The sequence below is a fragment of the Pithys albifrons genome, chromosome 1, assembly GCF_047495875.1.
Source record: "Pithys albifrons albifrons isolate INPA30051 chromosome 1, PitAlb_v1, whole genome shotgun sequence".
In the NCBI taxonomy this organism is placed as follows: Eukaryota; Metazoa; Chordata; class Aves; order Passeriformes; family Thamnophilidae; genus Pithys; species Pithys albifrons.
Window position 1 is genome coordinate 97,583,668 of NC_092458.1, and position 107,630 is coordinate 97,691,297.

A 107,630-nucleotide genomic window follows, 5' to 3' on the forward strand; every position below is an offset into this window, starting at 1 on the left:
CCAGACCACCAGTGCAAGCTGGTTTAACTGTGGATTGCCAACAGAGAGTTCCCCACTGACTTCCTTTCCTGTTTTGCATTCTGTCTTCCTGAGGGACTGCTGATCCAACTGCATGGGGTGGCTGTGCAGAGGGGGCTCCTACCAGATCAGTTTTCGGCCTGATCTATGAGCTATTGCTGTTTATCATGCTGCTGTGCATTGGCAACTCATGCAGGGAATTAATGGAAATGTGATCAGAAAACAAAATTGCCAGCTGAACACACCCACAGCAGCAGGTTCTCCTTGAATCAGATTGAGTCAGCAAGCAAAGCTGAAGTCCCAGGGCTGTGTGTTTGGTTTTTCCTACTGTAATAGCAGCAGAGTGCTGCACCTTCGGACATGCTTCATCCCAACGCTCATCTGTACAGCTGAGTATCTGTTGGAGCTGGGGCTTACAGGGCTTCCAGAGCCAGAGTAGGGAGACCATGAGGCATTGCCATCTCCTGCTTGGTGGATCTCTGGGGAGCCAGGAGTCTTCCCAGGCAGACTGGCCCAGGCCCAGGGCACAGAGACATATGGTTGGCCTGTGGCACTGGGGCAGGATGCCAGGGATGCAGGCAGCACTCCAGCTGAACCTTAGCTGGAACTCAGCAACTGGCTTTTCAAGTACAGCATTTTAGCCTCTTCATGTGGGCATTTTTCCACCTGAATTTGGTTACATATGAGTATTTTCAACCAGCTTGTCATCACAAGTCTTCAGTTTGGAGTAGGGACAAAGAAGAAACAAGGATGAAGTTATTTTCTAGGTTATATGAAGCAACTTTAAATTTAGCTTATGGCTCTCACTATAACTGCCTTTAGACCTGCCTGAAGTGATAATTGTGGGGTTTGCTCTTTGACACCAAATTTGAACTTGCAAACAGGAAAAAAAAAGGAAGTGCTCAACAGGAACTCCACTGGAGTTACCACTGGTCAACTGAAAAAACCCTGTAAAACAGCTTTAGTTTTGTTTGAATTTCCTTACTGCTTGTAAAAATTACAGCAAACATACAACATTAAAGAATTAAATCCTGTTAATCTCCCAACTAACAGCAATTAAATGCAGCTCATCGTCTCCAAAGAGAAAGAAACAAAAGCAAGAGGAAAAACATTGTGCCCTGGAACAGGTTAATCTAAGAATTTTTGTACCCTTTCTCCTCAGGGCTGTAGGCAAACAAGGCTGATAGCTGTTACAAGGAGGCCCTTGCTTGTACTTCTGCAAGAGTTTACACTGCGCTTAACTGTTTCTTTGTGGCTGCAGCAGATAATGTAATATCTCCCTGCATAACAGTGGGAACAGTTCCAGCTATTCAGAGACCAGAACTGCAATGGCAGCTAACAAAGGAGGCCTATGTGAAAACCAGCACTATTTGTGCCTACTCAGCTCACTGGCCTCTGCTTTCCTCCTCCTCCCCCCTTCCTCTTCTCCTTCCGTTTATAATTTCCTTTGCTTGTGTATCTGTTTCTGAAGTGGCTTAGACTCTGTCCTCACCTAACCTTTGGATTCCCTGTTTTTTCTCTTCTCCTTATTTTCTTTCATTTCTTCTTGAGGCTTTTGGACACCAAAGGTAGGTCTGATAAACAGGTTTCTGGTGTTTGTATGTGCACATAGGCTGGTGGGAAAGCCCTGTGACTTACGTTAAGGCTGTACTAAACTCCATTTTCTTATCAGTCTGTCATCCCCACCCTCAATAGCACTTTTCTACCTCTTCCTGTAAGTGAGCTGCATATTTTTCAGGTGTCCTTTTCTCTTGTTGTTCACTCTCATAGCAAACAGACTTGCTTCAATGTTTTTGTTTCCTTGCTGGCTTTCTCTGAAACTCCAGGTCCATTCTACTCCTTTAAATCACAGGAAGAGCCTCCTGCAGCTAATGATTACTTTTCCCATGCTGCAGCCTTACCACTTCTTTCCTGGCATTGTTTCTCTGCATGGGCACATCCAATTGTTTCCTCGTGTTCAGCAGCTTTTATCTTCTGAGTCTGTCCATGGAAGTGATCACAATTACCAACCATGTCCTTACCCTTGCTTTTCTTTGAAGGAGAAAGGGTTGCGTTCGCGAGAGGGTTTTTCGTGCCCCAGCTGCTCACCCCACACAGCACCTCGGGTTCAGCGACGAATACCACGACATATTCTCACAGAGACAGAGTCTAGGCTTCGATGGTTAAAAACAGGAACGTACAAACACTTTATTGGGGGGGTAAACAACTTATATAGGGTTTTGGGGTGTCCACGAGAACAATAACAACTTTGGATAGGCTGAGGGGCTTTGTTCACGAGGCAGTGCTGTGCTCTCATTGGCTGAGGTATGTTTGTTCACGCGGCGCTCACAACCCTCCAGGCACCAGCCTGACGCTGTTTACCTGGGGTCTGAGGTTGTTTACTTCTTCTTCAGGCTGCCTCAAGGTCACCCTGACCTTGCCAGCCTGTCAGCTCTTGACGGGGGATGTTCAATACAAGGGCTAAGGCCAAACCTCCCTTACATTTCTTTCCCCTCCAGGCCAGTACTGTTGCAGATGCCTGTAGGGTCTCAGTTCCATCTTCAGCTCTCTCCAAGGCCGAGGCACTGGATGTATGGTCTGCAAGTCAGGCTGGCCGCTGAAAGCAATGCCCTTCTTTGCCTGAAACTTGTCATAAATACCCACAGTTACTCCACCTTCACAGGGTTACACGTATGCCCAGGAATATGATTTCTGGGTAAGAGCAAGGTGTGGCTCAGTGATACTAGTGATGTAACTGCCCATGCTGGTCATGTGGTAGGAACAGAGATAAGCAAGAAAGCTTAAACGCTGCTATTTTCTGGGTGTCCTGGTAAGAGTAATGCAAAACAGTCACTCAAAATAGCAATTGTCACTTGAAAATATGACTCATTTTTACACTTTTGGCTGTTTTAACTGTATACACCATTTGTAGGGCTCCAATGACTCAGTGTGAAAACTTGGCTGAACAGCTTGTGAAAGACAGGTCAGTGCTAGAATTAGCCTCAGTGTCCACCACAGTTCTTCTAGGGAAGTGGACCTGAATGAAAGGGGCCCCCGAGTCCTGGCAGCTGTATTCCAGCATAGGGTGAAAAGCACCAAGAAGTGACTTCCAGTACTAACCTGCTCAGCTACTGAAAACAGATGCCTTTTTGTCTGGCTTTTGTTTTCAAATAGCCAATAAGAACAGATCAGCACTGGCACCATTGTCTGTAATAAATGTGTCTTCACCCAGTAGAAGACTGTGGTGTGTTGTAAACAATTATGGCACTGAGCATAATTGATAACACATTTGCCAAAGCATGGCTTAAAGATCAGAATCTGTATAGTGGAGCTACCACACTTAAGACACAGTGAAAAGGAGGTACCAGCATTCTCTGGGATGAAATACAGAATGTAGTGTCATAAAAAGACTGCCTAAGCCTTTACCGTAGTTGCATTTTCTTCATCACAGTAACGCTTTATATTCTGCTGGTCAGAAGGTCCCTCACTGATAAACTGGTATTTTGTATTCTGAGTAACTACAAAACAAGCGCCACGGTTCATCTCAGATGCAGACTCAGTTACTGTTGTGATAGATCTTTCTGTATGCCATGGGTCCTTTTCATTCCTATATTGAAGCTTTTTATTGTTGTCACTCTGCTAAAGTCGGGAATGGCAAATTCAGGTGTTCAGAGACACCCCATGATATGTAGCCACAGGAAAAAAATCTGGGTTCTGCAGGGAATAGTAAAGCTTTCCAAAGGCTACATTCTGTGGCTGTATCTTCTTGTATTTCTCTTTTTCTTCCAGCAGTGGACAACTTTTTTCAAACATGAAAGGTTCCCTCTTCTAGCCAAAACTCATGCTGATAAAGGTCAAGTTAAGCTGCTTTGAAACTCTGAGTATCAGTACAGCTGCTCATGGTGCAGGCAAAAAGGAAGCTTTTGCACAAGCAGGTGGTTGAAATATAAGGGGGTTTGAAAGGTAACATAGGGCAACATAAAAATGTCTGTCCTCCAGACAAAGAGATAAGTAGATCCATCCAGAGTTCTGAAGCTTTAGGCATGAAGAGTACTGCACATGAAGAGAGAGGTGGTGAAGGTCTGAAGAAACACAGGTGAAATAGGAAAGCCAATCCTGACTCAGAATAACGTTTAGCCTGACCCCAAGAACAAGCCAAGAGATTGAGTCTTACAGGAGACGACTTGAATTAAGTAAGCAACTTCTGTGTTTTATTTTCTGTTTTTTGTCTGGGCACAGACTATCACCACTTTCTCTTCCCCCTGATTAGAGCAATCAATGAGATGCTGAGTTTTCATTAGCTGCTTTTAGCAGAGGAGTGACAAGTACCATGGTGTTCACCCTCCTACTGTATGTAGCTGTAACAGCAAAAGCAGCCTTCTACAGGGTTTTCTTAAATATTCTGTAAAGAAGTTGAGGTTTCTGTGGCAGGATAGGTAAGGGCACCTTCCTGCTCCTCATCTCCTCTTGACACCCACACTGAATCAGTGTCAGCAATAGAATCTTACACGTGGCACCCTCCAGAGATGCACCAAGCCAGTTCGATCATGGGTAGCAGAAGCTCAAACAGACAGACCACATGGGTTGTATTCAGGTCATGTTGCCAAACTTCCAATTCTTTGCAAGGAAATGTCACAGAGGAGCACACTGTCCAGCTCAGAGGGATGAAGATTCTAGAAGCAACAAATGGAATACAACTAAGTGAAGGCATGTTTTCTATACTGATGCAAAGATAACATGGAACAGCTTTTTAAAGGAGGCTTTTTCATTCTATCCATTTGAATTTGTTACCTGTGCATCAATCCTGTTCACAACTGGATTGAAAATTGAACTTACTTTCAACAGTTTATCTTCTCTAACACAGTAATTCTTTTTTGAACAGAGCTCTTACAAACCCAAACTTAGTATTAAGTACGTTCTTATTCAAACAGAAAAGTCTGGAGTACTTATAGCAAAAAGTACTGGAGTATTTATAGCAAAAAATCTCCAAATCTGCCTCACCTAGAGTATACTTTTCTGCCTCAGGGAAAGTCTTCTCAGAAGAATGTCTTTTATTCTATATTACCCATATAGCTGAAAACGATGAAAATGATGATTTTATAGTATGGGCACTCTCCAGAAGGCTGTAATGAAATGGCTGCTGGACAGATAAATGAGTGAATAAAGATCAGTGAGTGACACTCTTCAAGATCACAGAGTTTTCATTGTTTTTACTTTTGTTAGATAGCATTTGCCAAACTCAGCAGAAATCCTTCCTGCCATAATTCTAGGAACTTGTGCACTTCCGTAACAATGGAAACAATGATCTACAGATGCTGACAAACCCCTTGAAACCTTCTGCACCATTTTTTGGCACTATAGTCTGGGAAAATTTCACAAACAGCCTGTCTCCCTTGGTCTGACTACTGGCTTGCAGTCTTTCCCAAATGGATTCTTTGAAAAGAGGTAACATGCTCATAAACCAGCGATGCTGAGAGAAGAATAGAGAGAACTCCCTAAAACCCTACAAGAGCCCCCCTACAAAGACACAATGAGAAACCTCTGCTTCAAAACTAGAGGAAGGATAGGGGAAACTTTTGATTCAGGGGATTCCTGCAATCCACAGTTTAATTCTTTGTGTTACTACTAGGTAACACTAAGGTGTTGTCATTTAAAGTATTATCAGCCTTTGAAAGCCACAGAAAAAGAAAAATATTTTTGAATGAGCAATTGCAATTAGTGAGTCATCAAGAGGAATATTATTAGAGATAATTATGTCCCTCTGACCTTAAAATATTCACCTTTGTTGACCTTTACAATAGGTACCTAAGACATGTGAGTGACCCACCATGTCTCAGCTACTTCTGAGAGTACTGAGATACAACCATTCTTAATTACTCAGACCTGGAATGAAAAAGAACAGAGTAAAACCAGGCAGCAAGTGGAAGGCTGGCATTATTCAAATTGTTACTTCTCTTAATAAAAAGCTCTCAACCCTGCTCATTCCAGTGTTGCGTGGGAATCATTGCAAAATGGTAGGGCTGTTACCAGGACGTTGAAAGACAGACATTTCCAGCAACACCAAGCCCTGGAGCAATAGCTAAACATTAGCTAATACCAGAGAAAGCCCTGGTACTGCCATTTGCTGAGTCTAGAAATACATTTGAAGGAGGAAATGGCAGATGAAAATAATCTTTGTTATCTTAAAGCCTTCTGTGGAAATTCCCCACCTATGAACTATATACATGCAGAAAAGCAACTGCTCATATCCTCTGTTTACTCAGCCTTGCAGTTACTGATGAACTTTTCCCAAGATTTATCCCAAGCCTTTGTCGGAAACCACCCAACCATTTCCTAAAACATTAATTCATCAACAAGAAAGTGGAAAGCAATGACGCTGCAGGAACTAGGACAGGGTTTTCACAGGCATGTTGTTATGCTGCCGAGGTCTGCTGCTGGTTCCAGCCAAGGGAGAGGTGGAGTGTGCGCACGCACGTGCAGCTGCCCCGCGGAGGCACAGGCAGCACTGACATTCCGAGAGCAGGCAAAGTGCCAGCCTGACAAGACATAGCATCACACTAATTCCTTCTTTTTTTAATTAACATTTGTCAAACTTGGAGAGAAGCCCAGGCTGCAAAACTGGGATGCAAAATTCAAAGAGTGCAGAAGCTGGAAACATTCACATACAGGCTCTTCATTTATGCCTAGTCTTTTTATAGGTCATGCAGAGATGACTTAATTGCTCTTATTCTAACGTACAATTAGCAATACAGTAATTTTTTTGTATGTCACAGTGCACAGTAGAGCTGTACTTCAAAAAAGGGGCAAAGTTTAATAGTGGTGGACATTTGATTTCCTTTTCAAGAAAGAATTTTCCTCTCTTTAGGATGGGGGAAGAGGGGAAGGCCTTTAACGCCACCAGCAGACAGGAGTGAGAATATTTTGACCAGATCCAGGAGTTGTTTCTAACTTGGGAGTGGTTTCTCAAATTCACATGAAACTTATCATGCATCTTCCTGAACAGCACTCCCTGTTGCAAGTTCAAATCATTAACTTGTCTCATTGCTGAAACACTGAATTCTCAGCATAGGATTGAAAACCACTATTAAACTCCTGCAGTTTCAATATTAAGTCACCAACACGAAGGTTCTCTAAGAGAGAACTGGACTAAGAGGTAAAAATCCAGCTCTTTGCACTTTCTACTGACACAGCACATAATATTCAGCAATTCATGCTATCTGCTGACATCAGCAGGGAATGAGGAAGGGGATATTATATTTATTAAAGTAAGATGGTAGTGCATGTAACATCACTCTCAAACATCCTAAATGGCCTGTAAACAGCATCTCTAATAGGGTACCAAGCACTAAGTTTATTTCCAGTTTCCAGCAGAGAACTTACATCCTAGCCTAGAGATAGGATAGCCCAGGGAAATGAGACACTGAGTCATATTATGAGGTTCAGAGGGATTTCAGAGCTGCAGAAACTCTAAGAAATATGCTGCCAGTGTTCCTTTCCAGGAGCTTGGGAGGGCACATGCAAGAGAGTGAGCTGGCTACTGAGGAGCCTTCCTCAACTACCCATCGCCAAGACCTCTTTCTGGGCCACGGACGAGACTGAACAATTGCAGTCCTCATGGCAAGGACAAAAACCATGGCTTCTCTGACGAGCCAGCAAATGAAGGTCCTTCTTTGTCCCTCTACACAATTTCTGGATCTGTCTGCAGCTAGCTTGTCTTTGACTTCTAGATGACATGTGACAGTGACACTGTGCCTCCATGCTGATGTGTTTCAGAGGACTGAAAATGTTAGGAGACCTTGGAAGAGGAAAGCTGTATATAAAAGTTAACTATTATGAATAGTCCTTCTGCACAAAATATTCTACAGAAGAAGAGAGACTCTTACAGCACAGCTTCACATGCACCCTACTAACTTAGGGACACCTTTGTTTTGTTGCTCTTCAGTTCTGACTCTGCGTTAGATAATAAGCAATGTAGGAAGGAATGTGAATCCAGCGATTTAATTTTAATGTGACTTCTGCTTCCTGCATTGATTCAGCAGTGGAATAATTACACAGATCACTGCGTTTTTAGAAGGGCTTTTCAGGCTGCTCATGATAGGCCTCGCTGCTCTCCTCATGCTTTTGAGGAAGGTGGGGTGGTCACTTGCCGGATCAGTAAGACTGTTTTCAAATCAGGGTCAAATGGTTTTACTGTCTGAAGAGACAAATACCACTCTTTGCCAGATGACAATTAAATGCCATGTATCACTCCTGAGACAACAACAGAAGTGTCCCACTTAAATTAATGCAGTTTCAGACAGTACCATTAAAAATAATGTAGATCAATTACAGATAATTAGCATGCTATTTTAGAATTACTTTGGCATAAAGGAAGCTAGAGCTTTTCTTCTGGAGATTTTCCGGACCTTAGAGGGGTTTTGGGCATGCCAGTCTCAACAGATTCCCTTCTAATAGAATAAGATGCTCAGTTCATAAGGGAAGGTTTTTAAATAATTGTATTTGTTAGCATGAAGGAGGAGTTTTTTGGGGAAAGTATTTACATAAACATCACTTATAGAGCACAACATTTGCAATCCAAAAGCATCAGTGACCTGCTTTGCAGGCCACGCAGAAGGAAGTTGCTTTAGCTTAAGTAAAGCCACTGCTAAAAGTAAATATGCAGTAGCAACACCACCTAACAAAGGGAACATGAATAATAACTCTTCTAATTTCAGCTGAATGTGGGAGGATATAGGTAGGCAGCAAAAAGAGCTGGAAACCAATTTCCCATGTGATTCATAGAGATTTTCAGCAGTTACTTGCACAGGTAAGTTATAATAGTTGACATTTACATATAGCTTTTCACGTATGAAAATCCAAGGGGTTTAGGGCTTTTTCTTTTGGGGAAATGAAATACTCAACAAATGAACTGGCTCATGGTACTGACTGTGTGTCGAATATCTTGACTTTCAGACAAGAGAACTGATCCACTGATTCTGCAAAATACTCCTCACCTTTACGTGAGAGAAATTACTTGTAAGATGAAGGGATTTGCCTACCATAGTTAAGGGAGGATTTTAGTATCACTGGAATTGTACCAGTACTGTTTATGACTTATGAACCACCAGAACCAAAAGGATGTACTAATACTTTAATAAGGTTATTTCTTTGTTCCATGTTCCTGCATTACCAGTTAACATCTAGAATCACTTCCTACCTACACATTTACTAAGACAAAGCAAGCTCTCCTGTTGCCATAACATTTCCAACCCCTTCCTCCTACATTTTTCTTCTCATTCCATATTACTCAACTAGACTTGGCAACATTTTTCTTTCACAGAGATCAAAATTAGATGTTCTGACACAAGAAAACAAGAATAATCCAACTTATGTCCACAGAGCTCTACTACATACTATAAATGAAAGCAACATTTGACCCAATGCTAATATAAAGTGACTCTGAAACAGAGATGACACCTGGAAAAAAATTAGAAAGCCAAAGTAATTTCCAAACAGTACTTTCTACCTTCTTTGGTCTTGCACAGATTTTTATATCACTGCTGCTGTTGAAGGCAGCGTTGCAGCTGATAGCAATTCTGACTCAGCTTTTTAGAAAGGGTAATGCTGTATTATTTCAATATCATAAATTAAATACTTTATACTAAATTTATATAAGTGGAAATAATAGACATTTTACATTCCTTTCAAGTCCTTTGCAAGTAATTTCCTTACAGCTCTGTAGAGTATCACGATTGTCAGTATTATTCTGTAGACTTTCACAGTATGTAACATTCTCCAATGAAGTAGAGACACCATTAATATCAATTTATTAGTTTATTTGGAAAAGATCTGCAGTAAAACTTTACAAAACAAAACTAAACATGGCTCCATGTTGAGTCCAAAGTGTGAATATTACTTCTAAAACAAGTGCATGACAACCATCTTGTTAAAAAGGAACACAAAAAACCAACATCCTCCTCCCCCCCCCAAACAAAAAGGAAACCTCTAAACTCACAAAAAAACAAATAGTAGAAAATTGTACTTTGGGCAAATCAAGTCAGGACTGAATAATTTTAATATACACCTACTGTGGCTTCTGGAATCATTGTTGCATGCATATCTCTAGTCATATCAGACTTCTCTTTCAGTTTTGACTGGAGTAATGTGTGTTCCATCATACCAATCTGTATGTCCATCTGAATGGTTTCTTGCTTCAATTTTGTTAAGGCCTGTTTAATCTTCACTAGAGGAGCTGTACAAAAAAAGATAAACAGTGCAACTCTGTCAGCTACTTAACACAAAAGCATTGTTTTCTATAATTCACTCCTTAAATTTGAAGAGCTGAATGAACAAAAGGGTGTTCTAAAGACATGATTGTACTAATACATAATTTTTAACATGCAAAACACTCTAAAGACAGAAACAGGCAATGGTAATTTTGCTCTCTTCTTGACATCTAAGATCTTCATAAAGATGTGTGTCAACATTAAGACAGGTTTTTCAATGATGTGTTTTGCTCAGCAGAAAGACTCATCCTAATACCTGACTTGAGGTTTGGTAGAGAACAGACGACAACATCTCCAAAAGAGGGTCATCTTACCTGTGAAAAGCTATTAAATATTTTGTGCTCCAAGCTTTGTTTCTAATCCCTAACTTCCCACTAGGATGCTGGTGCTGCATTACATTGCTCCTTATAATTGCTCATTTTAATTTGCTTTTATAAAGTACAAATTATGTACCTGTCACTAAGAAAAAGGGTGTTTGGTTTGAAAGCAAAAACATACATACCACTATCAGTCATACTGCTTCCTTTCTCTTCTGTTTCTTGCTTTACTTTCTCTAATACTTCTGTAATCTTAAAATACATAATTTTACTTAATTAAACCAGATGAATATCAAGTTAAAAAAAGAAAGTCTCTGCTGAATAACTGCATTAGTTTAAAAAACTTAACTAATCCATCTTTCTTGATGAATACGGAAAAAGAATTTTTTTCCAAACATTCATAAACTTTTAATCTAATTTCAACTTCATTAATTTTGTAAAACATTAACACCTAAAACGAACAAGTTGACCAAACTGGTGTTACTGAGAATCTGCATCCCAAATGAAAAGAACAATGTTAAGTGTCTCAGTGTGATGCCGGATGGAAGAAGACAGGAATCAATAACACTGCAGACCAAGGTTCACCAAACAACCACAGCCACTGCCCCTCTGGAAGTGTCTCCTGGAAGGACTTTGGCATGTTACAGTGGAAACCTGAGACACAGCACTGCAGCACAAGCACTGCACAACACTCAACATGTGGAGGCAGTTAGGAGACTGGAGATGTTGCTTTGTATTTGTCAGAGCACTGATTTAAAGGGAAAAAACACAACAGAAAACCAGACTTAGTTATAATTTGATGCATGAAAAAAGTTACTATTTAGTCAAATACTGCTTTTAGTGCCTGGAAGATAAAAATTTCAAACTGTTAATTTTAACTAAAAATGACAGTTAAGCTTTTCTTCTTTCAAAGAATTTATGGATATAACTTATTACTCGTCAATAATTCTAGGACATGGGTTAGAAAATACAGAACATTTACCCTCATTTACAAACTGAGCTCTTATAATTCATGAGTTAAAAATCAATGGCAGCCTGGGTTTAAAATTTAAGGACTGGACTAGATCACCTCTCCTCAACAAACATTAATCTTTAACATGAAAACAAATCAGAAAGAACTGGGTTCATTAAACTGCAAATACTAAATGCCAACTCTCTGAAGACTGTTTTAAAATAAAATGTGTTTTACCTCAGAAAGCACTCTACTCCTTTCAGTTACTCCTCCACTTCCCTCCTGGTATTTCTCTTTAGCCTGGAAAGAAACATGGATTTTGCTGTAATGACAGAGTTGAAGAGATGTATGCGTAGCTCAGAGAAAACACCAAAACTTGCTCTCACATGTTCCAATTGCAGAAACTCTCCCACAAAGTTCCAATGACATTTACAAATGAGGACAGGCTTGAAACATCAGGGCCTCTGTAATGACTATCATTCAAAAATTTAAAGCAGTTTTCAAAATTGTAATTGCCCAAATACACACCTGATAAGGAGTATATTTTCTAATCATTTACATGAGAAACTAAACTTAAAGAAAATTTTGCCAGAATGCAATAGAACTGAATTCTGAAATCCAGAATAGTACTTTGCCAACAATAAATTACTATCTTGAAGGTACTTAAAAGTTTAACAGCAAGGCAAACAAAGCACAGAGGTCAAAATTCGTAAGCCTTTGTGTCCCCATGGCCACAAACAGGAGGGCTTGCCAAAAGGCAGCAGGCCTCCTAACTTAGGGATCAAAAAGTTTCTCAGACAACACTCTATTGGCATAAAAACTAAACAAAGCAAAGGACTCAGAGTATGTTGTGCACATTAACATGAGAACTCAATCTAAGAGATGAACGTTGTACTGAGACTATTTTTCCACTCCTGACAGATGTGTGAACTGGCCAGGGAAAGCAAAACTAGCAATTTACTTGCTGCTCAAGAATGGCAATGGATTTACATAATACTCAGGTAAAAACATTTACTTACCCCTGTAAAACAGTTGAATAAAAATTGCTAATTTAGCTTAAGAAGAATATAATTTTACAACCAATCATCATGTTCCCTGCTTTATATCCAACAGCAGAATTCACAGATAACTCACTCCACATCTTCTTGGCCTCTACCCTTTACTTAATAGCAGGTTAATACTAGTGAAAGCAACAACAAAAGATAGCAATACCTCACTCAACAAGGCTTGTGCTGAACGGTATTCTTGAACCAAGTGCTCCAGCTGACTGTTGATGTACTTTTCCCTGCTATTGATCTTTTCCAATGTTCTGCTGATCTCATTATGGAGTTTGTCAAGGTAGCCCTAGAAAATCACATTCTGTGGGTTGACAGTATACAGATAGTATGCAAAGAGTATTGAAATGGTGCTGTAGTTAAGAAAGGATATGGAAGCATACAGTGAGAGAGAAAAATAGTATAGAAATGCTGTGTTTAGCCAACAAAAAATTATACCCAATGTGTTCTGGTTTGCCCACCTCCAAAACATGTATTTCAAGCTCTACGGCTTCCATCATTCTCCCCCCCTCAATTAATTACAAATGTCAATGTCAGTATGTTACTCTAGCAACAGTACTTGAGAATATTTTGGGGTTTTATCAGGACTTATTTTCAGATTGTATTATTCTATTTTGCCTGCTGTAGTCAGGATGTACTTGTGGTAATGCATTCCTTAGTGAATCCTGATATCCCTGTTAATCCTCACACATACAACTCTTTCCCATAAGGTATTTTCCCAGTCACACTATCCCTAATCATTATTATCGTATCTTTCCCTTTTCAGTTTTACAGCAATAGCACAAATAAAATGAAGAAAAAAAAGGATCAGTTTAATTCTTAATGCATATCTAATAAAACAGAAAATAAAATGCTGACAGATCAGTGAAATATTCTGCACATACAAAGACATACCCTAGTTTCTTTCAAAGAAGAATCAATTCCATTCTTATGCTGGTGCATTTGATCTACGTGAATCCTCCAATCCTAAAAAAGATGTCACAAATTAAAACATGGGTAAGCACAACTTTTATCTTTCTCTATTTACTAAGGGCAAGTATGCAAAGTAGGGTCAGTTCTCTTTTATTTCTTTATTACCATGTATCATCCTGCCACTGCCATGTTCATAGCCAGAGGCACTTGCTCAATGTGACACAATTTGTAAATCGCCTAAATGTCACATGTGACACTCAAATCAATAAACAAACACTGACATCCTCACTGATACCACAGTAGCTTTGCTTTTTAGAGTCTGATCTTCATGGAGCTGTTTCTGCTAGAAACCACTCTGGGCACAAATACTGAAAATATTGAATGTAGCTGCACTAGCTCAACTTATGCATAGTCAAAATGAGTGCTTTAGATGCCCAATGCCGACAGTTCCAGAATATCAGTTCTTCCCTTTCTATTTTAGCCCTTACTGTTACCAAGAGAAAAATGGAAAGAAATGAGAGAGGCAGAAATACCTAAACTTTGTTTTGGTAATAGCACACAATTAGAAGAGGGAAAATTTCTTCCAGCTTCTAGATCATAGGAAACATACATGGACTCAGGGATGGGGGATAAGAAAAGGTGCTTTGAATTGTCACAGGACTTTACAAGTTCTAATGCCACTAATTAAACCATTAACACTTTCCTGGTACTACATTTACATGCACAGCTTAGGAAACAGAATATGATGCTTTTCTTGTAGGATGGAAAAAGGCCAAACACTTCGGTCCAGTTATTTCTGAAAGCATGAAAGCACAAAAGCTAGAAGAAGAATAATCCTCTTTTCATGTTTATTTTGGCATATTCCTTAAGGCCAAGAAATGATGCATTGAGTTGGAAACTCGTAAACGTCAGACCCTACAGTAGCTTTAATTTTTCATGTATATCTTTATTAAGTTTTAATTCCTTGCTGTGAGAATCAAGCATCAAGTTCTCTGCAACAGATGGGCTTGCTGACAATCACAGAAAAATGGTCTGGACAATTCTTCACATAGAAGAATGCAGTGTAAGACAGGCAAGCAGTTCAGCAGACAGTTGAAAACTTCCCCTATTTTTTGCAAGATAATTATCTTTCATTTTATTCATGTATTGTATTGTATTGTATTGTATGTATTGTACTGATATATCACTGCTGCAGATTGCTCCAACACCCCAAGTAGTTGGGTCACTACAGATGAGCAATTTCAATACTGCACTGATTTGTGTGTGCTACACAAGCTCCTAGAAGAATGCTTATGGCAATGCCAGGAACAGGTCCTGGGTTTGGACTTGCCAAAGATAGATGTCTAGTACTAAGCTGCTCATTCCAGACTCCTTGAAATAGATTTTGGAGAGAAATAACACAGTTCTTTCTAAGACATGATGAATTTCACCTTGAGACAGTTATCTGGATAGGGGAAGCAAAATCAGTTAAAAAGTACTCACTTCATAGAATTACAGAATCGATTGGGTTGGAAAAGACCTCCGAGACCATCAAGTCCAACCCTTGGTCCAACTCCAGTCCCTTTACTAGATCATGGCACTCAGTGCCACGTCCAATCTCAGTTTAAAAACCTCCAGGGATGGTGAATCCACCACCTCTCTGGGCAGCCCATTCCAATGCCTGATTACTCTCTCTGGAAAGAATTTTTTTCTGTTCTCTCCCCTGGCAGAGCTTAAGCCTGTGCCCCCTTGTCCTATTGCTGAGTGCCCGGAAGAAGAGACCAATCCCCACCTGGCTAGAACTTCCCTTCAGGTAGTTATAGACCTGAAGTTATGGTTATAGACCTTCTTTTGTTAAACATAAGGAGAGCCCATGATGACTAGATCAGAGGTACAGACCTACTTTATTGCCATGTAAGGTTCAGAGAAATTAATTCCATACAATCAACCTTCCATAAGGTTGACAAATGGAACATCTGAAAGAAGTTCATCAGCTCTCCTCCAGGATGATGTTTTAAAAGTTGGTAAACTGAGGTTATAATTTTTCTGAAGTGTGACTACACTGGAAATGTCAAAGGATTGAAGAAGTTTCCACTGAATAAATATACAGAAGTAAATATATAGAAATAAGGTGCCCTGTAAGAAGCAGAAATAAAAATTTACACGATATTGAAGAAACACCCTACTGAAAATTACTGCTTCTAAGATCAAAGTAAGTGACAAAAAGTTCAGACAAGATAGCCCACTATTCACAAGTCTTGGCATGACAAAACCCAAAAACTGTAAATGGAAAGTAAACCACATTGACTGAAATAACATTTTAATCACCATGTGTACACAGACAAATCCATTCTCACGTACCTTATTGTCAGTTCTGACTGTAACCTTCAGCTGTGGAAGGACACGCTCCACCTCCAGATTCCACTCTGCTGCATCTGTTGTGGACTGTAAAATCTCTTCTTGCTTTGCAGTGTCATTCACGTCCTGTGTAAAAATCACATTTATATACAAAATATCATTGTTATGCACAGCAATAACTGTGAGAAATCATTATAATTCTTATTTAGAGAAATATTTATACTCAGAATCATGTAGACTACAGAAGTAACAGACTGTTTTTCTTTGAATTCATAAAGATTAGGAATTAAAATAAATGTATCTTCTCATCATACTTAAAAGTGAAAAGAATTAAATGTATATACTAAGAAATTGTAATATATTTCAGAAATGCTGGTTGCTTGTGTGTGAGTTATAAAATATATTCAAGAAATTAGCATCATGTTTCCCTAGTAGTTGCTGCAAAAAAATTCTAGCAAATGTGTCCAGCAATTCTTCAGTGATATCACTTTAGAAACTAGTTTCACATTGCTCTTTTAAAATAAGCTGATTCATTTCAGTTGGAATATTTTTTCAAGTTTAGACCACACAAGGATTTTCAGATTTAAATCCAACAGAAACAAATTGCTGCTACAGATATAAAAACCTTTCAAGAGAGGACTGATGGGTAACAACTTACTGATCTGTGTGTTTGTGCCTTTAGAACATTCAGGTCAATATAATTTTCTTCACTGTCTGACTCTTCTTCCTTAAGGAAAGTTGCAAAGTAAGACTTCAGTCAGTATTGTACAATCTTTCTCCATAATTTTTATTTTGCAAGAGTGCTGAACAAGAAGTATTAAATTCTGTATTTCTGAACAAAATAAGACATGGAGACTTTATGATAATGGGGCTTATGAAGAGACACAGTACCTGGGACAGGCTGAAAGATGAAAGCTACACCTCACATTTCCTTCAGAGTACCACAGTATAAAAAAATAAACCAACTAACAAAAAGCCACTTATACCTAAGCCCTCTCACATCAAATGGGGCATTATCAATAGTTGTATGGCAACTGTAATATTTTATGTGTTTCTTGAAGCTTTACCTTAAAAATAAAACCAAACCACACCACACCCAGACCTGAACACAGTTTTCAAGATGTTGTTTGCACTACGTATTTGGAGTTGCACAGTGATGCTACATTTTAAGTGTGCAGAATAACCCAACTGAAATTGAGGCAATTGGTTTGTTTTCTGGCCCATGAGACCACACATTAGGCTGACAGTTTTACAGAACTCTCTATTATAGCCTCAAAATTGCATTCTTCAGTGACTATGATCAGTCCAGAACACGGATTTTCTGTGCATTACCCTCAATTTATCTACACTGCATTTCACCTGCCATCTTATCACCCACACACTTCACCCTTTTACACCTTGTCCCTCTGTTAACCGGCTTTTCCACTGAAATGAAATTTCATCATCCACCTCCTTTCTAGAGAAATTACGAAGAGGTTTTAGTGAAGAGCCCTTCAGAACTCAGTTAATGAAAACTTTAGAGCTTACTCCTCTTTCTTCTACTTCACCCAGTTTTTAACCAACAGGAATCATTATTTTCTTCTGGCATGTTTGACCCTCAGTCCCCTGAGTATTTGCAAGAAATTGCTGGTGACTAGACTGGGATGATCTTTTGCTAAATGGACGATACATTTTTGTGCAGCATGAAAAAGACCACACTACCAGAACAACAGTAGTTATCAGAACTGAGTAACCAAACTGCAGATTTCCTTGCACACCCAGCCTCACTGGCTACTGCTGGCCACCTAGTACAGGCTACCAAATTCCCCAAGATTTACAGCATTTTTACAGTTCTGACTTTCAGACTAGGCTTGTCTCTGTCAGCCTCCTCAATTTTATTCAGAAGAATCAAAACCAAAGAACTATCAATGAACCACAATGTTAGCATTTAACTACTGGCAATACTGCTAAATTCAATTACGGATACAGCTGATATCAATATACTGGCAGGAACAATGGACTGGGGAAAAAAAAATTACCTTGACATATAATTAGTGCCTGTAGAACCACACTAAGGGCTCAAAAACCTGAGTATCCACTTGGTATAAACACCTGGTAACAAAATGTCTACTAAGGCAATAAAACTTCAATGGTTTTATTAACACACATTCAGAAGAGCTAATAAAACACTTCAAGCTGTGAAAAACATGGCCTAGGACGCTACCTGAGAGCAAACCCAGAGGTTCTTTGAAGGGCTTTAACTGTGCTTTAGTTAACTTCCCAATTTATGCAGATTAGACCTTAACAAGATGCATAAAGGAGCAGACAGATGATTGTTTTCCTATTTAAACCTTTTGGCCAACAGCTTTTATTTCTGAGGCTGGTCAAGAATGCAACACAGAAAATCTCTTATTCTTCTCAGAATTATTCAAGACATTTTCTGTAGAGATTTCAAAGCTGATAAAAATGCAACAAGCCAACCCAACCACATCACAGTGTTTTTATATTGTATGAAATTTAAGAATAGAAGCTTGGAATTTTTCTTGGCTAATAAAAATGAGCAAAAGAATGCAGTACTTAGGAAAACTGAGAGAAAAGGAAGTAAAGAAGTAAACTCTTCAACTGTCACATTATTTTGGACTACTGTGCCATACAAATTGGGACTATAATCAGAACCATAGGAAAACATTACTGCCACTCTATTTCCAACATTTATGACCTTTATTTTTTCCCAAGCAATTGAAAAAACATAAACACAAAAGTGGGATAGTTGTGTCATTTGCTGTCCAATGTTATTGGGCCTTAGCACTCCAGAATTTTTCTTCTCTCAAGCAATTTTTACTGACACAGCAAGTGACCACTCCCAGGCTCACAGCTTTCAGTATTTTGGTTTTGATCTACATTTATTTTGCACAGAATCATCAACAATTTTGGAGAAATCTGATGTGAAAGTAAGTTCTTTTTGAAATTTTCACTTCAATTGTCCTCAGCTAATTTCCTCTCCAGAAAAATCTTGTTTAAGTCAGTGGCAAAAAGACTCACTTCAGGGAGACAGACATTCCTGTTAACATGTCTTGGGATCACATGAAGCTACCAGTTTACAGTGAGACTCCATCTCTTAATCTTCTGAGAAACTAATCAGCAAGAAACAACTTCTCTTCAACATCGATCTACCAGTAAGTCCTAAAAGCATATTTGAACTTATAGTTGTTTTTCATTCACTGTTTCATAGCCATGACAACTTCACTGTAATTGTATTATTAAGTAGGAATAAATAAATAAAGCAGCTGATCCTCAACACTGCCATCTTGTTGATAAAAGGTACTTCAAAGCACACAGGAAGACTTACCCTTCAGTCAGAATGAATGAAGAAAGATTACTGCCATTCCATTCATGCAATATATAGCAATGAGCTCGTATGACTTTTGTCTGCAGCAACAATTTTGCAACGTCAATTTAGGTCTTTGTTGGTATTTTTTAAAAAATGTTCTATTTCCACTTGTTCTTCTCTGTCTACTCTGTTCCCAAATCTTCAGACAAACTAAATACCAAAGTCACTGTTTCCTACTTGCATGAAATCTAAGCTACAACAGTGAGCACTCTATTAATTAAGTGATGGGCAAATTTTAATCAAATATTAACCAATTCTGTAAACAGGGACTGAAGTTTAGTTTAACATCAGGGCTTGTATCAGTAGAAAACAAACAACTCTGAATCTCTGTGATTTTAATGCATGGTTAGATTCCACTGCACAGAAGAACACATACTCTGTCTTGGAAGAGTTAACAACCTTATCTGAAAAGCAACAAACAACTCCACAGAGAATCTGATGATGCAGGATGGATCTGCAGGGAAAAAAACTGAACAGCTAATAGAAAAGACTTCTTAAAGAAAGCCAAGCAAAATGCAGAGTGATAAAAACTTCCCCATAGTTCATCAATACTAATATAACCAAAACCAATGAGATAAACCAACCACAACATCCTCTTCCAATTTATTAAGTGTTAATTCTGCATCATCTTCTATTATTTCTTCTTCTTCTAGTTCTTCTGTTGGATATGCTGGCCTGAAATTAATTCAAAGAACAGCAGAGCTTTCAAACACAGTAAATTGTAAATACTTCTGTAAATTACTCCTCAGCCAATAAAACATGTCATGAGAAATATGGATGATACAGAATATAACTAGAGAGTGATTAGCATCTCACATACTTAAACAAGTAAATTAACAGCCTTAAAAGTCATTGCTTATCTTGGACTGTCTTAAAAGTAAGGGTTATTTACTATGCCAAGCAGTACAGTACATTCATACTACAAATAGTAGTATGGGGAGTAAATTTTGGTTTTCTCTTTTAGTTTAACCTCTTAAAATTCAAGTGCCAGTCACCACAGACATTTTCACCTTACAGTGGAATTTTTGTATTAAACAGAAGTAACAGGAAAATATTTCTAAGATAGAAATTACTTTGCTATATCCATTTCAAAATCCATCAGAGGGAAGGAATGAAAAAAGAACACTTTTAAAGACATTTTCATATACTTGAAATTATCTGTGATCTAATTTCTCCTAAGAGTTCCTTCACATTAAATAAAATTACTGTAGCCTACTTGTAACATGATCATATTGTGCATACATCCAGTTGAAGAGGTCAAGAATTGACTGATTGATAAAACTAAAAGGACATTAACTGTTTCAACTCAACTGTCAGATTAACAAGGAGCTATGCATAGGGAAATAACCAGAAAAAGGTCATCAGTTAAATCTTAATTAGCTAAGTCTATTAATGGTCCAAACTCAGCCTTGCTGGTAACAGACTAAGTTGTGAGAAATTGCATTAGGAATTAACTAGTCCCAGTGCTTCAAGCCTGGTTGAATTTTGCATCTTATGAAACATCAAGTAAAATGTTTTCAGTCATTCCCATGTTTTGTCTTTACTATTACAACTTACATCTCTTTGCTGGAAAACAATGCATAAGGGAGGATGCTTAAAAACGTACTGTACCTTTTCCAGGTAAAGCCCGTGTGTTTCAAGGCTTCTTCAGCTAAACAATCCAGAACATAGCACACCTGCTCTCCGCAACCGGCCTTTAATTTTGAGGGAGGAAAATCCACAGGCCTTCCCTAAAATAAAAAGATATGCTGTTTATTAATGGTCCGTTCATCTGAGTGTCCTCTCAGAGAGATAAGATTTTTTTTATACTAAACCCAAAGTGTCCTTTGTGTATGAAGATTTTATTAATGTTCATTCACATTCTTTCCTTATGCATCTCCAGGCAGGCAACAGAAGGGAGAAGAGAACAACCCAAGGAACAGATGCAGTGCAGAAATCTTAAAGTGTGTGGTAACGAGGATACTCATAGAGAACAGAAGAGTCAGAAGCCACAAGAAAGATGGATGGTCAAGCACACAAGTGACAAGGTGGCAAGGTAAGAATAGCTATGGAGAAACTCAAGTACTTAAATTTAAATACCAAATTCTCAATACTGCTTTGCTTGTCCAAGATTTTATTTATAATATATTTTTATTTATTGCTGCCTTGCAGAATAAAAATATTAGTTATGGTTTTAACTCCTTGAGAGTACAGTGTTCTTAACATCATTCACAGCTCCACCACAATATAATCTTCCATATGATCATGCTTCCTGTAAGTTGATATACTCTTCTGACCTTTGGGGCTTTTGTTTTGTTTTGTTTTTTTAATATTGAAAAAAAATCCCCATAGTTCCTGGCAGTTTATACAGCCTTTTACTCCTTAACAAAAAAAATACAAAGAAGAAAACATGAACCCTATTCTAAACTATTTCCTTCACTATCAATTATACCATTGACTTTGGCAGGAACAGGATCACAAGCACTGTGTAAACTTTCCAGATAAAATCTCTGTAAATTATCCTACTATAAATGAGCAGCAGATGTGGGACTACAAAAAGTATGTATGTATGGCCACACTTCACGAATGCAGATTTGGGAAGGGCTCTCCCCACGTGGGTGTGCCCTTCCAGCCTGCACAGTGGATTTTTTAGGTGAGGCACAGCGTGCACAGAACTGGCCCCACCATTTCAGTCCTGAGGTCCATTTGCCACGGCCGAGCGAGCTTGGACAGTGACAGTGAAATCCTCGGGACTGTCACAGCACCCAGTACTAACCGGGGCTGACCCTGCTCAGCATCTGAGATCTGGTGGGATGGGATGGCAGGGAGGCATTTACTGCCAGGGGACAGTCCCTACTGAGACTCGAACTCAGGACCTTGGGATTCAGAGTCCGGAGTGCTCTCCTTTACACCATGGGACCGCCCTATTACAAAAAGTAAACCCAGATTAATCCATTTTACAGACTGCGGAACAAAACTAAGTAGAATCATATATAGTATTATAAGACCATTTCTGTAGTGCTAAAAAAATAGCAGGTAGGTTTGTATGTATGGCCAGGCTTCTTGAATGAAGATTTGGCAAGGGCTTTACCCACGTGGGTGTGCCCTTCCAGCCTGCACAGTGGATTTTTAGGTGAGGCACAGTGTGTGCAAAACTGCCCCCCCCCCCCCCCCCCCCCTTAACTCCTCAGGTTCATCTGCCACGGCTGAGCGAGCTTGGACGGTGACAGTGAAGTCCTCAGGACTGGACCCTACAGCCCCCGGTATTCCCAGGAGGTCTCCCATCCAAGTACTAACCAGGGCTGACCCTGCTGAGCTTCCAAGATCTGACGGGATTTGTGTCAGGGAGGCATTAAACTGCCTAGCAAGTAGGTTTAGACTGTATAAATTCCCAATTAACTAAGTAACTCAGTAGAAACTTATGGATAGGAAAAGTCTGTCCAGTCCTTGGAAACGTAACCAGGCAGGAGAGGAAGTGTGTGATTACAGTTATTTCCAAAGGCGATCATGTGCTTGAAATACACTTGGGAACACTGCATGTTGAACACTTACAAATGCCCGCAGTTCCGAAAGCACGTTTGATATCACTGCATTGGGGTCATCGTATTCCTGTGGCTGTTCGAAGGGACGTCCTGCTTTAGTGATCAGCCAAGCAGCGAGTGTGCAAAACATGAAGAACTGCTCACCGGGATTGGTGGGCAGTGCAAAGTAGTGCCTGTTTACAAAGCAGAAAAAGTGGCAAATATTTTGCGTTCCTGGAGCTCTCACAGCATTATAGGCAGGCACATACTACAGAAAAGTGTCTTTACCCAACTTTCTCAATGAGCAATCCATCTGACCTAGGCTCATGATGCCTAGTTTCATATATAACAACAGCAGACTAAGTTTTCTACATCCAGCTTGCTTGTTTCTGATTTGAGTAAGCTATCAATCAACATTAACTTCCAAGGAATCAAATGGAAACTGGGTACTTTTCTCCCCTGCCAGCAGGATTATACAGCTTTGGTTAAACACCACCAACTCAGCATTTCCACATAAACACAAGTTACTCCTCTTGTTTGAAGAGTAACTTGGAGAAGTTTGAAGAGTAATTCTTTTTTATCTGAGCAGTCTCAAATCATGATGAGCTCAATTCTGTTACCATTTTAGAGATGCAGAATCCCATCACTTCCTAAAAATAATACCACTGGCTAATTAAGAGCCTATGCAACAGATTCATTCAAGTATCCCTTGCATATAATAAAATACTTAAAAGCTCAAAAGAATCACAAGTCAAAGATCTGGAATTGCCAATAATGTGCAGGGAATGAATGAGCTATGATTTTGCTAGATATCGGACATTTTTCACAAGACAAGTGATTTACAGTGCAAGACAAAATTTAAATTTGAAAAATATCCTCTGAATAGATTAGCAAAATTGGTTAATAACTACTATCAACATCACATAGCAAACAGCCTACTTCAAACACAAAATTAAAATGACCTATTGCTAAGCGGTTGAGGGAGGCAATTGTCCTGCTCTGCTCTGCACTGGTGCGGCCTCACCTTGAACGTTGTGTGCAGTTTTGGCCACTGCAGTGTAAGAAAGATATAAAGCTATTAGGGAGCGTCCAAGGGAGGGCAATGAATATGGTGAAGGGCCTTGAGGGTAAGCCATGTGAGGAGCAGCAGAAGAGGAGACTGAGGGAAGACCTCGCTGTTCAGTTACAATTTCCTCACAGGGCAAAAGCAGGGGCAGGCACTGATCTCTTTGCTGTGGTCACTAGTGACAGAACCCAAGGAAATTCCCAGAGTTGTGTCAGAGGAGGTTTAGGTTGGATATTAGAAAAAGGTTCTTCATCCAGAGGGCGGATGGGCACTGAACAGGCTCCCCAAGGCAGTGGTCACAGCACCAAGCCTGACAGAGTTCAAGAAGCATTTGGATGGTACTCTCAGGCACACGGTGTGACTCCTGCGATTGGCCTGTGCAGGGCCAGGAGTTGGACTCAACAATCCTTGTGGGTCCCTTCCAACTCAGCATATTCTGTGATTCTGTAAAACCTTAGACCTTCACCCATGACACTGAAAGCCAGGGTGGATTTTCTCATCTTTCATCTACTTTAGAAAATGTTGCAAAATTCTTTAGAAGCACGTACTGGTCTCTGTTCAAAAAGTTTAGACAAAGAGCACAAAGAAAGGTATCTGTATTTGGGTATATGACTATAAGCAAGCAAGTAAATAAATAAATGAAATTTGCACCAAGTGACTGCATGTAAACCTGAATGGCACTCTCTTCTGGAGGAGAGAACAAACTTAGAGAAACCTCACTGCCTCACAAGATGTGTCCTCTTTCTACATACTAGCCTTATTCCTGCCATTATACCACAGAAATGTCACCTCCCTTCTTAACATCACCAAATATTCTTCCTGACAACAGCAATACATCCAGTTCCTTTTACTCCCCAAAGCACTTCCCCTTCATATATTCCTCAAGAGTGGCAAGAAGCTGGGGTATCTAAATCAGTGCATTTGGCTCAGATCAGAGGCGTGTTTTGAAGCAATCCTTCATCCATCCTCACATAGTGTGCCTTGGGTTGGTTTGGAGAGGAACATACACAAACCAGATCTGCTTTGGATCACACTGAATTCAAAGGTGTGGTCTAAACAAGAATTCAGTCTGTAAAACCAGACTGCAGTCAGTTCCCCAGAAATACAAACCACATTCACAGTGGATACTCAGAACCAAACACTTCCCCTTACAGACACAGCTGCTCGCTGAGGCACCTTTGCTTCCCTGCTCCAAACATCCTGATGGTCTGACAGCTGCTGGAAGCAACTCACAGCCACTGTGCTCATCCTTGAGCCTCCTTCCCAACAAGGGAATAATTTGGAGTGCCTCTTTTTCCCCTGCCTACCAAAATGTTGCTTACAGAAAGCTTAACTGTGTGACACACTGATGCGGAGCCTGGTTGAACCTGATGGATGGACTGAAAAGTTATTGAGGCAGGTGGATGTTGGGAGCATATTGGTCCCATTTCGCAAGTTTCCTGTTTCCCACCATAATTTAAAAAAAACAACTTTTGAAACAAATATGTGCTGGATATGAAAACACAGACTTAACAAGAATGGGTCCAAGACCCTTTCTGTAAAGGGTCAAAAAATGGACACTCCTCGCAAATTGTTACTCTGAATTCAAGAAACTCAGACCTATGTAGAATTATTTTAGAGTGTAACTAGAACTGGGTTTTGCACAGGAACCTTGGCATGCAGATACCCAGGACCTGCCGGGGGCAGGGAAGGTCAAGTGACTATTCACTTATCTTAGCCTTTAGGGTTTGGAAAGCTTCCAGTGACGGGGAAGCCGTGCCCGTGGCTGGCTTTGCCCCGAGCCAGGCGCTCTGCGCCACGGGCGAGCCCCGTTCCCCGGCCCCGGCCGGGCCCCGTTCTCCGGCCCCGGACGAGCCCTCCTTCCCGATTCCCGCCGCTTCGCCCGAGGGGAGGCGCGGCCCGGGGGCACCTGCACAGCGGCCGCATGTTGTGGCGCCGCAGCGCCTCCTCCTCGTAGCTCAGCAGCTTCAGCTTGTCCAGAAGGTCCTCCATGAGCACGAACATGTGAAAGGCCGCGCCGGGGCCGCGCTCCGCCAGCCCCTCCTCCGCCTGCCGCTCCCGCTCCCCGCGCCGCCCGGCCCCGGCCGCGGCCTCCTCCGCCATCATGAGGCGCCGCCCAGCCCTCGGTGCGGCGGAGCCCGCTCCGCCCCCGGGCGGTGACAGGACCGGATAGGGCAAGACAGGGCAGGGCAAGGCAGGGCAGGGCGAGACAGGGCGGGGCAAGGCAGGGCGGGGCAAGGCAGGGCAGGGCGGGGCGGGGCAGGGCAGGGTAGGGCACGGCACGGCACGGCACGGCACGGCACGGCACGGCACGGCACGGTACGGTACGGTAGGGCAGGGTAGGGTAGGGTAGGGTAGGGTAGGGTAGGGTAGGGTAGGGTAGGGTAGGGTAGGGTGGAGGAGGCAGTGGCCGGGCCGAGGCCGAGCACAGGGCGGCCCGGCCCGGCCCTCCTGTCGCTTAAAACCTTCTCCGTTTAACACGGATTTCTGAGCGCCTTGCGGGTGCAGGCGATGCTCCCTGGCCCGAGGGCGGCACTCCACTCCGCAGCCGCACTGTGGGACAGTAACTGTTGGGAGCTGAGGAGTGTAGCGGGAGCCCAGCTGAGGGTGCTGGCTGGAAGTGCCGTGGGGCGGGGGAAGAGAGCAGGTGGCAAGGCTGGGTCTGCCCAGAATGTGCTCGGCACTGGTGGGGCACCTCGTCCTGTGTCCAGTGCTGGGTCCCTCAGCTCAAGGAAGACATGGAAGTGCTGCAGCTGAGGGCAGTGGAGCTGGGGAATGGTTTGGAGCGCAGGTCTTATGAGGAGCGGGTGGAGGAGCCGAGGGGGTTTAGCCTGGAGAAGAGAGTGGTCAGGGACACATCATCTCTCTACAACTCCCTGAAAGGAGGTTGTAACCAGGTGGGGGTCGGTTACTTCTCCCAGGTAACTAGTGACAAGAGGACATAGGCTCAAGGTGCGCCAAAGGAGGTTTAGGTTGAACATTAGGAGGAATTTCTTCACACAAGTGTTGTCAGGCATTGGAACAGGCTGCCCAAGGAGGTGGTGAAGTCTCCATCCCTGGAAGTGTTCAAGAAATGGCTGGATGTGGCACCTCATGCCATGGTCTAGTTGACAAGGTGGTGAATAAAGTTTGGACTTGATGTACTCAAGGGTCTTTTCCAACCTAAATGAGTCTTACTCTGTGAATGCAGTAGACACATCTCACCTGTGTACTGCTAACACCAGACAAGGTCTTTGAAGAGAGACGCCCCTTCTCCCTACTTCCTGCATTTTGTTTGGGCTTTTTGTAAACCCTCTTCCTGAAAATACTTAAGTCATTCTGTCAGTTTCTTCTGCAGGAAATCAGATATCACACACAAGGCCGGAATTGTCCAGAGAAAATGAAGAAGTAGGGAAATATTGTTAGAAAATAATCACCCAACCCTGCAGGCAACCCAAGTCACCTACTTGTTTCACATTACCAGTTTCATGAGAAGAGTGCCATGGTGATTTCTGGCTTACATTCTTGTTTTCTTGCGCCCATACAGGGCTGACCTTGCTCCCTGTGCCAGATTCCTTCGCTCTGGCACAGTAAGGGAATTTCCAGTGTTGCTGCCGCTGTGGGCTCTTGCTCTTGGGATGCCCCAGCACATTCCCAAGCGGCATCACTGCTGTAGAAATCACATTACTGATGAGAACTGATTTATTTTCAGTTACAGCTTGCAGCAGTTACAATAAAAGGGTTTGTTCAACAAAGCCAGGCAAAAGGAATGGTTAAGAGAAAAAGTCTTTCAATCCTGAAGAAGGGAAGTCAAAGGGTGTGAAAGCTTCACATGCATAGAAACTTAGTTTGCATTGGAAAAACAGCTTTCCTTCATGGGAAAGAAAGGAACTATGCCATGTGTAACTGGAGAGAGGCAAAGATTAACAGGGAGGGCTGTATATTTGTTTTTATATAGGTAACAAGACTGTGTGTAAGAAACTGCAAGACGACTCTGATGTTTGGCTGCTTGTGAAATAAGAAGAGGGAAAAAATCCCTGACATTCTTGTGAGAGTTCTATAAGTGTACGGAGTGGGGGGGGGGGGGGGGGGGGGGAATATGATGTGTGTATATTGAGCTAAAACACTGGTTTTGGTCTACTTCCTAAACCAATTTTGGATGTCTAGATTGTTGAGAACCTTCTTCAATTGGGAGTATTTCTCAACAACTGAATTATGAAGTTAGCATTTAAGTTGTGAGGATTTCATTGGAGGAAGGTAGAGAATTACTTCTCTTTTCTACTACAGAAAATGCCTCTGAAGATTCAATGAGGAAATTCTGAAAAGCTAGTGTCATTGTGTCAGGTGTGAGATTTTAGCAGTATGTGACTAACATGTGTTTTGGTTTGTTTTTTAAAATTTACATGTTTGTTTTTCTTGTTTGTTTGCTTGTTTGGTAAAATTTGAAATCCTCTGGTATTTCCAGTCCTCATAAGTGTGTGTGCTTGAAATGTGTTGTTGTTTAGTTAACTGGAAAAGGAATGTATCAGAGTCATTTTTATTAAGTAATAAATAACTATTTTATGACAGGGTTTGGAGAATATTTAAATATGTCTGGTCTCAAAGTGTGTCATACAGGAAAGTTCACTGAGCTGATTGTTCCTTGCTGATGGAATGCTCTTACCAGGTTTCAGATTGAATGCAGAGTTCAAAGAGAAGGAAACATTTAGGATACGTGAAGAGAAAAGCACGTGTTCTTCTCCTACAGTGACCAAAGCAAGTGAAGTGTTTCCACACCACTGTTGGAGCTTTTCAGTATGTTTTGAGAGGTGCATTGTAGCCCCCTGGCTTGCACTCAGAAACTTTGGCTAAGCTGCTCACCAGTGGATCCTGTAGTGATTCTGTATTAAATAATTCTCCTGAAAACTAGCACATCAGTAACTAACATGACTACAGTGATCTTAATTCTAGCAGTGCACTGTCTGTATACATAATTTCACGTTGATGTTTCACTGCAATGACTTAAGGCATGATTTCTTGGTTGTGCCATTTGTTTTCCATAACAAACAGGAAAAGCACGTTTGTCCAGTACTTTGCAGTGTGGCTCTAACTATTACCATACACACACTTTATGTGTGTAAGACCCCAGACCTGCTGAAAAGACTGGCCAGAGCCTACACTCCTCACGTTTTTCTACAAACCAACAAACATTTTTCTCAACAAAGTACAGTGGGAAGATCCAAAGCTAGGATTTGTGCTGAACATGAAAATTTTCAGCTAACTAGTTGTAGTTCTGTGTTTTGGAGCAGAGTTATTGAGTACAGGTAGAAGATGGGAGGCAGCGTGCCCTGCCTGTGTAGCCCCCCAAAGCATCACAGAGGTACTGTTGGATCCATGTTACTCTCAGAGCATCGCTGCCAATTAAATGTGACTGTCTATTAAATGCAATAGGTCACTCACTAAGGAAAATGTAGCACTAATTGCAGTTTTTGAACTTCAAACATCAAGCACAATATATTGTAAAAATCACAAGTTGGAAGTGATGGGCAAATGAACAAAGAATTCAATAAAACACAATGTACACCACTTGCCAATGCAAGGAGAAAAGAAGGTGGATACTGGCAGTTGTTGCTGACATGGGGCAAAGTTATTCATCATAAATGTTTGTTTTACTCTTGCATCTTCTCTGTCTCAGATTTAATATCTTGGCGCCTCTGTGTTGTTTTTGTTTTGTTTTGTTTTGTTTTTTCTCCTAATAGAATAGTGAGAATACATAAGCCAGTCACATTAGTTTACAAAAATAACAATTACAAAAGTCATTGTGATGTAAGATTTCCATTCCCACAAATAGTCACACACAAGAGTCAGAATTACTCTTTAGTAATAAAACAACAGGCTGGCAAGCCCGTGCCCTGTGTAAGTTAGGAATTGTGCATATAGCTGCCTTTTGGGGAGAAGAAAAGGACTAGGGAAAATTTTAAACTCTTTTCAAGATACTTAATTAATGAGGTAATTTCTCTTCTGTGGTATGCTGTGTTTTTGGATAGTATGCTTGAGTGGAGAGGGAGTGCAGTTTATCAATTACAAGGAAGGTTGTTCTTTTCCTGTTATGCAGAAGAGCTTTCAGTTCACTGCTATTTAACAGACAACCCAGAAGATACGGTGAGAGACTCTCTTCCTCCCTTGTGTTCCTACACTAGACTTCTATACACACATTTTTGGAAGTTCAGCTGATGCCCTTTTGATCTGGTGAAAAGTAAGGTTGGAAAAGTTCTCTATACCTGCAATATTTGCAAATACAGTCAAATTTCCCACCCCAGAAAGTCAAATGTTGTAGTAATCAGAAATATATTTTAAGAAGTAAAAAAACAATCAGACTTGACAACAGATGTATTACATCCTTTTGCAAGTTGTACTTCACTATTTATCTATGGTGTCCTGTTCAGGAATGATGAAGATTAGTATTCCCTAGCCCTGCAAGATCACTGAGAGTAAAAACTTTCTATTTATTTAAGTATCAATCTGTGAGGCACTACAAAGTAATGGGAGGGCCTCAGCCATTATGAAATGCATAGGATCATATAATGACTTTAAGGCCAAAAATCTGGGCCAAGACTGTTGCAAACAAAAAACATGGTGGAAAGTCCTATGATTTTTAATAAGCAGTACAAAGGAAATTATATCATTAGGTTATGTCTTTTACCCACCTTTAAACAGGTTTTCCCCCCTTCTTCTATGTGGCCAATTTGACAGGAGTCTACTACAAACCAAGGAAGACATGAAGGGACAGAACATACCAACTCTTACCGTGTATTTATCAGTACTATTTATCAGTGGGGTAGACTGTAGCTGAAAAATAATAAAGACAACAGTTATTACTTATTTCTAATAGTGACAATTAATTAATTCAAGCACTGTTCATTAGTGGTAAAGAATTGAGAAATGTGTGAGAAATGCACACCCTAATTATCTCTGTTGGCTGGGACAGAGCTCCCTGACACTGTCTGTGATGGCAAAGCTGTTTCAAGAAGTTCTGTCCTTTCTGCCAGTTACACCATCCTGCCCTTGATAGTACAGCTGCTTGGTACTACATGAGGGTGGCTGGTAATGTGGGTCATTGCAGTATGGCACTGTGAATATTTGAGCAAGCTGCAGCTCAGAAGGGTTTGAGGTTCAAGGTGGAAAAGGTGTGGAAGTACATTTGAAGCTTACATGGTAAGGTGACAGTGTCCTGATGTGAATATGTAGGTGCTTACTCAGGATTTCTGCCTAAACAGATTAGAAGTTTAAAGGCCAGAGCTCTGTGTTATAACATGAAAGAGACATTGGCACACTGAGTAAAAGTGTGCTGCTGGTGAGAGTTTTTTTTGTTAAGGATAAGGAAGGCACAAGTTTACTTGTAGATTGGATTAAACTTATTCGTTTATACTTATGGGCTTATGGTTTTACATAACAAGAAGTTGTTACAGGTCTGTTTTCCAAAGATGGCATCCTCCCTTGTTCTTTCCCACCTGGGAATGATGTAATTCACTGGAGCAAAGGGAGAGAAGCTGTGCACAGCTACTATGACCAGAGGGTTCAGTCAGCAACCAACTCGGATTACATTAACAGAACACAGCTTTTCCATGAGAACATTCCTAGTGGAAACACCTCCTTGAAACTGAGTAACCTGACTGTGACTTGATTGGGACACTTATAAGTGCTATGTGGGAGTAGTGGAAGACAAAACTGAACTGGAAGTCACACAGCACATAAGAGGTCAGTAAGACATCAAAAGCACTTGTATTGTGCCAGTGGAAATGAGAGACACTCAACAGGTTTTCTTGTGGTATTTCTCACATGGACTCAAAGTCATAGATCACAGAAGAGCACCTTTTGGGCCTGGTGGTCTTATGAAGCAATTTGATTTCTCTGGTGAAATGTTGTGACATGCATTGAAAAATTACAGTGCAGCACTTTCATGACCCACTGCACTGTGACTTCTAAGGGTTAATTAGATGGTATACCTTGTGTGGCTTCTCAGAACAGTATAGACCATGGCACTGGCAGTAAGTCACTGTGCTTTCTTCTGAAATCAAACACAGGTAAAGTTTTGTTCTCAGCTATATTTATTCTTCCCAATGTCGTTTCAAAAGAGCAATTGCTTCAAGTTAAAAAACTATGTTGAAAGTAGTAGGATTTTTTTTTCATCTACAGTTTTCTCTTATTATGCACTGGAATACCAAAAGACAGACATGGAAAGGAGACTGTAGTGCTGTGCCTTTCTCACTTATCCAGCCCCAAATATATCTTGGGTACAAGGCAATATATCCATCCAAGAAACAGATTGTAAGGAAACCAGGCATGGAGTTCTCTACTCTCTTACAAGTGACCAGAACATTATAAACACGGCAGATCCTTACTGCTGCCAGATTCATCTCCCTCATGAAAACTGGACTGCTCAATGGAAGATGCAAGGTATGAGTGAATGGCAGTCTCTTTCTGCATCAGGACTGAATGTCACAGCTGGCTTTCAAGCCAAACTAAAGACAGTATTGCTGCAGTGGGGAAACATGGGTATGGGATGGTGCAAAAGGATATACCTTTCTCTTTGAAACTTGTCTGTTATGATTACAAGGCAGCATTACAGGTTAGTTCCAAGAAGTAGGAATGAGAGGTACTAGCTCACCCTTCTTGAAGTTACTTTTACTCTGACCATTTTTTCCATATCAGTTTCACATTTTAAGAGGTACCTGATGAACAGACTTTACACTCTATCATGGAAAGAATGAACTTGGACAAAATACATGGAAACCTTAGGATATACGTGGGTTATGTGAAGGTTTGCCTGCTGCTCTAGGTGTGTATGGTCCTTACTCAGTCCATTTCTCATCTTTTGTCAGTCTTTTATCAGTAGTTTGATCATTGGAGTTTGATTCACTGTACATGAATTCATAGGTGCCACTTTGAGCGTATGGGAATGGAGAGCTGCAAACGGTGTTTGCATTTTAGCAAACAGAAGCTCCTTTTGCTGTTTAAGCAAAAGCAGTACTATGAAACCTCAACTCTGTTTTGTCCTCCTCCTGAATTTCATTGGAAATTCAGTTAGAGTAAATAGCTGGTACTTTTCAACCTCTCCTGTATCTTAGGGAATTATTTTTAACTGGATGAAGAGCAATGTAAGAGCAGTTCCCCTGTGAGATGTTCATGGATGCTTCCATCACCCTGATTTCCCCTCAGCGTGTACCTGGACGCTCAGTTCCTAATCCATTGCATATGCTTCAAAACAATTGCACAGTTTTCCCTTTACATGGAATAGTTTACAATATGGAGAGTTTCAGGCATGACCTCATAGTAGCTAACAATTGCACTGAAAGTGTCTGTTTTGTTAATCTATACCTCAGATCAAGAGAAAAAGGTACATTGTATTACACTTTTATTTGAAGTTTCCTGCATCCCTCTATCCCCTCAGTGGAATATTTTAAAAGCAAACTGCTTTACTTTTCCTTCTATAATACCAGTGGGGAGTAGAGTTTTGTTTTGTCCCCACACCTGTGGTCATTGAGCCTTACCCACAGAAACCAAGTGTCAAAATAATGTATTTGCATCCTCTCCGACTGCCAGCCTCCGCAGCCTTCTCTGGTTTTCCTTCCTTTGCAGAACACTCTGCTGTTAAATTGATACTTGTGCTATGATGCTAGTTTGTCTTATTATTTTATACTTTAGGTGTTACTTCCACTTACCTGCCTTCTCCTTTCCTTTTTTTTTTAAAAGCTATTCATTAATTGTTAAATGTTTGTCATATACAAGTAAAATACTTAAGTCTACCATAGCTGAAAGTTATTTCTAACTAAATACAATGTTTTTCTTCTTTTATTAAGTTTGTATCCTTTTGCTTTAAATCTGCATGTATCTGGTTGGTTGCATTTTCTCTCTGCTCCCGGCATGTGGAATTTCATTACTTTACACAGTAACTTAGACTAAAGTGAATCACTTCTATTAATGAGTCCCCCAATTGGAATAGAAATAGTCAAATGAAAACATAAGAATTTTTTAAAGTATTGCCCATACCAATTAGATTTTAAAATCTTCAGATGCTTCTAGAAACATATGGTGATGTTTGAATAAAATATCAAAGTAGTGAAATATGCTTTTATACTCATTCATAATAGTATCAAACTTCATAAAAAATCAGAAAATGTCTAAATAGCCTTCAAAGTATTTAAAAAAAACCTGCAGAGGGTTCATTAATAATCTGTTTCAGACAAAATATCTAATGTGGAAGGAAGAGACACAGTAATTCCTTGTGAATACAGCAAGAAGATGGCAAACACTGAAGGTTTCTGTGTTGTTTGGAAATTAAACAAATTCAGTGACTTCAGTCCTGGCCTCCTTCAATGGTGCATCTCACTCTTATCAGCCTCGAGCCCAGATTAATGGAAGTAACTTTTCACTGATCTTGAGTGTTCTTACTGCAGCTGACAGTGGAGAATATCTGTAATATTTCAACACATTATTACACAAAACTTACTGTGAGAACTTTGCAAGTTAGTAAGTTACCGCTCCTTTCAGAGGATGAGGACCAGTTAGGGTAATGCACAGCCAAACAATTCTAAATCTGTAAAATACTGAGAAAAATCAACTTGTATAATTGGTACAGTTGTGTAGAAGAGATATTTTATTATTGTTGTCCCAGGAAAAAGAAAGGTTACCTAAGAAGTATTTATTTAAAGACTAGAACTTCCTTTTATTCAGTTAGCAGTTTCTTGTGTCAAAGGTCTCAAAATCGATGGCTGCCTTCAGTTACCACCAAGTGCCCTCAGAGCTGAGGGCACAGGGGGCTCTCAGAATCCTGTCCTACATGCTATGCTCACAGCAAATACAGCTTTAAAGGTAGCAGAGAGATAATGGGAAGCCTTAAAATGTGGTGTAAGTTTGGCTGCAGAAGAAACCTGGCTGAGGAGGACATACACTTGTTATTTTCGAAACTTTTAATTTGTCACTGTGGGCCTCTTTTAGGCCTGGGTATATTTATGTTTAAATGCATGTCTGTGTTTTTTATGAACTGTAGGAAATTTCCAGCTGTGAAATCCTAGTTACAGTTGTTTCATAGTCAGTAGCACATATAGCAACAGTAGCACACAGGCTACTTTAATTTTTCACAATTAAATACAATCACCTAAAAGACTGAGAACTAATCTAGAGCACCTCACTGGTGTTTTTTAAGAAGAAGAGAATTTGAAACAAGCCAGTAGGGCATGAAAAATAGAGGCAACATAACAGAAAAGGGTCTAGAATAAGTGATAATAGCTGTATCTTGTCTTCCTTTCTTCCCCTTCCCCGATGATAGGTTAGTTTTGTTCTGAAAACTTCATGTTTAAATGGCAGCAGCTACATGCAACGTGAAGGAGGGGAGTTAAATTAAAGAAAACAGTTAAGTCAGGCAAACATACTTCCCTGCAGTTCAAATTCCAGCATGATCTTCGTTTTCCTGTAAACCTAATAGTGTGCTTCTGAAGTGGAGAGCATTGAACACCTCCAAGGAGTCACACATTTAACTGACACTGTGAAGTTAGGTGCACAAGTCTATCAGTCTCCCTCTACATCTACTGGAGACAGTCCAAATATGATCAGAATCATCCCCTACAAACACCTTTCTCTAGCTGCTCCCTACAGATGAATGTTACAATAGCCATAGGTGATGCAAAATCCCACTTTAGTGGTAAAATTACTGGGCTTCTTACAGCATCTTCCTGGTCTTGGACCAGAGATACATCCTACAGTACAGAGAAGACACTTACCAGAGAGACTGGCACCTCTGCGGCAGCACAGGCTGAAAGCAGATAAGCAGATAGAGGCAGCAGGGTAGGAGGGAACAAGGTAGGTCAAGATGTTGGAGCGCAGTTGTGGCACAGCAGCTTCTCAACTATCAGAAGTATTTCCAAGTGCCACTGGAAAGAAGACTTTTAAGGGTAAAAGAAAGATGAATTTACAATCGTTCAAAAGGGTCTCCCCTGTGTGAGGAAGGGTTGCAGCTTAAACCTGCTCTACCAGAGGAACTGACAAGATGGGGGTACAGAGTCAACCTAAAGGCAATGACTAAATTAAATGCTCTGTTTTGGCAGTTCTTATTTTTTTAACTGTTTGACAGATATCCAGAGGAAGTTTACAGAGAAGTGTAGAATTTTTCATATTCTTTGAACTAGACACAGCAGTGTGAAGACACAGTAGCCTGAAGCAGAAGAACCATATAGCTCTTCTGACGGTATGGTGTCATGCAGAGGTTTTTGATAGATGGTCTTTGATGTGCTGTGGAATCCAGTGTTGCCACCCACCTCAGGATTTCTTGTGTCCACCTGGATTGCACAGTTGCACTATGAGGCTGGGAAATGTTTTAGATTAAAGTAGCAAAGATTTTGGAACAGAAGTCATGAAATCTGTAGGCCAGGCTGGATAATGTTTACAGAGCTGCTTTACTGGAATTCAGCAATGCTGTTAAATGGCACTGAGCACCATGCCTGGAGACAGTGTTTAACATACTGGGCAGTTGGTTGGTTTCAAATGGGATTAGTATTAAGAAGGCAGCAAATCAAATCACGTGAGCACACATGGAATTCTTTATCAGCACAATTAAGGAAAATAATCTGCTTTTGGCTATTCATACTTAACTCACTTTAAAGTCTTACAGCATGAGTCAAGTAACTTGAACATTGTTGTCTTTATATCAGTTTCCTTTTAATGTTTCTCCCTAAATAATAGGTTTAGGTTACAAATAAGAAAATTCATAGCTCTAACATATTTATTGACTAATAGCGAATGTCAATTTGTGATGTAAAGCACTTCCATTAAATGTTTTGAAATTTTTATTTTTAAAGAAAGTTCAGATAACACCTGGAAAATTGTGGTAGGAGTGCTAGGAGGAGTGGCTGATGCACTGGTAGCAGTTTCTGTTTCAAGGTGTGTACAGCTATTACAGTATTTATTCTTTAAGGTACTGTTGATATTGAACCCCTTGAGATTTGAGTATAGGTTTGAGTCATATTTTTCAACTTGTTACGAAGTTGTTAATCAGTAGCTATAGCTAAGCTAGACAGTTATGATTAAGCAGTTGCTCTGTGAGCATCACGAGCTAGGCTGGCTAATCGAAGACAATCTCAGGGCTGAAGGGGCTGTCAGGCAAGAGCGACCAGGAGTTAAGTCAGCAGAACTGAGCAGTAACTGCAAGAAGGTTATTCCTCACAAGTACTTTTCAATAACTTGCTCTAAGAACAAACAAACTGGTGAATTTTCTCACTTGTGTTTAAAACCAAAGAAAACGCAAACCAAAATGCACAGTCCCTCAAACAATGCACACACCTAGTCTTTGTTAGGGCCCAAATTACTGTTTCAATTGTTTCCAGTGCCAAAATTCATCAAACCCTCAGTTTGAAAAGTTATACTAAATTGCTTTGTTTAGGAGATTGTTAAAACCATATGGTCCCTGTTCTCATCTCTCTGCACATCTCTCCTATTTACTGGAGTACAGCATCTTCAAGTGGATGCATTTTATTCTCATGCATTTATAATAGGCTGGCTCTGTCTTAGAATATTCTGTGAATATCCTTAAAAATAACAAACTTTTATTCTTGGTCCATCTGTCTGTGCCTGACAGTACAGACCTGTCTAAGGAGCGATTTACCTTTAAACTCCCTGGACTTTAACGTTTTGTCATAGTCTGTATTGGTAAACTTCAGGAGACATTTTGTGATCATTACCTTGAAGTTCAGAAAGAACATATGAGAAACGAAACTTTGAAATTATTATTATACCTCAGTCTTTTTTAATTTTTATCTCACTTATAGATTCACTTATTATTAGTCAATTTAATGCTAACATGCTTTAGAGATGATAACATACTTTTGAGATGCAGCTGTTTAAAAGAATTTAGCAAGATTAATTTATCTTGGGACCTGTTGAGACCTTGAACAAATTGTTATCAGAGGAAGTGGAACAGTTTACAGGTTGTCTCAGCTCTGGTTGCACAGATGGAGGACTAGATGGAAGAAACAGGAATGTTTCTGCAGTTATGTGGATACTTATTCTACATAATGTTAAAATGGAAAATGCTGCCTTATCTTTATAGTGAGTGTGTCTTGTACTGTTCCCACTAGGGAATTAATTTGACACATCAGTAGTTCTTACAAGTTTGTTGGGGTTTTTTGCCTAGAAATACAGAAGGATAAAAAAAGAGAAGAAATATAAACATGACATACTAGGAGAACACAAATGCTATTGAGATTGTTGATGAAAACAGTTTGATGGAAGATTATTGATGTAAAGAGATCCTTTACCTTACATTTGAATTAAAGTAAGAGCCACATGGAAATGTGATTGTTTGAACAACAGTAACAAACAAATGAACTGATAGGAGGAAAATAAAGTCAATTGACTTTGTATGTGAGAAGTTGACATGAAAAATTGGAATTTGGATTTCCTAAATAGACAAAGAAGTTTCCACAGAAGTAATCCCTATGTTTTGAGGGATTTTTTTTTCAGTATGAGAGAAAGAGAGGGCTTACTGTTTTTCATTTCATGTAGTATTTTAATTTACTATTTGTATTCCTATTAGTATGTAATATTTACTATTAGTAGTCAGTAAGCAAAGACCACTTCTCGGTTTAAAGGTAGAAAAGATCTAAGAGAACACCCTGTTTCTGAGCCACAGGCAGCCCTGCTGGGAGGTGTCCTTTGACAGCATCTCCTGTGCCTGTCCTGCAGCTGGTGAACAAATACTTTGATTGGTGGCAGTGGAAGCTTCCAAACTGATTGTTCATATGACAATGTTTACTTTCTCCTCTCCTACAAAACTCACAGTGTTCCACTGGCAGGACAAATGGAAGTTGGGTTATCCCAGCTTTAAGGGCTGTCCCCCTGCACAGGTTTTATCTGTGATGCTGTCCTGTTTTCAGCCAGGACAGAGTTAGTTTTTGTGCAGTAGCTGTGTGGAGGTGTGGCCAGGATGAGACTGTTATTTGAGACCACCTCACTTCCAGTGTGGGGAAATTTCAGTCATTTTCAGCAGGTTTCTGGAGTCAGGGATACAAAGGATCCAAGGCCTGTTACACTCCAACTGAAAAACAGATCTTGGCAGTTTATGAAGAGGTTTGAGCTGCTTCAGAAAATGATTTGAGCTGAAGCACAGCTCCTCCTGGCCCCCTGACTGCCAGTGCTGGGCCGGATGTTCAGAGGGTTCAAAGTCCCTTCCACACGTCGTGCCACTGCTGCCACTTGGAGTAAGTGGATTGCTCTGATCACACCACAAGATCGAATAGGAAACCCCAGTTTCCCGGGGATCTTGGAAGTCATTACAAACTGGCCTGAAGGTGACAATTTTGGACTATAATCAGAGGAAGAGGAGGAAAAGGTGATGCATGCTGTGGAGGCCTTACCATATAATTAGCTACCACAGAATGAAAGGCAACACCTCTCACTGACTGTTCCTGCTGTATTATAGGGACAAATTGAAAAATTGAAAACTGCTATGTGGAGTCGTACACAATGAGTCACAGAAGCCACCGAAAGACGAGGTGGATCGAGCTGCCAAGATTCAAGTGTCTCAGGTGGATCTGGACTGGCAACATGAAGGTGAATTATTTCTGGCTCAGTGGGCCTGTGACACCTCAGGTCATCAGGGAAGAGACGCAACATACAGATGGACTTGTGACCGAGGGGTGGATTTAACCATGGACACTCTGCCAGCTATCCATAACTGTGAAACGTGCTGCCATCCAGCAGGCCAAGTGGATGAAGCCTCTGTGGTATGGGGGTCAATGGCCAAAATGTAAATATGGGATGGCCCAGAAGACTGGTTACCTCACAGACCTGCAAATGCACCAAGGGAAGTGCTACATGCTGACAGTGGTGGAGACGACCACTGGAGGGCTGGAGACACACCCTGTGCCTCATACCACTGCCCAGAACACCATCTTGGGCCTTGAAAAGCAAGTCCTGTGGTGACATGGCACTCTGGAACAGCTACATTAACGATCTGCATATGATGTACATGAGGCTGTGAAGCATGACTGGATTTGCCCTTGGTTTTGATTTTGTCAGAGATCTGCCAATTAGGATTTGTTTCAACATAATGAGGTGGGCTGTTGGCAAGATGTAATCTTTTATTGATCCCTGAGGCTTGGCAAAATAGAAACACAAATAAATGAATGAAACACGTTATACAGTCTGTTTAGATTTTCACTTGATGTTTATTTCTGTAAGTGCTTATTTTTTTCTACATCTGCTTTTAGTTGTGCCTGATTATATCAAGTATCTTCTCATATCTATCAGCTTGGAGTGTACTTACTCCTCTTCATGAACCTGAAATGCAATTGAGATAGTATACAGCTGTTAAAAATGGGAGTGTTGAGGGGTTTTAGGGTAAGTTCACAAGTAAATAACAAAAGCTTCTCTTCATTAATGCTCCTGTGCCCTGGTATTTCCAGTTTGTGTCTGAAATAGACTAGCAGCAATATAGCCACCCTTCTTTGCCATCTCACGTCAGGTAACAATACAAGTATCTTGTCCTCATTCCAGATTATATATTTCCAGATTATATATATCCCTTTGAGAGCAGAGAAGTTCTATACAACCCTCTTTCAACAGATGGTGGTGTTTGTTCTGAATCACACACACTTCCCAGATTTTCCAGGAAAATGGGTACTAGTAGCAGGAGACAAGGTATTTCTAATGCTACATGATTAAAATAGCCTCTACACTGCCTTTCTCTCCCCAAAGGAGATGTCATGACTTTTGGGACAGCATTCACTGCCTGAACATGCTTTCTGAACATGTAAGTGCCACAAGACTCTTTTTATGGAGCTGACACCTCTGTGGGCACCATTGAGCTCATCTGTTGGCAGTGCAATACTCTGCTATAAGCCAGAGCTGGAAGTGGTGTTGGCAAACAGCATCTAATAAAAACAGACATCCACTGTTCTATGACTTTTGCATGTTTGAGGCAGAAAGAGGGTACTAGTAAGATACAGGGAATAAAGAGTACTTTTAAAGAGTATTTAAAAATTACTCTCATATTTTACCTATTTCAGTGTTGGTATGATGCCATTGCTTTGTGAAGTTATAGGAGTTTTCATTTTTTTGTAGGGTTAGAATACTTTAAAGAAAAATAATCTGTGGAAATTTTTTACTCTTAAAAGATGCAAGTCTTTTTTTGAGCTTCAGTTACAGTACACAGTATGAATACTTAGCATGTGTAGTAAACAGTCACATTTACCTCATGCAGCGTTACCATACCTTTTTCATGCCAATATCTCTTGATTTGCTCCTCAGTTTATTAACTTGAGATTCAGCTATTTCAGCCCTTTCTTCAGCATCATCCAGATCATGTTGCTGTTTTCGGTACTTTGAGAGGTACAGATTGGCTTGAGCTTCCTAGTGAGAAAAAACAGTGCAGCTGATTTCCTCCTGTGCACATGAAACAAAGCTTTTCATTTCAAGTGGGATGGAAAGTGCTCAGCATGACTAGGTAACAGCTGTGTGGGGACCACTTGCCTCCTGGAGAACTGAGATTGCTATTTTACAGAACTAATGCTTCCAGTGGCATTCTCCATTTTAGATGAACTGCAAGGCTCTGAATGTGCCATCTAAGGGACTAGGAGGAAAAAGGTATTTCCTGTTTTTCCCTCCCCCCCTTCCCTTGTAAAACATGCTGCAATCATGAGATAAAAATGTACATATTTTCTTAATTATAATAAAAATACATGAAAGGTTTTATTTTATATGACATATAAATACAGGTTTATATACAGAGTTTATATGAAAATAAAAATATTAATGCACAAAAAGTGTGTATTTGCACTAAAAGCTTTATGGATAAAAGATTGGAGTTTGAGCAATAAATCTCTCAAAGGTAAAAAGGCCCAAATAGTTACTTACAGCTTCCTCTGCTTGGTGCTTGTAGCTCTTCACTTTTAATTGTAGCTTATCAATCAGATCCTGCATCCTGGCAAGATTCTTCTTATCTTCTTCTGACTATATCAAAACACAATTAATTGGGTTGATGGAGTAAAGTGGCCTAGAGCATCTCCCACAATGCATTATGTATGGATGCTATACCTATTTTATAAACTTAGAGCTCAAAATACAAACTAGCCATATTGTGATCATCCTGTATACAGATAAGAAAAATTCCTGTAGGTTCACTGAAGATGTGTGTAAGCATGGATGCTGAGGACTGAAGGGGAGGACCCTCCCCATTTACATATATGCAAATATAGATACATAGAAACACAGATATATATTTGCACTTTCAGAGATGTTTGCGTACATACACCCAGAGCTCCTTGCTCAGGGATGAGGAACACTCTTGTCATTATAAAGCATGTCATTATATAGTGAAACACACTTATGGGAAAGTCTAAAAGCATAATTTGCATAAATTTGAAATCTGGTTTGGAGGCATTTCGGGCAAAACAATCCAGGCTTAAGCTGTCACGCTGCATAAGCAGAAGGACCAGCTAATTCTGCTGGCACACTGTATTCTAAGAAAACAACCTTCAGCTTCTGCATGCAAAAGTCAAAGTTAAACAACAGGTGGGAGTCTAAATAATTTCCTAAAGCAGATAGATGGGTTTGTCTTCTTTAGAATGCCATTGGAAGCAAAAGGATCAGTGCTCTGTGCTGCAGGCCTTTTTTGAAAGGCAAGCAGCAACAGCAGCTGTTAGCAAACCTGCAGGAGGCTCAAGACTAGACCTTGCTGCTCAGCAATGGGTGACAAACTGGCCCTGGGAACTGAGCAACCCTACACTGAATGGTGCATTTGAGTCAGCTGAGTCCTTCTGGTGCCTTTTGGCTACAGCAGCACAACTGAGAGACAGCTGGGCTCTTTCTTCCCTTGCAATGTGAATAGTCATCGAAGCCTGCTCCATATTTACACTATGCTAAAACTGCCCAAATTCCCAGCAACAGAGGCCTTCTAAAGTCAGTTACAACAAATCAGGCAAGGGGATGATAATCACTAGAACAGGTTGCCCAGAGCAGCTGTGGATGCCCCATCCCTGGAAGAGTTTAAGGCCAGGCTGGATGGAGCTCTGAGCAGCCTGGTCTAGTGGAAGGTGTCCCTCCCCATGGCAGCAGGGGTTGGAGTGAGATGATCTTTAAGGCCCCTTTGAACCCAAAACATGCTATGTGCCTGTGATGGCAACTCTAAGGACATGAGATGTTTCTCCTATTCCTTAAGCTTTGGTTGTAATCAGAAAGTTCTGGGTAATGCCATCCTTCATGGGAACACTAAGGTAATGTAAGACATGTTCCTTTCCAGTGCCTTGGTGGTTACTACAGTCCTAACATACCTGGTAAGTCAGCTCTTTTATGCGTCTCTCAAACTTGCGGGCTCCTTTCTGGGCATCTGAATTGCGTCGGAGTTCAGTCTCGAGTTCATTTTCCAGCTCACGAACCTGCAAAAAAGGAAAAGCCCTTGCAGTTATGTTATGTATATATAAAGAAGCTGATAATTTGGTTCACAGTTCAAGAAATGCTACTTTTCTAGGTATTCCCATAGAGTCAAATTTCAGGAAGTGATCAAAATGTCACCTTTCCATTATGGTTTTCATAACTGTATTTAAGCTGCACCAGCAGTCAGAGATGCAGTCATATGCAAAGGCTAGAAAAGTTTAACTGAAACAAGCATTTTGCAGAGGCTTTTGCTGCTTTTAGATGCTGGATGTTTACTTTTTTTTTTTTTTTAATCAAGGGCTTTGGCCATCTGCTGGTTGACAGTTCATTGTAGCTGGATGATTAAGGGGAAGCACACCTCCAAGAACTGCTCACCTGCCTTTTGTGAAACAGAGTGGCCTCTATGAGCTTACCAGGCCAGCCCTAGGCTATCTACCTGGTGCCAAGTCTGTAAGCAGAGGGCAGTGGTCTGAAGTTGCATCACAAACTTACCCTGGATTCCAGTTTCTGGATCTGCTTCTTGCCACCTTTCAGAGCTATTTGTTCTGCTTCATCCAGTCTCTTCTGGAGGTCTTTAATGGTTTGCTCCATATTCTTCTTCATTCTCTCTAAGTGTGCACTAGTATCCTGCTCCTTTTTAAGCTCCTCAGCCATCATTGCTGCCTGAAAAACAACTGCATTTTATAGCAGCTCTCTTGCATTCTTGGATTATGTTTCAGAACAAATGGTGGAAGATCCTGAACTATCCCCTATTTGGATCATTCACTGTACCCAAAGCTCCAAATAATATCTTCTGTGTGTATATCTTGCCTGGGCAGAAAAAAACAGAAAAAAATTTGGAGGCCTTTTTTTCCTCCCTATTTTAATGTTTTGATTTAAGATTCCACCCCCTATCCTGACCTTTTTCTTTTCTTTTTTTTCCCTTTTAATATCTGTGCAATATCATGTTCTCATTTATAATGTCTACAAGTAAGCCTGTGACACTCACTACAAAATCTTTATACAGAAATTATTCAAAACCTAATCTCAGTGTTTGAAACTCTTGAGAAGTAGTAGCTTAAGATAGCTGGCAGACAAATCTTCCTGTAGAGCCAGAGGTGAGAGCTGCCTGGGTGATTGTAAGAGTAGAGCAACTTCTGCAGTCTGTGCTGGAATAGAAAGCTCAGTATCAACATCTTACATAGTCCCTGGTCTTTCTGTAAGACAGGTAAAAAGGGTCCCAAATTAGCTCATTCCTGCTTTGATGTTTGTACCTGCCACCAAGAGCCTTTTACAGATTTTGTACCCATCACTGAGCTCTCATCAAAAGACAGCAGCCATTGTAATCCAGGTTGGAGTTGCATCAAGGAGAATCAGCATCTTTTCTTTGGCAGGCGCTAATAGAGCTGTCAGCCGAGAACAGTAAAGACCATGATCCAGGAATAGCTTTGTCCAGGCATTCTAGACACGTAACTCACAGAAATCTTCAGTTTTAGCTTTCATTTTATTTGTTGGCATGATGTAAATCGTCATCTGAATTACGAAGACGTAGATTTCTCCTGGTCTGTGGGAAATGAAACTATACCTGCTCAAACACCTGTCGTCTGCAGAAGTAGAATACACTCCAGCTCTCCTCCTGGTATCTTAGGCCTTGTGTTTTTCCAATTCAGTAATTTTGTTTCTCACATCATGTTCTATGTGCACCAGGAGAACAGTGAGTGTTGGTTCAGTCTGTACTGGTTTAACCTGTCCAGGTGAATGACTTGCTTGATAAAAAGATGGCATATTCTGAGACTTTGAGGATCAGTGGAAAATGACTTCTTAAGAAAACAACCAAACCCAAACCATAAAGATCAGAAAAAATCTGTCCTCTCTTTTGCCTCTATCCTGCTTTATATTGTTGTTTCACCAGTTACCTCCAGCAACTGTGGAGCACTTTGCAGACATTAGCTCTGTAACAAGCACAGAAATGGTCATCTGGAAATACTTTTTTGGCTGTCCTTAGACATTGTGATATGAAAGGAAATGAGCAAGGAACCAGCCTACTTACATCTGTGATTGCTTTCTTGGCTTTTTCTTCTGCATTCCGGCACTCCTGGACTGATTCTTCAACTTCATTCTGCATCTGGGAAATGTCACCCTCCAGCTTCTTCTTTTGATTGATCAGGCTTGTGTTCTTTTATTAAGTTTTCCCCAAAGGAACAGTGGAAAAGGAGGAAAAATGATGATTAGAGACAACTCCTCTAGATACCATAGCACACCAAGGCTTACTGATTTTTGCAACTCCTGGATTACACAGGGCAATATTTGGGAAAGGAGACCCAGGTACATGGTAAGGCCTGGCTTGACTAGCAAATATAGCTTCAGACTGAGGAAATATTAAAAATACTTTCAAGGCTGTAAATATTCTGATTTTCATTCAAATAAAATAATAAATAAGCTGAAATAAAAAAATGAATAAGGCAGTTCATTTTGGTAAATTAACAATTCTTAATCAGCCAATGAGGTGATTAAAACAGAAGACCAATGTCACCAGTGGACTGGGGGACACACTGCAAAACACCAGCCTTTAGCACATTTTCATTTGTTTGCGACTATTATTTGGTGAAGAGAAGCCAAAATGCTGTTGAGTCAGGACATGCTCCTCTATGGCACCTTAAAAACTGCAGTGTCCACCTTGACAAAGCCCAAAGGCCAATCTGAGGGACACCTGTGAGGCACAGAGAGCACTTTGCTGTGGGTGGTTTCCTGCCCTGCTCAATCCCCCTATTGTTAGAGGTCACCCTCTGTGGTTTTCATTGCTGAGTGACATCAGTGCTCTGCACAAACACAGCTTAACTAAAGCAGGAAACTGGCTTTACAGCATAGAAGAATAAATCAATTTTACTCTTGTTATTTTCCATCCTCGCTTTTTTTGGCAGCTGTTTAAAGCAGTTGGATGAATCATCAATTCCAGCTAACTTGAAGAGAGTGAGGTGGCATATCTGAGTGTGACTTAACTCCTATCCCTCATTTTCTCTCTTGAAGAATGGCAGGGTGTATCTGACTTGGTGTATCTGACTTGATGGTCATGGACAGTGTCAGTGCTTAACAGAGAAGGATCAGTTTAACCTAGTGAGGGAGAGGGCACAGAAAAGCCAACCTGAGTGTGAAGCAGGTTCACACGTTCAGTGGCTTCCAGCAGTTCATGCTCTGCCAGCTTCCTTGCCCGTTCAGTCTGGTCCAGCAAAGCCCTCAGCTCATCCAGCTCTGACTGGAGGAGATTGTTCCTCCTGTCAGAGACTGCCAGCTGCTCCTTCAGATCTTCATTCACGTGTCCCGAGTCATCCAGCTGCACCTGAAGCTCCTAAAAGAAAGGAGGTATTTGTTTTTCTACCAGTGTAACTCCATTTTAAGCCACTGTGCTTACACAGGAGGATCCTGGATTGCAGAGGCTACATGGGGCCCACCTCAAGAATGTCAATGCTTTTAAAATTTCATTTATTTACTTGTTTGTTTTTTTTATTTCCATACTGTAAGCTGAAGAGCTTTTGGGGTATATGGTGCAACAGGGGGAAAATGTGTGTTTTCAAACCTGTAATAGCTGGTGGTTCTGCCCGACACAGAATTAGCTGCTTAGGATGTGAGAGATGATAACAGAAGAGGTGTCTTAGCAAAGCACTTCCTTTTTTTTTTTTTTAAGCTGTTACAAATGTTGATGCAAACAACAAAGCTGAATATACACACACTCCCTGTACTCCAGCCAACTTGCTTGCTCTCCACTTTTAAAAGACTTGCAAGCTCACAAGAAAATCACAGGTTTTCAGTTTCTCATGCTGTAGCTTTCTGCCACTGCAGGAGGCTGCAGCCAGCAAGGGCTTTATGACTGGATCTCATCCAGCTTGTGTGCAAGTCTGAGAAGAAATCTATATTTTGGTATTCTCTTATGCCAGCTGTGATCACTAATTCCTTTTACATTGCTGGTAGTAGCTTCCTTCTTAATTACCATCACCACTGCTGTTTTGGTCTGTGCTAGTGAAACCCAGCCCATGTCTGCCTCTGGGTGCTTGGGACCAGCAGTTTTCTGCGTACCTTTATTTGCATCTGCAAGCCCCGTGCTGACTTGGTTGCTTCTGCAGCATGCCTGTTAGCATGGCTGAGCTGGATTTCCATCTCGTTGAGGTCCCCTTCCATCTTCTTCTTGAGCCGGATGGCCTCATTTCTGCTGCGGGCTTCAGAGTCCAGGGTGGACTGCAGTGAATCTATGGCGCGTTGCTGGTTTCTCCTGAAAAGGATGGGAAAGATGAATGGAATAATTTTCCTCCCTGCACAGGAACATAGAACTACATGCAACAGTACTTCCCTTTCTGAAAGTGTCTCATTTCCAGAAACAGTGTATTTCTGAATGCCATACATAGCAGACATACATAGCATATGTCATTTCTAGTTCCTCGCTGCTGCCTAACTGGCTGGTGTGCTTCACACCCTCAGCTAACTCCTGATCTCTAAACACCTGTAGCATCCTTCTGTGTTTCTTTTGGCAATACTGGATCCAGGAGTGGTCTCAGATCTCTTGTAAACACAAGCAAGTGTGGATTTGAACCTAACAAGAAGGTCACTTACTAAGACATTTACTGAGTAGTTTACTTGGATCTTTTACATCTCAGCCATTTTATGAAGGCATTAGTGGAGTGTATTAATCAAACTGAAGGTAGACTGCTATGTTCTGAGCTAATTACTTTAGGTGCTCTTTATAGTAAATGATATGTGTAAGCTGCAATTTACTGTGTCTTAAAATAGATGTTGAACAAACAGTTCTTATGCTAATGATAAGGGGAATAATTCAGGAATAGAAATCCTGTTGTGGACATCTAAACTTAGAAGAGTTTAAACCCACCAATTAATGGCCAGGTCCCCCTGTGAAAGGCAGCTTAGTGTCAATTTAAAGGCAAAATGGATACAAACAAGTCCTACCATGTAAGTTTTGCTGCCTTACAACCAGAAGGTAACTCAAAGCACAGAATACAACTCACAGATTTATCTCACTGCTGGCCAAGTTTTGCTGAAAGCGTAGGAGTTCTCAGAAATCACTGAATCAACAAGGAAAACCCTGAGTGCCTTATTGCCTCAGCAAGATACTGCACTGTGCCCTAGTCTCCCAGGAACAACACAGCACGTCTGCTGAACACTCATAATGAAGCTGGAGCAGAAAGCACTGATTAGCTTATCCCAAGGTCTCTGCAATCCAGACACCTGCAGTATATCAGAAGATTGAAGGGCCAAAATATTCTTGCGTGTGAAACAATTAACATATCAATCCCTGTATGTACACTGACCAGGGTGAGCCTTGGACATTCCCTTCTCTACCCTTTAATCTACCAATAAACAATGACATGATTCTTGGATAAATAGCATTGCAACACTGACTAATTCATGGCCAAAGTTTTCTGAATGACTCCACACACACATTGTTGAAAATCTGGCTCAGTATGGCCTCCTTTTAAGCGTATAGTTCTTCAGACTTTCATGTGTGCTGGGTGGAAGGGAAGAGACAAAAATGTTACCCTCCTCTTATCTAAGTGCTTTCCATTTTTCTTCTGCATCCCTCTTACCTGCAAGCTCCTCTCCTGTTATATTTATACTTTGTGCATCTCTTCAATTCTCACTGCTTACCCAATGTTGTACACATAACAGCCATCTCCTCACATCCTCCCACGATCAGTGTAGCTGTAATTACATAAATTAACTGAATGCCTTTACATAACATAAGTTTGAGCACCACTCTGGTAAGTACTACTGATTTTTGCCTGAAGTTCCCCTTGGGAGTCAGCCATACTACTGGATTAGGAGATGGCAGCCCTCTAGATCAACTTGTTTCCATGCTGTAAATATATAAACTTAATGGCCCTTGGTATGCTGGGAATTTGGTTGTGCCAGTCAGTTTTATTACAGCTGCCATGCAACATGCATGATGTGTTTAATTGTACACTGACAGAGACTGATCTGACAGGAATATTTGAACTAAAAAATGGTATTGTGATAGAATTACACTTTGGCAAACAGTCAGAGCTGTCTTGCTTTCTGGTACAGACGGTATCTGCTTGTGCTGGCATAACTACCTGTGGTGCATTTGACAGGCTCAGGACTTGGGAATCTTTCTGGTCTTTTGAGACTTTCTTCTTAAAAAGCATGCTGTTTCCTGCACAGTACCTTATGTTTTCCATTTCTTCCTCCTTTTCTGTCAGTTTCCTTTCAAACTCTGCTTTAAGTTGAGAAAGTTCAAGTTGAAAACGAAGAGTCTTGCTTTCTTCATGCTCCAAAGCTCCCTGAAATAGAAAGTACCAAGAGCTCACAAGCCAGGAATTGCTTTATTTTTTTTCAAATCACAAACAGCTGCACAAAGATGATCCCTTCACACATCTCTTCCTTTTTCGAATAGCACTATTTCTGCCTTCCCTCTCTCTCTCTAGGCAAGGACACGAGTAACTTACATTGCAAAACAACACATTTACTTGCCTTCTAATGCAACCTGACAGTTGGAAAACTGAGCAGCAAGCTCCTCAGAGGACAAACTGTCAAAAAGTCCACAGCTGACAGGAAAACCCCCAAACAACAACCAACACCTTTGGCCCTGCCTGCATGGCTTTGACATCAACAGATGTTCCCTGCTCCACACCTCTGTACAGACACCCTCCAGAAACTCCCAGGCTTGTAAGGGATAGGAACAAGATAAAACAAGATTGTTTTTAGGAGGGTGAAGGAGTCCACACCTTCATTCTCCAGCTCTCAAAAGTCTCTCCAAATCACAAAGTGTTGGAAGCCTCCCAATTATATAATCTTATTAGGCAATATGACTTCAAGGAGAGAAAAAAAAATATCATCTCTGTATGATAAAATGCAAAAATACTCTGTAATTCTTTCCAATTATAATGAATTGTCTGTGAAATAAGGGAATTTTTTTCCAATGTCTTTATTGCTATATTTATCTCATATAGGGAAGAACTAAGTCAACAGTTCATACACAAATAAGGTTTCTGACTTTCAGGTCTTGCATAAACCAGGCTCATTGTCTTTCTGTCTCTTTGTTGATCAGACAGGGAATGAAAGCACAGAGTGGAACATCATATTTTTGGAAGTGCTCTCTGAGGGTGGAACTGCTTCCCTTGAGAAATGGTGGAAATAGAATGGAGGTTCTGAAAACAAAGCTGTACAAAATCCCTGCGAACCTCTGGCCAACCTGCATCAGCTACAGGTCAGTCAATGCACATTTCATGCCAAGGAGCCACAACATATTAATGGGAACAGCACACAGATGTTCTGTGTCACCAGGAGTGACTGCTAGAGATGCAAATTTGCAAGGAAGGGAGAAAATTTCCATTAAACCATTTCTTCCACAATTAAAATAAGATAGTCACCACTTTACTTTGTTAGTTTCTAAAATCACTGAGATTTAGAAAGTCATTCTACGCAGTCCAGAAAAATAAAGTGTGCCCCCTAGATCCCTCAAGAACTGATGTATTCCTTCTAGCAAGGGAAGTTTTTTAACAGAGTACATAATAGTTTTCCACATCTCAGAGCTGTGGAGGAAAGGCATGCTCTTTCCTCTGCTCTGATCATGACACCTGTTTTTTGTCTGTGAAATCTCTGCAATGTATAAACCATCCTGTAACAGACAAAAGAAGTTGCACACCACTGAAATTATTAATGGATCCCTGTCACTGGATGATGTTCATTTTAGCAGATACTATTTACATGCAAGTCAAAAGAAATGCAGTCTTCACTAAAAATCCCTTGCTATATGCTGTGTTGCTTCTAGCCAGCAACACCTACACCTCTTCTTAGCTTTGCAATGTGCCTCACTTTTGAGAAAATCTGTCAGCTGAGCCCTTTAAGTGAATAACAAGTATTTCCAGTTGCCTCGTTCTGTATTGTTGTTTCTGGAAACTGAGATGAGGCAACTCTCTTGGGTATGTGCATACTTGTCACTGTAGAAATTAGTGCGGTGAGGCCAAATGTGTTTATCAAATCCTGTTGGACTGTTTTCATTTGCTTTCTGAGACTACTGCACCTTTTCAAGCAGGCTGCAGTATCCAATACAGTATCTGAGACCTTATAAAATTGAAAATCATCAGGTTTGGTTTTTTAATTCTCATAAACAGGAAATGGTGAATTTGCTGTTGAAAACTAGACAGTAGAAATATCTAATAAAAGAGTATAAGACCATCATTTTCATCAGTTTCTGGTTTTGGAAAGACTGAAATATTCTACACTAAAGTGAGCAAAGACTGAATTTTGAGACAGTGGGCAGAAGATTTCTGAGCTTCCTGAAAGTAAAAAAAATACCTAAACACTAAACCAAAAACCCAGAGAATGGCAACAAGGATAGTGAGCCTAGAAAATATGCCTTATGAGGATGGGCTGAGGGAGCTGGGTTTGTTTAGTCTCAAGAATAGAAGGCTCAGGGGGCACCTCATTGCTCCCTAAAACTACCTGAAAGGAGGTTGTAGTGAGGTGGGGGGTCAGTCTCTTTTACAGTGCCTGCAGTGAGAGGACAAGAGGAAAGGGCTTAAAGCTGAGGCAGAGGAGATTCAGATCAGATACTAGAAAAAAAAATTCACTGTTAGAGTGGACAGGCATTGGAATAGGTTGCCCAGGAAGGTTTGAGTCTCCATCCCTGGAGGTGTTCAAAGGGTGTCTGTGGCTGGTGCTGGGTGATATGGCTTAGTGCCTTAGAGGTTACAGTGGTAGAGCTGGCCAGACGGGATGATCTTAAAGGTCTCTTCCAACCTCGAGGATTCCATGACTCTAACAAAACCTGAAAGCTACAAGACACCTTCTTTGAAAAGGCCTCCATTGATGATCATAGGGCTGTCGTCTCCAAAAGTCACTAGTCACTCTTGAAGACACTGGTTTGCAAGGCTGGAGGAGCTGGGTGCAGAGAGGTTGCATGTGCTACAAATCAATACACTGGCTGTATTGCTGAGAGGATGAAAAGTATGGAAAATCCTGATAAAGACACCTTTTCCTCTTCCCCTGAGCTTTCTTTCCTTACCTCTGCTTCTTCCAGAGCCAGCTGAACTTCTGACTTCTCCTGTTCAACCTGCTTCTTGATTTTTTCTATTTCATGGAGGCTCTTGTTTCCTTCACTAATCTGATTGGTCAGATCAGAAATCTCCTCTGTAACAAAAGAGCACTGATGAATTTAGCAAACAGAATGTCTGGACAATACTGCAATTCATGGAGTGTGAATACAGGACCTATGTCTTAACCTGCTGCCTCAAGGGCTTGTCTGTACGCAAGTCCTGTCTTACTTTCACTTACATCTTTTTTTTTTAACCTGAACAACTTGAAGGCACAGCCTTTCTTTTACTGCTTTTTGAAGTGGTTATAGTAATTTAGTTTTTATCTGTGATCTGCAGGCTAGCAACACTGTGTTCTGCTATGAGAGCTGTGTAGGCTTCATCCACTGCACCTCTGTCGTCTTTCTTGTTCCTTCCATGAGACTGGCTCCTCAGCAAGTGAGCTTCATTTGCAGGGGAGAAAAAGCAAGCCTGCTCTCCCCTGACCATAGCGATTTCCATGTTCAAAACCTTCATTGCCAGCATCAGTCAGTGTCTCAAATGACATTGGAAAGCTCATCTCAGGATGGGGTTAACACCTTTTCCCACAACTACTATGGGGCACCTGCATCCCACATGCTGTCCACTGATGTGGCTCTTGCACTGGCTGCAGGACCTGAATGACACCTACCTTGCAGGTTCTTGTTTTCCCTTTTCAAAGTCTCCAGGTGGTCTAGTGTCTCCTCATAGGCATTCTTCAGCTTGAATAGCTCAGTGCTGAGGCCACGGGCCTCCTTCTGGGAAGCCTCCAGCTCAGCCTGTGACTCTTCATACTTCTGCTTCCAGTCACTGATGATCTTGTCAAACCCACGCTGCTTCTTATCCAGAGAGGCAGCTGCTGAGTTGGCCTTCTCCAGGTCAATCATCATGTCTTCCAGCTCATTCTGCAGCCTGTGCTTTGTCTTTTCCAGGGAAGAGCACTTGGCATTGGCCGCCTCAATTGCTTCCTCGGCTTCTTGCAGTCGAGCAGCAAGTTTCTTCCTACCAGGTGGGAAGACACAGTGAAACGAACAAGTGTGACCGCTGCTGTGTTATCCAGAAACAGGGACACCAAAGCAATGTCTCAATAAATCAGTTTTGAAAGGGAAAACGTTGGGAGGGGAGGGGAGGTGAAGCAAGGGGGAGGAAAATGGAGGGGGAAATCAAGCCTCTGGAGAGGAGGGACTAGGATGGAAAAAACCCCAGCTTAAATTATGAATACTGACATGTGGCAGATAATTTTGTGCATGTGTGTGAATATTTGAAATTGAACTTTTGAACTCACAGGCACCAGCTTGCCACTTGCGAGCTGTAACCAGAATGGGCTCATTGTTGATTTTTGATAAGATGTGTCTAAATCACAGTGTCATTTTCCTCCAATTAAGAGATATGAGACAACCACCAGTTCGGAGGTTGGTCATGCCCTGGGCTTTTGTTCATAGACTATTTAGATTGGGAAAACAGGGGTCTGGGAGTCCTGGCAAGAAGAAGTCCTGGGAAGAAAGGATGGCCTGGAAAGAAGATTGTGAAGATACTAGATGGAGAAGATATGCTGGAAGTGGGGGAAGATCCTGAAGATCACAAATGTGCAGAGGCAGATGCTGGAGATGTTTAGAGACCTTGCCCAATAATACTTGTCCTGGTAGCTGGGAGCATCTGCACAGCGTGAGCCAACATGACCTTCTGTCCTGTCTTCCCAAGGTAGCCATCATCTCGCAGCTGGGAAGGGAAGTCAAGGCCAAGGAAACAGTTTTGGGCAAAGGCAAAGCAAGCAAATGTGAAAGAAAACCAAGTAGGGCTATCTCATATTGTGAGTTCTCAAATGCACCCCAGTATCCACAACCATAACTCCACATACAAGGACTCAGCATAAACATTGACCTGCCTAAGCAATAAGAAGAATAGGGCAGCCACAAATAACAGCAGCAAGTCAGAGGAACTTTTCCAACCAGGTTGCCCTATTTCTTAGCATTAACAAGTCCCAGGAAGCACAGTCCTGACACCCAAGGGCACAATGAAGCCCACATAACTCACTTGGCATCTTCCAGCTCCTCAGTTCTCTGAATGGCATCAGTCTCATACTTGGTTCTCCACTGTGCCACTTCTGCATTTCCCTTAGAGAGAGCCCGCTGTAGCTCTGCCTTGGCTTCTTGCTCCTCCTCATACTGCTCCCGTAAGAGATCACAGTCATGCCTGGCTGCTTGCAGGGCATGAGCCAGGGCATTTTTGGACTGCAGGGATAGAAAGGTCACAGCATTGCAAGGTTATCTACAGCAAAACCCAAACAAACAGTTCCTAGAAATTTCAATGGAGGCTTCAGCCTTTTTTTCATTTTGCATCTGGCTTTGACAGTTCAGGACAAGTGAAGTATGAAGTGTTTGAAGTCATCCCTAACTGGTGACATGTAGAGGAAGCTATCAAGACTGAAGATAACTTAACAGCTTTGGAGAAATACCCAAACTTTTAAGATGCAAGATCTGAGATTTTGGCTATCCTACCAGGTAATTTTTATTTAACATTTATGGATGCTGATGATTTTCCCCAAACTCTTCTCTAGTGACTCACCTCAGTCAGGAGCAAGATCAATACAATTAGCAGGAATCATTGTCACTCCTGTGTCTCATTTCAGCTTTTATCCAGGCTTCAACTGAACATGAACATTTTTCCCCATTCCATTCCAATGAATGGGACACAGTCAAAACATTACCTTGGTTTCCTCTTCTAGCTGTCTCTTAAGTTCTTCAATCTGTTGTGTAAATGATGTTTTCCCCCGGGACAGCTGACTTATCAGTGACTCCTTCTCTTCAAGTTGTCTAATAAATTCACCTGCCACAAGATTCAACAAACAAAACACAAAAAACTTTCACATGCAGCTGTAGCTCAATTTGTTTATACTCTTTTTCACTACTTTACATTGCTTTTCCACAGGTTTCTTTTCAGAAGGCTGCAAAGCACCCTGAGAACCTCACAACAACCAGCATACAGAGCAGAGTGATACATCCTTCCTCAGTACAAGGAGGGTGTCACTGCAGGCTGAAAACTGAGTCCATAGAACTAGCAGGTTCTTTGAAAATACAAAGAACAGTGTTGTCTGAGGAGGATGCAGAAATTAAATGTTTTTTAGCTCTGGCTAAAAAGGTGGCAAGAACTTATAGGGTATGTGGTATTTTGGGTCAGATAAAAGCATCTTTTCTAGGGTGCAATGCCCAAAGTCAGATTGAGGAAGATGGTATTTAGCACAGAGAGCAACAGTATGCCAACTTCTTTATCCCTCTAGCACGGCAGGATGGATCCTTATTCCTGAAACTTGTCCTTGTTCCTGAAACTTGGTACCTAGCTGGCACATCTGTTTCAGCTCATGAGATGGCATCACAGTGTGCTGGTAAATATGGTTATAGGTTTCTTTTAAATGTCAGTCCAAGGAAAGATCTCACCACCAAAGTTATAAAAAAATTAAAGATGGGATTATCTAAAGACACAAAAGCTACTGCTCCATTCAGCAATCCTAATCCAGCCACCTCCAGAGCAGATGCCATTGCACAACACATCTCACCGATGCAGTGCTGAGGCACCCTTGATAAATTCCTGGGAAACAGTCTATCTGCGCTGAGTGTGTACATACCGTTCTCACTCTGGAGTTTTGTCTTCTGAGTAGTGAGGTCATTCATGAGACGAGTCATTTCATCCAGTTTCGTTTTTGTCTCATTCAGATGGTCTTCATAAGTGCGACAAAGTTTTTCTGCATTGGCCTAGTTGGAATCAGGAGAAACACAAAGAGAGCTGAAGCCTCCAGGCAGATATTTGGAAGCTGTAGCCTTGTAAATGTGTCCTTTTTTGTGTGTATGTGTTTGTCTTTCAAAGAAATGGCAGGATGTCGGAGGAGACCAGACTGATAACACAGCAGTACAGCAGGGAAGAGTAGATCCACATCTCTGGTCCCAGGTCAGGGGACTCCCAATCAGACTGCTTTCTCTGTTTGTTTTCCCTGAATTTCATTCCACCAGTGTAAAAAGATTCTGATAGAACTTCAAAAGCAGTCACATGCCTATGAAGTTCAGGCATAGTCTCCTCATAATTGCTAGATGGGAAAATCACCTCCAATGAAAATTGCTCTACTGATTCTGCCTTAATTGCCATTTATAATAAATTGGGTTTGATGATAGCTTTCTAACTCTGAGAATACTGACATTTCTTTTCTTCACTTGCACTGAAAGAAATCTATTTAGAGTGCTCTGAAAGCTACCAAGATTATCTACTCAGGAAAAAATCCACAATTCAACTGTAGGAAGTGAAAATACACAGTGTGGTCATGTAAGCCTTTGCTTTGCACTCCTTGCTAACATAAATCAAAACTGTGAACCAAGGGCAGGATCTGAAAGGACTCTGCCTAGGGTGAGAGATATCCTGTATTGGGTGGCATCACCCCTGTTATCACTAGCCTTGGGGAGCCTAGTTTAAGTGACACATTTTTGTGCTCTGAGATACATGGATAAACAGTATGCCTGGGACTGGGGATGCACTGTGTGTTTCAGACAGCCCAACTGCTGTTCCACCTCCAGGTAAGAAGGGCTTTCTACCATGAGCTGTGGAAGAGAGACACTGTGCATACAAGCACCCTGCAATTGCAAGACACTACCTTCTGAACAACCCCGGCTGTACCAGGTGTCCTTCAAGACCAGCCTCAGCTACATATGACTTTGGGAGCCTTTGGGAAGCCTCAGGACCCTCCCTTACTTTTCCCTTGACCATCTGCTCCATGTTGGATGACAGATCATCCACTTCCATCTTCAGCTCGCTTTTCTCCTTCTCCAGTTTCTGCTTGACCCGCTGCAGGTTGTCCAGTTGCTCCCCCATCTCAGCCACGCTGTCCGCATGCTTCTTCCTCAGGGTGGCGGCCGTGGCCTCGTAGTGCAGCGTCGCCTCCTCAAGGTCCCGCCGCAGCTTCAGGAACTCTGCCTCACGTTTCTTATTCATCTCCAGCTGGGCAGCTGTGGCTCCTCCAGCCTCCTCAAGTCGCTCACTCAATTCCTCCAGCTCTCGGGCCAAATCTGATCTCTGCTTCTCCACTTTGGCTCGAGCAGCTCTTTCTGCCTCCAGCTCCTCTTCCAGTTCTTCTATACGAGCCTATCAGAGAGATGTGAACATCTTTTAGTGACCTTCATGATGATTCCTATCAAAAGACCATGGAGCACCTAACAAATTGTTAAACCCTCTGCCAGCCCACATTTTACAACACCAGCAGCTCAGCAACGAAAGGACTTGCCCATCTGTGTCAGTAAATCAGACCTTGAGCTACAGTAATGATGATGAGTGACGTCTTTTTCACAGTAATTGTTCTACAAGTTGTAGTTCAAGGCATTTAGGTCCAGGGTATTGACCTTATACTCTTGTATTTGACATTCAGCTGAAGCACATGTGAGGACTTACTTGCTAATAGGAGTAGCAGCAATAAATTGTCATTTTAAGAGCTCTGTGACTGAAGTAACTTCTCTCTAGGAGTGTTAAAACAGGATTTCAATTACAGCAGTGTGTAGAATGCATGAATAGCAAATATTCATTGGGAGCAGTCTTTTTTATTAAAAGATTATTTTGACTAATATGCACTTTACATCCAAGATATACAAATATTCTTTATTAAAAAAAAAGTTGATATTTTTGGGTCCAGATATTTTGTTTGGACTGTGCTGACTTTCCTTGGCCTTTTCATTTCTATTGAAATTTTCCTGAGCATTTAAACCCTTTCTCTAAATTTCAAATCCATTCTTATCACTGCTGAACTCCTCAGCAACTACCCTCAGCTCCACAGTTTGGAAGAACATTATTTGCTTTAAACAAAATACCAGAGCCTTTCTGCCTTGCTTAAAGCTGCTAGAATTCTGTGGTCATATGTCCTGCTACTGGGAAAGAATTACTATAGAAAGAGTGGCCTGAGGGGAAAAGGGATCTGTCTGGAAAGCTACAGAGATGTACCTCTTTGTGTCTCAAAGAGAAGCTGCAGCTAGCCATGAAAAGTTTCTGCAAGGCCTTTCGGTGAGGTACAAACTCATCCCAAGATATACAAGAAGAAAACAAGCTGACCTGAAGTTCCTTGATCTTTTTCTGCAGCTGCATCACTATAGCTTGTTCATCTTCTATCTTGGAATTCAGCTGGCTCATTTCAAATTCTTTCCTGCCACAAAAAGGAAAATCCTACTGTGACAATTTGCCTTGTAGCTTCAAGTTAGGCTTTTGCAATTTTTAAAGAGTTGTTCAATAAACTTCTAACGTATCTGAAAATGAAAACAATCCTCATATATTGCAATTTGCATGAAAACACATTTTCCTCTGAGCAACAGTTTCCAAGCCAAGATTCTCCATGCATTTGTGCAATTATATCTCTCTCTCTTTGTCATACAAAAGTAATGCTATTTTCAGACTAAATGGAAAAATATCTTTAACAGTCAGATCTTCCAACAATACTGTCACAGATAGTTAGGATGAACAACTTTTCAGAGAGAGTTCCTTCAGGTTTCCCCTCTAAGCAATGAAAACATTAATAAAGTTTTTGTGGGTTTTGGTTTTGTTTTTAATGCTGAAAAGTTTAATTAATTCTAATGTTTCAGGTATAGTTTGCAAAAGTAAGTGATTTTCCCTCCCTTGGCTACACACTCTCATAATGAAATTTCCTTTTAGCCACCATTAGAGCAGGATGACACACCTGAAGGCTCTGAAATAAGAGTTGCAACTGTACTCCTTTATTTTGTACAACAGAATCAGCTTCTTACTTTTTCAGCTTTTCTTCCATCTGCAGCTTATCATTCTCCAAGTCCATGACACTCTCTTGAGTCAGCTTCAAATCCCCTTCCAGTTTGCGTTTTGCCCTTTCTAGATCCATCCTCACTTTCTTCTCTTGTTCAAGTGATCCCTCAAGCTTTAGGAACAAAGTCACTTAATAAATGCATTGAACATAGATGGTTTATAGCAGTCAGATGTATGCTGTGCCCAGTTCTGTGCTGAGCTCTAGCATGCTGTGAAGCAGTACTTTAACCACAACTATCACTTCCCATTTTTTGTTTTCTAGCAGCCAGTGGGCATGTGGACTAAAGAAACAGAACAAAAGGGTTGGTCCATGCTTTACAGTTGTGCAAACATTACCGTCTTAGCAGCAAAGTTCTGTTTGACTTCATGCCAGTTGCTCTGCAAATGCAAATTGGGTGGATTTTCCCCTGTTATTGTAATACTTTCAAAGGCTGAACTACTCAGATAGACTTTTATATTGTTCCAGTAATTATGTCTTTTACTGAGAGTAAAAGGACTACATTTCCAAAATGACAGCAATACATTTCAAAGCTTTGCAACCTTTCAGTTTCATGAAAACTGTTAAGTGGTGGACAAACAAGCCTGGTGAAACATGAAGGCAGAGCCAGCTTACATCATCCACTTGCTGTTCCAGTTTCACTTTAGCTTTGCTCAGTGTGTTGACTTTGTCCTCCTCTGCTTGTAGGTCATCTAGAACTTGCTGATGAGCTTCCTGCAAGGACTTTTTCTCCTTCGTAAGTTTGCTGATATTCTCATCAAGTGTCGCCATTTCTTCTGTCAGATTTTTGACCTGTGTGAGAAAGGAAGATGTATTTGGAAGATTTTGAAGGAAGGAATTATCACAACATGGCTCAAATGACTATCTGTTCTGAACTTGTAAGTAGGAAAACAAAGGAAAAAAAGGGATCTCTCCTCTCCCAGCACCTTGTGGCTTTTTGAGTGAAATTGCCATCAAGGGAGCCAATGTTTGCCAGTTCTTGTGGGTGTAGTACATTATTTCAAATGTATTAATTTTTTTTCAGTCTGTCTCATGATGGACTTCAGCTTCTGATTCTCTTTGGGAAAGTAGCAAATGAGCTTTACATTTGCAGGGTGTAAATAGGAGAGCTGGAAGAATTCATGGTTACAGCAGAAAATTGTTTACTTAAAAATGACCAAAATAGACTTAATTCTTTAGCTGAATTGCAGCAGAAATCACTTCAGAAAATGGCAAATTAGGCTCAGAGTTAACAATTTTTGACTCATAAGGTCAAATAACTGTATGTACTGATCCTTCAATGTGGCCTGTGTAACAAACAGTGCAAAACCATCAGAAGACCAGTAGTACTTGCCATAAAGGTAATCCATGCCCAACCTCTTTTGGTGACGTTCTAAATGTACCTTGTTTTCAGTAGCATGCTTCTCTTTCTCTACTTTTGCAAGTGTTATTTCAAGATCATCAATATCCTTCTTGAGTTCAGAGCATTCATCTTCCAATTTCCTCTTCTTAGAAGTCAGCTCAGAATTCATCTCTTCCTCATCCTCAACCCGCTCTGTCAGTTCTTTGACTTTAGCCTCCAGCTGAATCTTGGATTTAATCAACAAGTCACACCGTTCCTCAGCATCTGCCAGAGTGTCTTGCTCCTGGTGTGGCACAAGGAAGAGGACAGCATTGACTGCCTGGCCTTTTTCTTTTCCTCACTTGTCCCCTATCCTGTAGGTGGTCAGGGAGCCTGATTCAACACTACAAAGCAGTGTAAGGAGAATTTCCTACTCTTGATTTCAGAAGACAAGTAATTAATGGAGCAGGATGAGACCATGGTGCGCATGAGTAGTCACATATGAGACTACTTCCATATCTTACTGCCACAGGCAGTGCCTTGTACAGAACCTCTTAAGATTTGCATTGCTAGCCCACCTGGTCATATGCTAAAACATGAGAATTTCTATCCACTCTAATTTTTGGCAAGACTCTGATAAGCTCAGCAGCTTATTTTAATAGAATTTTGCTGCAACTCTGGTCTGTAACCTCTTGAGATTCAAAGCACATGTAGTAAGTATACAAATCTATGTGTCTACTCACAGCTTGGAGCTGGAGAAGCAAATCATTTTTTTCCTGAACTAAAGAAACTTGCTTCTCTTCAAGTTCCTTTCTCCGGGCTTCGGATTTTTCCAGGGCCTCCTTCAGTTTCAGGAATTCTTCCTTCATATTGGCCATCTCCTTTTCAGTTTCTGCAGTCTTCAGAAGAGGTTTGATTTTAAAGAAAAGCTTCATCCAGGGCCAGTTCTTGACAGCCATAAAAGCGCGGATGTTCCACTGAATTACAAGAAGAGCATCCCTGGTTTAAGAGAAAAAAAACAAAATCCCCTACAGCTCAGCATGAATTGAAAAAGTGAGATATTTCTTTCACTTTCAGTCAGTTTCATATATTTGTTCTGAGCAATATTAAGAACTTGTACTAGGTTCCGAGAAAAACAAGAACTTCCTCCAGATCCCTTGATTTTCAGAAACATGAAAACTTTCCAGATCTGATTTTTCCCAGAGCTGCAGGCAACTAATATACAGTTGCTATTATTTTTATCACACATCCACTTAAAGCCTTTAATTTAGGGTTATCTGTAGCTTTAGGGACCATAATTAATGGCTCTATTCAACTTATAATTAAATGGTAATTACTATTATCTGCTAAGATTTAAAGGGGTGCCTTCATACCTGCGCTCCACTATCTTCTGAAACTCAATCCTCATCAGTCTGCCGCGTGCTCGTGCCTGGATCATGGTTAAGATTTTTGCAAGTCTCTCATCCCTCATTTCTTCTAGATGGCCCAAGAGACCAGCCTTGAAGAACACCTGGTACATGCACAGATGTAATTTCATCATAACAAAGGATTTTATTTCAAAGTTACACAGACCTTACCCAAATAGTTCAGAATGGTCTTTTTGCTGACACAGTATAAAATAAACAAGTATGGAGGACCAAGTACTACTTGCAACAGTGACTGCACTGTGTGGCTCCAGACTTGTTTTAAAACTGGGGTTTATCTCCTCAGTTTTGAAAAGACCAGACTATTTTATTGCCACAATACCTTTTAACTGTGGCAGAGTTCTAAGTAGGTCAGCTAAACCACAACTCCTGACCCCCAGAAATCCCTGCTAATGGGATCATGTCAGAATTGCACATGGCCTCATTTCAAAGGCTGCAGCTGCTGTTGTCCATCTATGTTTGAATGTACCTATATTATATTAAATAAGCTATTGTTTTACTGGGGGGCATGTAGCATCAGCTGCTGCTGTGTCTGCTTGTAGTGTTGCTGTAATAAAAGCTTAGTGGGAGCTTGAGCCAGAGAGGTAAAGTTTCCTCTAGCACAGCTTAAAACCTACTATCACTTTGCTTCTATTTTGTCAGTTTCTTGTATTATTATGTCTCCATTAATCAATACCGCTGGAAATTGCATAGTGTGCTATTCTGAAAATTTTATATTAAATTTACCACTTTTCTCTTTGCAAAGCAGTGGTGGTCTTTTCTGGTTACCTTAGTATGTCCAAACCGATACTGGTTATGGTCAACATCTAAAGATGCCATCAGTTTTTCAGCAGCTTTTCTGCTGTCCACAAACTTATCCTCTGGGATTGCACCTGGATTCAGAATGCGGTACCTGTTAACAACAGATGAGCAATGAGTAAAATTAGCCTGCATTCTCCTAGGGGGTTTTCCCCTCTTCCCCCAAAACCCAGGGTAATTTCCTGCTTGGCATCTATAGAATTGTGCCTTCCATGTTCAGGCAAACTGAATGGAAAATAAACTTGAATGGAATAAAATACCCCAAATAAAAATGAGAAAACATGCTTTGCTTATTTTGGTGGATTGCTTAGGACAGGAGACAGCATAGCTCTTCATTACCTTTGTTTGAAGTCAGCATAAAGCACCCTGTTTGGGAAACCCTTACGGCATATGCGGATGCCTTCCAGGACACCATTACAGCGGAGCTGATGCAAGACAAGGAACGCATCCATTTCACCTGCAGTGGAAAAACAAGGATAATTTAAATGGAGTTTCCCCATTGGGCTTCATCTTCATCTACTTGAGGAAACTGGAAAATGTGAGACGTCATCTCCTGAAAGAGGAACACCACTGGATAAGGTGAACAACACAGACAGTATTTAAGTACAATCTGGTGAACTAGAAGGAAGTAATAGACAGAGGAAAAGAAAGTAAAAGACAGAGTTAAACATACTAAAATTTTAAGCCTGTTATGTTTTCCATACCTGGAGTTTTTGATTCATTGGGGATAATGCATCGTACAAAGTGAGGGGCTGTAGATTTTAGGTTAGTCATCAGCTTGTTTAAATTTTCCTAGAACAGACACATTAGAAACACGATCAGCTTTAGCAGTTTAGTGAAATTCCAATCAGTTATTTCTTTGATTTGTTGCTTGTTAAGTTTATTTAAGGTCATCTTTCTAAAAAATCTTGATCAAAGTTATAAGCTTACCAAAATTATTACAGAGAAATATGTTCAAATAAACCAAAGTTCCACTCAGTTGTAGGAAAGTCTTAAGAAGACACATTTTACTTGCAACTCCAGAAATGTCAAAACCAAGATGAACAGCAAGCAAGATGCAGTATCATCCTATGAAGCATTTCTGTAAAGCCAGCTGCATTTTTCCCTTGTCACTTCCCCACTTATGATCATGAGTACCTCCAAACAAGATAAAGTAACATGACTAGCGGGAGGTAAAAACTACCTTCCTTACCTGAGGTTTACCCACACTACAGCTTCCTTGGTAAATCACAGGTCCCATTTTCTCCCAGTCATGATCCTAGTGGCAGATTCTACCAGGAGGACATGCCCATCCCAGTAGAAGGGAATAACTGAAGAAAAAAGAGGCTATCTGCCCCTTCATTCCACTATAACTGCTTTAACCTTAGGATCCGATTCCAAGTAGTAATGAGATAGGGACTAGCAAATTACTTGTAATCAGTTCCTATTCCAAAGATAGGCATGAAGCTGTAATCCACAAAATAGGTGATAAAGGTTGTTGGCAAAATTTTCTCAAACAAAAGACAAAAACCCACTTAATCTTCTGATTGCTCAAAGATGATGAATGGAGCTGCCCCTGACACATGCAATTTTAATAGCCAAGGCCAACAAGCCATCCCCAAATCAAATTCCAGTGTTTGAATTTCAACTTCTTCTTGTCCATTACAATCCTTAACATTCTTCAAAGCATTGTCTTAACTGAAACCATCAGGTGAGGAGAGGTAAACAGACCTTGTGCAATGAAGACACTGTTTGGAAAGAAGCACCTTTCTTGCGTTTCTTCTCTCCACCCTGGTCACCTTAGGAGGAAAAAGAGATGTAAACCAGTCTGTATCTCAGTAAGGGGTGCAGGCAGGGTGTGGGAAACAGAAAGACCATTTTAATAGTGCTACTGCCTTTGAATGAAAGGCATAGCTAATGACCTGATAGCTCTGACTGAGCACATCATGTGTGATACTTCACAAATTTGCAGCTCTCTGTACATATTTAGGATTTTTGGATTGCATTTGCATTTCAGACCTACACCACATTGCTTGTTATGCAGAAAGTTCATAAATATGAATAAGACAGAAAAATAACTTCTAACAAAATTACTTTGTAGTTCACTAAAAGCCCCATAGGTGACATGATGTAGAAAACCTTAAAGAAAACTAATGTTTTCAGAAAATTTATACTGTACTTTGTACTGTATAGACACTGATTCTCATGTCTGCTATGCGGACACTGAAATTGTGCAAGTTCCATTTGTCTAGAGTAGAGGGAAATAAATATTTTTAATTTTAGATATAGTAGCTTTGAATCCCCTGAACTTTGCTTAAAGATTCAAAGTCAAAATCACTCAGATCCTCCCAAGGAATGCTGATTTCTTTCAAGACCTTTACTAAGTTTCACAAGTTTCAAACATGACCCAAAAATGTACAGCAGTTGCTGCAGCTTTCTAAACAGTGGACAATTTGATCATTCCCAGGAGGTCTGGTATTCCGTCACCTGTCAACAATAGTCAACATAAAAGAAGAAGTGAAGAGTGCAATGCGCTTGATGCAATTATCCACAGCCTTTCCCCCTTCACAAAGCAGCACTGCTGAGACTGGAAAAGGCTAATCTGGACAGGCTGTTCTTTCTTTCTCCTGACACCTAAAAAAACAAGCCAGTATTCTGACAGGAATATCCACCGGCAAATAGGCAGTTAGTAACTTGCAAGGATTTGCTAGTGGCACGATTTTTGTTATTTACATTCAGCTCCATCTCATTCCCATTATGAAATCTTCAACCTTCTCGCTTCCTGGGGAAGTGTCTTATGATTCATGACAATTGAAAAGAAGTTACTAATAAACAGGCTGTAAGTGATTGCAACTTCAGGACATAAGAGCTGCATCTTTGTAATGAATGCCAGTTATTTACTTAAGATCAATTTTCTAGATGTTTGCTGCTTGTCTTCTCAGAAATAAAACAGTTCCATGTAAAGGATAGAGATTAAATACATCCTCGAATGTACATTAGCCTTGTGAAATAAAATACCAGCAGCAAAAAAAAGGAAGACATACTGACAAAGCCCTCTGCTTTGGCCAGTGTGGAATGGTGTTCCTCTACCTTCAGTGTCTACCTGCCACTAATCCAACAAAAGATTTCAAAACTCCCTCTTAAACTAGGGTATTTCCTATTTATTTCCGGGTAGGTAACAAGGAGGACTATAGCATGGGAAAGAGGAGCTGTTCTGGTTCACAGGTATTTTATATACACAATTTTTGTGTGATGCTTGTCTGCATATCTGAACACTTGTACGCTCAACTCCCACTGCAGTGTTCACAACACACAGATTTCCTTGCCAAAATTGCTCAGAGATATTATGCATTCAAACTAGCTGAGTTAATGGTCTCCTTGCTATTACTGGCAAACTCCTACAGATGCTGTGTGCATCTAAATAATTAGTCACTGCCTCATCTAACACTGAGGCAATTGCAGTTGAGAGAACTGTTTTGTTTCTGAAATTCATTCCGAAGCACACATCCCAAAAACCAAAGAAAACCCACATGAGCTGATTCTGCTTACCACTGTCAGCACCAACGTAGCTTTCAAACAAGCTTGCCAGGAGTTTGTTGGATGATTTTTGGAAAATACCTACTACGGTTTCATTAAGTGGGTCTTTGTTCTTCTCAAGCCATCCAATGATGTTGTAGGGAACCTATAATAAGGCATTGAAAACAAATCAGAGGTTGCAAATGTTCCCCTCCAGATCAGCCAGGAGCTCTTTATGGCTTGGCTTGAAGCCAGTGACTCCTTATGAAGTGCTGTGCTCAGTGCAGTACCAGCTGCTCAGTTTTTCATCACTTCCCCTCCGGTTCTCTTCTTCCTAATTCCCAAACTTCTCTTCCTAATAATTGCCATCTGAATCCCACACACCCCTTCCAAACTATCTGGTCCCTACATCTTCCCATGGACTCCATGTGGTTGTCTGTAGAGATACCACATGTCATTGTGTCCCAGAAACCCTGGTAACAAGTGCTGAAGTATAACCCAGACAAGTAATAATTTAACGTCAAAATAGCATGTGACACTGGAATAATTAGGATTTTCTAACAGAAACCTGATGACTAAAAAACTGACTCCAGGACTTTATCACAGCTCTGTTTAGTGGGAAAATATGTTCCCTTATGAGTAGCATAGGGAATAGAAATTCTAATTTTCTTTGCTGAATACATTAACAACTACAGATAAAGACCAAGATGGGCATTATATCTTTTAATAAACACAAAATTACCTTAATGCTCAATTATAATTTGATATTAACAGCATCAGGTGAATTCCAACTCTGCTGTGCTGAGACTTCATATCATCTGTAAAAAAGGTCCTGTACCTCTCAAATTTTCTCTGCCTATCTGGTCTGAAAACAAAGCTTTGAAAGTGGGCAAGTTTTGGCTCAGGCATCAGAGTACTTAATTTTATACTGGTTCACCCCAACATCGGCAGGCCTGCTAATTAAACCCCCAATGCAAAGTTAACCACTCTTCCTTTTGCTATTTTGACACAGCGGTCCTAACATGATTAAAACCTGATGCCAAATTTGTTTGTTTGTTTGTTTGTTTGTTGTTTGTTTGTTTTTAAAATTTATTTAAACTCCCCTGAAGCTAGGCAGAAATCTATCAGTTCATTTGTCTAGGAAAACAAGATTAAAAGTTACATACTGTTGCTGCTGTTTAATAACTAATTTTAATCTGACTACAGAAAAACTGAAAAGACCAAAGCATATTTTCAGCAAAAGCACTGTTAGCCTTCCTCAGTTTGTTTCATTCTATTTGTATATCCAAGTACCAGATGTCCTGGAGTCTGGTGACATCTTACTGTGCTGCAACACTTGTGCAGCTTTTACTCCTCACTGTTCCTTTCTTCCCATCTTCATCCTTCCCACCTTCCCTTGTTGTGTGCCACAGCCAAACTCCACCTGGGAGACCTCTAATACAAAGTCTACCTGCCATCAGAGGAACTTACTGCACCAGCATAATGAAGCAGTTCAAAGTGAGCTTCGTATTTCCTCTTCTTATCAGGTCTGGGCTTCTGTAAATTAGGTGATTTGCCAAGGTGATTATCATAGAGCTTGGATTTGAATGTCATATCTGTAGCTTTCGGGAACATGCATTCCTCTTCAAGGATAGACAGAATTCCCAATGGCTGTGGGTTTAAGAACATCTTTGTTGGAAAATGTTTAGGCTGCCTGCTTTCAGTAGCTGTGCAGCCTGTTAGTTTTATCTGATGGAATTTTAAGCCTAATTTTAAGCAAAATTTTTTCTCCTCCTGAGGGGGAAGCCTTTGACTATTCAGTTAAAAGAGTAACCACACCTTTGATTATTCAGAATGTCAATTCTGCCTTAAGAGGCTTTATGATGGCTTTCAGAAAGGGTTTTATTTACCTTTCAGGGCAATTTGACTAACTAGCATTTTATCATTCTTGTTTCAGGAAAAAATGAACTAACTTTGTAGCAGTGGACAGAATGTTTATATGGGACTAGAATCATGCAGATATCCTGACTCTGAAGAAGAAAGTGATTAAGTAGAACACTTAATATCAGCCTTTCTACTCTAGCTCTTCCAAAAGTCCTGGTAGTGCAAGATGAGAATTTCATGTTTCCTTTCAGATCAGTAGGGATAGATGCTGTGTCATAAAACATGGCAGAGATACCCAGGGAGATGCAGCTTGAGACAGCTGTCCTCACCAGGACCACATTATACTCACAAAAAAGGGAAAAGGAAAGGCATATCCCATGCAGGGAAAGTGGTGAGAGGTTTCTACCCTTTCCAGGGTAGAAAGAGCACAAAGCATTTTGCACATCGACATGTAAAGTGAGAAACAGGATCCTCACAGGGAGAGGTACAGGGCATGAAACTGAGGCATAGCATTTGCCCTGAAACGCTGACAAGTTTGATGTTAACTGTATGTGGAACAAATGGAAGAACAGCAGGGACAGAGAAAGATAAATGAGCAAACCAGGGAAGATTATACAGCTGTACAAATTACCAGTTACAGCTTGTGGTTACTGTTTGCTCTGTAACAAAGAGTTACAGAGGTAAAGTCGAGTAGACACAAATACGAAATGATTTTCCTTTGATTCTGTATTGTGTGTAGAAAGCCATGAAACTTGCCCTGCTGTTTATCCTTCTCTGTTCACTGTGCTGTGAGGAGACAGCCAAGGGAGCATCATGAATAAAACCAATTCAATAAGTACTCCCTAGCACTGTACATACCTTCTCAATTAGATCAATGCAGGCCTGCAGGTCCATGCCAAAATCAATGAATACCCATTCAATGCCTTCCTTCTTATACTCTTCTTGCTCCAGGACAAACATGTGATGATTGAAAAACTGTTGTAGTTTCTCATTAGTGTAATTGATGCACAATTGCTCAAAGCTGTTAAACTGCAGAAAGAGATAAAAAAGAAGCATTTGCATTCCAGTAAACTGTGGTAAGAGCTTGGTGGAACAGCAAGAGCTTGGTGAAACAAGAAGGAAACTGCTTATATCTGAAACCTTCTAAACTAGTAACTAGTTGAGAAACTACTGAGCATAAGAACAAAGGAAAAAGAGGAGGGAGTTCAATAGCAGAAAGCCAGCAGCCCGCATTTGTTCAGGTCTCTCAGGATGCTCATGCCTTTCCTTCAGCAGCAACACCAGTCCTGTGAAGCAGGGCCAACACACTTTTGGCTCTTCATGTACAGAGAGCAACACGTAACAGCAACAGCATTTAGCACTCATCTTCAGGAATGGATTCTGAGAAAGCAAAGCCGTGACATGCTTTTCCCACATACACCCTGTACAACAATAGAACAGAACAACCTAGGCTGGAGGAAAGCCCTGTTGAAAACCTGTAGTGATGGGGACTCTACCAAGCCCTGGGGAGGCTGTTCCAGTGAATTATTGTTCCCACTGTAAAAACTTCCTTTCTTATATCAAGATGAACATATAACTCTTATATTGAGACACAAATAGAAAGGAATATCATACCCTATAAAAGATGCTTTCTCTCAAAAAGAAAGAGTGGGAACAATACATTCTCCTACAACACAGCCCAAAGCATGTGAGATATTGTGCCCAGGAACTACTGGCATGTCCAGCTGTGCTAAATGCCAAGTGTTTTTTACATCTGTTCGTGGAAAAAAACATGTAAAATCAAGTGCACTATTTGCCTTATGGCTTTCTCAGCACTTTGCTGCCTGTTCATTTAGAAAAAGGAATACCCACCCAAGAGCTATCATTTGACATCTTTTATTTTCTTCCACCAAGTCCTCACACATTAATACTCACATCAAAGATTTCAAACCCAGCAATATCCAGGACTCCAATGAAGAACTGTCTTGGCAACTTAGTGTCCAAGGTCCTGTTGATGCGCACCACCAGCCATTTGAACATTCGATCATACACTGCCTTAGATAAGGCCCCAACAGCATACAAAACCTAAAATACATGTTTCAAAACATCACCATGTAAAAAAAATCCACTGTGAAACACAAGGATTTCAGTGCGGTAGCTTGTTTCAATGTCTGCTTACACCTCAAATGAAATTTCACAATGTAATCACCAAGGTATACTTAATACAACACACAGCTCCTATTATCTCTGCTTAATTTTCTTCAAATCATTGCTATATGTATGTATGCATACTAACATGTGCATAAAGTGCTCCTAATTCCTCTTGGGAATCAGCTGGACAGCAAGTTGCAAAGGTTTTAATCTCTTACATGTTTGTGAAAGTATCAGAAAGCTCACATGACAGGTGCCAGCCATGATGCCCAGAGCTACTGCCAGAACAGGGGGAAGGTCTGTGCTCAAGTTGCTCATTGCCATTTGCTTCTAATTTTTGAGGGATGCGATAGCATGACTAATGGCAAAAGTCTGCCTGAAGTCTCTTCTTTAGCCTAAGTACAACTACACCATTAGGGTTTGCAGCAGTTTTCTAGTTTCTGAGCCTGTACCACAGCCTGTCTTCAAACAAGTTTCATTGTAACCAAAATGCTGCAGCGTCTTCTACAACACTGCTACAGCTGCTGTGGTGCTAACTCAGGGACTCTTTTCCCCCTGAATTAAAAGACATCTTTAAGTGGATATTGCCTTTAGTTGATTGAGGTCACACAGAGCTTAAAATTACATGAATAATGAATGAGTGATGAGTGAATAAATGAACCATGGCTCAACTCTTCCAGGTAACTATTCTCATCCAGAATTAGATATCAATCTCCATGTGGTTTTGCTGCACCTGGTTTCCTAGAGTGGCTGCTACTAACACATCAGAAAAACAATCCTATCAAATGCACTGCTGGCCACTATTCCTTTGTCAGTCTCTTTACCAGTTTCCCTCACTTTCACTGTCTGTTCCTCCAAGTGTGGGGATATAATATGAGAACAGGTACTAGAGGTTCATGTTAATATTTCTAGCAGCTGTCTGTCTCTCTGAGATGTTAAAGACAAATTCTCAAGGCTTGCAGGGCAGATATCCAAATATCCTGAAAGCCTCCTCTTACCTGTTCAACACTTTGACCTTTGGTCACATACTCGTTACCAACTTTCACTCTAGGGTGCAACAAACCCTTAATCAAATCAGAGGAGTTGATTCCCATCAGGTAGGCAGCTTTGTCAGCACCTGGTCAAGAGAAACAATGTTTCAACTGTTTTAAATTTCTACATGGAAACATGCCTAGCCAAAAAAAAAAAAAAAAAAAAAAAGAGAAAAAGTACACCCACCTCCAATGAAAAAATGCATAAAGACCTTGGTCTCTTAATGACTTGTGTTAGGTATGCCTATGCTCTCCCTTACGGTAAAAAGAATCATCTAACCACTTTATACCTCAGTTGCTGCAAGAATCACACTTGAGAAACTCTTCAGATTTAAGGAAAAAAACATACTGTTTATAGATAGTTTCAGGTGCAAGAGAAAGTAAAGAAGCAAGACACGAAGACATGCAAGAGAAAGCTAAGGCAGCAACATTTTACAACCATTTTGTGCAAATGGTCTCAAAAAGGGAATTTGATCCTGTTATTGTGACTTTGTTTACCTTCTGAGTAAGGTTACCACTGGACAAGCCTGCTACAAATAAAGCACAGCACTCTTGCTTGAGCAGAAGCTGCCATGTGCAAGAACAAAACAAACAGGCTGCTGCTTCCTCAGCACAGTGCCTGATACATGCCACATGAAGGTGAGGAGTAATTTTAGCTGTTATTCTTACTTTCAGTGCCATCAGCCTCTGCCTGCTCTTCCCTGGGTCTTTGTTTGAATTTCATATTCCCAAAGTGCATGATGGCACCTGTGAGCTTGTAGGAACCAGACTTCTCATCAGGCACAAATCCCAAGATGTCCATGGCTTGCTGTGACAAGGAAACACAGATATTTTGTCACTTCCCTACTCAAAAGCAATGGTGTTTTGCAAACCCACAATCTACCTTTGCATGACAGATATTGCTGTCTTTCCAAGGGGTGTTATCACCCAAAGCAGCCACTGGAACACCCTGAAGACCCAGCAGTGGCTGGGGAGCAGGGGGAGAGCTCACTTTAACCAGCATTTTATAAATCAAAATTATAAGAGCATTGTGCCCATAAGCATGACATGGAGCAAGGCCAGATTCAAAAGCGTAATAGTTTACCAGGCCTCATGCTTCAAAGTCCCAACGCAATGAAGACCTGTTTCTGTTTTCTCTTGAGTAGCTTCAGTGACAGAAGTTAGGGTCCTCCCAGTAATTTTCCTCCCCACATGCACCTGATCTATGAAACCCAAAGTCAAATCCATGCAGGCTTACATCTGTTGCCAACAATTCTTCTCCATCATCCAAATTGTCCACTGTAACTACTCCTTGGGAGCAAAAGTGGTAATCGTATGGGTTGGTAGATATCAGTAGCATATCTGTAAAAGAACTGCCAAGGTCAAAACTGCCATCTATTCAGGTTATAGCAAAGATGCAGATCAAAAAATCAACTGTGACATACATTTCTCTTTGCATAACTGGGTTGTTTTCTTGGGATTTTTTTTAACAACTACAGGTCAGCAATCAACTCTCTTATTCTACTGGTGTAGTCTGAAGAGGAAGATTTAGAGAAAGTGTCAATAACAAGAATATGGGAATACTGCATACACATGTATTAAACATGTAATGCAGTATATTAAGTCTATAACTTCCTGTATAGCCCTGCTTTCTGCCTTGCATGCCTGTAGGGGTTAAAATACCACCTAAGTAGAGGGAAGTATGATCTAAGACAGGAAGAATGGGCATAGTTCCCCCTTTTTTGTAATAGTCTCACACAATAGTGATTTCCATCACTCTGCAGCAGACGGTGTCTTTTGACAAATGAAAGTGTGAATATGGTTCACTCTATCTCTCCTCTTTTCTTTTGCTTCACATCAAAACCCAAAAATGCAGAGTTATTTTCTAGAAAACTTGCTGACTCCAAAACTAGAGACAGAGATTTGCTTCCTTAAATCAACAGAAAGTTTCTCCCATGCTCAGCAGACCAAGGTTTGGTCTATATTTCAATCTTTTGTATACATGCACACATTCCTACATGCATATGTATGTAAATATATATATGCCTATCAATACATGCTTATATAAAATCTTATTCTCTATATGTCCGTCTGACTTTGGTAAGTATTCACTATGTTATATATTCATTCTTGTTTATATTACTGATTTTTATACTGGTCCATATTTATATATGCCTGTGTTTGTATACAAGCACATACATTTCTTGTCTACAAAACAGAAGTCCCTGTTGGTTACAGCTTCTTCAAGGACCTGCAGATATGCTCCTGCTGGCCAGAAAGGTGTGTGCTATTGTATACAGATAGTTTATGAGAAACAGCATAATTTCCCAGCACAGAATTCTCCCAGGAATCTCAGTGCAAAGCTTCCTTGAAATCTTTTCCATAATGTAATTGTCATTAATTAGGCCACATAAAGCTAAGAGTGTTAGGGGCTTGACCATGCACTGTCAGGATAATAAGACTTCAAAAGAGATCATGATTGCTATGGCTTAGTGGGAGTTTAGAGGAGCAGTAAAGTGACTCCCCAATGTATTTTATAAAATGTGTTCCTTTAGAGCACAAATTGAAGTCAGCAAACCACATCACTTAAATAACTAGGGAAGGTTTTACTCAAAGCATTAGAAGATGGGAGCAGAGAGACCTCAGCTGCTCCCTGCCTTTCTGCAGCAGGTCTGTGGGATCACATTTAGCCAGGGGAAGCTTGAATGGGGTAATCACCCCATAACCAGCAGCAAGCAGCTTTGAATATTCCGTCCTGCTGAACAACGTGCTGGGATGTCAGTTTTGTCACTTGGGCACAAAAAGGAAACTAGCTTTTCTTCATGGACCTATAAGCAGATCTTCTCATACGTGAAAATCTGGATAATTAAAGTTTTATCACCACAAATGCTTTTGGAGGCATAGCATTTTCCAGATGTTTTGAGACCTTGGATTACACAAATTCATTGTGACATTTTTGCCTTTATAACGCTATGTTTTAAAAGTCCTGTCTGAGTCTTATTCCTATTAGACTAATCTGCAATATCAGAAAAGTGTCTCTGTTGCTGCCACTGGAATAGTATCTCTATGGCATTGTATTTGGCAGTGGAAGTCCAGTTTCATCAAGTGGAAGCATAAGGGCCTTTCTGCACATGGGTTTGCCCAGAACCCCTCCTTAGCCACTGTCTGTTCAGTTGAAGGTTGGTTCTCAAAGGCCATGGATCTGCATAATGCTTACCTAGTAACTCTGGTTTCTTTCCTGACAGAATTTGGTAGAAGATGTGATAGTCTCTTTCACCAGGTTGCTGGAAAATCACTCGGGATTTCTCCAGTAAATCTAGTTGCACAAAGGAAAATTTAGTGAGAAAGGCTCTCAGAGCTTTCAGATGAGCAATTGTATTTTTAAAAAGGAGAAAGTTTTCTGCTTACAAATCTCAATATCAGCAGATGACAGCTTGCCAGTAGTTCCAAAATGGATTCGGATGAATTTACCCTAATTCACACAGAAGAATATTCTAATTAGCACATATAAGTATACACAGAGGGAAACAAAGGATGCTTCTTGACAGCAATCATTCGGCCCAAGCAATCAGTTTATTCCAACTTCTTGGATTTGCACAGGCAGATTTTAAATGAGAAATATCAAACAATGACATTGTCTGTTCCAAGTCTAAATCTGTACATACAGCTATGTAATCTGCTTGTGGAGAAATGATAACAGTATACTTATCTGCCAAGCTAAGGCACAGGAGAGCACACGGCTTCCAGTTTCATGACGCAGGTTTACTGTAATCCAGCACTCAGAGCAATAAGCCTGAACTTAAGAGACACTGGCTCCTTTTTTTGCCTTCCTCTCGTTTGCAGTCCTAACTTATATACAACTACTTATATCAGAAGTGTTCTGTGATTTTACATGGCTTTGCCCATTAAACTTGCATATTTATCCATCCCAATTCATAAAAAATTAGTAGTTTTCATTAAGTTTCTCATATTCAAACACATGAACTTTTAAAAATAATTAATTTCTGTTCCAGCTGACAAGCTCCTTATACAATTGTGCAGCTTTCCACAGATGCTTACAAGCTCTGACCCTCTCCACTCCTTCCAATTTAATTTTTAACCAGGTTTGTTGTGAAGTATGGGCTCCAAACTCAGCCTATCATCCTCATGACTACCAAATGTGGCAGAGACAGAGCTCCCAAACAATTTCTTTCCAGCAAGCCTAATGGAAATGAGGAGAGGCCCAAGGTCATGTCAGAACAGAGGGACAAGCAGGGGCAGCAAACTGAGCCAAAAAGGCAGACGGTGTGGATCAAAAGTAATACTGCAGCACAAAAGTATCAAAAAAAAAAAGTATCAAAAAAAAAAAAAAGATCAAAAGTAGTCTTCAGAGAGGGAGGATATGAGAGGGACCAGGGACTGTGGTGTATTTCTGACACTTACTGACAAAATAGAGCTATTGTAGGTAGGGAGAACGACTTAGGCTAGTGGAGAACATGATAGGAAAATAAAGCTATGCAGCAGAGGCAGTCCTAGGGACACCATGCCCTGGTTATTCAGAGGGCTTCCTAAAACTGAGCTTTGCTTATCTCCTGCTCATTTTAAACAATTATTCAGGAGGGATCTTTCTTTGTTCCTTCTTATTTTTTAATCCTTTCAATAGTTTTGGTTGGTTGGTTGGTTGGTTGGTTGGTTGGTTGGTTGGTTGGTTGGTTGGTTGGTAGGGGTTTTTTTGTTGCGTGTTTTTGTTTGTTTGGTTGTGTTTTGTTCTGTCGTTGTCTTTTTGTTAGATCCTATTTAATTACACCATGTGTGGAAATCAAATCATAGTGGGCAAAATGTGAAGCAATTTATGAAGGGATTATGACAGAGATGTTATTAACTGGCCATTGATGAATAACACCAGTACATTATGTTACGGACTTACAAAACGTGAGGAATTGTCGTTTCTCAGGGTTTTGGCATTTCCAAAAGCTTCTAGGGCTGGGTTTGCTTGGATAATTTGATCCTCCAAGGTTCCCTAGAAATCAAGTTTGAGACACTATTGAGAAACCTACGAGCCACAGACTCAGCTGTCAACTGTAACTCAGCCATGCATTCACTTACAGAGTGGAGCCTCTACAGCAAAGTGATTTATTTACCTTCACCCCAGGGGTGGCACAGTTTGAATGGCCTAACAGCAAGGTGTCAGGCAACTATGAGTGCTTAAAAGACCTCAAACATTCTGCTGCTCCCTACTGTTTTGCTTTGTAGATTCCGTATCTTGTGTCATCTGCATGCAAAAGAAATCACTGTATCTTGCTGTGTACTGTGCACCATGTGGGGACATTGAGTCAATGTGTGTAGGAGAGGAGCTATTGAAGACAGTGACAAGCACTAGAATGCATTAGATTTGAAAGCACTCAGAGCTTGCAAGATTTGGGATTTTTTGGAGATGAGTAAAGCTTTAAGTATCGCTCAAACAGACTTCAGTTTGCTGAAGTGAATTATTTTATCTGCCTGGGCTCCGGGGATCCTTCACCGAGGGAATGTCACAAAGTGACATGCTGAGGTTGTGACACATCTGACAGAGCCCAGTACCATTTTCATGCAGAACAGGTAAAATAGCAAAGCTGATGACTTACCCCGGTTTTGGTAGCTGGCTGCAGACAAAACAGGAACATAATGTAGACAAAAAGCAGAGAGAATGTCAATATTAACAGGAAGAACAATACAAAAGATAAAGATTAGCAAGGTTAGCTTTCTGTTGGGCACCATAGTACCAGCAGTACTTTTTGAAGTCTTCAAAAAGCACGTGTGTCTGTTACTCTGCACTCACCATACATTACAGTGGTGCAAATAACAGATATTGCAGTTGGAAGATGTTCCATGTACTTTATCAACCAAGGATGAATTTTATTTTCATTATCATCACCTTTTTCCTCCAAAATAATTCAAAAGTTTAAGTGCAGCATGGTCTCATTGCCTAAAACCTGTCTGTTTGCATTTACCCTTTTATTCTGAATTCTCTTTCCTCTGTCCAGTTAGCTGGTGGTTTGGTTTATGGGTTCCTTCATCTCCAGAGCAAAACCAGGTAGGCTTTTGGGGCAGAGTTTAAAACACCAAGCTTAGTAGGAGCACCACTGTTCCAAGAGCACACCAGGTTTTAGACACCATGATGAGCACTATGTTGCATGCAGAAAGCTGACTCTGGACTACTCAGTTATTTATTAAGAAAGCCTTGCAGGCCTCAGATGAATGTGTGTTAGATTTTGGTGATGTGAGTTATGTGTATAGACTCCAAGCCTGGCTGAAATTTTGGTCTTACAAATATAGTTCATAGGAATCAGTTAATTCACCATGAAAGAGTGCTGAGCCTTCAAGTGCAATGAAGCTCATGGCAAATAAGCTCATAGCAACACAAGATAAAATGCAACATGAATACCGTATTCACTCTAACCTTAGAGAGCACTTAGAAGATGAACACCACTTATCCAAACAGAGATACAGAAATGCTGATTGTAAAAAAGTCTTTTGTCAAAACACTCTTTTTTTTGTGAATAAAAAAAGCTTTCAACAAAACAGACATTTAAATGAAAAGTTATAATTCTAGTCTCTTTGAAGACTAAAAAAACCCTGAGTTTCTGAATCTTTACAGTCTCCCCATCTTTTGCTTAGCTTTAACACAATCAGAACTATATTTAGCACACACAAATCTAAAACTCCTGGGAAAAAAGCAACAGCAACAAACAGCTGTCCAGAACCAGGAGTGGTTTCTCTGCTCCATTTGGAGTGTGGCAAGTTCAGGTGTCCATTGCCTTTCTACCTTCAGAAAAGCATGCTGTAAGTACTGCAACTTATGAGGTTAGTTGCACACAACAGGGGAACCTTGTGAGTCTGAAATGAGGCAGCCACGGGCACACGTACATTCTTTTTACCAGGTTCACCCAGGGCTGCCACTGTGGCAAAGTACTGGATGACACGTTTCGTGTTGACAGTCTTGCCAGCACCAGATTCTCCACTAAAGGAAGGAAGAAGATAACATAGGCATTGCTCAAACAGCTGTAACTCATCCTTTAAACCCCTGTCCAGCCAGCTCCTCCCCTCAAGGCTGTTCTCAGAATCACTGACTCTGATGTCTGCAATCTGTTGCTTGGCCATTTCCGTGGAAATCACATCAAGTTGACTGAGTGAAGAAGTGGATTCCTATGATAGCAGTAACTCACTCTTCAAGTGATTTCGCTCAGAAGTTCAGTACAAACCTACACTACACTGAGCTTCCTTTAAGGATGTGAAGCTTTATTGCAAACTTCCAGACTGATTATCTGAGGTAGATCTACATACAGCTAATGAGTTAGAAAAGGTGTAGCAAAGCTGTAATAATGTTCCAGCATTACCCAGGAATACATGTGAACTGTGTAGAAACACCCCCAAGTCTCCATCTTTCATGTGTGCCAGTAAATTACACACCTCTTTGGTCATCTCCCTCTCTTTAGGTGCATCTACACCACATTCTTAAATATAATGTGCAGCAAGAGCAACTACATTGAAAAGGAGTCCTCTGTGTCTGAAGCAGACAGCTGCAGCATGGCTAACTCTGGAAGAAGCTTCTTTAACTGACTACTGAGTTGTTGTCATGCCTATTTGGAATGAACACCAGATGGGGATCAGAAATGGGCCAACCTCCATCAAACCCTTAGCTACTTCTTTCTCATGGAGCTCAAGTTAACCATCAGATGCCCAAATTATCATTTCCTTGGCTTGAACCAAATTCCAGGCAATTTAGCTGAGATTTCAAGAGTGAACTTGTGTTTCATTTCAGGGTTCTTTTTTTCTTCAAAGTTTCTCACAGTAACAGAGTCTCAAATCAATCAAAAAAGAAGCACTTACGTGATCAGCATAGACTGATTCTCCCGATCTGTGAAGGGAAAGAAAAAAAAAGAAACAAACTTAATAGGATGTACAAATTGCTTATTATAATTGCAAATGAGTACTAACTACTCCAGAATTAGTCCTTCAAGGACAGGATAGCATCACATGAAGCAGAGGTGGAAAGATAAAAACTAGTATCACCTAGAATGACCTCCAGGAACGCAAGTTCCAGCCTTGCCCTGAATCCTTCTCTCCTGTTTGGTTCAAATTGGTATTAAAGACCTGTCAGTCATACACATTCCCCTGTGTCTGGGAAACTGTAATAAAGAAAGCAATTTCCTGTTACCAAAATGTTTCTTCTCTTATTCCTGAGTGTGTTTGCTCACATCTGACCCTTCTGCTCCTGCAATATCAGACCAACGCAAGTAATTTTGCTGTTTTTTCACAGGCCATTCCTTACAATGCATATATAATCTTCTTCAGCTGACTATGTTGCTGGAATGAAGCAGTCTATTGCTTCTATGAATGAAGCAGTCTATTATGTAAGTATTTATTAGAACACTTTTCAACCTTAATATATTATTAATCAAGTTCAGCAGTGCTAAACCATGGCAACTTCCCATGTCGCTGCACCTAAATTTCTCTTTTTTAAAATTCCAGTCATCGTGGCAGGCTACATATTGGTCAGCCTTATCTGATAGAAAAGTATCTCTTTGCAGCCACGCACATCCACTCTGCCCAGCACTTTCTGTTCCCCATAGCTGAAGCACTTCCTATGTCCTTAAAACGAGGTGATCTCAGGATGTGTTCCAGCCCAACTTCTGTGATGCATCCTGCCGCCGGGAAGGACCCGGTGTGAACACTCTGCTGCTGCCCCCTGCTGACAAACTCTTTTTTTTTTCCCCAGTAACTTGAGGGTCAGGATGAGGAAATTCCACAGGGAAATCTGGAGTTCAGTGCCACGGAATTGGTGCCCAGAGTCACAGCAGTTGGTGTGACACCAAGCCATGGCAGGTCTGTGCCCGCAGCACCCTGCGCAGCTGACCTTCACTAACCTCAGAATGCATGGCCTAAACTGACAGTAAATGTATTTTTGAGGTTGGGAAAACACAGTCCTTAGGGACATGGGCCTATTATTGTTACAGACTGATGGATTCACCCAGATCAGACAGCTAAATCAGTGCATCCTACAGATAATCCATGTATGGAGCTTACTGTTACCAGAAGTACCACAGGAACAGGCAGGAGAGTTTTTAAAAAAAAAAAAAAGATACACATCCATAACAAAAATCCACACAGACTGCCAAACCCATTGCTTGTAGAGTCTTTTCATGTTTGTTAGATGCTGCAAAAGCTCTCACAAACTTCCATCCAGTACAACCACATCAGCTAATTAGAGCAAAACCCAGTGTGAAAGCAAACAGTGCCACTTACTACGCAGCATGTCGTGGTACGCGTTATCAGCGATGGAGAAGATGTGGGGAGGAGCCTCTGAGCGCCTCTTGCCTTTGTATGCAGCAACAACCTCTGACTTGTAGACAGGCAACCACTTGTAGGGATTTATAGTCACGCAGAATAAACCGGAGTAGGTCTAGAGAGGAACACAAAACATGAGTGCAAAAAACACCTTTCCAAGAACAAGGAAAAAAGTCAGTTAACCAAGCAGGACCTGGTGTTGCCAGCTTCTGATCTCAGTTTGAATTCTGACTTCAATTTCAACCTTTAATCTGAATTTCTGAAGGTACTGGTCTGCTAAGTGACTTCCTGATGGCCATTGATACCAAAACTACAGATACTGAACAGTTTTCAAAAGGGGAAAAAGTGGTTTTGGCATGTCAGCCAGAAACAGAAACGTTCCCTTCAGTAAAACAAAGGAGCAGCAAATTGACCTACATCTGATTTTTTTGCCTTGCTACCCCAAAGGTAGCCTCTTGAAAACAGATATTGTGATGGAAAGTTACTGTTTTCCCATTTGAACTCCATTTGTAGGAGGAGAAACAACCTCCCATTATTAATTTTATGTGAGCACCTTGGGACAATTTCTGGTGGGCATTCAAATAGAAAACAACTTCATAGGGTTATACTCCAAAGATGTGGACCTTTTTTCAGCTTTTTCAGAAACACAGTAAAAATCTATCTTTACAGTTGTTCTTTGGACTATTTACATCAGTTCACTGGGGCCTGGACATTCTGAGGAAGAATGAGCTTTCAGTTGTAACCTCAGGGAATTGGTGGTAGCAGGTACTTAGTTTAGCTTGAGGCAAAAATCTTCAAAGAAACCCAGTTATTATATGGGCACAATCACTGTGTGCACATAGATTAATTAGCTCAGTAAAATTCTAAAAATTTCAGGTGAAATCTAGGTCTCTTCCCCTAAAAATAGCATTAGGCCTTGGCATGAGTCTTCAGTCTTGTTTTCCACAAGAAAAACAATAAACCCCTAACAGAAAATGGATTAAGGCAAGATGACAAATTTAACTTTCTACCTATACTGATCTGCAAACAAAGCTGTGCTTTAGGCCGTACAAGTCCATACAGGAGTTATTAGAGAAACGCAGGAAATGTTTGACAATCAGAATTTAAATGGGAAAAAGCTGGATTTGCTCTTCTGATGAACACAAAAACCAGAGCAGTGATTGACTGGGAAATCGATATATTTCTCTGACTGATTTAAAACACAATTGAATGCGGCAAACTGAGAGCAAAATTCTGGCTCTGTAAAATTAGATGCTACTGAAGCTTGTTCTGGTGCTGACAGAAATTATGTTAATGATGTAATGGGAAAGATACAGAACAAAGGAGAAGATCAGAATGAAATAAGACAGATGTTAGCACTGAAAATTAAGGGAATATAAGTACTAAAATAAGATAGAAAGGCTCATACTTTAAAGAAGTTTTGTGTGTCAAGAAGTCTGAGCTTGAGGCAGTTTCTTAAACAAGAAATCCCATTGGCTGGTGTTGACATAGATTAGTATGAGAAGATGAAAACCAAAATGGGTCTCCCCAATGCCTTGATAGAAGAAAATATGTCCCACACTACCCCTCTCTTAGTCAAGAAGCAAAACTGAGGAGCGAGGCACTATCTTCCTCATTTGGTTTTGTCTGTCTGTATTCAGACATGTGCCAGCTTCAAGCAACTTCTTTCATGAAATGATGAGCAAGATCCTCAGTTTTGTGACTTATCAAAGTTGTAAAATCAATATGAAGAACACAACATGTTCAAACATAAAGTCTGGACTTGAAATGCAGGTTGCTAAATATACCCTGTGTTGGCCCTTACATAGATCATCCAGTTGCTGTAGCGCTTTCTCAGGTTGTACAGCACAGACGCCTCGTTCAGATGGGTCAGCATAGACATGTCCTCAATCATGTCAAATTTGGGAGGGTTCATTGTCTGTACGTCATCTTCCTTTATAGTCATGGTCTGCAAAGACAAGTAAGTACAGAAACACTGGGAAAAACTGGAATTTTCTGTTACATGCCTTACAGGAGAAAATATATTTTTCCCTCTTTAAAGGGAAGTCCTTTAGCTCATTCCATGCTTAATGTCATTTGTTTACACAGATACCAGAAGACAAAGCCGAAATGTCAAAAATAAGAAGCATGGTGGCATAACTGCAAAAGGATCCATGAAATTTGGCTACAGCCTGGGTTTTTACCTCTGGGGACCAAACCAGAACTGGTTGGTTGCAAACCTCCAGTCACAGACCGTCCATGGCTGTGTGGTGGCTGATCCACCCACCACCACATCTCTGATTTTCCCTTGGTGCCTTTCCTTGTGTTATCTTAACCTGATGTGGCACCAGTTCCCGAGGCTTCCCCTTTGCAGCCTGTTTCATGAAACAGGCAACTGAGCTTAAACCAAGACACATAAATTCTGGCGCTTGCAGCTCTGGCCCTGTTAGTCACAGATCAGACAAAAACAGTTTTGTACCCTTCCATCTGTTGTCTGCACGGTCACTTTGCCTTCGCTGGTTTCCGTAATTTCAGCTTCAACATAAGCTTTCTTTTCATCAGGAACCCAACATTTCTTCTTCCCTGTGAAATGATGGAGACTGAGGGTTCACAGCCTTGCATCAAACAGTAGCACTATGACTAGCTAAGTGAGATTTCTGGGTTACTTTTTCTGCACAAGCGACACAAAACCTCTGGGATTGCAGCAGATTGGCAGTGCTGGAAGCTGTCTGAGGAAGCAGAAGGAGTAGGGCTCCCAAATGTTGTCTCCCTTTGAAACTACCACTCAGCTTCCTCTAGATCCTTCCAACACAAGGTGTCAAAATATTTCACTAATGCTGGCTGAGCCTCAGTCTCCACAGGAAATCCATAATCATTATCACCAGTGTGCAGATGGAGGAACTGAGATCTAAGCCCAAATTAAGGCGTTTGCTAAAGTCACACAGAGAATTTCAAACTGCTGAAAGAATTCAACCCACATTATTTGCCTGCCAGCTATCAGATTTAACTTTATTCCTTCATATTTTTCTGAGGTTTGTCTTGAAAACAGCATTAATAACTTATATTGAGTTATCTATGTGTCTTTTTAGATTTTGGAGTAGCTGCACCAGACTTTCAGTCTTTAGTTACAGCAACTGCTGGGAACAGTGAAAGGTTGCAGTTATTGGTATATTTGTACCTACTACCAAACCTCAGGACGCATATTTATTTTTCATGAAAAATAAATTATGGGAAACTAAAAGCTAATATCAATTTGTCATACAGCCTGCAAATCAAACGAGACATCGAGTCAGGCCACAGAAGCTCTCATTACTGAGTCATCAATGTTGTTTGACTCTCAAACAGACAAAGAGATGATCCCTCTTTTAGCAGAGCAGCACCAATACACTTTGATTTTAATCTAGATAATTACTTACTATAGACTATTTTTATTTTGTACTATCTGTGATTTTTTTAATAGCTTTGCCAGATTAAGGAACCAGAATTTGGTTGAACCAGCTACCTCCAATTGAAGCAGCACCGCAGTGACAACAGAGGCTTTGCATCCTGCTTTGCTTTGCATTTCCTTAACTACATTTGGATTTAACCCTTATCCCTCTTAACCAGCCACTGGCAGCACAAAGGGTATTGCAACTCACCATCGAAGGCAACAGTCTGAGCCTTCATAAGCTCCTTCTCGCTCTTCCGGAGGTAGGGAGCAGCCTCCCCAAACTCTGACATATCGACCATCATCTTGGCAAGGATTCAAGGTGGCACAGCTCACAGAGGAAACAGAAAGGCACCTGGACTACCAAAGAAAGAGGAAAAAACGCCCAAATAAATGTCTATTATGTGAATGATCTGAGGCAATATAAAATGCTCAGCACAACATGGCAGGTGGGTGATCAAAGTGATGATTAATTTGAATTACAAATATCTAACACAAATTTGCAGTTATACTGCTCACTTAGTTAAACCCATCCTTGGCTCAGCTTATTTAAAGCCACTCAGATCTTGCAGGGTTCAAAAACCTCAACATGGGTAACAGTTATCTCCACAGGAGAATTTTATCTCTTCTTTGAGGGACAAATGGCGCTTAGGATTAGGACGGACCACTTGAAGCTGTGACCACTTGAAGTTGTGATTTTAAAAACCACTTAGCAGGGGCCACTTCTGACCCCTTTCAAAACTGCCTGGAGCAGAGGTATGCTCTCCAGCTGGTCTCCCTGGAGCTGTGCCACTCAGTCACTTCAAGCACCATCTCAGCCAGGAATTTTCTGGGGAACATGGAGCAAGACTTCACTGCTGGAAGGGTATGTGTTATGCCCTTGGTGCAGCTCCAGGGACATATGCCCACACTCATTGCAGAAAGTCAGCACCGCAGCTGGAAATAGCTCTGCTCCCTGCAGCGCATTCCTCTCATTGCAGGAATTGGCATGTTAATAAAAACATGACTAACATGGCTAGGGGAGTTGCTGTGCTGGTGCAGCTTCCCAGGTTGTTGGAACCTCCAAATTCACCAGATATTCCCCTGCAGCAAGGCATGCCAGAGGGCAAGTGTATCTGCAGTACTGGTGCAAGGGCTTAATTTGTTTTTAGGTTCATTCAAGCATGTTAGTCTAGGTTAATACCTACACTTGTTTTCTCAAATGACAAGGCCATGGTGTTTAGGAGCCTTTTATCATGAAAGAGAGGGCAGGGGACATGGGTATCAGCGAGACTGATTTGTTGGGTTTGTACTGACAAGTAATTAGATTGCTTTGTACTGTCTAAAGGATCAAACAGATATTGGGGGGGTTATTTTTTTTAACATGCAGAGACATAAATACTTACACACACACACACACACACACACACATAAACCACTCAGGGTGCTGTCCAGAGAATGTCTAAAAAAAGTTACACAGCTAAAAGGTGTACACACACAATTTTAGAATTTCAGATGTTTTTTCTTTAAAGTCAAGACACTATTTGACTACTATTCAAAGCTGTATAACTGACCCTCAGATATAATCTCTTCCCTTATTTAAATTTCTAGTGCAATATCCAAAACAGCTGGACAAATTTTTGATACCCCTATCAAGATAGACAATTTAGTCTTTCAAAATTTAATTCAATGTATTTCCAACAAAATCCTGGTAGGAATAAAAAATCCTTGCCAACTAAGGCAGCTTTTTTCCAACACATTCCTCCTGGGTATCATAAAGCCCTAAGACAGCAAAACAGCCGAATTGTTGCATCCAGTCCTCTCCCACTGCTGCAGTACAAGCTTGATAGCTTGTGTCTTGTTGCTGCAGAGCAAAAATTTTCTTCTTCAGAACTAAACTTTTTGTAGATTTTAAAATAATCTTTTAAATCTTAATATTTTTAAAGATTAAGGGCCTACATAAGCACAAGTATCACCAATTATTTTAACAGCAGCTGAACTGACCAAAATTCCCAGCTGAAGACATAACTCAATACCAGCCTGGAAGAGTCTCTCTCTCCCTCTAAATGTGTCTCAGCTGCAGTGAAGCAATTAAATTACATCAGTTCATACACTTAAACAGAACAGTGTTTGAGCACATAAGTGTCATTTCACATGAAATGTGCAAATGCCAGAGGGGTCACTCCAGTGTTAATCTCTAGGACTCAGGACAGGTTTTCCCAAGCCATAATATACACTAAAGTGGTCTGAACCACTTCTGTACACCCTAGCTCCATTTGCAGACCTCTTAGGGACTGTTACTCAGCTGTCACCTTCTTGTCTCTTCCCTGTCGACCCCATATTCAGGATGAACCACTATGGCAAATACGTTATGCTGTAAAGCAGCGCTATGGCAGCTGGGAGGGGATCTCTTTTTCTTCAGTAGTCTGTGTGCTTGGAGTTACAGCAGGGGCTGGAGCCCAGGCAGCGCACACCTTGTGAGTGCAGGGAACTCAGTGAGCTAAATTCATCACCAGATACAAGAAATTGGAAATTTTGTTCTGTTATGGTCTGAGGATTATTTTTAAAATGCTGAATACTCAGGAAAGATGAGGCTGAAGCTAAAGATGTTCTCTTTCAATCTGTTCTAGCTAGCAACAAAAAGAGCCAGCTCTTGTATATCAGCTGGGGAAGATTGTTGAAAACACCTACCCCCAGTAAAAAGCCAATACTGTTGCACAAAATTCAGTGACATGCCCAGGACCACAGACAATTTGGTGGCACATTTGGGCTTGGAAAGGAAGGACCTTGTCTTTCTCTGCTGGGACTGCTGGAAGAGAGAGAGTAGTGCTAATGACAGATAGTTGTAACACAACAGCATCACTTTGCTTTGAAAGACAGACCAGTAATTCTCCAAGGGTTGTAAGTCTGGATTAATGAATACCTTGGACCAACAAGCTGTTTAAAATTGCAAATTCAATAAGCCATCATCTCTTGCAGATGATAGAGAAGGCAGAAAAGTTGACTTAGAGGTACTGGCTAATCATTCCACCCAGATGCATAATTCCAAGAGATCATGCACTTCCCTAAGCAGTAACTCTAGCTGGCTAAATGAACACGCTGGTGTTAGAGAAGAAACATGTACTTGCCATTCTAGTATTCAAGCAGCATCCTGGGACGCGTACACAGGCTACATGATTACTGACACTACTAGTAGGCCATATGAAAACCTTAGTCATATCAAAACTACAGAACAGTGTTAGAACACAGCACCCACACTTAAAAGTGAGAGAGGTTGGTACTCACCCTGGAGAGCACACAGAAAGTGTCACGACTCCACCTGGTCCAGACTTTATATGCCCCTGTCTCAAGGTCACTGGTGATAACTGTTTAAAAGCATCAGCAGTTTTCCTCCATGCCTATATTTGTCCACCAGGTCCCAGCTGAGGAGACAATGCCCAAGGAGGGGACATGTGTGGTTGAGCCCTGACGAAGGGGGGGGCAGGAATGTCCGTGGGGAGAGGCACTCTCCTTCTTGCCGGCTGCCCCTCGCCACACCATTCTTCCTCCATGACTTCATGGAAGAAGATTTTCCTGCCTCTGTGTTTTCACTGGGGCACGTACTGCTTTTCCAAGTGCCTCAGAACTTAATTACCATGGGCTTGTGTGTGTGTGTGTGTGTGTGTGTGTGTCTGTGTCTGTATGTGTAACTTAAGACTACTGAGGCATAACTCCCCTGGAATATGAAAATCAAAGCTTCCTGTACAAGGGATAAGTGATTATGAGGGGAATTTGATTACATGAGCCAAACTGCCTTCAAGCAAGAAAGCCAGGATGCAAGTTCTTCCATCCCAGCCTAGGGCTTTAAATTCCCTTCTTGGGCCCCAAGAGTTTAAAAGCCAAGACTATAGGCTCAGGCTTGGCATATACAAGTATTCCCCAGTTTATGAACAAGGCAAGAGAGTGAAGAATATTAAGAATGTATTGATTCTGCCTGGAAAGTGAATCACAGATAATGAACAAAGTAGGCATCCATTTTAGTGAGTGCTTTGCTTCAAGAAACTAATTTATGAGACCAGGTTTAGGCAATGTCTGCCTTCTTATTGTAAACTCATTTTTCCTGTAAAACAAGCACCATAAGTAATTCAGGTCTCATTTCACTGCAACCCATAAATAGCAAAACAACTGACACAGCCAGACTGATTTGCTTTTACCAGCATAGGTAAATATATGTTTCCTTTGGTTCTAGCATAAACTGAATTATAAAAGCACAAAGGGAAAAAAAATTGTGGATAATGTTTGTTGGCCAGAAGGGAAGACAATATATTAGTGTAGCAATGCATTCTCAATACAAGGCTTGGAGAATGTCATGTCAGAAATGGACTGATGAAGAAAATACGCCAGCCACTGAGAATGCTTTAACAACTAATGTTTTTAATGTGGTTTAATTGTACTAAATTTAAAAAGTGCATAGTCACTGCATCTTCTTCCCATAAACCCCTGCCAGGCCAGGGGGCTGGGAGAAGGACAGTGACCTCATATTTCCTGTCACCCCCTCCCATTGAATGTAAATCCCCTTACTGCTATTGGCACAAATCCAAACTTCCCTCTTGTCCCTTATTGGTGAATTTGTATCCCTCCAAAGTCCATATAAACCTGTACCCCTGATTAAACTTCCTCTTTGTTCCTGCCTTCACCGGTGGTCCTTGTGTGCCCTTTCTGGGGGCTCTCAGAGACCACATAGTTGGGGTAAGCAGAGAGCACACACTTCTCCTAGGTTAAGGGACTGATAATCCAGGACCAGGAAAAGTTCCATATCGTTGCAGATTCCTTCAGCACACAGCATAACGAGGCTACAAGAAACCAACCCTCATATATTAGGGCTTTATAAAACTCAATTCCAAAGAAGCAAATATGGAGCTTATCCATAATATTTCATTGCATTCCTAGATACCCACAGGAACAAGTGGTTTGGTTTGTGACTGCACAAGAAAGAAAATGTCTGCATACTGAGTCTGCTATTTTTAAAGCTGTTGCCCTGATGACTGGACAGGGACAGGTTGCACAGACAAAGTAGGTTTGCAAGAAACAGGAATTTATGGAAGTGATAGGCTCAAAGACAGCAGGCAGACGTAGCAGGTCTGAGGAACTGAGTGCTTTAGTAACTTGATATTTTTAGTGTTTGGGGAATGCAACCAAGGGACAGAGAATCCTTACTGCTTTGCTGGAGATGTGTGCACCTTCAGAAGAGAGCCCTCTGCTAAAGCTAGGGCTGAAGCTTTCTGTCCTGGTCTGGATACATCTGTGAAAGAAACCTCTGCTCAAGCTGAACATGAGCAGCTTGTGTCACGTTCCAGAGCCTGATTAGTTGTCACATTTAAAACCAGAATCACTTCCCAGTCTGCTGCTTTAGAGGTGCTTGGTGCGCCATAGCATGGATCTGTGTCAATGGATCTAACTCATAGTCTTTTTGCTTTATAGCTGGTAAAAAGAAAGTAAAAGTAGTGATGTTGACTGCTTGGGTGAACAGTGAGCAATTGTGTGTAAACTCAAGCTGACGCTCCTGATCACATGTTTGAAACAAGTATTACCAAGATTTATGGACACCATTAATCTGCTGTGAAGACTGACAATATGATTATTGCAAGCAATGAGGATATAACACACTGATACTCTCCTTCTTGCTCCACTTTCACATTGCCAGTAGCTTTGCTTCTAAACATAATATTCCCATTACCACCTACGTAGCTTAGAAGCAGCCATCTTCTTACAAATATGCTGTTATCACATTTTTTCTGTCCTGCAAATATTCAGCTTTCATCAGTCCTGCATGAACACTACAATCTCGCTCCCACGCCTCCCTTTTCTTTTTTTGGGGCTGCAAACAACTATTTCCATAGCTGATTCTAATGCAATTTCAATGCTTGTGTCATTTAGAAAGGGACACAACTAGCACTGGTTTAAATGTGATCAATTTATTTTCCTTGCTAGCTTGATGTGAATTGATACTGCACATTATTCCTGCCATTTTGGAGTTTGTTCACTTCCTTTTAATATAAAACAGAAATTGCAACACATTTTTCTCTAGTTAAATTTGTAACAGTGACAACGAAAGACATTTGTCTCCTGCAGGGGCTACTTTTAGAAAGGTTAATGCTGGTCACTGTTTCTAGGGAAACAAGGGACTTTGATAAGGAACTGTTGTGACTAACCTATTTTTAATAACATTGCATATTGGAAAGGAATGCAATAATGTTTATCAGCTCTAGACACAGATAGTGTCAATATTGTGGTCTTATATGGAAAAGGTGACATCTGGGATCTCTAAAAGTCCAGTTATGGACCCTCTCTATTTTCTTAGACAAAAAGATTGACCAGCCATCTGGGTTTTGAAAAAAACTGACCTTTAGACTACTCTTAATAAAATGTACACTGTAATAACCTGGCACTCCTGAAAAGCAAGATTGGCAAGAGAGGGACACCAGTTCAAGATCTAGGTGCTTGGAGAAAGCATCTTTTGAGTCACAACCCTCTGAACTGCTCCATAAGCAAGCAGAAACACTATCCCTCCATCAGATGCATCTTTTAGATGAGACTGAGAACCTATGGGAGTACCATGGGGTTTTTTTTTGTTCACTGTCTCTGCTTCCATTGTGGTCTCTGTTTAAAAGGCAAATGGGAAGGAGCCAAAATTATTTAGTTGGATGCTCTTTGAAAGAGAAAATTCATCCATGTGGGAATGGTTTCAGCAGAAGAAAAGTATTAACATTGTACCCAGCAGGAAAAAGCAGGCCCCTTCTGTCCAAGTGAATGTATTTTCTCTAGAGAAGAATTATGATTTAATTCTTCAAGCCATTGAGGCCCAAAGAGAAATTGGAGGAGGAGAGAAGCTTGACTTTAAAAATAGTTGCACTCTGCTACATCTATAAAGGATGAGAAAATTGGCACCAAACAGTACATTGAAAGTGTGTTTATGACAGCTAGATTCCCATTATTAGAACCTGATATTTTCAGGTTTCTGCAAGCCTCTGTGCTCCTCCTGCTGCAGTGTATGTGCTCCACCCGGGACACAAGCATCTGCAACCCAAAGACTCATCAGGACATCTCTTCACATTCCTTTCAGAATCATCTCTTTAAACTGTTTCCCCCAATTAATTCTTTGTGGATAGCTACTGTGTGGTGTGACACTAGAAAGGAAATATATATTTCTCTACTGAAAGCATCTACTTTCAAATATGCTTGGGGAAATAATTCCTAAGCCACCAAAAGTGTTTTAAGTGCCTTTTAAGCCACTATAATCCATGATCTATTGCTATCAAAATGCAAACCCTTGAAACCTCCTCCCGTTTTGAACAGCAGAAAGTCACCAGTGACTGCAGAGCATTAACCCATGAAACCACAAGAGGAATGCGGACAATCTCCCTGGCTTGGTAGTATGGCAGTGTCTGTCCCTCAGCCTCTCAACCCCTGCCGAGTGCTGAGCTCTGGGCTGCACTGGCATGCTCCCCTCCCAACCTGGGCTAGGATAATAAACATTTCAGAGCTGTCATTGCTGCCTCTCCCCTGCTGACATTCAATCATTACGGTATCTTAAGTACGTTTAAATAGGTCAGGGTTTTAATGGGAGAGCTTGGCTTCTGGGAGCGAGACTGACAGCGCTTTGAGCGCAGATTAACAGCACTGATAAATCAATCTCAGACTGACTCACAGCCATAAGAAAAATAGGAAGGTGCAAAGGGAGCCTAGTTAAATAGATGGTCTCATCTCTCTGGCTCTGGAGATGTACCAGGGAAGGAAAATAAGTGTTTTATCATGGGCCTTATCACTCTTCTTTCTTCAAAAGCTGATATCCCACCACCTCACTGTGAAAAGTTTTCAGTCTCCAATAACCTTGAGCATCCCACCCTGCCCATCAGGCCAGAGTCATGGCATGTTTTCAGAACTGCAGGGTATCATTTTCCCAGCTATCACATATCCTAATTGCCATCAGCAAGTTTTGGTTTGTTTTTTCACCCCCAACTTACGCTGTTCTGTATTATCTATAACCACTGAGGGAAGGCAGGGAGCTAAAAACGCTAATAATACATGCAGGTAGTTCAGGTTAATCTTTGCAGTATTCATTAATGAAGCATTTGTTTACATAGCACATCATTAGAATTACTGTAGCCCAGTCACCAATTCTATTAAGCCCTTTTGAAGCTAATAGCAGAAGTATTTTAGCCTTAATCAATGCCACTGAAAAAAAATCTAAGCATCTCTCTAGGGTTTGTGTTACACAATCTGACTTCAAAGACAGGGTACTTCATTACCCTACTTCAGCCTCTGACTATGATGCACTCTCTCTGCTTAAGCAGCCTGAAAACCACATTTTCTTTTCAATAGGCAGCACTGCCCTAAAATACTCTTAGGCCTTCAGACACAACATATTCTAGCTCCAGGTGCCAAACTCCTGCAAGACAACTTGCCTTTCCTTGCCTTTCAACTTCAAGTATTCAGAGCCTGCCCTTCAGGTACAGGCAGAGGTGGGTATAGCCCTTGCTGATCTCCTGGCTTTGCTGCTGTGGAAGCTGAGGGAGAAAGAAGTAAAATATTCATGCCCTTTTAGATACAAGAGACTTTGTGATTTTTCAGTTTTTTGCTGCTGTAACCCTATGAGTCATAGCTCGACTTTCAGTCAAGGACTGTTTGCTATCTTGTGCTTACCTTTACGCCAACTGCAAACTACACTAAAAAAATGCAGTGACAGTTTAATTGGTGAAGCAATTGTCACGGGGGATACTTTATTAACATTACAAGTGCTGACAGAAGAAACTCAATGTGGTTGACATGATGCTAAATAGCAGAAAAGCATTGCAGGAAGGAGACTGTGAGTTTTTCAGCATTTTGTGAGCAAAGACAAGACATTGCTTCTTTCCAAGCACAGATACTCTGAGCTGGTCACCTCCACCAAAAATTCAGTCAGCAAAGCTCTTTGAAGAATTAAGGCCAGTTTTTAAAGAGAATCTATCTCCAGAGGTATTACTTTCTGCCTGAAAAAGCACAAGTCTGTGTTTCTCACATGGTCTAATGACTTGATGCTTTTTGTCAGTTGAATTAAACACTTCCAAAAATGGACATGACATCCTTCTTTCCAGCAGCAACATTCTGTAGAGACTGGCTGGTGTGTGCATGTAAGTGTATATATAGAGAGACACACACATATATATATATATATTTATACCTCTGTGTGTAAGTCTAAACATATCCATACATATATATAGATTTATAAATATGAAAACAAGCTAATTTTCTAACCTCTCCCGTCCCAGCTGTGATGCTCCCCACACTTATAGCTTACTAGTATATAAAATAGACTTTTCCCTGGAAGAACTGACCCTGTGAATTGCTACTGCATCACAGCCAAGCCATTGTAGACTTCACTACTGCTGTGCTCCTTCCTTGTACTACGTCAGGTTCCTGCTACCCCAGCTCAGTACCAGTGAGAAGCAGAGGCTGCTGCTACAGCTGAAATCCTGCCACCAGTAAAACCCCCAAAGCGCTTCAGGCTCAGCCTCTTTTCCACACAGGATGTTTCCATTTTGCTGGATGAGCACATCGTGTCTAACCCCAGGTTAGTTTCTGAAAAGGCACAGCAGAGTGAGAGGGGGAAGGGGTGAGCTGCTGCAAACTCTCACTGCTTCAGTGCTGTTTGGGGAGGGCACAGATGCCAGTGCAGAGATGCCAGGAGTTGCAGGAGAGAGGGTTGGGGAGGCCATGGGGAGAAAAGGTGGTGCTGGACCACACAGAGAAACCAATGGAGCCCGTTGGAGAAAGATTGCACCACATGCCTGGACTGAAATCTGCTGGGATACCATCAGTGAGATCGGCCAGACATTGCCTTTGAGGAGGATGACTGACTTTACTGAGTAGCAGCTGATATTTCCAGTGAGGCTACAGGTATAACTCCCTTCAGAGTCACATCAGCTTCCCAGCAGCAGCTAATCCTGTTGTAACAGAATTAACTTTTTTTTTAGTTGAAATACTAATTTTTGTCTTTACAGAAAAAAAAAAAAACAATGAAGGAGATGGAACAAAAAAAATCAGATTATATGCCTGAGTCTTATTGCACAAAGCCCAAGTACCTGCTCCATGTGCAGTTTTAGGCACTTCAATTTCACACAATGGTCTAGAAACGAAAAGGGAAGAAGAAAAGAAATGATGTATCTGGTGTGATGCTGCAAATCTAGACTGCTGTAAAACCACTAAGCAAGGATGGGATACATGCCTTGTCTCAGTGGGTGCCTCTGAAGCTTCACTTTAAATACCAGTAGCTCAGCAGCATGAAAACAGCAAATAGATCACTTGACAGAAACACCAGTCCAGCTGGGTAACTTGTTAAATTTTCATCAAAACTCACTCAACACAGAAGACCTCGGAATTTGATGTATCCAGCCTGTCCCACAGTAAATTCTCACCAGCAGGTCCATCTCTTCAAACCTATTCACCAAAAGAATGGTCTTGATTGAAGATCTGTTTACCATTCAGCAAAAGCAGGATGGTTATTCATCTCACCTCTTCAGATGCTGTTCTGCAGCTTTGGTGCCTGTGCTTGCTTCTGCTAGAGGAGAGAATAAGATCTTAACAATAACTCCTGTAGGGTAACAAAATAGCATTTTTATTTATATAGTTATAGAGAATTTATATAATCTTTTAAAAATCACCCCTGTTGTTTTGTGCAGAAGACTAACTGAAAAATTTAACACAGAACTTTGACAAAAATGTGAGCTATCATGGGGTATAAAAATACCACTATAGGAAAAAAAAAGAAAAAGCAGCTTTATTTTTTAAGTTGGTTTATTCTGCTGCTTGCCTTACAAGACACACTGGTCTTGGTAGAAACTCTGGTCCTTCTTGTACTGCAATTGGTGAAAAGGTGTTTTCCAGAGCAGAAAAAATCTCCCCTCTTGTCCTCACTGAAATGTTCATCAGAACCACAGAGAAGGAATTGTTAAGCTAAAGTGCAGATAATTTCCACTGCATTTCCAGCATGGTCTGGATACCTGCATTCATCCATTATGGACACACTTTCAAGATCTGAGAAGTATCCATGCTCAGGAGAAAAAAAAATGAAAACACTGTGATGCAGAATTTACTGACACCTCTCTAGAAGGAGCCCAACTGAAGCAAAGGTAGGGGCTACATCCATATAAACAATGAGGCATTTAGTTCCCACTGCTTTCTCTGTGTAGAGTTACAAAGCTGATTACCTTCATGATCATGAACAGACTCTTAGTCCTTCTTCTTTCCTGTTGGACCATTAAAAAACACCATGCAACAGACCTGTAAGAATTTGACAGTGCTCTCGGAGCAAGTCCCACTCTTCTCTGTGGGGAACAGTCTTCTCACCAGATGGGTTGTTTCCGTCATGCTTACTTAGTTTCAAAAGTAGGAATTTTAGCTGTTTGAAAACTAATGACAAGCCATTTCTTGCTCAACCAGTTTATTCTGAATCACAAACAAGAGTGACAGATTTTAGATAATTAAGTATAGAGAGCAATGCAATAACTGGCAGTTTTGTTCAAAACAGAATAGGCAGATACACTCAAAGACAATAGCAATGCCCATTATGCTTCAAGTAAAATTGCAGGAAAATTTGGCTCACTCTTCATTGGACATATACACTTGAATTTTATTTACTTGCAGCAATCAGAAAGCTATCCTGAATACACCTGAACTACTTAGTTTTCTATTGCCACACAAAGAGTCTGTGCCTTGTGAGGTAAAAAGCACGCAAATTGGAGTATGAGACCAATAAGTAGAAATTATCTCAATGAGAGAAATAATCAGAGAGCAGATAGAAAAATCCATTATCCAGAAATAAACCAAATAACATTTAAGACCAAGTCCAGCAGGAGGCACCAATGCTATCCCGTGCTCATGCAGCATAGACATGTCAGACTGATTTGTTCACAGTGTATGCATAAAGTTCAAAGAAAAGCCACCTAAATACTTCCTTAACCAGTGAGGAGAGTCTTTCAGACTACAACTACAAGTTATGTTCTAATGAGCATTAAAGGGGTAGGAAAGTGCACTTTTTTACAACTTATTGTGTGAGGTTCTAAAACAAAACAGAACCTTCCAGACTCTTCCTATTGCCTATTTGTTAGCAGTAACAACGTGTGACATGTCACACAGGGGTGTTCTGAGCTGAACTCCAGACCTCTGATCCTGAATCACTGATAAAGTCTTGACATGGAAAAATGGGCAGCCCAAGTGCCTTCACAACAGCCAAGCTCTGGGGTTCAGCAACGCCTGTTCAGCTGTCTCCTTTAAGTGTCTCCTACCAGTGTTATCAGAACCAGAAGTGAAGAGGTATCAGCACTGGAAAGATATTTTTGCCCTGTGCTGTCACAGGATGGGGTTCCCATCTGACTCCCACTATCCAGCTCAGCAGCCACAGGATGAGTGAGGCGAGCACGTGTATGAGGACATGTATGTGTGTGTGTGAGGACATGCATGTGTGGACACACGTGCGTGCGAGGTCATGTGTGGAGGACACGCGTGTGCGAGGACACACGTGGTGGCCTTGACCAGCCACCAAGGCTGCTGCCAATGGGCGTGTTGGAAGAGCAAGCCAAAGGACAATCAGTCAGCCATGCCTTCACATATGCATTGCACTTAATTCTCCTTCTTTCTGTCCCTGCTCTCACCTAAGGACAAGGTAGTCGAGGAGTGAGCCCATAATCTCCCTTCACCCTTCCTTTTCTTGGACCTGGGGAAAAAGCAGGGCAGGAGAACACCAGCAGACCTTCTTGCTTGTGGCTCCACATTTACAGACTAAAAGACAACCATATATGGGCAAGATAGAATATTTAGCAGATGCTGTTTCAATCTTACTCCTCCTTTATCCATTAATGCCTTCAAAGACATCCCCTTCCTCCCCAAAATAGAGCCCTCACTAAAACAACAGGATGGACACTTCGTCTTGGTAGTTAGTACAACCTGACAAAACATACTAAGCACTGACATATAATTAATCATTCTCAAGATTCAGCACTTGTCATGTCTATCAGAATTTCTTTAGAGATCTCAAATACCAAAAAAGGAATTCTGTGCTTGGAAAGAAAGTGTCTTCCTAGCAATAAAGTATTAGGGTCCTTAAATAAAAGCTGAAAATTCTTCATGAACTGAAGATAGGAACGGATCATTAGTATTAAAAATGCAAATACACAGAGGATAAATCATCCTCCTACACCAGTAGTATTTCTGATCAGCCAGCCTAAGTAAATCCAGCCCAGTATTCAATTTGAAGAAAAATACTTTTTAAGGATAGAATTACAGTTGGGAATATGACAATGATGTTGTCATTAGCCTCCAACCAAGCATCACTGATCCAGGAAATTAAGAGATTAGATAAAAAGAAACCAAAGTGAATTGAAATAAGTAATATATATTTAGGATGTTCAGAAAGTCTTAATGCTGTGATATAGAGAGGACAGACTGTGACTAAAGCCTCTGTTTGTATTCCTATCAGCCTTTTTAAAGCTGATTTCACCCTCCTGGATTCATTGCATGAGTAATCACTAGTATTCATTCATTTTATCAGGTTTTTTTTCCTCTCCTTCAGGAAGTTCTTATTTCAAAATGTCTATGTGGAGACTGAAAGAGGAACACCAGCTGTGGCTCCTGCACAAGATTTCTGGCCTTCTGGAAGAGCAGAGCACTGAGGAGCAGAGTTATTTTAAGGGCAGAGCTACTGGAGACTACTAAGACAACCAGCAGTCACTAGCCCCCTAATGAGGCTTGCATCTAGTTTACATGACTGAAACGTCACACAGGGCAGCTTATTCCACTCAGGTTTGGCTTTTAAAATGGACTAGAAATGGGCTAGGGTTTTTTTTCTAAAGGGAGAACACATACAAAAAATGCTGTAGAGATTCTACTTTCTGAGTCCTGCCAGCACTGAGTGTTCTCTGTGGTTCTCCCTCATTCCCAGCAGCAGGCAAGGTTTCAGTGGTGTGGGGGACATTTCAAGCAGAAACATGCAAGCTACTCAACCATTAAGCCATTTAACCTTTAAAGACTAAAGCTAAGTGACACAGCTAATCCACCAGTAAAAGTCTGTCTCCCCTGTAAGAGTGGCATTACAGCCACTGCAGAAGACTGATAATAAATTGCATTATCTCCAATATCATGCTGGACCTATTTAAAATTTCTTAGGCTGTTTTCTATATGTAACATTAAATACAGCCATGGCTAATAACTTGGCTTAATGATGAGCTGATTTCTTCATATACATGCAGGCAGAAGATTTCAATTATTTTTAATTATATGGAAAGTTCCAAATGTCTGTTTTATTCCATTAAGATAATTCAAAACTCTGGAAAACCTGCAAGCACTTAATTCTTTAAATGACAGTTTTTAATTAATTTGAACTTAGGCTAATTAAAAAATTTGCAGACTGCAACAATCTAGTTCATTTTGAAAACCCAAGCTTTTACATCTACAGCAAACATGCTCTATTTTCCATTGAGATTAAAGATGCAGCCTCTATTTTAAGTGCAAAATCCTCTTCAGCCTCAACAGTGGAATTACAAATGGCAGCAGGTAATAGAAGTGCTCTTGAACATACCCAAGTCCACTGCTCTCACTTGCATGAAAATCTGAGCACTGGAGACAGAAACAAGAGCTTTAGCCAGTCTTTGGTGGTAACAGCCTTGGCTTAATCCCCTCACATATCAAATAGTTGCACATTTGTGCAGCACTGTATAAAGGGACAAACCAATGGCCAGCTCTGACAGCCACAAACAGTCACCTCGCAAGAAAAAGAGGGAATTTTGTTTGCTAGGTACCCCATGAAAATGCTTCTGTGGACAGCTTCAAAAAGGAACAAAAAAACATTTTACTTTCAATTTGTAACCTACAAAAATAAGACTATGGTTATCCTACAGTTCTCTCCCCACTCACAGTTATTTTGTTCTCAATGATCAATTCCAGTGACATTTGACAAAGTCGCTCTGATGACAGTCCTACAGACCAGCAGCTGGCTAGAAGCTGGACTCTGAAGCTAACACAGTTAGGAGATGTTTTTCTCATGTTCAGTGGCTCACAGCCAGGGTCAGCCAGCACCTTCAAGAGTTCCAATTCAGCATCATGATATGCCATTTCCATCCTACTGGAACATCCTCCCCAGAGACAAAGTAGAGACGCCATTGCTGGAGAGTTTTAGGTTGCGATTGGAAGAAGGTGCTAGACAATCCAGGCTCCCTTTCCCATCAAAGGATGGACCAGATGATCTCTAAAGGTTCCCTCCTACCTGGGCTGTTCTGTGATCACTAGGGGTACAGAGATGAGGAAACTTTTATGTAGAGTAAAACAAGTAATTAAGGAGGAAAAAGGACATGATCCCACTGTGCAAAAGTTTTGTTGCTTTCAGTCTGCGTTTCTTTAAATGTATGAAAGTCACCAAGTCCTTGACTGACATGAACAAAGTTGGTTTTTCATCACAACACCTTCACACAGCTGCTGGCAATGAGGCTTCTTCATATACAAATATAGTTAATGTATACAGCGATTGTTGGCTTGATTTCTCCGTTTAGAGTGAGTAATGCATATAGCCATAGTAACCAGCTCCTGCCACTTGAGTCCTCTTTCTCTTCTGAAGTCAATCCATTTATGCATGGCTCTGTGAAGAGGAGTTCACATTTCTCCTGGCTGGAAGAGGAGGCGAAGGAGATCTAGCTCCTCAGTTCTGCCACACGCTGCAGACATGACATGGAGTGACCTTGGCTACTGTTCTGTAAGTGATTTTCCAGTATGTCACATGCGTCTGTTACCCACTTATTGACCCACTAGAGTCTATATAAACCAGCCAATATTCTCTTTGCTAAGCAGGGTTATTAAAACTGCAGTATCCATGTGCAGTAATATCTCCAAACAAATTTATCAGTCAACGTATTAATAGTTTTAAGGTGTTGTAAAAACCACTGAGTTCATGAAGTTTCACAGCAAAATAGGGCTGTAAGCTAGCATTCACATTAGCATTTTTCCTGCCTAAAGCATACTGAATCTGAGGACATTTAGCTTTTAATGCTTTAGAGATATAAGCATGACAGAGCCTTTAACACAAGATAACAAAATCCAATTTCACTTGTCTAGATCAGCATTTGTAAGTGTTGCTACCAAAGTGCCAAACTCAAGTCCCAGATCTGATGTAAGCTTTATCCCTTCCTAAACGGTAAAAATAAACACATCCCTTCTTGCCCTTTATGGAGACAAAAATATTGCAAAGAACGAAGAACATGTGTACTGTGAAGAACTGAGCCAATCAGCAAAGATCACCTCAAAAGGGCATGCAGGAAGTACTACTTTATTTGTTGAGCTCTTTATAGTAAATAGTGGTGTTTAGGTATAAAATAAATGATTCAGATGGTAGCTTAGACTACAGACCTGTACCTGGAAGAAGAGAAAAATCCCAACTCCTTCCCAAGAAAGCGCTAAAGAGATAACAGAGACCTTTTCACAGAGGAATAAGAGATTAAGAAAAAGCTCAAAGCTATTGTAATATTTCAATTGCTGCACAGTACCTTTTTGAACGAGAGGGAAGCTGGCCATGCACATGAACTGTGGAATAACTATTTTAGACCACAGTAAAACAGGTTTGCCCTAAATTGCTGAGCTGAACTTTACGTTGGGCTATGCAGAAGTACAGAATTTACCAGAGCCCCACTGGCATCAGTAGCCCACTGAATCCCTGAGCTGTGAGGCATGAGTGTAACTATCCAACAAAAAATTACACGTTTGTATCACTGCTATGAATTGTCATTGTTTTATACTTCAGCAGAGTTCTCATCCAAGCACATGTCCCTGTTAGATTTTCCTGGGACTGATGACGTTTAATGAGTCTGGGAGAAATCCAGGAAAGTGTTATCACTGAACAACAGACAGAGACTAATGCCAGACTTCAGCTACCTGATCTAAAATTTTTATCACACTTCAACGAATGGAAAATACTTCCTAATGATTAGGAGCTCATCTTCTATCTCTTCTCTAATACGTTCTACCTTAAGTTCTGAGAAACAGCAGAATTTTGGGGAGGTTATGGTGTAGAGGACACTGTTTTCTGTAATACAAGACCTATGCTTCTTAGCTTGTGGGCCAAAACCTCATTCTTACATCCTTGCTATCCGTGGCTATAGGGAAATAGCTTTTTAGATTACACATCACGGTAAAATTCTTCACATTTAAACACTTTCCCTCTGAGACTCACTGACATAATACACCAGCTCTATCTCAACAGGGTATCAAAGAAACATAGAGGAGACTGAACAAGTATCCCCCTCAACAAACAGCAAAATACACCTGGAGAACTGTACCTCAGGATTTGCTCAGCCAAAAGGCTTTTCAACCTCTTGTAATGGTCATTTGCAATTCCCTTGAGAGCAGACTTGCTAAGCTACTACAGCTTAGGTCTAGCTTCTATCCTTGCTTCTGACCAACTTATGAATAAAGATGACAGTACCATCAGGCCTTGAGTAGATAGATTTATAATAAACAAAGCTTGGGAGCAGGAGGGAAAGAGGGAAGGAAAAATGTCATTTGAGTACTCTAGGCTTCAGAAATAGAACAAAAATTGGAGGCTGTGTGACCTCACTTCAGCACCAGCTCTGCTTCCAGTGCTGTGATTAGATGCTATTTTTCCCCTGGGGGCTCTGCCTAATTCTGCATATGAGATAGGTCTGCGTGGGTAGGAAGGCAGAGGCAGGTGGCAAAGGAGTCACTGCTGCCTGCATGTCCCTTTCCACTCTGTTGCAGAAGCTGCCTTCTGTATGAGTCAGAAGTGGGAAAAGAAAGAGGATTTTAAGATTCACGTAATTGCTTGCTGCATTAGTATGCCAGGAGGCTTCACTACAAATACATGTGTAGTGGCAAGCAAGCCATTGACACCAACTTTTAGACAGGCAACCACCATAATTGGTTTTATTTCGTAGGTAACGAGAGGTTGAAACCCCTGATTTGCATGGAAATGCTGAGTGGAAGCACATGAAAATACTGCAGGTAGGGCTGTAGCCAAAGCCACCACGAACCAGACTCTGGAGCTGTGGAAGGTGTAGCTGTGCACACATGTGTGAAGAGCTATGTACTAACGAAGGGAGGTTTTCAACTTTTGATATAAGGAGCCCCAAATTAGCCATTTAGTCCAATTCATCTTGAACCCCTGTTGGTAACATGAAGGTAACTGTGTGTAGATACCGTAATGGTAAGTACCACACAAATGAATGAGTGAGAAAGGCTACACAGTACATATTCCATCTTGCTGTTTAATGGCTACTTACGGGAAAGGCTCTTCTCATACACACATGTGTTTGAGCACTGTCTAAGCAGCAGCTTCTGAGCAGTTCCATGCTGCACCCTGTTCTGCTCATGCAGGGAGAGGCAGGAGCAACCTCTATCCTGGCAATCCAGAGTGGCTGGTTAACGTGTCAGGGGGAGAACAGTCACCTGGAGGGCAGGATGCATCAGCCAGCCTAAAGACTGCACAGCCTAAGCACACATTGCCTAAAAATACACAGCACTTCAGCTACAGACACTAAATCAAGAGGATGCTGTCCAGCATATTCACACACACCTTCCTAACAAAAACAACTTCTGCACTTGCTAGTGAAAGGCACAAAGGCATTTACACAGGTAAAGCAACAGTAGGATACCTCGATGCATATTCTGAGGAGCTTTTCGATGTTGAAGCAAACCCTTAAAGTGACACTGAAACAAACACAATAGCTCTCCGAGACTCTGCAGTGAAACCCTAAACTGACACTGAAATAAACCCAGTATCTCTCCAAGATTCCCCACTGCCTTAGAAAGCCAAAACAAAGAACTTGTGTTCATTTGCCTTCTACTTAGTATAAGCAAGAAAATTAAAGGCTCCTTTTAGAACTAGATTCACTTACAATTGCTAGATACATGATAAAAATAAACCAAAGATATTTTTCTAAGCTTTAGGCTTGAAAGATAAAAAGAGAAACAATTAAGGAACTCAATATGACACATAAGCAAGAAGAAATGGCCCCATCCTCCAAACAAGATTAAACAAACCATACTGTAACTGAGCAGCACCTGATTTTTTCCCCTGGGGTTTATCAGTAGTCTCTGAAGCTTTTTAAATTACAATGGCTTTATATTTCCTTCGAAGGTTATAGGGCATCCTGACAGTGCTGTAAAACAACTGAAATTCAACACTTGAGTATCAATATAAGCAAATAATACACAAAGATAGATTATTCTGAAGTAAAACTGAGTCAAAACAACAGCTGCTTACTTAGGAAAATGAGTTTTTGATAATTTAATTGAGTGTCAAACCCTAAACCAGATTCTTAGCTCAGCTACTCTGAAGACAAATTTAACCAGTACAGTATTTGTTCTCTCATGTAAAGGCTTAGCTACATGTGGGTAAGTCAAGGGCTAGCTGTCCGTGCTATGTGGGAGATCCCAGCAGTGTGAGGTGCTTGTTCACCATGCACGCATAACCTTTTCAAAGATGTACTTTGGCCCAAAGGAACAGGAACCTATGGAATTTAATCAGTGCCTAATTAAGTCACAACTCACAAGCGGGGATTAGAATAGAGACTGTAATGTGAGCCAACCACAATCAAAGAACACTGCAGTCAACTATGATACTACAGTAGCTTAGCCAAGGAAATCTGTGTCCATTCCTATCTTGGGATCTGGTGACACAATCTCTCCCTTTCCCTGCACTCTCTCCTTTATTCTAGAGCATAAGCAGTGGCACAAAAACAGCCAAACAAAACCGTCTCCCCAAGCTTCCCACATTGCAACAACGAATGTGCAAGCCACCTTCATCACATTGCTCAAACGCTGAAGAGTTAATTTCTGAAGCAGAGCTTTAGAAGGAAAAGATGCTTTCAAGCCCTGCAAACAAGAAGTGCTTTCAAAGTCCACCTAAGCAACAAAAGTACAATGCCCACTCTCAAGTAACTTACCTTGCCCTTGGCTTGCTCCTTCTTTCTTTAAGGAGAAAGCCCAGAGGTTTGTATCAAACACACACATACATAACATCCTATGTTCAGGACTGGGATTGTGTACTGACTGAAAAGATACTTCGGATCATTCCCAAATATGCCTCAAGGTCCTCTGTACCTTCTTCCTTCCGGCCTCCATACACCAAATACAGTGTTTCATTACCTGCTTTCCTGAAGGGTGTGCAAAGCTCAGCTATTACCCAGTATCTTTGGATTCAATTTTGCAACTATGTACATTTGATATGAGATCTAACATTTTGTATTGCCATTAAGACTTCTTGCCCAGACTGTGGTCAGTTTTGCCCACACGGTCCATTATTCAAGCTAGGCCAGAGCCTGCCCTGCAAGACTCAAGTTCTGCAGGAGGTAAATAGAGACACCTTTCCTCACAGCCAGGTGCCTTATCCCAACATCATCTTTATTGTTTCTGTTTCCCCAGTCAATACTGAAAATACATAAGGCTAAAGGAGAGAGTGCTGTCCCATAGTTTTGTTACACTGATTTCCCTTTTTGGTGGTTTCTCCAGAAACCTTCTGTTTAGAAGGGAAGATACTAGCACAAGACAGCAGCACACAGAGATGGTCTTACACATTTCTCCTGGGAGGATGGGGTAGGGGTCAAACACCACAGAAGTTTTGTTAGCCATACACCAGGAATTTGCATATTTCCATTTCCAAAGGCATCCTCAGTAACCAAGTAAACAAAATCTGTTATGAGCAAAGTGGCTGCAATATTTGCTCAAAACCTTACACAGCTCAAAAATAACGATTCATTACACTGGTAGGAACATATCATATAAGGGATCCCATAAATCCCGAGTTCCTGTTTTCAGACAAAAGTTAATGGCCATAAAAAACCCCAACCCAACCCCCACCTTCTGGACTCGTTTAGAAAGCCCTGGGGGCATAAGAGGAGAGATGGAGAGTTTCAACTCATGCTGAGCATGAAACACACATACAGTCCCAGCTGGCACTTCTTACCAATTCCCCTCTATAGGAATCATTCATGGTAAGAGCTGACCACCAGCAGCCAAGACCACGACGTCAAAGGGTAACATGTTTGAAGGGATATGAGATTGTTCCTTAGGAAGAGTATAACATATTGCAACTATGAAAACCTCAGGCACAGCAGATTCAAACAGGAGCTGGACAAAAAACTGTGTCATACTACTTCATTATTTCTGTTCTGAAACAGACAACCTCTTTGAAACAGTTGCATAATTTTTCCAACAGTGACCAGAACAATCCAGACTGCCATTCAGGAGGTGGGGAAGCACCTTGCCCTGGTTGTCAGGCATGGTCCGGGACTACCAGGATATTTACATCAACAGCTGTACAGCTTTCAGTGTGGCAAAATTCAGCCTAACTAGTTACCACTCATTTTTATATACTCCTAGGAAAGGAGCCAATTTAGATTGGACTGGGGTAGAGAGATTCCAGTGTGTCACTGGGGATACAAAACTAGCAGACTGTTCCAACTTCATCATGCTGCAGCAGGGAAATCATTGAGAAAGATGGAAAGGAAGCATGCTTCAGTGAACAAATCTGAAGATTTCCAAAGTAACCAGATGGGAATGCATGGATGAGTTTATTTATATATAAACCAACTTTGCAAGGTTAAAAGCATTTTTTGTGAAATAAGTGCTTGCCTAAAAATACTTGATCTTTGGCTGCCAACAATAAACTCTAAGAAAAAGGAGCAGAGAACCATTTCTTGGATCTTCACAACACTTAAACCCAACCTATAAAGCTGGGTGTCACACTTTCAGTGGAGTTTGTCCCATTTTTGGCCTGTACTTATTCCAGAAAAGTGCACTCCTAGGGAATTCCTGGAGAACTAGACACATACTGCTGAATCAAGAAAACTGTAAGCCTAAATAAGATGTAAGCCTTGACCAGCAGTTAACACTTTTGGCACTGCTGAATCTGCAGTGCAAGTGGTTTTCAGATTTCTTTACTCAGAATTTTATGTTTTGTTTACACTGTCACTAAATAAATCCTACTGCTCACCATGAGCACCAAGCATTTCCTGAAAAAATGATCCAAGATCATACCAGCTGTTCAATATATTGTTTGTTTTAAACAGGCCTACTTACCAGCATTTATGTTTAAGATCACTTACTACAGTGAGGCCACACTTTCAGTTTGTAAAGCTCAGAAGTCCTGCAATTTGTGCAGGATAACTTCATCCTGAATCTTAGAAAATTCTGGCCAAAGTTTCACAAGGTTGTGAAGAAAAGGTTTTTTGCCTACATTGAGTGCATGTGCTAATACAAATACCACAGCATAGATTTCTCATCACACTAATAACAAGAAGAAAAAGCTCTGCCTTGTTTATAACAGAGATTATGTACAGATGGGAATTGGTTCGGGAAAAGCTTCACATCCTATCTTTGATATAGGCAAGGATGATCAGTTGGACTCAATTCAAAAGTCAGAGTACCATTCCACAGCCTGTTTTATCAAAGAGGTGGGAAAGACCCCACTAATGGATTCAAACAGCACAAAAGAAAAGCTTCCTAATTTCAATAAAAGACAGAGACTTCACCAGGGAAAAGCAAGTGGTAGGCACTGCCACTTGGAATCAGTGGTGAAAAAGGTGGAGAGATGGAGAGGTAGGGGAAAGTGAAAGTCTAAAATAAACCACTAGCAGGGAAGTAGGAAAAGACCAGAGAACACAGAATTGAGGCTACAGAGAAGGGGAGTGCTAACATGAAGACAACATAACAACGGGATGATAAAAGCATCACCTCTAAACTCTTCACCATCTCATCATTTTCAATACCTACACCAAAAGCAAACTAGAGAGGACAGAAAACACACACTATAGAAAAATAAATACTGATTTTAGTGTGATTAAAACAACATACAAAGCCATATAGAACCACTGAATGTGATGAATAGAAGACTTTCTCCAGGTTATATAGAATAAAAAGCAGCTACTTTCAGATAAGTACTAGTGAGCTTGATATTGAGACTTCTTAAGGATGCTCTGAACTAAGACAGCTCAGAAATCTCTGCTTGTAAAACAGGCAATTGACAACCTGACACAACACAGATAATTAAAAATCGACTCTATTGAAGAGCTATTTGTTGTGCTGGTGCCAGCTATTCCCTGTACTAAATAAGGGAGCCTATAGGGAAGGAAAAAAGTCCAACAGCACGGGAACCTTATTACAGAACTGTTTGAACATTGATAATATCAAGATGCCTAAAAGCAAAGCACATAACACAGGTATTTCTCTGCATGAATTAAGTGCAGAATTCTCCAGGTTCTTCTACAGTGAGGAGAGCTATATGTTGTGAACAAAATTTTAAGCAGGCATCAATTTATTTGCTAGTTCCATTAGCCACTATTCATTAACATTTGGAAAAACATGCCAGGAAAAAACATAGAAATGCTGTCAAAGTACCTTGATGTGCCCATGTATTTATTTGCTATGCAACCCAGAGTTCAGCAACACTTGGCTTAGAACAGCATATTGAAAAAGAACATTTTTCCAGGGGGCAAAAAAATAAAATCAATATTTATATACTCTGCATTCTGTCATGAAAATGCCAAAGATTCATTTACCAGTTTCTGTGGACATGTACCTTATTGCTGCCTCATTCTGGTGAGCAGCTTGATATTTTCGCCCTCCCATTCCACCACTTGACAACACAGTCAAACCAGCATTTATCAGTTTAGCTTTTAACATGCTTGACATTTTTTTTCTACTAGAATTCATTTACTCAAGCACTTCCTGGTAGAAAAAGAGAAAAACAAACTCCAAACAAGTCCCCCAACATTTACTCACCCTTTCCTCATGACAAAGAGACTTATAAAGAAATAAGCTCATGTCTGCAAATTTACTTAGACATTAAAAATTTCTTAACCCATTAGACTGGAGCAAAAA

At 40.8% G+C, this 107,630-nt stretch overlaps 3 protein-coding genes across 6 annotated transcripts; 1 reads left to right on the forward strand and 2 right to left on the reverse strand.

Annotated features, from left to right (window-relative positions):
* Positions 1-2,172: 2,172 nt before the first annotated feature.
* IFT57 (intraflagellar transport 57) lies at positions 2,173-25,887 on the reverse strand. 4 transcript variants are annotated; one of them, XR_011698386.1, is made up of 13 exons: positions 25,681-25,887; positions 22,737-22,899; positions 20,817-20,935; positions 19,790-19,880; positions 16,494-16,562; positions 15,839-15,961; positions 13,481-13,552; positions 12,744-12,875; positions 11,769-11,831; positions 10,765-10,831; positions 10,065-10,228; positions 4,506-4,670; positions 2,173-2,643 (listed from the first exon to the last, which is right to left on the reverse strand). XR_011698386.1 is itself a non-coding variant. In XM_071561875.1 (12 exons), the coding sequence occupies exons 1-12, from the start codon at positions 25,875-25,877 to the stop codon at positions 4,593-4,595; spliced, it is 1,338 nt and encodes a 445-aa protein (XP_071417976.1). In that variant the 5' UTR covers positions 25,878-25,887; the 3' UTR covers positions 2,173-4,592. The 4 variants fall into 4 exon arrangements, 3 of the variants coding, with proteins under 3 accessions (XP_071417976.1, XP_071417967.1, XP_071417960.1); XM_071561875.1 differs by having other exon boundaries at positions 2,173-4,670; XM_071561866.1 differs by lacking the exons at positions 2,173-2,643; positions 4,506-4,670 and adding an exon at positions 4,999-5,134.
* A 4,620-nt stretch (positions 25,888-30,507) lies between these two features.
* Positions 30,508-34,303, forward strand: HHLA2 (HHLA2 member of B7 family). Its single transcript, XM_071568639.1, is given in 8 exon segments — positions 30,508-30,539; positions 30,978-30,998; positions 31,155-31,410; positions 31,412-31,487; positions 31,926-32,186; positions 33,973-34,072; positions 34,074-34,202; positions 34,204-34,303. Coding segments are annotated over 8 exon segments (975 nt in total).
* Positions 34,304-39,944: 5,641 nt separating this feature from the next.
* On the reverse strand, positions 39,945-84,061 carry MYH15 (myosin heavy chain 15). The gene is made up of 41 exons (XM_071572526.1): positions 83,971-84,061; positions 82,812-82,915; positions 82,158-82,301; positions 80,312-80,468; positions 78,896-78,923; positions 77,894-78,026; positions 75,954-76,046; positions 74,456-74,519; positions 74,265-74,363; positions 72,306-72,409; positions 71,738-71,876; positions 71,036-71,154; positions 69,822-69,971; positions 68,766-68,936; positions 67,515-67,694; positions 66,078-66,210; positions 64,260-64,327; positions 63,254-63,341; positions 62,889-63,006; positions 62,520-62,643; positions 61,701-61,837; positions 61,071-61,326; positions 60,389-60,631; positions 59,622-59,798; positions 58,975-59,120; positions 58,289-58,379; positions 56,945-57,334; positions 55,833-55,959; positions 54,918-55,036; positions 54,245-54,441; positions 52,863-53,212; positions 52,165-52,289; positions 49,323-49,438; positions 47,205-47,397; positions 46,276-46,479; positions 45,184-45,309; positions 43,647-43,817; positions 43,052-43,156; positions 41,637-41,732; positions 40,995-41,132; positions 39,945-40,061 (listed from the first exon to the last, which is right to left on the reverse strand). The coding sequence occupies exons 1-41, from the start codon at positions 84,059-84,061 to the stop codon at positions 40,044-40,046; spliced, it is 5,832 nt and encodes a 1,943-aa protein (XP_071428627.1). The 3' UTR covers positions 39,945-40,043.
* Positions 84,062-107,630: the final 23,569 nt, after the last annotated feature.

What these genes read in the sequence shown, in the direction of transcription:
- IFT57 (XM_071561859.1), bottom strand. Translation starts at nt 25,877, where the DNA reads ATGATGGCGGAGGAGGCCGCGGCCGGGGCCGGGCGGCGCGGGGAGCGG. An exon ending in AATTGGAAGAGGATGTTGTG is followed by an intron (nt 16,563 to 19,789) that starts GTTGGTTTATCT and finishes ACTTTCCTTAAG; the next exon opens with GAAGAAGAGTCAGACAGTGA. An exon ending in CTTCTTTGAAAGAAACTAGG is followed by an intron (nt 12,876 to 13,480) that starts GTATGTCTTTGT and finishes GTGATTTTCTAG; the next exon opens with GGCTACCTTGACAAACTCCA.
- MYH15 (XM_071572526.1), bottom strand. Translation starts at nt 84,061, where the DNA reads ATGGTCGATATGTCAGAGTTTGGGGAGGCTGCTCCCTACCTCCGGAAG. An exon ending in GCATTGATCTAATTGAGAAG is followed by an intron (nt 67,695 to 68,765) that starts GTATGTACAGTG and finishes TTAAACCCACAG; the next exon opens with CCATTGGGAATTCTGTCTAT. An exon ending in TGCTTCATTATGCTGGTGCA is followed by an intron (nt 66,211 to 67,514) that starts GTAAGTTCCTCT and finishes GCCTTATTATAG; the next exon opens with GTTCCCTACAACATCATTGG.